We start from the raw sequence: 144,179 nt of genomic DNA, 5'->3' as shown, positions 1-144,179 counted from the left end.
AGCTAGCAGGCTTTTTAAGGTCTGTAATTTTTTTTTCCCTATTTTTAGTCACATCTCAATCTCCCCCATTTTAGAGGAAAACGAGGTATATCAAGGTAAGAATAAAGCAATTGGGAACCAACAGTGCTGGGTATACGTTTAAAGATCCTTGTTCCAAATAATTTAACAACTTCCTGGTTACAAAAATAAATTAGATTTGCAAAGTCTAATGGTGGGATTGCTCAGAGGATTAATAAGAAGCTAGAAGTTCTCCTATTGAGGAAATAGAATTAGCTTTTTATATTTCCTTTTATACTGCAGTTCTTATTTTTAACTTATATTGCGTAGTATAATGCATCATTTTTATTGTTTTAAATGTCCTCTTATTTGTATCATTTCTCAGTTTTCAAAGCATTTTCAGCCCCTTACTGCATTTTTATCTTTATGATAATTATGTGGGTTTGATTAGGCAGGTTTTTTAAAATTCAAATTTAAAAATAAAAAAATCAAGGACAACTTTAAAATATTTATGAATATAACTTCAATACTCTGATTTTATAAACCACATTCCAGAGCTTTTCTTTGGTGGACAAGTAGGAAATGAATTTGAAATGATATTAAACCCAAGAAAGATGCTTGAAGAAATGAAAACATTTAAAAAGTCACATCGTTATTACTTATGAAATAAATCTACTTTTAGTCTAATAGAATTCCTCTCTCAACAAATTCTTAGAATGTTTGAAAATATTAAATTATTATATTAAAATGTCATCTAGGGAATCCCGAGGAACTGCAGAGACCCCGGAATCCTACTTTACACTATATTTATTATCTCTATGAAGTTTGTAAGATGTGCACACAGAAAACAGAAATATATAGGGGGACAAAAGGTTCTACTTTATTAGAATTCTGGGAGGCTGGTCCAAAGTCTATGACCTGGGTTATAGTCCAACTGGGGTCTCCACTTCACTTACTGGGGCTTAACTTGAGCCTCATGATTTTACCATCTTCCAGTCAATATCACGGAGGGAGAGAAAATGGAACGGTGACAGAATAGGTACAGAGGAAACACAGAGACTGTGGCACAGGTACATATTTCCTCCTTTAGATGTAGAAAAGGAAGAAGCAGAATAAAAATAGAGGTTGACTACTTGCAGGTCCTCTACTTGACACTTATAAACTATAGACAAGAGAGAAGAGAGAGATTGCTGGCCTTCAGCATCAGGAAGGAAACCACAAGGGATCTCACTGCTCCCTTCTCATGGATGGCAGGGGAAGTCGAGTAACCCACACCAAGGGAGGAGATCTTTAGACCCTGCTCACTACTGAAGACTTGGCTCAATCAACATCCTGGAATCTGACCAATCTCTTTCTCCTTGGAGGGAGAAACAAGAAGGGGTGAGCTGAGCTCCCTCGCAGAGTTAGAGTCCTAGAGTTCTGATGAGGAGTGTTGGACAGAAAGAAATCAAGTTGCAGGGATTTTTTTCTTTCCTGTTTCATATGCTTGGCACCAAAAAGTCAGTTAATAATATCAGCAGTTCTATTCCAAACACAACCATATTGCAATCTCTGAAAACTAGTAACAGCTGGAAAGAAATATTTATTTGGCTGCCTCTCTGTTATGAAAGATCTTGTGGTATTTTGACATTGGGAAGCAATAATGATCTAGTTCTAAAATATATGTGGTAAAGCTTACTTTAGAACGCATGGTGAATTGAACATGAAAAGAAATGGCTCTCTTATTGTGAGTACAGAATTGCTGGCATCACAAAGAATGGAGAGGTCTCTATTCCATCTCCTTCTGTTAGAGAAAAGAGAGTTTAAGAAAACTAAAGCTGACACTTTTTTTTCTTAATTTTCCTTTAAATCCAAGACGACCACTTCTAATTGCATTTTGTTTCCTTTTGCTACAAAGGTAATATTCTTTTAATCTGATGTTTTTCACTTATAACTTCAAAACAAATAGTATTTTTCAACCCTGAGTTCAAAGATGTGAAATAGCAAGCATTTGATACAGGAAGTTTATTTTTCTTAAAAAAACTCAGAATGCATTTTTTTAGTGACTTTGGGCTTTAAGCTATAATTCACTGCTATTTTTATACTAAGTTGTGAGTATTAGATTATAATGGTCCTCTTCCCTGAAAATACACCAAGTTCTCACAAAGTTGTGCCTCTCACTTTATTTTGTTCCTCTTTTTTAGCATCCCACGTGAGGCCATATGGTACCCTGGGCAGGAACAGGAGCTTTCGTTTCACCAGGTCTAGAGTTGAATCAAGGTTACATACATTATTTTTGTGATTTCAGACACATAACTAACATGTCCAACACCTTTTTTCATTTGTATGACGAGATCGGGAATAAGCACGTGAGATATTATGAAGATCAAATAATTTTTAAAATATAAACTATAGAATGCTTGTTGCCTCCACAATTCCCATTTGCCTTGGTATATTTGGATTTCTTACTTGATTTCTTGCTCCTAGTTTTCCCAACCAGGGCCACTTAACAGTGGCATAGGGTTTCTTCCAGAACCAAGCGTGTTAGAGGGCCACTCTGTCATATTCATTAATTATTGTTACTTCTAGTTTTTCTACAATCAGGTGGACCAAGGGTCAGTGAACAATGTCCCATGAGCCTAATCTGGTCCACTGTTTGTTTTTGCACAACCTGCAAGCTAACAGTAGTTTTTACATTTCTAAATCGTTGATAGAAATAAAAATAATAGTTTGTGACACATGAAAAATACATGATATTCAAATTTGTGTTCATAAGAAAAGTTTTATTGGAACACAGTCATGCTCATTTATTTACATATTATCTACAAATGCTTCTGCACTGTAACTACAGAGTTCAGCAGCTGTGTCAGGGACCGTAAGGCAAGCAAATGCTAACATATTTACCATTTGGTCATATATAAAGAAAGTGTGCCAACTTCTGACACAGAAGAAGGAAGCACACTTATTAAATAGATAAACCCTACTGCTAGTTTGAGCTTTGCTACTTGATTGTCATGTGATCTTGTGAGTCACTTTTCTGAAACGATGCTCCTTATAGTAAGATTATAGCCTCCAAAGCATCTAGAGAAAAACAAATGGCATATTGTCTATGAAAGCTCTTTGTAAACTGTAAAAACAATCCAATTGTGATTTTCTTTTTTCTTTTGAGAAAGGGCCTTGATCTGTTGCCCAGGCTGGAGTGCAGTGAGGTGGTCATGGTTCAGTGCAACCTCCACCTCCTGGACTCAAGTGATCCTCCCACTTTAGCACCCTGAGTAGCTGGGACTACAGGTACACACCACTATGCCCAGCTAATTTTTGTATTTTTTTAATAGAGATAGGGTTTCGCCATGTTGCCCAAGCTTGTCTCGAACTCCTGGACTCAAGCAATCTGCTTGCCTTGGCCTCCCAAAGTGGTGAGATTAGAAGTGTGAGCCACTGCACCCAGCCTGATTGTGATTTTCAAACCTTGTTTTTATCTTTGAAATATTTTATTCATCTAAATCTTAAGTGAAACCTCCATATGTAGATCAGCTATAAATAGGACAGGTGGTTAAAATAGGAAGCTTAAATACTAAACACCCATCCACTTCAGCTGGGTCCTTTGCTGAACCCCTACAGCTTGAAGAAAATGAGTTTGAAACCACTAGGGGATAAGTAAAGCAAGGGCTCCTAACCTTTTCCATTATTAAAGTTTCTCTTCTCATCTAAAAATTACTCAGTTCAACCTATGTGTCCTGGAATTTACCATCTAGTGACTACAAAAGAGGACATAAAAAATGCCCAGATAATAGGATAATTTCTGGTTGTTGTCAAGGTGACCAACAAATATGGGTTTCTGGCTATTTCCTTGACATTCAACCTTGTGATAACACAGAAAATGACTATGAGGCCTATGGATTTGAGAAATGAGCATGAAATGATGGGGATATCCCAGGGAAGACAGAGCACAGATGGGTCCCGTGTCGACAGAGAGAGTACCATGGGGAGACATATTGGGATGATTCACATGGGGATAGACCCAGTTTCCATTCTAGATATGCTCCCTTTCTTCCTCAAGATTGCCTGTGGCTGAAAATGCGCCACACCAAGCAGGGCTGGTAAAGACGACAAGGAAATAGCAGGGATCCTAAGGCCTGAGTGGGTAAGGCGTGCCTAAGGTCATGTGCAGGTAAACCAGCTGGCCTTCTCTGCTCACTCCTCTGCACCTCATAAATCATCTTGAATGAAGAGTATGACCCTGCTCAAAAGTACAGGGTACAGCCCTGAGAGACACAGTTATCTGAGGAGAATGTAGTTAAAGGGAAGTTTTTGCTTTTCCCCCGTTCAAATTTTCACCAGAGGACTGTGAGTTTACAAGAGAAATATCATGAGATGTGAAGAGTACAACTTCAACAAAATAAAGACAACAGAGTAGAGGATTTAGAGCAAGTGGGCCAAAGGTAATGAACATGACAAAGCAGGTATTGAAAACATTTTCCAAATAATTTTTTAAAAAGTGTTTGTAACATGAAGCAGAGACAAGCAATTGTAAAGAACAATGGACACATTTGCTAGGATAAACACAAAAGTCTGCAAAGAACAAGTTATTGATCTGAAAGACCAGGCTAAGGATCTGTCCTGCAGAGCATGCGCCCCACCCCCAAAATAAAGAAATAGAGACAGAAAACATAATAATGTAGCTACTAAATACAAGTGTAGAAATAAAATGTCAACATCTTTAAAACAAATTCCAGAGGAGAGAGAGGAGAGAAACATTAAGCAGAGAATAAATAGTGGAGGAAATGTTGGGCTGAGAAGGTTTCTGTTTTAAAGGGCACACGGGATGACATAGGTTAACGAAAACATACCTTGCTATAAAAAAGGTGAAATTTTGGAAGGTCACAGAGAAAAATCCAAAAGCCTTAAAAGAGAAAAAGCATATCACACACAAAAGAAGGAGAAATAAATTGTTGTCAACAGCAACACTGTGTAAGTGTTTGGAGGCATGAAGCCAACAGAATAATGCCTTTACTATTTTTAAAGGGAATATAGAATATTATGTCTAGCTTCAAAGTAAGGACAAAATAAAAATATCCTTGATATAAGGCCACTGTTCCTCATTATGCCTCCTGTGATCATCTTGTGGGTTTGGTTTTAAGCCAACTCCTTTGTTATATGTTTTAAGAAACTTTATTTGGAATTAAAATCTAAAAAATGTGTCTTTTTGCCCTCCAGGTTAAATAATTGTTTTCCATGAATGCAGTGGATTTAGAAAGCTGTTCTTCTGCCTGAATAGCAGAAAAAAAGATACAAAAAATATGGAAAAATCAACCTGCAGTAGTATCTCAAAATTACCTGTCTATAAAAGTGCTATGATGAAGATATAAACAAAATACTCTAAGAACAAAAACAATAATGAAGAGGCATGGACTCCAGATTGGCCAGGTTTTAAGAAAGCTATAGCTTGTGTAAGGTAGTATCTTTTTGTTGTTGTTTTGAGGCAGGGTCTTGCTGTGTTGCCCAGGCTGGAGTGTGGTGGTGTGATCACGGCTCAGTGCAGCCTCAAACTCCCAGGCTCCAGTGATCTTTCCATCTCAGCCTCCATAGTTGCTGGGACTACAGGCACATACCACCATGCCTGGCTACTTTTTTTTTCTTCTATTTTTGTAGAGATGGGGTCACCCTATGTTGCCCAGGCTAGTCTCAAATTTCTGGCCTTAAGTGATGCACCGCCTCAGCTTCCTGAAGTGTTGAGATTACAGGTATGAGCCACCGTGCCTGCTCTAGGGTAGGTTTCTGATACACTTGTGACCCTTTCAGCAATACTGAGGGTCAGAAAGTGCAGTCTCTCACCTTCACACTCCATAGACATGTATTTCATTTGAAATGTTGAAATCTTCCTTGAGACAATAACATTTTCTGTATTGCTACTGGGACATGCATCAGAATTTGAGTAATGAAAAGAAATCCACCTTTTCCTTATGTTTTAATAGCATGCAAAACATTGAGCTTCTCCACACTTCTTCCTAATCAATGATGTCTTCAAAAGCAAAAGATCCTTTAGACATTGTGACATGAGGTCATTTTTAATTTTTATTGCAGAATGAATAAAAGAGCTGGGCTTTATTGCCAAGAGTGAGACTCAGTAATTTTTGCACTATCTTTCTGCTATATCTCTATGCAACAGTTCTACTCTGAAGAGTTAAATCCTTTATTGTTTCTACACTATATTTCCGAGGAGTACATTTCTATGTTCATTATAGTTGAACCATTATTATTTTATTTCTATGATCTATTTACATGTAATGCATTTTTGGGTTGGATGAAGTATACTCATTTATGTAATCTTTTTTGTTTTGGTTTTCAAACTGTTTTTCTAACTCACGAGAAGTGTAATAATTTCTACATTTATTTCTATCAGTAGATTCCTACAGCAATAATAATAAGGTGCATAGCTACCAATTACAAGCCATGTGTGCCAGCTGGGGCAATAAACAATGCGTATCCAGTTATATAATTTAATATTTACAAACAACCCTGTGACATAGCTCTGATTATCATCTCCATTTTACTTATGAGGAAACTGGGGCTCAGAGAAATGAATTCATTTATCCAAGCCTGATAGCCAGAAAATGTTTTCTACACCATTGTAGTGCCTAGCACAATGCCTCCGACAGAAAAAGTGGGTTTTGAAACTCATTTTTTTAAAGCAAGAATACTGCACGAAATCAAACATTGTCATTAATAGCATGACCACTTGGTTTTAACCTGGACTTCCTAAAGCCAAATTATCCTCTCTCCAATACCAGCTTTAATCTCAGATTCCATCTGGGTGGCCGCAAACCCTCTCCCCTGCAGAGGTTAAGTGGGTAACAGCAGAGAAACTAAACTGTAATGCCCCTTCCCACCCTCTTCCTAACTCTTCCTAAGAGAAGTGTCATCTTATGCTTTGGAATTTCTGTCCTTTCAGGTGGATTTCTTGGAAGATGTCAGAGGGTAGAACTGGCCATGCACTGCCCAATATGTTATTGAAGTTGACTCAGCTAACTTTCTTAGATCTCAGCACTGAAAACAAAGTTCTAGTCCTATCAGAATAATAATCACCACACAACACACCGATTGTCATCCTTAATGAGCTTTATGAATATTTTAAAAATTGAGTCCCAACCACCCCTCTGTAAGGCTGAAAAACATACACACGTCTCTGTGGTGAATGGGCTCCATGGGGTGGAATTTGAAAACAAATCCTTTCTCTCTCACTCTCTTCTCTTACTAAACAAATAGAAAAGGGAATTTCATTTCAAATAGAAGTGAAATGGATCCCAAGTGCTGACATTTCAGCTCCATTTCATTAATGCCGACCAAATCATCTTTTTCTTCCTTTTTTCATTTCAGCTAGAAGCCTTCACTGGTGGCTGTGTTTCAGAAGAGGTCTGTGGACTGAGCCCCATGTTTCTGGCTTCACAGTGGAGGCTGAAGTGCACTCATCACTATTGTTAATAACAAGAGCCTCCAAAATGTCAATATGTGAGCAGCAAAGTTGTAACACATTTAGCAAACTTGTAATGCAATGTAAAGTTTCCATTATACAAAATTTCAAACATACACAAAAGTGGACAGAACAGTATTGTGAACCCCCACATACTCCTCAGCCACCTTCAGCAGTGTTCAATGTTCATGGCCCATCTGGTTCACGTATACCTCCCACACCTGTGCATCCTTTTCAACCCTACACTGAGTTATTTTGAAGCACATGAAGATTGCCAGCAAAATTTAATCACCTCAAGAACTTATGTTTTCTTTGTGTTACAAATAATGCAATTATACTCTGATTTTTAATGTACAATAAATTATTGTTGACTGTAGTAAAAAAAAGAATATAGTGTACAGGTTCTCTAACATATTCAACTATTTAAATCATAATTAAAAGTTTTTAAGTTTTAAGTGAGTAAATTTTGGCTAAAGTTGATCTTATGCTGTAGTTGATCCATATTCTTATGATTTTTACAGAAGAGCAATAAGAAAAGTAGAAAAAAAGGAGAGAAAAGTAAAAGAAGACATTCCACTCCAGCCTTGAGTGCCCCAAGGCTGGTGGCCTGAACTTCCCTCCTATTGGGCGTTGCCTTGACTCTTCTAGGTTTTCAATTCCCCCACATTTTGCTGACTTTTGTCTCCTAAATATTAACTGAATCCATCTTTCTCTGTGAAAACCACCTGACTTTTAATTAGAGCTGCCGTCCTCTCTTGTCCTTAGGATTGGAAGTGTCTCCTAATTGGCGTTTCTGACCCGTCTTTTTTTTTTTTTTTTTTTTTTTTGAGACGGAATCTCGCTGTCGCCCAGGCTGGAGGGCAGTGGCGCCATCTCGGCTCACTGCAAGCTCCGCCTTCCGGGTTCACGCCATTCCCCTGCCTCAGCCTCCCGCGTAGCTGGGACTACAGGCACCCACCACCTCGCCCGGCTAATTTTTTTGTATTTTTTTAGTAGAGACGGGGTTTCACCGTGTTAGCCAGGATGGTCTCGATCTCCTGACCTCGTGATCCTCCCGCCTTGGCCTCCCAAAGTGCTGGGATTCTGACCCCAGTCTTACACCCCTCCTGCGTATGGTGCACATTCCTGACACAGTGATCTTTCACAGTCACTCTCTCACTAATAACTCTCCAATGGCTCCCAGTAATCTATGGGATAATGTAGAGGATGTGCATTCATATGTTGTAGCAGGTAAAGATACCTGAAAAAGTCTCGGCATTCATCCCATTCAAACATGGGGTCTATTTCTTCTCCCATCGAATCTAGGCTGGTATATGACTACTTTGGTAAACAGAGGGTGCTGGAAGTGATGTTTTCTCAATTGTGGGTCTCATTTTGAAAAGTCTGTTAGCTTCAGCCTTGTTCTCTTGGAGCCAGGAACATATAAAATATCCAAATGCCCTACTGAAGAGATTACCTGGGGAAGTCCTGAGATTGCATCAAGAAAGAGAAGGGCCCAGCTGAACCCAGTCTTCCAGCCACCCTGCCCCCCCAGGGTGCCAGGTGTGAGTGAGGCTGTCCTGCACCCTGCAGACTGCTCAGTCACCACCTGGATACCATTGAGGAATGCCAGTCAGCATCACTTGAAGCAATCAGGTTAACAGGAAGGGGGAAGGTAGGGTGGAGAGGCGGGCGATAGTCCTACAGAGAGAGGTATCCAGTGCTATTGGAGCGCAAAGCAGCAGTGTTGTGTATGTGTGGGGGTGGCAGGAAGGGGCAGTTGTTTCAAGGGAAGCTCTCCATAGGCAATAGAAATGTATAAGCCGGCACCTAAAATATTAATAGTCCTCGGGCATGTTTTGCCAACCTGCTTTGTTGGGAGGCCCCTGTGCAAGGCCCTGTGTAATTAAGGTCTGAGAGCTAGAATCTCTTTTAATATTCTAGGGCCTTCTTTTAATATTGCTTTTGGTGTTATGTCTGGGTTCCCACTGGAGCAAATCTTACCCAGGGATTAGGAAGAACGCTCCCCAATTTGATACATCCATCAGTTCCAATCATGCTACATGTCACTTAGATTCCTGGCTTCAGTTCCAAATAGACTCTGCGGAGAAGCAGGACTTCCTGGTCTTTTGCAAATTTAGGTGCCCTTTAAATTCTCCAATGAGTGCCTACTGAGTACACATCAGAAACCCAACCCTCAGTTAGACATAGATGAACAGAAAGATTTATAAAATACATGACTTTCATATTCTGAGTACTTGCAGGAAAATACTGCAGTGGAAAAGGCTCTGACCTTGAAATCAGAGAAAGTGGACTCAGATCCTGGTTCCGTCATCAACACCCAGGAAGGCAGTCTAATGGAAGGGGTATGGGGGAGGTAGGGTAGAGAACCTTATCTATATGACCACAGGGTTTGGGCTCAAAATCAGAGGCCATGAAGGCAAATGTGTTGTTTTGCCCTCTAGTGATTTTTGGGGAAAAAAAGTGCAAACATTTAAACATCCAAAGATCTCACATAAAAGTAAAGATTAATTTGTTCTCTTGAAAAAAATCAGTGTGTATAGCAATGTAAGACCCAAGCTTTCATACTATATATATCTAATGTATCAGTCTGACCCCTGTTGGCATTTGATCCAGTTGTCTCTTGCTGCATGATAACTACCCCTAACATTAGTGCCTCAGTACAACAACCATCTTATTTTATATCATGATTTCATGAATAAAAATTTGAGGCAGGGCTCAGCTGGGCAAATCTTATGCTGCACATGGTATTGGCTGGTATGGTATGGAAGGCAGAACAGCGGTCACTTTCCAACTGGGTTTCCTGCCTCTCTTCTCAGCTTTTTGTATGCAAGTCCATCTACGCTTCCTTCACAGAGTGATTGTTCTCACTGCTTTGATCATGTCATATCATGATCATACCAGGTCACTAATTACCATTCACGACTCTCTGCTGCCCACCAAATTCAATCCAACTCCTTATGATAGCATCAAAGTAGTTGAACATGTGCTCTCATACTGTGTGTGGACACCTCTGACTCCCGGAAAAATGATTTGCTCACAGGGTACTGAATTCACCTTCGACCTTTTCTATATACTTTTGCTTACACAATTCCGGTCTCCTGGAACATTCCACACCCATCTATATCCCCATGCAATTCCATCTTCCCTTCAGCAGTCGTTTCAAGTTTCCCTTCAGCTCCTCCACATGGAAACATACATGATTGCCATTACCTCTTTTTCAGTAAAGGAGGACTTGAGACCACTCATGGCTTGCCAGTTAGTAGCACACTGATTGAACAGGCCAATTAACATCTTTGCCAGTTAGTAGCACACGGATTGAACAGACCAATTAACATCTTTGGGCCTCACTTTCCTCATTTCTAATCTGGACTGATATTGAATGTTGGGATTTTCAGTTCCCCAATCAACATAATACCCATTTTTTTTTTTTTTTTGAGGCGGAGTCTCGCTCTGTCACCCAGGCTGGAGCGCAGTGGCGCAATCTTGATTCACTGCAAGTTCCACCTCCCGATACCCAATGTCTTTACCATGACCCACAGACCCCAATGACATAGTCCTTGTCTATAATTTCTGTATCATCCTCTTAACTCTTTTGTGGTGCGCAAATCCCCAAGATTCCTCACCGCCTGGTATGCTTAATCTCTCAAAACCTCAATGTTCCCCTTTCAATAGGTGGAACAGGGATGTAGAAAAAATGATTTTATATCAAGACTGTGGAGTCAGACAGATTGAGTTTGTATCCTGAATATGTGATATTAGCAATTTGTTCAACCCTTATGTGCCTCAGTTTTCTCATCTGTAAAATAGAGATAATAATTATAACATTTTCCACATGGGTTTCCTGTAAGAAATAAATTAGCTACTATATGTAAAATGGGAAAAGTGTCTAGCATACAGTGTTACATGGTTTATTTTAGCCTAGATAAGACTAGAATGATTATATAATTATACTCATCAATATATTAATATGTTGAAAAATTTGAGAATTTAGCTGAGATACAAATACACACATTTTTGTAATTTCTTTGACATTATTACTATATGAACATGATGAAATTTCACTTTAAAAAGTTAAACTTGGCAATTTAATGACATTTTGTCCTGGTTAATAAACCTTTCCATTCTGTGGACACTGATTGAGTTTGTGATTAATTATGGCCATCTTCCCCATGACTGTCATGGTGGTGGATTTATTTCAAAATTAATTAAAAGGTTTCCTATATGTGATTATATTTAATCCTATTAACAACCCCATCAGGTAATCTGAGTAGGACCTGGATCACTATGTCCCTACAGATTAGAAAATAGTTTGTGTGATTTGCTTGACGCTACAAACAAGAGTTGACTTGGAGCTAGAAAAAAAGCAAAAACAATGAAAAATAGAAACAAAACTCAGAATCATTATCTTGCTCTCTTATACCATGTTAGAAATATATTATTTTGCTATAAAGCAAAGTTGCCAGACGACAAATTCCAAATGTGAGCAGTAGGGCTTATTGACTGTCATCTTTAATATTTCTTAAATACCCATAACAATTTTGAGCTATATATGGAAAACCAAACCCTTTCTGTAACTTCCATATGCTATGCCTTGAGTTTTGCCCTTACAGGTCGATTTCTCTCTGAGATAAGATTATAGCATATACCTTTCCTCAAACAGATCCTTTGGAAATCTTTCTAGGTACTGAGTTGAATTATTCAAGCTGTTAAATTATTCAACTTTTGCTTGAGTTATTCAAGCTCTTATTCAGGCTGATGATCTTGGCATCATTACATCTAAGGCATGGGAGTAGGTAGGACCCCCCACTAACATTCTGGGACTCCATTCCTGGGCATGAGGATTGAGTAGACATGGCTATGTAACTTGCTTTGGCCAATGAGATGTTAGTGACAGTGATATGTACCATTTCTTGGAAAGAAGCCTTAAGATCCAAAGGGTATTTCTCACATCTCCTCATCTCTACTGTGGAGATTGTCAAAGCTCATCTTGATATGTCTTCTCCACAGGCGACAAGAATGTGTAGAGCCTCCCAGCCAATCTGCTTTGCAAGAGTAGCATCAACAATCAATAGACGTTGGTTGGTCTTAATGCAGAAATTTCCAGGCTGTTATCATAGTACAATTTAACTCATTTTGATTCACACAGAAATTGACATCTAAAAGTGAGGGTGTTGCCATTATAAAATATTAAAAATAACAGTGTTACTGGTTTATAATCTGGCTGGTGGGCAGTGAGGAAGCTATTATTAAAGGCTGGAAAACGGAGATCTATTTTATGCAGTTGCAACTGTTTGACAAATATTTACCCTGTGAGAACTTGGGATGCAGATTACACAACTAATGCACTTGTAATTCTGAAGGAAGTGGTCAAAAAACAGAATGTTATTATCTTCTTGGGACATCATAGAGAATGGAAATGAATGGAGGTGACTTGGGGCAAGCTTTTCCACTTCCCCCCCTAAATTACTGTCAAAGGCAAAAGACTTCAGAAGAGGTCTTTTCTTGAGGAGAGGTGACCTATTACATATTTACAAATCAATAGTGAGATGGGCATGACCCAAGTGAGCAAAAACAGATGTGTGTATTTCACAAGCCTTCAGCAAGTATGTATTGATTACCATCATTTCTCCTGGTTTGGGAAATATAAAGATGAAGACAGAGCCTGCTGCTCTCTGGGACTTCATGTTTCCAGGAGAGAAAGACGGGGATGTTCTCACCTTGACATTGGACCTGACTTGTCATTAGGGCTTCACTGCTCACCAGCTGTGTGACTTTGACCAAATTCCTTTACCTCTCTAAGCTCAGTTTCCTCTACCGTAAAATGGAAATAGTATTGACCATAGATTGATGCGAGAATTAAGAGACATTCAATGGTTGCTATTACTATTATCATTCTATTTAAATTATGATCTAAAGAATAAGTGTTGTAACGAAGGAGCAACCACACATACTGAGTGACCAGAGTAAGTGCTTTCCATTTGCTGTAGGGTCCAGGTAAGGCTGCCCTGAGGGACATTTGTCCCAAGGGGCATTTGTCCTGAGGTTACCAGATAGACAAGCAGGGAAAGGACATTTTAAGTAGAAGGTAAAGCATGTTCTAAAAGATGGTGCTCTGGAGCAGCATAGCTTATTCTTGGGTTTAGGAGAAATTTTCTTGACTGGCAAAGGGTGTCAATTGCCTGGGTAGCAGCTGAGGTGGGAGAGCAAAGAAGGGACTCCAGGAGACCCCACCTCCGATTTTAGAAAGCATTTTTTCCTTTTATCTTCAATGGATGCTTCTTAGGGTAAGCCAAGAGAAAAAAAATGCATATACAATTAAATTTCTTTTCCATCACTGTGGTTTTCTATTAAATTCAGATCTCTTTTTTTCCTACCCAAATTCATGCTTTTTTGCACAGGAAGAAGCAAACTCTGTGACTTTGGATGACAGCAGGTTCTCTGTACTAAGTGGGAAGATCTTTTCAAATGAAATTCTAAGGAAAACCCTGCACCCTGTGCTTAGAGGGCCTCAATATTCCACTCCTTATCTCACCCATGAAAAATGCTTCCAATTATCTGCCTGCCTCTATTATTTGAAATACTTCTATATCAACCATTCAACTCAGATAATTGAGCTAAACCTTTAAAATGGGTTTTTAATGGGGGAGACAGGCGGTGGGGAATAAGTTGATCTAAGTAAAGTTTCTCACAATCAAAGGCAGACTAATTAAAACTTGACAGCTATGTGAATTTGTACATTTTAAAAACTCAGCTCTCTAGAGATAAAACACAACAGGGAGGCATATTAGCCAAGTGTCTATATTCTTTCCCTAAGGCACTGGAACACAGTGTTCTAAAAAGATGTGTAGTTTTAAAAATTTTTTTGTTGGTTTTAAAGCTGTAAAACTTTTTTTTCAAATGAAAACATTGAGACAACACCAATATATTGAAAGGATAAATTAAGAGCTGCTCTGGGGTAATGGGGCAGAGTCATGACCCTTGAAATTTCCCTGAATCCATCCCAGTGTCACAAGGCTTCCAAGCCAAGTTCCAAGACTTTGGAGTTCACAGGGATGGCAAGGTGATCACCAGGCCAGGAGTCCTTCCTCTGATTTGCTGTATAATTTTAGGCAAAGAATGTGAGGCTGCGTTTCATTATCTGCTAACTGAAGGGTGCTTCACTGAATGATCTTGGAACTTCTTCATTGCTGCACCACCCTATGAATTCAAATAGATTCTTTAATGCAAATAGGGCTTGTGCTTAGAGTTAATATTAACAGCTGCTTTTCAAGGTCCCACATCCTAAGCTTTATTTAAGTAATCCTGAATTCTTATTGCAGACTGATTTTTAGATTCTGTTTCTATTTTATAGATAAGGAATACGAGACTCGGGGATGCTCAGACACTTGCACAGCTTGTAAGTGAAGAAGCAATGATTGAAATCCACTTGTCTTGGTTTCCAAAGCCAATACTCTTTCCATTTTGCCAGCCTGTCTCTGGATGGGTAATGGTAAAATTGTCTGTGTGGTTGGGTTTTAGGACTTTCATTGTATATGTATGAATAATTGGTGCTTATAATGGTAGTAGATATATATATATACATATGATATATATATATAACTCCAGTTATATCAACCAAAAATAAACCCAAATTCATGGGGTAAAATATTTTTCTTTTGATTTAGCCAAGAGAATAACTAGGAATTTATGTGATGTAGTGACTGACACAGAGGAGGTACCCAAAATAATTTGTTAGATTACATATTTTAGGTCCTAAGAAACTGAACTAAGACAAGTGGGGAAGAGTTGATTCAGAATAATTTTAAAAATATCCTTCTAAAAAGATTGTCTGGAGGCTCAATGGACTGTTTTGGGAGATGCATCATTTCTCATGCCTGGAGGGCTGTAAGCAGAGATGACCTGTCTTCTTGGCAGGATTATTGTTGAGAAAACTCAAACACAGAATGGAGCATCACAGAACTGGAAAAGGAAGCCTTTGAGATCCTGACAATGGGAGATTCTTGGAGTATAGCTTCATCGGATCCTGAATTCCAGGATTGCTTCTTATAGTAAGAGGTGGTGGCTGAGCCCCCCTCCCTGAAACAGTTGAATATGAGAGAAGCCAATGTAAGTGAGAGAAGAAATAATCTCTCCAGTCTCCGTAATGTAAATGTAAATTGAGTAGATGAGGCACCAGGATGATGAAAGAGTTTTTTTCCCAGTGATCTCTGACTCTATCACTCTGTGTATATCCTTGCTAGCTCTCATCACAAGCATGATCATTTATTTATTTTACATGTACACTTGTTCATTTTTTGACTTCTCCACCATGTCGATCAGTTGGCACAGGGGCTGTCTCCATCTGGCTTACCATTATACCACTGGGGCTAACAGAAGGACTGATGAATAGTAAGTATTTAATAAACACTTCCTTAAGTGAATGGAGGACATAAACCTAGGCAAAAAACTGAGCAGGTGTGACAGTAGTGCTCAAAGAATTGAATGGTGCTGAATTTCCACAGCTGAGGCCATTGCTCTGCTGCTGTCAGCACCAGCCTGCTTTATCAGTCAGTCCCCCTGAAAGTGTCTGCAGGCCAATCCCTATTTGCCCATTCCTCAAAGTACCAGAAACCTGTTTTGTTGAGTTGGAAGTCACTCTTCCCCACTCATAGGTGGGCTGGGGGTCCATCTCTTTTTCTTACATTATGTGGTCCCGTGGTTCTACCAGGTGCTCCTGTATAAACTCCATACTGCACACTTCGGTCCTTCATGCTCCCATGTACTGCTCTGCCTGCCTAACCGAATCTTTTCAGGATCCTGGATCCCACATAAGTTCACTATGAGACTGATCCCAGATCCTAAATTTTGGATTGTGGTAGTCTTTGAAAGTAGGACCTCTGTCAAATTTATTTCAGTTTTCTTGTTCCTAGCATAATGTATAGCTAGGGACATTTACTTGTAGAGAAAAAATGTAGAAAGAAAAGAAGGGAAGAAGGAAGAAAGAGAGGAAGGGAGTAAGGGAGGAAAGGAAGGGTAGAAGGAAGGAAGGGTAGAAGGAGGGAGGAAGAAAGGAAAAGGAGGAAGGAAGGGTGGAAGGAAGGGAGAGAGGGAGGGAGAGAGGAAGAAAGGAAGGAAGGAAGGAAGGAAAGGACGGAGGGAGGGATGGAGGAAAATGGCAAGAGACAATAGGAAGGAGAGGAGGGAGAAAAGTGACAGAGGAAGATAAAGGAGAAAGAAAGAAAGAAGACAAGAAGAAAAAAAGGAGGGGTGAGGCAGGCTCTTCTCTCAACCTAATATTTACTTGTCTCATTTCCAGAATCTGGCCTTAGTTTGTTCTCTCCAAATTGCTAAACTGCAAGAAGGGATGTCCTCCCATCCCACTGTGGTCTGCCAGAGTTTGAACACCAGGTCCTTTTCTGACTAACGGACATCATCTCCATCCTAGCCTCTGTGTCCTTCCTGTCCTGATGATGTCCTCTGAAAAGGCAGGGTGGGATAAAATCCCCGATCTGTCATTGGCTAGCTGTGTGTCCTTGAGCAAGAAACTCCAACTCACTCAGCTTTGGTTTCTGCATTTGTAAATTGGGGGTTAAAATTTGCCTCCAGAGGGCCATTGAGAAGAAAAAATGAAATAACACTTGCACCGTGCTCATTGTGTGGTAAGTACTCAAATTCTCAGTTGTTTCCCTTCCCCTTAAGTTACCCTTTTACTTATCCTTAAAGCAAATCAACATTGAGACATGTTTACTTTGGGAGGAGGGCAAGGAAGCATATAGAATGGTGGGGAGAGGCAGGGAGCAGGTCCATTAATGGATGCAGCTGTCAGTGGCAAAGCCATTCTTTGCTTGGAGTGGAGTCTTCTGCTAGTTTCCCTTGCTGAGCAAAGATTTGAGTCCCAGATGCCATTTGATTTGCATGCTTGGGGAAATAATAAAATAACCCTATTATGAAGTGAAATGGCCTGTGATCTTGAGGAGCTTGGGATTGCTGCAGGGAAAGCTACTGTCCAATGCAGCAAATGACCCCTTGCAAAGAAGAAAAGGCAGGAATTTCTAAGAAAGAGCACATGTGAAGTTGCTAGGGCAAGGTATCCTGCGATGTGTTAGCAGGGACAAGACATAAAGCAAAACTTGTTTTGTGATCATCTGAACAAAGAGTAAAGGTGGCACAGTCTCCCCAAGCTCAGTAAGTTTTGAGAAAAAGTCATCTTAGATAAATTGCATTCTTGTAGCAGACTCTTACGGAAGACTTTTGGAGAAATGGATTATTTCTGATTTTGTCCCTTGCCACTGCCATTTGGTTTAATTTTGTTTGAATGAAAATTGAGAGCTACTGTTTTCCTAGAGAATATCTCCCCCATGGAGAGAGGTGGGAAGGAGACTCGGCCCGAGGGAGACACTTGATGTGCTTACATCCTTGGTGTCAGTTCTTCCTGGAGCCCAACTGCATCCCTGTCATTCCTTATAATTCAAAAAAACAGCTCTTTCCTCTGGGAGCTGGCCTGGCCCACACAGCTAGACCTTGGTTCACTCCTGTTGGACATAAAACAATTTCACAGAATAGCAACCTCAGACAAAGCCATGCCATGACCATGATGGATCAAGATGAAAACAAGACAGCTCCATCAGGAGCATAAACTTTGCCCAGACCACAAAATAACAAATGTTCCCCAATCCTGGCTGATATGAGTGACTGTACTGTTTTATCAGTTATGGTTTAGCCTTTCTCTAGTCTCCATCCTTGCAGATGAGATTTACTAAAATACTCAATCACAGAATTGCCCTGGCCACCTGACAGCATTCAATCCAGGGTACACCTTCGCTTCTTTAAAATTTCATAAAATCACCCAACCAAAGCCCAAACTCTATTCTTTCTACCACCCGCTTACTGAGATGCCCTACAGTTTCCCAAGGTACTCATCCTCCCTTGACCCAACTTATTTAACTACAGGTATGTTCCTGGTAGTCTTTGGCTGGAGGGCAACTGGCCTACTGGTCAATCCAATCCCTGCTCTCTTAGTAAGACCCTTGTATTCATCTGAATAATTTTCCTGTTCCCCTAAGCTAGTTCAAGTTGGGTTTCTGGCACTTGCCACCAAAAGTGTCTTGACAATGTGATTCAGTAAAATCTCAGTGTGTAAACCACATAGCATTTGGTTCTTCTCTGAATTAATCAAACAATTTTGCCTCTCTATACCTTTGCGTATTGAAATTTCATTTATTCCATAGATTGAGTTTCCACTATGCACCAGGCACCGTCCTAGCTGCTGAAGGCACAACAGTGAATAAAACACATAGGCACCCTGACCTTATAGATACTACATTTTAACATCGTGTGGTTGGCTCTGCCTGTCGTAGGATTCCTCACCTTGCTGAAGTGCTTCTCATTCTTCAGTGCACCAACTAAGTGTCACCAGATATAGGAAACCTTGTAAGACCATCAGCACAACTTGTTTTGTGTTTATGAACAATGTGGTAAAAAGTCTATGGTATAAGGCTAAGAAAAAAAGTCAGGAAAAATATGTATGTATGCAGCAGTGAATTCCTGCTGCTGCTTCAAGTCCCTGCTCTGTTGGAGTTTGTGCTCCCATAGGGGGAACTAGATAATAAATATAGATGAGCTATCTCAGGCTATGCAGGAAAATGTTGTCCACCAGGGCATGGAGATAGCCAGTGGCAGGGATATTATTTCAAGCAGGGTGATGGGGAGTGAGGAGGTTGCCCTGCTTAGGGGGTGGCTGAGAAGCAACAGTGAGTGGGGCACTACTTGGGGAGAGATTTCTCAGGCAGAATGCATAGCAAGTCTGAAGGCCCTGAGATAGCAGTAAGCTTTGCTGCTTGAGAAACAGCAAGGAGGCCAGGGTGGTTGCAAAGGAGGTGGTGAGGGGCCAAGTGGTGGGAAACAAGGCCAGAGAAGTCATGGAGAGGCAGTTCATACAGGGCCTTAAAATCCATGGTTAGGACTTTCAGTCCCATTACTAATGGGACTGGAAACTCTTCAGAAAGCAGAAAAGGGCATGCTGTGACTTCATGGTTTCAAATCGTCTCTTGGATGTGTGGACAGTAAATAGTGGTGGAGTTAAGGGGTTTAAGAATGAAAGCAAGGAAATCAATTAAGTGGGTTTAGAAGCTGTCTAGGGGAATGATTTTGGCTTCAATTAAAGTGTTACTAGCCTACAAAGTGACAAGAAGTGGTAGGAACTGGCTATCATTTGAAGGTGGAGTTAATAAAATTTGCTGCTAGATTATATGTGGGGTGAGAGAAAAGGAAAAGGGTTGAGTTTGGCTCAGAGAATTTTATATATGAAACTGGAAAAGTGGAATTGCAATTTACTGGAAGAGATGAGAAGGGAAGGATATTTCGTGGGGTAGGGGAGCGGGCGATTTAAGAAACAAGAGTTAGTTTGTGTCTGAGATACCTATTACACATCCAAGTGTGAAATCAGACCACTTTGTAGATTCTTTAAAAACGTAAGTTTCCTACAACTTAAAACTTTTTCTCCGATACAGACACTTTTTTCCATATTTTCTCTCTACAGAAACCCTACTAATTCTTCAAAGAATAGTTTAAAGCCTTCCTTGCCTACAGCTACCATTTATTTAATATTTACTCTCTACCAGAAACTGGGGCAGCGAGGTCCATACAGTAGTTCTGCTCCAAGAAGTCATTCAGGGACTCAGTTTCCTTCTATGGCGAGGCTCTCTGGACCCTGAGGCTGTAAATCATTCTGCTGAATTCCCTACATCTGCCTGCCAGGATGGGATGAGAGAATGGGAGAGATGGGAAGAACTGTGAGAGAGGTGGACATGGCTGTCACTTTGACTCTATATAGAACATAGACATATGTTCCTAGCTAATGAAAAGTGAGCCTGGGAAATTATTTAGGTTACATCAGCTACATCCCCCACATTATGAAAAGATACTGTATTTTGTTGAGTAGTCTGGTGGGATCTCTCAAGATTGAGCCAGAAGCATTTTAGAGCCCTTTGTTAATAAGGGTTGGATGTGATGCTGTGGCTGGTGGTCCCAGTGGTCCCAGCAGATGGTGGCTTTGGACTCTCTAGCTCTAACCGACCATATGACCAGTTCACAGTACCTTGGCACCCTTTCCTGCCCTTCCCCTTGCATGTACATATCTGTGTTATGCAAAAAGGAAGAAAGCAAAGTCCCAAAGAGAGGAACAAAGTCCATTTGGGAGCCCTCATTAAGTGATGCCCAATAAATACATCACACTCCAATTGGGCCTTTTGGATTTACAAGATTTAATTCTTCGGCCTCTCTGGAATCCCTTGTGGGTAATTGCAGTTGACAGGTTTACGCCTCATGACAGGTATTTTGTCACTCAGCTCCAGCCCCTGCAAATGGCTTTATAGTTCGTCACGCCTAAACCTCTTTAAGCGGTGGCAACTGATGTCAGATAACATCCCTTGGTGTGATTCAAGGCTGAATCTTACTCTGGCATGAAATAAATGGAATCTTTACTATGGAAGGAAATGGTAAACTGAAAGGAGGAGGACATTTCTGCAGGCAGATGAATGGAGGCTGGCAGAGATGAGTCCACATGGCACCTGACACATCTGCGTGCTACCGGAGCAGGGCAGGCCACGAGGTGTCATGGACATTGCCTGTAGCTGCCATGAGACAGGCCTGGGTTCCAATGCAGCCACCTTGGTTAGCTGTTCAGAGAATGTGTGCTGGCTCCTACGTTGTCTCTAGTGCTGAGCTGAGAAGCTGGGGTACTTTGGGGAGGTCTGGGGACAGTCTTGCAACTTCCCAGAGCCCCGTTGCTGTCTTCTATAAAACAAGAATAATGCATGCCTCACAGGGTTCTTGGGAGGATGTAATGATAGAAATCATTTACTCAAATATTTTTTGAGCAGCAGCTGTAGACCACTCACTCTTCTAGGAACTTAGATAGCATCCTAATTAAACTGTCCCTGCTCTTGTCAGCTTAGTTGCTAGGGAAGGGGTAAGTACTAATAGCTGACTATTAAGAAAATGCACAAAATGTCAGCTGAGTGTAAGTGTTATAGAGAAAAATAAGGCGAGGTGAGGAGGAGAGACAGGGTTCTGCTGTTTGTTAGCCAGGGACCAGCCTGTGCTCATCCAGGGCACCCACATCCCTTCCTGTGCTCTCCATGGGCTCCTAGGGGCCTCTCTCTGGTCCCTGCATGTGGCCCCTAGGTCTCAGAGCCAGCAATAGTGCAGCGAATTTTTTTCATGATTCAAATCTCTGAGCTCTCCTTCTGCCACATCTATCCTGTCTCAAGTCAGAGAAAGTTCTCTGGGGATTCAATTGGGTCCACCTGGGTAATCCAGGCTCATCTACTTATTTTAAGGTCTGTAACCTGCATTACATCTATGGAGCCCCTTTTACCATGTACATATTCACAGGTTCTAGGGGTTAGGGTATTAATGTCATTACGGGGAGCCATTATTCCATCTACTACAGCTGAAGAGGCAAACATCAAGAATGACTCCAAGGCAATTTGACAGCATCTGAAGATGCCTGGCATTGAACCCAGAACCTTCTTATCAGACAGCAGTTTTTCCCTAGGACACCTACAAAATGATGCTCAGCTCCCCCAGTACAGCCTTTCCAATCTGTCCGCTCTCCCTTTCTATAGCCTCAGCTCCTGACGATTTCTTGTTGTCATTCCTCTGCCCCAGCAAAGATGTCCAGTTGCTACTTTTGACCACTCTGCCGACAAATCATATCTCTCTGTCCCTCACACTTTACACTGTTCATACATAAAAAACTGTACTGAGCACTAACCATGTGCCAAGCACTGCTCCAGGTTCTGGGGACACCATAGTGAGCAAATCAAACAGTGCCTCTCAGTCACAGAGCTTACCTTGTTAATGCCCATCTCCACCTGGGGAACTCCTACTCCACTGCCAGATTCCAGTCCAAATGCTCCCTCCTGTATGGAGTCTTGTCCAACCTTCCTCACAAAAAAATGGCAATATCCCTCTGTGTAAGTAACTCAGAAAGAGTTCTCTCTGGAACCCTTAAAAAAGAAGAGCATCACCAGGAGACAGTACCCTGCCGGTGTAAGCACTGGCTACTAAGAGATGCCACGATGTTCTGTTCTACCATGAATGCCTGTCACCCCCAGGACTCCGGAAGTCAAATGATCATGCTCATTCCCATATTCTAGATGCTAACTGGTCTCATCTCTTATGCCAAAGCAGAAGGCCTATTTCAAGTGTCCATGAAAGGACACTTCACTTCTATCCCTTAATTCTATGCCCTATTGAGTGATATTCAGTTAACCTACCCAGTTTATATACCCCCCCCCCCACAGGTCCACATGACCTCCACACCCCAAGGAGACCATCATTCTCTTCCACTCTCTCCCAGGACTGTCCTTCCTCCACCTTACTGGACTGCAGGCCACACTGACTACTCTCTGCTCAGTTAGCAGGACTCAAGCCTCTACAGGGCTGCACCCTCACTCACTCTTCCCTAGCCTGAACCGCCCTCCCATGCACGTGAAAACTGATGAAATGAGGGAAAATCTGAAGGGCATGGTCCCACTCAGGTGAAAGTCTTTTCCCCTAATCCCCCTCATCTTCTTTTTATAAAGGACATTTTCTTTTGATGGGCAAGACCTCTGATGAGAATGAATATTGAAGGTTTTGTTTGAGCTACGTTTAGAACATTTATTTCAGAATTATAATGTTTCAGGTTTGTGACAAATGCAAAAAAAAAAAAAAAAAAAAAAAGATGGGAGGTAGGAATGTTCAGGGTGACACCAGGCACAAGGACATGGTCCAGCCCCGAGATTGAGACAATACTATTGCCACAACACATCCCCTCAAATCTGCATGACTCCTAACTTATGCCAAGTGAGTGAGACAGACAACCAGACTAGACCTGTTCCAATCTGCCTCCCAACCTGGGGTGAATCATGTCATTTTTCATGCCATTTTTGACCCAGCCCCTGTGTACCTCTCAATCTAACGGAAATGATGGTTTTATAAAGATTGTCCTGTGGTTGTCAGGAATATGGCAGTCTGAAGATAATTTTAGGAAAAAAAAAACAATTTTAAACCTTCCCGGGTATCCTATGGCTTTTGTATCCTATTGGCTTTACTGAAGAGAAATCTCAGTCTGAGGCAGCTGCTTTTGGAAAACTTGATTGTGTTCACAGCTCCTCCCCCAGGAAAGGAAGTTTCTGCCCGAAAGCTGAATTTTATTTGCTACACTAGAAGCACAGCCTGCTTACAATTTTTAAAATTGAAGTTTGCCTTCTAAAAAAAGTCTGGAACTCCATTCTTTCATTCTCTTTATACATAGATATATATGTACACCTATACACATTTTTATACATATTAGGATACATGTATGATATATATGTAGTATACATATGTGTACTATACATATATATCCATAATATGCACATTATGGCATATGGGTTATATATGGGCTTTAAAAATCATGCCATGTAATCCTTAGTCCTATAGCATCACCCATGGTCTCTTGTGAATTATGAAATTTTATTTTCTTTGGTCCTTCAGTCCAAAGTTTCTATCTCAATCTTTGCTCTGTCTTTGCACTCCTGCATGACCTTGGGAGAGCTCCTTAGGATCCCTAAGTCCTTGTTTTCTCTTAGGCAATTTTAACCATAAAGATGCATAACTAATATATGCATGGGATTTACAAGTCTTCAAATGCTTTCACATGCTGTATCTCTTTTGCTATACAGAACAACCAGTAAATGTGGGAAACTCTGCCGTATTTACTTTAAAGATGAGGTAACTGAGGCTCAGACAGTTTAAGTTACCTGCTGCATCCCCCAGCTGGATGCTGGAGCCTGGACAGCTCAGGCTTTCCAACTCCCATCGTTTTTTGTGTATCTTGCTGGTATCCAGGGGCTAGTGAGTGGGCTTGGAGGGAGAAAGGCAGAAGGGAAATTCATATGGCAACAGGCCCAATTATTATAATAGTCTTTTTTTTTTTAACATGGTTCATGGAGAATGGAACCTTATTTTATTGGCTGAATGTATACACTCCCATTTGTTTTTCATTACATCACTCTCTGATAGGCATTAGGAGTCCTATTTAGAGAGATTCAGCAAGGTAGTTGGGAACTCCTGTGCCTAAAGTTGCACAGCTAGTAGTGACATAGAGCCTGATGTCAAGCCCAGGCTCCTTCAACTATTCCAAGCTGCCCTTTAAAGACAGAGCCACATAAGGAGAAATACTGCTAACAGCTGTGCTATGATGTCTGTTTACAGCTGAGGGAATTTGACCATCAGCAATGCGAAGTTCTGTTTTGTGAGTCAGCAGCCAAATAGCTCTGCCTTCAGAAGTTGAGTCAAGACCATCTTATTCCCAGTTTCTTACTTTAATCACCAGCAATGCTGCCCACTACCAATTTCTGAAAAACTTCCAACCTTATTACCTTCTCTTAGAGAGCTTTCTGCTGAAATCTCTTGAGGCAAATTTATCCGTTTTTTTTTTTACCCCTTCTGCTTTTTTGTGATTAGGGTCTTTCTATCACTTGGCTGCTATTAAGTTTCTATTACTCTGTAGCACACATCACACAGAAGCAAGGGCCCCTTCATTTAGACAGATTGCTGCAGCTTTTGTAACCCAAAATACACATTTTAAATACAGCTGGCTCTGCAGATCCTAAGCCAGCATTGGGTTTAGCCCTAGAATTGTCTTGCAAACCTTTATTCTACCTTAGCTAGTGATGTAGAACTAGAATTAAGTAATCATGCTGATAGATCAGTGTAGAACAATATATCTACAATAGCTTCAATAAGCTGCTCAGAGCGAAACATTTGGAAGGAATTGTTCTTTTGTGTGCCAAGAAAGAACTTACTTAAAGGGAATTATGAGCAACAAGGTCTCAGCCAATATGAAAGTTAAAGTATTTACACTTCTACATAACTGCTAGTTGACAACTTTGAGACATGTATTACAGGCATTTATTAGCTACTCAGCCACCTTAGACATTCACATAGTATATTGCATCGAAGTAAAAAAGACGAACTCACCCTACAAAACACGTGAGCTTATTTGTTTTGTTCTTTTTTTTTCCCTTCTCTCATGCAAGTGGGGATAGAGATGAAGGATTCATTAAATTCCTATTATGTGATGGGTATTTTACACATAAAATCTTATTTTTCCCAGCATGGTGCTGATTATCATTTTCATTTAGCATGTGAAAAAACGGAGGCTTAGCTAGGTGAAAGGACTTGGTGATAACAACAATGCTGGGATTCAAACCCAGGCCTCTGATAAAATATATTTTACGTTATACCTCATTGACACATGGGAGTTCTCAACCTGGAAAGGCCATTCTTGTGAGTGCTGAAGACGTGTTTTACTTCTTCGATGTCACAGAACTATTCACCCTAGTGCCCAGAGTCACAGACCTGATTCATGCAACCCAGTATGCAGTGAATGATGATGCCAAGATCCAAAGGTAGAGAAAATAGTCATTGGCCTGTGTGATTTCTTTCTCCAAATGCTAAAGATGGCTGTTTGATGCTGCTTCCCAATTCGTTGTGGTTATTCTCTCTGCTCTACATTATAATTTCACTTTGCAAATAATTTCACTTTTTCTAGGGTTTATGGTTAAATCTTATATGGTTCAACTTTATGCAACTACATCATATTTAATAGACACATTACTAAAACAAGAGTCAATATTTTTAGGGCTACTTCTGCCACTTACTAATGAAGTGATGTGGCATATTACTTCACCTGCCTGAGACTCAATTCCCTCAGTTACAAAATTCAAATAAATAAAAACTGTCTGAGTTATCTCTCAAGATTTTTATCAAATATTGCCTGAGAGCAAAGGTCGCATGGGTGCATGGTAAACACTAACTGTTAGCACAAACATCACAGACACCCATTAGTCCTGAAACTACCATGTTCAAAATTCGTGATTATCTTCTTTTGCCAATCTATAAAATCTGATTGGTGGAGCATGCTTTTCTCTATACTTACACCTGTTATAATTGTATAGATTTCAACTACCTTATCACAACTTGACATTCTTGCTTCCACTTTATTTTTCTTGTTTCCTTATTTGCTCTATTTTATTTTTTTCTCTCTCTATCTCTCCCTTATGGTGTAAAGAGGGAGGTGAGAGAATGGGAATGTATTCAATGTGATTATAATAAAATAAGAAACTTGACAAGTGTTGCAGGAGGGGTACAAACAAAAAGAAAGGGAACTCTAAGGAGGCAATAATTATATCTAGTTCTGTTGGAGGTGGAATAGAACATTCCAACAAAGAAAGGACAAGAAAAAACCTCAAAAGGAGATGATATTCTACCTATTTAATAAAAATAGAAACATATTGCTAGGCACAAAATTGGGCTGGGGAAATAGTTTTCAAGGTAGATGAAACGACATGATCAAAGACTCACATCTACAAAGCGTGAGTCCCAGAGAAAGTTTAACACACAGTTTCTACCCCACTTTCCTACCTTCTTGGGTAGTGAGATGAACTCAGACCTTCCTCAAGCATTCTCCATTTCCAGCTCCGTCCACCCTATGCACATTGCCCAAAACCAAACAACTTCCGTCAGGAAAAATGATCCGATTAATATATTTGGATATGGTTCTAAGCTTTGGAGATGTTACACATGAGCCACCCTCAGCCACCTTCATGAACTTTTGTAATTAACGTAGATTCAGCTGGAGGAAGGGCCAGCAGCCACCGCATGCCAACAGAGGGACCCAGCAGGACGTGATAAGGCCCCTGAGCATGGACTTCAGAGAATAACCATGGCTTCCACTTTACTTCAACCTCCTAAGTCTTGCACAAAATGTTTCTTGAGGGCAACGTTAGCCATGCAGGGAAGGGGATTCTAGAAGATACCATTCCAGTTGAGTGCAGCTGACAGAGCAGAAAGGCACCACAGTAAATGAGAGCTTAGGTCTCAAAAGTAGTGAGGACAGGAAAGAGGTTCTGGATCCAACCCACATGAGACTTAGAACCTAGACCTTTGCATAAAGCTCTGAACCCTCTGTAGAGTGGCTTATAGGGCCAATTTCAGAGTATTCTCAAGTGAGTCTATTGGTCACTTGCTTTCATTTGTACATATATTTTAAAAAGTGAACTATGATGTTAGCTGCCTGCCTCATTTTAAGACTGCCTTTACATCTTTTTCACAAAGATTAAGCTAATTGGGGTAATATCAGTGATGTCATAGTGGGGAAATTATATTGATTCACTTTATCACCATGGTAGGTAGGTAAGATCAACCTTATATGATAGACGTAGTTTGTAGATTATGCAAAAATATACAGTGTAAAATATACATTCTAAGAACATTTGTTTTACATCAAATATAGCCTAGTGCCAGTCTCAAGGTTGCGATTTAAGAGTTCTTGTAACTGCAGTATTTTTGTAGACTTCCTTTCAATATAATGAGAGGCCTTCGCCTATTTTAGCAAGTCATTTAGAAAGGAACTCAGCCCTGTGATGAACAAGATCCAGAATAAATACAGATTTGACTTAATTTTTATGCTGACAGGTATGCCGATATTTACTCATATTTCCCTTTTTATCTAGAAGGTATATTGGTTAGCTCACAGTTAATCATCTCAAAGTATCTGAATCAACAGACTCTCGATTTTTAAAAGTTCTTTATTAACTGTTAAATGGGTTTCATTTAGATTCTGATTCAACTATATTTTCTAGCCAAGGATGAAATAAGAAATAATGTTTATAATTAAAAGTTTCCATAGAACATAATTTAAAAAACCCAGAAGAGAGAGAGAATTTCTGCCTGGGGTATGGGGAAGGAAAATTAGAGCCTTTCCTGAGAATAGAAAACCCAGTGTTGGGCTTCATGTGGACCTGGGGCTTGATTTAACACTACCTGTGTGGGGTGAGAAATCCCACTCAAAGAAAGTAGCATAAAAGTCAGTCTCAGGCTGAAGATAACCACTGGAGCTCAGACATCTTGAGGGAAATAGAGTTGTCCCTTGGTATTCATGTGGAATTGGTTCTAGGACTTCCCATCTGAGGATGCTCAAGTCCCTGATATAAAAAGCTGCAGTGTTTGCATATAACCTACACACATCTTCCCATGTAATCATGTCTATATTATTAATAATACCTATATGATATAACTTCTTTGTATTGAGTATGAAATAATGACAAGGAATAAAAGTCTGTGTGTGTTTAATAAGACAAAACTTGTTTTTGAATATTTTTATCTGAGGTTGGTTGAATCCATGAATATGGAACCCACCAATTTTGAGGGCCAAGTGTACTCAAAACACACAACAGGAAGGATTTTCAGGGGAAAATTTTTAAAAAGCTTTATATAATAAAGTGTTTTTATAAAAAAGTAAACAAATAATAACAACAAAATGAAAAATATTCACTTGTGGAACAGTGCAGACAAAACAAAACTGATTAGACTACCTAGAGAATGAGATAAAAGACAGTCTGAAAATGAATACAAACTGTGTATATGTAATATAATTAAAGACATAAAAATTAAAAAATGGAACAGAAAATCCAGAAACACTATTCATAAAGAACTGCCAAATTTGAAAAAGAATATATTCAATGTTCTACAATAAAAATATTTCTATTGAGAAAGAAGCTCACAGGGAATGGGTAGATTAAACATCAAATTAGTTATACCTGAAGGAAGAACTAGTGAACTGGAAGCTCAATCCTGGGGTAATTACCAAGCCTGTAGCACATAGTTACAAGACAGGAAATTTGAAAGAGAGATTAGAAGACACAGATAGTAGTAGATAAAATGATCCAACTTATCTCTAGAAGTTCCAGGAGGAAATGATGGAGAAAATAGAGAGAAAGACATATTCAAAGGGGAAATGTTTGAGCATTTTATGGAATGCGTGGAAAAATATGGATCCTCAGATTCAAGAACAATGATAAATACAGGGTCAAAATAGAAAAATGAATTAACTCCTAGACACATCATGTTGGAACAGAAGACCAAAGGGAAGGGGAGGAGGACTTTTAAAACAACCATAGAGAAGACAGAGGTTTACTGCAAAGAGGCATCAATTCCACTGATGCAATTTCAGTGATTCCTCAAGAAAAACAACTACAGCTAGCTATGATGTAATCACATCTTCAATGTGTCAGAGGAGCATGTCAACCTAGAATTTTATACTGAGCTAAATTATCACTCAAGAATAGATGAAATAGGCATTTCTACAACTTCTCTCCCCAAAAGAAAGAAAATTCCAAGAGGATTGCCACTCACTTATCTCAGTGAAGGATACACCAAAGCCTGGAACATAGCTGCCCCATCCCACATGAGGAAAGTAGGGGCCCTGCCAAGGCTGACTGCACGGGTGATTGATATGGGGGCCCAAAATGTAGACATATAGAAGAAACGTCAGACCATGAGCCCCTGGATAGCTAGTTCACTTTCCTATTAGAAACTGAACTCTGAAAGAAGCAAGGACAAGCAAAGAAATTGATCAACATGTGAGAAAACCTGAATAAGAATTGATCAAATAAAACAACCTTTGCCATAATGATAATGACTAATTTTAGAGTTTACATACAATGGGAAATTAAAATGTTAAATAGCATCCTTAGTAAAGCAGGAGAGGTATAATTGGAATTAAAGAGTTTTAAGATCCATGCACAATTCAAGAGGAGAAGGGTAGGGATATTAATTAAATTTAGATTTTGTTAACTAATATGTGCTTATAAAAGTTTAAGGTCATACACTAAAAAAATATAATTAAACTGTCTATAGATTATAGGAAACTTCTTAATGGTGAAAGGCAGGAAATAAGATTAAAAATAGACTCTCAGAGTCATTTATAGGTTATTTATTTATAGGGAGCCACACCTTCAGTGTCTTCGCTGGCCCCATGCCCAGCGCATATCCACAGCATGGATGATCTCTAAGATGAAAACTGTGAACTTTATTGCAAGACATCAACCAATGCCAGAATCAATTAAGATTTTGAGAACTCTTAGAGGGAGAGAAACACAGACCAGAAGAAAACGGCCAAAACGTAAAAAGGAATGAGGCTATTTTCACTGCTCTGCTTCCCCCAGCATAGAAAAGGGCCAGAGAGCTGCCGCATCCCACACGTGGAAAGAGTCGGCCCTGCCAAGGCTGACTGCACTGGTGATTGACACGGGGGCTCAAAATGTATGCATATGGAAGAAACAACAGATGAGCCCCTGTAGAGCTAGTTTATCTGGAGTATTTTCAGGAGGTCAGCCCTTATGTGAGGCAGTATCCACTGAAATGAGTGAGAGTAAGAACCCAGATGTCCAGAAATGCAAAGGGTCCAACTTAGAAAAAACGGGGTGCTTCTGAATGGACATCCTTTCATACCTCTTCCACGCCCCTCTTTCCATATCTCATCAGTGAGTGTCAGAGAGGTTATTAATTTTCCGAAGTCACACAGCATCTAGGTGGCCAATGTGGAACTTAAACTCAGGTCATTTACATTCCAAACTCTTGCCCTTTCTTCTAGACTACACCATATTTCTAAATTTCCTAAACATTTTTTTACTTCTCTGCATTCTTTTCTCTTTGGTCTGTTTTTAGAGAGCAACCACACACACAAATACATGAATGCACATATACACATTTAAATCTGCACATTTACAAGCTCAGGTCCACTCAGCTAGCATAGTCCTGCTCATCTACAAAGAGAGTTTCTGTTTTGCCGGTCTGAACATTTTTACCTTAACATTCTGCTCCTGCAGCAGAGACATGGTGCTTAGAATTAGCAAGATAACCAGAAATAAATCTGGCTCTTATCCAGCATGTCTTCTCTTTGAAACCAGATGAAAGGGGACCAGGAGGCAACCTAGGGGCTGGCACTTCATCCATAGCTCTGTGGGGGTTTTAAGCACGGTTTCTCAGCACAGAAAAGCCCCAATTAAGGAGAGAGAAGGAGGAGGTTTTGAAGTCTGGTCTATTGTAGGTGATCCACTTAAGGGGAACAAAAGGATAAATCGTAAAAAAGTAGCATCAATGCTGAAGGAACATTAGATGTCAGTGTGAAACAGGGTCTCAGAGCACAGGCTTTGGGGTCAGAGGAGCCTGGATTTGGATTATAGACTGGTCTACCACCGGCCATGTGAGTTTGGGTAGGGGACTTATGCTTTCAACTTCATGTCTCAGTAAACAGCCTCTGCTTGTTCGCCTCTTTGGACGTGAGCTCACTATCTCATAGAGCCTCCTTTAAGTACATTATCTCATTTATTCTTCCCAGTAACCTAATGACATAGGTCTGTTAGAAAGTTCTTGTTCATCCTACACTAACTTTCTTCCTTGTGGTTAAGAACATGTAACCTAGAGTCATTCAACCTGGGCTTAAGCTCTAGTTGCATCGCTTACTTACTACATGTCTTACCTTGGACAATTCATCCTTCTGGTTCTCAGCATCCTCGTCTGTATAAGGGAGAGAGACTGCGGACCCTGACAGGGTTGTAGAGATTATAGGAAGTTCTACGTGCAAAGTGCTTGGCGTGCTGCTTTGTGGCAACTGCTCAATATTTGCTAGCTGGTACCTCTCACCAGGACCATTTTCCCAGTCTGTGGGTTCTGGCCTTGTTTTTTCTAGACTGTTCACCACACTATTGTCACTGTCATCTTTCTAGTATATTATGAATATCACCTCTCTGGCTAACTTTTAAAACTGAGCTCCTCAGTAAAATCTGGACTGTACGAAACCTGGCATTTGAGGCTCTTCGTGGCCTACCTCCGACATCCTCCTCTCTTCTTTACACTAGAAGACTCTGTTTCATGAACACACACACCTTTTGGGGTGTTCATGCCTGCTGCCTTGAAAGTTCTCTCCTCCTTTTCTGGCTGACAATCCACCACTCCTTTTTAAGGCCACGTCAAAAGTGAACCTCTGAGAAATCTCTTCCCTGCCCCATCAGGCACTGATCTGGATTCCAAGAGCACTTTGTCCATTTCTCCAACACAATGCCTGCTATATATTGAATTTTTCTGTTCCCTCGCTGGACTGTGGGGGAGGAATGAAACCCTATTCACACAAAGGGACTGGAATATAGCAGGTGCTCAGGTCTGAATAATTTCTTCCCCTTCAAATCACACAGCCTTTGTGCCAATGATAGTTTCTAGCTCCAATAATTCAACTGCTGCTAATTGCATTTAACATTTTTTTTCTGCAGGAATTTGGGCAGTGTACCCATGAGCCTCTCATTATCTCTTGCACTCTTGATGCTAACAGAACATGCTGAAGAACCTATCCTGGCTTCCACACTCACCCTTCAAAAGGCTTTTCTGAAAGTTTTACCTTAGACTCTAACTCCAACAGAGACACTATATTAGAAGTCTGGAGTTGAGGGAATTGGGGAGTCTCTGAACTATATACCAGTAGTTCCTAAGGTTGCAGATTCAGAATCGGCATTGGGGTTGCTTCACCATGCATAATTAGATGCTGGGGTATTGATTTTAATTAAATTACCTCAAGTCAAGCCAGTTGATAAATTATAATGTTCTGTTATTAATTCTCACTGAAAATTGTCCAGAGTCAGCACATCTTGGTGCTAAGGTCCCCGTGGAAGATGAGCACGGTCCCTGCATCAGCAGTAACTGGGAATAAAGTGGTTCTCAACCACAGCAGAAGCCTCCCCGCTCCCAGGTGTGGGAGAGGGAGCTGAAGACGGGAGGTGCAATTGGAGAAGCACCCGTGATTTTCCTCTATGTACATTCACCTATCATCAGCCAAGGAGAAAGAGTGCTGCAAGTAGAGTTGGAAAAGTGTTTGTTTTAGCAATGTTCAAGGTTTATATAACTGATTTCCAAAGGCATTGTATATCTATTATCCCACTTAAGGCCCTTCAAAACCATCAGTGGGCAGGTTTATTTGTATCAATTTTTAAATCAGAAAACTCGGAGCTCAGTGACTTGCCCCTGACTCATAAAGGCTTTAACTTGTGCTAACTCATACAAGTAAATTTCTAAACCAACTTTAATAGCAATAAGAAACTGTAATCATATGTTTTAATTTATTTGTTTACTTGTTTAATGTCTTTCATCCCCATTAAAAAATAAGGGCCTCATCAGCCTGTAAAGGAAAACAAAAACAACAACAACAAAACCACGCTCACTGGTTTAAAAAGAAAAAAGGACCTAAAGGTCAGGTGTGGCTCATCCTATTCACCACCGTATCCCCCAAATCTGGACTGAGTTGGCATATAAAATCTTCATCAATGTTCATAACACAATGTTTGATTCAATCATAATAAATGAGTGTATGAAACCTAAGAAATATACTACCCCAAAAAACAGAAACAAAAGCTTTGGCGAAATCACATTGCAGACAACAAAGCTGAGTGGGAGCAGAGGATTTTATTGCTCCCTTCTTGTGCCCATCCTCAGTAACTTAGCCCCTTCTACAGATAAGTGATAGCCAGAAAGAAGTCAGTGCTGGCCTTTGGCACAAGAACTGAAAATATAAGTAAAAGTAAGATGAAACAGACATGTATCCTAAGAATTAATTGTCCAAAGAAATTCTGGAAGGGGTTTGTACAACTACTTCATTATAAACTCAAAGTAGCTTTAGATAAAAGGGTTTCTGCAAAAAAGGTCAGAAAGACATGCAAAATTAGGAGGCTAATATAAGGCAAACAAATAAGGTTAAATTCAAGTAAGTTAGCTACAAGACTGAGGGAAAAGGTATAAAATAGATTAAATTATAGAAATGATTAAAGCCACTTTAGAAGCAACTAAAAATACATGCGAATGAAAACAGTTGGGCATGTGTTGTCCTGTCTTAAAGAGAGTAGTGGTAAAAATTATTATAGGGAAGCTAATGAGTAGCTAAGGGAGGCAAACAAGTCACATTCTAAACTCAGTTTAGTGCTTCATCAGGGGATAATAGAATAGGAAAAGTCCAAGAATGTATTCGAAGATCCAATAGAAGGAAACTTCTGAAAGATTAGGAAAACCTTTCAAGATGGGTTCATGTATTTCAGGAATATGAAGCACCACAAGTGAGTAGAGCAATAAGGTTCCAAGAGAAATTTTTACCCAAGCATTTTATACCGAGTTGTTTCTCCAGCATAGAGGCTGGAGATGAACATCCTCCAGTATACAGTACTCATTAACACTTCTTAAAAGAATTTCTGAGTAACAAAATTCAACTGACCAAGATGTCCTTCAAAACAATATGCTAAGGATTGGAGAAAACAAGAAATAAAGGTTGGAGAGAAGAGAAGTAGGAGAAAACACAAGTATGTAGATTTCGTTCTATTTTTCCACTGCTTTTAAAAGTAATCAGCATTTATCATTTTTACTTAAAAAAGTAAAGTCTTTATTTTATAGTAATAAAATTTATCCCCATCTTGAACAATTCCAACAAGTCCCTGTTGAGGCATGCTAGGACCTTGTTAAGAGGCTGGTAGGAAAAAGACAAAGCTAAATCACTAAATCATATATTTCTTTCATTAAGCACAGGTTTCTTGTAGACTATATGCTTGGCTCTGCCCAGTAGGGCATGACACTGGCCTGAGGGTGCTGAAAGTACTGTTCTTGCAGGCCGAGCACGAATACACTCAATTCTCAGTATCTTGCTTTCAGGTAGGATGGTATGATCACAGGAGGGCCCTGCTGAGACACAGGATTCAAGGAACAAGGGTTACCCCTGGGGAAAAGGCTAAGTGCTAAGGCTCTAAGACTGAAAGATAAAATATGAGGTTGAAAGGAAAAAAATTAAGCAAAATTGAAGGTTAGCCTGAGCATGCAGAAGTGGTTTAGGATGAAGGCAGCAACTTGGTGTGCTAACAGTTTCTTAGTTCTTTTGAGGCTATTGCAATTCTGGCATTCAGACCTCATCCTTAAGTGAGTTGAATCTACTCTTGCCCTGAGTCAGATTGAGGCTGTAGGTTATGCCCACCTGTAACTAAGGTAATGATTGGCTGAATAAGGTAGCACTGAATGTACAGGTGGTCCAAATTCATTGAGTTGATGGAAGGTGATATGGTTAAGCTTTGGGTCCCCACCTGAATCGCATCTTTAATTGCAATCTTCAGGTGTTTAAGGAGAGACCTGGTGGGAAGTGATTGGATTATGGGGGTGGTTTTCCCCATGCTGTTCTTGTGATAGTGAGTGAATTCTCATAAGATCTGGTGGATTTTCGGGCGCTGACACGGGCTCTCTCTCACCTGTTGCCATGGAAGACATGCTGCTTTCCCTTTCACTTCGACTGTAAGTTTCCTGAGGCCTCCCCCGCCATATGGAACTGTGAGTCAATTAAACCTCTTTTCTTTATAAATTACCCAGTGTTGGGAAGTTCTTTATAGTAGTGAGAAAACAGACTAATACAGAGGGCAGATTGTGATTGAAGAAAGCTATAAGTCTGTGTGTTATAGGTCACTAGCCCAGATGTGATAAACCTCTGCCTCATATTAGGTAAAATCAGAGTAGACAATAACAGAATTTTAATAACCTAATCATTAACTAACTTATTTCACTCCTTCCTAGGGATGAACTATTGGAGAGGAGTTTTTCCATAAGCATTCAATAAACACTGCTTGTTTAACTGTATATTTTATTTTTCTTCATTCTCTTCTCCAGAATTCTCTCTTCCCTGCCCCAGCTTACACTCTTTTAGTCTTTTCAATGATACTTTGGGAACATCTCTTGCATTATGCCTTTCTCTCTATTCCATCATAACCACCCTAACTCAAGCCATCTTCATCTCTCACCTTTAGTACTGTAAAACCTCCATGAAGCAGAGACAGTTCTTGTTCAACAGCATCCATGTGCTCCTCTATTCTCGTTAGCTTCCCTTGCATTTGGGTTGGCTTCGTGCCTAGTTCTGGGCAATGAAGAAAGGAATGTGTGTTACTTCCAGGTATATATGGTTTAGTGAATGATTTGCTAGGTAGTTTTCCTAAGTGGTTACCCTCTGACCAGTGCTGAGTTCCACTTGCATTTCACCCATGTCAACAGTCTTTTTGCCATTTTAGTGTGTCTATGCCATGGAAACACATTGTGGTCTCAGTTTTTATTTCCCTGATGATGAATAATGTTGAACACTTTACACTGTGCTTAAGGGTCATTGGTAGATCATCTTTCACAAGTGTCTCTTCAAGTCTCTTGCCCATTTGTTTTTAAATTGAGTTGTCTTCCACTTTATTATTAAGTTGTAAGATTCCTTTGTATATTCTGGATAAAAATATTTTGCAGACGTGTATGCTGCAAATATTTTCTCTCATTCCATGGCTTCTCTATTTTCTGAACAAGGTCTTTTGGTAAGCAACTTTTTTGAAAGTTTCATAAAGTTCAGTTTATCAATGTTGAGTGTTTTCCCCTACCTCTTGAAACCTATTAGCCTACTCCAATGTTATAAAATTTTTATCTTAGGTTTTCTCTATAAAACTTATAGTTTTAGTGTCTATGTTTAGATTTATGACTCATTTTAATTTAGTTTTGCATATAGTATAAGAGTTGAGATTCATTTTTTGCCCCTTATTGAAAAGTCTTTTCTTTCTCCCATTGAATTGCTTTGGAGCCCTGTTGAAAATTATTTGCTTGTATAGATGTGGATTTATTTCTGGACTCTCTTCCAATTCCATTGATGTTTTTGTCTATTCTTTCAACAATACCACATGCTATCAACTATAGTCTCAGACCAAGTCCATTTTTCTGTCCTTATTATAATTTCTAAGGCCTCCTGTAAGTAGAATGTTAAGTATAAATGGTGAGAGCAGACGTCCTTGCATTGTTGCTGATCTTAGAGGAAAAATGTTGATATTTCATAATTAAGCATGAAACAAGCTATAGGGAATTCTCAGATGTCCTTATAAGATTAAGAAAACTTGGTTTTATTATTAGTTTTTGGATAGTTTACAACATGAGGGAGTTATATGATATTTTCTGCACTTACTAAAGTGATCATACAATTTCCCCTTTATTGTAATCATTTTGTGAACTATATAGATTAGTTTTCATAGGTTATACCATCTTTGCACTCCTGTAATAATCCCTACTTAGGATATATTATTCTTTTTTATAAGCTAAATCTGGTTAGCTAATATTCTGTTCAGAAATTTTGTGCCAATGTTCTTGAGAGATATTAGTCTGTAGTTTTAAATATCTTGTTCTAGTTTTAGTAACAGGATTTTGCTGGTGTTATACTTGAAATGGACAGATGAACGAGTTAAGATAAGCTTAGTATTCCTTTTTTTTTTCAATGTTTTATAGAATTAACAAGTGCTATAGATCTTGTGTGTTCTTTGGGGCAATATTTTTAATTAAAAATTAAATTTCTTTAAAAGATATAGGTTTATTCATTTCTATTTTTTGTATTTGGTAAGTTATAGTTTTTCTTAGTAATTTTTTATGTGAGATATCAAACTTATTGGCATAAAGTTGTTGATATTTTCTCATTACCCTTTTAATGTCTGTAGAATTTATAGTAATGTCACCTTTGTTATTTCTAATAATGATAGTTTGTGTTCTCTCCTTTGTTATTCTTTCCAGTGATTTTGCAATGTTATTAGTCTTTTTCAATAACAAATTTTTACTCTGATTTCTCTGTTGCTTATCCATTTTCTGTTTTGATTTCATGTCTTATCTTTATTTAGATTACTTCCTTTAATTTGTTATTTTTCTAACTTTTTAAAGTGGATTTGAATTCTAACTCTGACAATGCTATAGGTAGGACTTAGGCAAGTTACTAACTCCGCCACAATTTCTTTTGCTAAAATGAGGAAAATGCTGTTAAATGGTTTCTGTGAGAGACAAATAACAGTACATGAAGAGTATTTTTACCCAACTCTGTTATATGGTAAGTACTTAATAAGTGCTAACAGTTATTAACCACTTAATAACAGCAATAATATGCATTTATTGACTGCTTTAACGATAGGCTCACAATAATCTCATGAAATAGGTACTATCATTTTCACCATTTTGCATATGAGAGAACAGCAACTTAGCAAGAATCCATGTTCAAAGAAACAGAGCAAATAAATGGCAGAACTAGCACTAAAATCTAGGTTATTCTAGCTCCAAAGTTTGTGTTCTTAATCACCATGTATATTGACCTTTAAAAAAATAAATAGCTGCCACTTATTGGGTATGTATCGTATGCCAGCCCCTGTGCTGAATATTTCACATCCATTATTTCAGTTCTTCTCTATGCATTGATGTGACTTTGATAGTATTGCCCCTGATTTATAGATGAGGACAATGAAACGCAGAGAGGTTAACTAACTCATCAGATGTCTTATGGCAGGAAGTGGAACAGTAGACATTCCAACAACTCGTGTTATTTAACATGATCTTTTTATGCTCTTAGCTGGAAAACTAGACTATCTCTTTAGCTCTTTCTCCACTTATTTTTATTGTCCAAGTGATAACTCAAGGATAGGCTACTATTTACCATGAACAGTTACCACACCTATGGTCTAGATGTTCAGCCAATTTTGACACGGCCTCTTTCCTCAGTTGTATAAAACAAATATAGGACAGATCATAAGTTCTCCAATATGTGACTTGTCTTCCCGTTTTTCAAATATGTGCTTAACACCAATCTCATAAACTGGTGTAGCATTTTCTATGTTCCATTTATCTGAGATAACTGTCATGTCTGAGCTATTACACTGTTATAAGTTAAAGAAATATATGTAAGTTGTGTTTTACAATAAAATGACATGGCAAATGACCTGATAATGTCCTCTTTATAAAATTATGGAACTTCAAGTATGATGTTTATGTACATTTCTAGAAGTCACACTCCAGATCATTTTAGATCTAGATCATGTTATACAAACCTATATCTCTATGCTACTCTCCCTCCATTTCTCACCCATGATTTAAATTTTACATCTCTGGTAGCTGTGATTCTGGAATCCATCTTGCAATTACTAAAGTATTATAATTGCCCACTCAGAGAGATGGTTCATTGGTTTGTTTGGTTGGTGGTTGTTAGTTTTTGTGGGGAGGTATATAGGGACAGAGTTGGAGAGACTGCAACTCTCATTTGTTATTAAATGAAAGAAACCCTACTATACTTTGCATATAGGTTATCATTGAGTTCTAACAAGAGCCTTATAAGGTAGCTATTTTCTGTATCTGGTAAATAAGGAAATTCATGCATAGAGAAGTTAAGTGAGTTTCTCAAGCCCATAGAGTTGTCAAGTAGCACACAGGGGATTGGAGTCTGAATCTGTAAAACTGCAAAGCCTGTGTTCTTCTTTTATCACATATTCTGTAAATGAAAACTCCTCAGATATTCCTCTGTTCTATGAAGGGCACACATTATTCTTTTCTAGCCCTTTCTAGATTTAAGGCAATAATTTCATATTTCTCTGTACTACAGTGTGTTACCCCAGAGAGCAACAGAATCTTCATTTGGGGTTTTGTAGTGCAGGGTCTTGTAAGGCTTCTCTACTCCATGAAGCCCACATAGATCCAAGTGCCTTTTAACTTACCCCTTCATTGTCCCTGGCATGTGACATTCAAGTTTGTATCCGATTTCCAGACAGCGGGATAGAGAAAGAAACAAATAACAATGGCACATGCAAGTTTATGGTTTTGTGATTCTACCAGGGTCTGGTAATAAGTTCAGACATTTTTATCAACAAGAGAATTGTTGGTTGCCTAAAGGGCTTGGCTTTTTACAAAAGTCTAGGCACATACTATTAATTATCCTATTGTAGTTTGCAATAGACGTCATATATTTATTAAGCTGTCACTGACACTTTGAGCACCATTGGATCTGGTGGATCAAAAGGCAGCTGCTTGAACTGCAGAGTATCCCAGCTGGAGAGTCTTCATGACAGGCCCACCATAAACCTGACAGCCTTATAGTTACTTAGTAAATAGGTCAGATCATCATTAGCATGATTATTTTTAAGGGGTGTATTTCCCTCTAGCGTTTATGTCTTACTTTACAATATATTTAGGGCATTTTCTACTTTGTTATTTTTTAATTAACAAAAATTGTATACATTTATGGCATACAATATAATGTTTTGATAAGTGTATACATTGTGTAATGACTAAATCAAGCTCGTTAACATATCCATTACCTTAAAAACATTTTTTGTGGTGAGAACACTTAGTCTACTCTCTTCACAGTTTTCAAGTATATGTTACATTATTATTATTAACCATAGTCCCTGTATTGTATAATATACTTATCCTGAACCTTTTTCTCTTGTCGATCTGAAATATTGTATTCTTGGACTAACATCTTCCCAGTCTTCCCCTCCACCCCTAGCCCAGCCTCTGGTAACCACCATTCAACTTGCTTATATGAGTTTGACACTTATAATCTATAAACAAGCAAGATCATGCAGGTTTTCTCTTTCAGAGGCACTTTCTATTTTCTGATCACCAGATCCTATCAGCAAGAAACCAAATGTGTATTTGGACCAGTAAGATGTTCTGTGGCATATTAAAATGATCAAAATTCTGTGGACTGAGTTTTGAAGAGCACATAAGAGTTATCATGGCCTGGGATAGTTTCAGGAGAGGTATACTGATGTTTATGCTACATGAAAGCAGCCTGCTTCTCGTCTTCATTATGATAGGGCAGATGTCAACAAACTTTTTCTAAAAAGAGCTAGATACTAAATAGTTTAGGCTTTGTGAGCCACAATCTTTCTTGCAGCTATTCAACTCCGTCACTGTGGCATGAAAGTAGCCATAGGCAATATGTTAGGGAATGGGCATGGTTGTGTCCCAATAAAACTTTATTTATAAAAACTGAGGATCAGATTTTACCCATGGGTATTGCTTGTGGATCCCTGGGATAGAAGTAAACATTTTTTTTTGAGTAATTCCATACTACGTTCCAAAGCTGTGTTTATTTGATCCAGTAAAATGACTACAGCTGGAATAGCTATAGCAATTTTGGAGTCAACTCTGTTTTGTTTGCAATAATCCATTGGCTGTGTCTGAAACCCATCCAACTTCTATAAGAATCAGACAGGCAAGTTAAATGGAGATGTGATAAGACTCACCTCCACCCTGCTTTTTTCAAATTTTTGATAGCAACACAAAATTCTGTGATTTCCCTTGATACGGTTTGGTTCTGTGTCCTCACCCAAATCTCATGTAGAATTTTAATCCACATGTGTCAGGGGAGGGACCTGTTGGGAGATGACTGGATCATTGGGGGTGGATTTCCCTCAGCTGTTCTCGGGATAGTGAGTTCTCACTAGATCTGATGATTTCATCCTTGCTGTCTCTCCCCGGCTGCCATGTAAGACATGCCTTGCTTCCCCCTGTCCTTTCTCCATGATTTTAAGTTTCCTGAGGCCTCCCCAGCTATGTGGAACTGTGAGTCAATTAAATCTCTTTTCTTTGTAACGTACCCAGTCTCAGGTAGTTCTTTATAGTAGTGTGAAAATGAACTAGTATATCATACATCCCTGTAAGATTTTAGCATTGCTTTTGCTTCTATCATGTTACTCCTTCCATCCATAATAACCTTCACTCTATTAGTGAGGAAGTCAGCATAGGGAGTTTAAATGGCATGTGTTTTTGCAAATTGAAGGGTATGCTATCTTTAGAGATCCTGTAACATGGCCCCCTTGAAATTGTCAAATGGATTTCTATGACATACAGCTCCAATTCCATAGTAGGGCAGCAAAGACTTCCACAAGGTGAGCCCACAAGTTTACCTCCTCCTAGCCTCATGTATTCCCCTTACCCCATCACATCAGAGTCAACAGTCAGACTGGGCTTCTTATAATTCCCCAAGTTCACCAGGGTGTGTTTGTTTCTTCCTTGTTTGTGAAGGTCTTTTTCTCTTACCTGCTTGGTGAACAGTTCCTAGATTGTGCTAACTCTTCCTTGAAGACCTCCTTCACTTAACCTGCTAGTCTACCAGCCATAACCATGATTTTATGTGAGTCTTTGTAGATTCAGTTTTCATAGAAGTCTATTGGACTTATTCATTTGTATACATATATTTTTTGAACACATAGAGGTGTTTTATTTGTACATATGTTTAATACGTATGTTTAATGTTTGAATCCCAGGAAGCTAGTATAACGCCTGTCAATAGTATGTGATGCTGGTGGTGGTGGTGGCTGTGTTATTCAGCACTTAACATGTGCTAGAGACTCTTTATAAGCATTTTACATATGTTAATAGATTATGTCAGCTGAAAGAATAAGCACACCCTCATCTCCATGTAACATAAAATAGTCACCCTAGCCCTTCTCTTCTCTTTGGGGGAATTCACATAATTTCTTAATTTTTCATTTATTCTACCTGCCAATCTAAGGCAAATACAATGGCCTTTCCCTCCTTGGGGGGTGGGTTCTTGAGATCAGATGAACTCTTTACCAAGAAAACACTCAAAGTGGAGTGTCTCAGAAGTCAACACATACATAGAGAACAGCATTTATTAGCTACTTTGTCTCTTCTGGGCACAGAACTGACTCTAGCCAGACACCTGTCTGTGGTGCCCTTTCCAGCTGCCACTTTGTATGTTAATTGAACACCTTTAACATTTATTATCAAATCTGCTGGTTTAAATTTCTCAGATGAAGGGTAGAAGGCTGTCTTCACTCAGGGGACCCATCTTCTGTCATTTTATGAAAATGAAACTTGGAGTTCGTTTACTGCTGATCTGTGAAATCCCAAATGGGGAAATGTAATTGTAGAGAGGAAGGCTAAGGCTGAGTCAAATATGTCCCACAAAATTGGTTACCCTGGATGCCTGCATTTGGATTCTTCTCTGCTCACAGTAACACGATTAGATCATGGCATCTTTTTGCTTCATGTACTTTATATCATCCTAAAAAGTATATATGACAAATAGATTATAAGCATGTAGGACATCTTATCAGAAGTGTTTAAGTCAACGTCAATTATTTAAAGCAGAAGTGGTAAGCAAAAGCCAAAATATACATCAAAAAACGCTTGCACTACATTCACATTTTTTTGGATAAATGCATTTTCCAGGCTTCATTTAGATCTTATGTATTCTTGCTTCAAGATAGTAATAACATGTTCAGAATTGATTAAAGCAGATAGACTTTGAGAAGTAACTGATAGCTGATATAATATTTAAGAAGATAGGCTATAGAAGAAAGTCAGAAAACTCACAATAATCAGTTTAGGAAAAAGGCACATTCAGTTTAGGAAAAAATAACTGCATTCATCCACATAAACTGTTTATAATACTACTTTTATATTTTCATTTGCATTAAATTCTGAACACACTACTATAGTTTGGCATTGAAAGTGGCATCACAATAAGTACCTTGCACCATAATGTGGAGAACAACACATGTTCCATAACCATATAGAAGAAGAAAGCAAAATGACAGTTGTTGATGGGTATGCTGTTTCTTGCTATTTATTTATGTTATCTCTGTATTTAGGTAATCATGCAATTAGGTTAAAGTCTGGTCACCTGTTGAGAGCCTCCTCAAGTAGGATAAGGTTTGTTTCTCATCACCTATTTTCTTTTAAAAAATTAAAAATAGACACCTAGTCATTATAATTGTGGTTATTTTGGAATGATATGTTGGTGGGCAGGAGAGGGCTGGCCAACTTTTTATCTGAACCAAAAGGAGGGAACTATTATACTGACTAATTTAGGAGAATTTACTTAATGCCAGAAATTTTGATAATTACCTTACATTGCATTTTTTTCTTATTTTTTTCTCTCTCAAATTGTAGATTGCATATTCTATAATATATCAATTTTTCAGTGAAGGAAACAACAATGGTATTTCAACTTGTGACTCTATGCTGCTTCTAACACAGTCTACCTTATATAAAAGTGTGTTCAAAAGTGTTATTGGACCAGAAAGAGGAAGTGATTAATTCTTCCAGGGTTACTTGGGAAGACTACATAAATTAAATGACACTTGGTCTGTGGCTTCAGAAATTATGTTTAATTGTTATCATCTCACTTATTCTTGTCAAACCTAGGATATGATGGACTTGAAACTTCATCTGCATTTCATGTGTTATGTGTATAATATTGGACTCAAGTACCATTGAAAAGAGATAATTCTTTCTTCAATAAATGTGAAAATAAGACTTCTTATCAGCTCGATGTTAATGAGATGCAAATTCATGCCAAGAGAAGTCTGAAATGTCTTTTTTTAAAATTAGGTCTCTCAGCTAGCTCTTGCTTCTTTTCTTACTGTTATTGCATTACACAACAAAAATTCTGAAATAGATATAAAAGTCTTTCTATAGTGTTATACTTCTAATGCACAGTTCCCAACACCCCTTGTCACTGTCTTGAAAAATCTGGTGAAAAGGATGCTATTTTGTTACATCTTTTAAACACCTAATCTGGTTTAGTTTATCTCTGAATCTGTGTATCATCTCTCCTATTTGAAATCTTCTCTCTATTTATAACTATTTAAAGAAGTTTAGCATTTAAAAAGAGAATAAACAGGGACATAGACGTGATGGGCTTCATGTTGATGACTCTTAGGGGAAGCTCCTGTTGGTATTATAGTCTCCCTTTTGAAGTAAATCTCTGGGCAGCATGTAGTGATGAGGCATGTGTTGTTGAGCCAGAGAGTCATCCCTGGACTCTCCTTAAAGTCCAGGGTGCTGTTGCAATGAGAGAGAAGCCATGTAATCACAAGTACCTGATCGTAGGTTATAGAGGCCCAGATTCAACTGGCCTACCTGGGAAAAAGGGCAGTAGCCTGACAACAGGCACCAAGCACTTCTCTTGCTCCTTCTTATCTTCATTCTTCTTTGCATGTCGCATTGAGTTTCTTTAACTTTAGACCCACTTTTTGTCCATGATGGGGGACCTGGCCAATGACAGCATATACCCTTGTAGGGAAAGACACTTCTTTCCCTGGTGCAGGTTAGAAAATTATCCCAGAGAAGTCCCTCGATTGACCTGAGTTTGGTTATGTGCACATTGTAGGGGCAAAAGGAATTCTAACTTTGCTTTCTGAAGGCTTTCATCTTTACATCTGCTAAAATAAAATAGCAACAGACAGATTAACAGGAGAAAAACATTCAAATTTATTAATGTGAAAGCCCATGGGAGTCATACCCAGCATGAATTTCAAAGGAGGAGGCCAGATGCTTAAAGCTTAAATACCTCTTCATAGGGGAGAGAAAAGTGGGAAGTGTAAGCACTTTTAGAGAAAGAGTAAATAATATTTAGGGGAGATGAATGAGCCTCAAGAACAGGCAATAACCTGGGACAAATTTCCTCTGGACTCTGGGGGAGGTGGCAAGAAGTTATGGGAAGGTGAGGGGCAGAACTGCATGGCCAACAAAGGTTTTCTTATGCAGATAAAGTCTTTCAGATAGCCACCCTCAGAAGAATAGATGAAAAGTCTGTTAAAGGGAGTGTGGCATGACCTTTAGTTTCTTCTTCAGTGATTAATCTTTCCTAGTTAATGAGATTTCAGACAGGAGATTGAAGGCAATTATGTTTCTTTTGGAAGTACTTCTGAGTCAGATAAAGGAACTCAGAGAGAGCCCCTCCCCACACTTGGGGACAGAAACAAGGAAAGGTCAGAAAGATTTTGATTTTGAGGCAGCTTCTAAGGCCTTCCAATTTCCTTTAATTCAAAATTCAAAGTGCTCAGCATGCCAAAGCACCATTTGGGATATTATTTTCTGAGCCCAACAACGTCCTTGGATAAACAAGAAGGCAGCATTCTCTGGTTAGTTCAGTGTCCACCCTTTGACCAATTGCTGTAGCAAGGAGATAAGATCATGTGCAAAGGTTGCGAGTTCTCTTTTGAATCCTATATCCAGCAAATATAGAGGTAGGTCTTCTCTTAAAAAAAAAAAAAGGGTGAATGCAGTATAACCATGGGAATATTCTATTGATCGATTATTGTCTATTATGTCCAAGATACATCTTCTAATTCTTAGCCTGACATCCCTAGGATATAGCACCTATTTTCCTTTAGGACCTTGTCTCCTAATATTTTTTTTTTCACGTATCTTAAACCTCCTGCTTGAAGGCCTTTCTCCTATAGATCCATCCACTTGGAATGCCCTTCATTTCCATTCAGTTGCTTAAACATCCAGCCATACTGATTACACATTTATTATTTATATTAATCACCATGTGATGAGATAGGTACTGCTACAGGAGCAACAATTAGCAACAATAAGATACTGTCTATATTTTAAAAGATTTACAACTGGGGGGTAAGACACACATATTACCAAGCAATGTGAAAATGTACAGATATAGGGCTGTACACAGTGGCTTATGCTTGTAATCCCAGTGCTTTGGGAGTCTAAGGCAGGAGAATTTCTGAGGTCAGGAGCTTGAGACCATCATGGGCAACATAGCGAGACTCTATCTTTACAAAAATAAAAATAAAAGATGAGCCAGTTATGATGGCATGTGCCTATGGTCCCAGCTACTCAGGCTGCTAAGACAGGAAGATTTCTTGAGCTTAGGAGTTCAAGGCAACAGTGAGCCATGATCATGCCACTGCACTCCAGCCAGGGCAAAAGAGTAAGATGTTGTCCCTAAAAAAAAAAAAAAAAATTTATATATTTTATATATATATATATATATATAAATATTTAAATAATATTTAAATAATACAAATAGAAAATACATAGATTATGCCTGTTGTAGAAGCATAATAGAGGTAAGTGACCAAGCCTTGGAGCTACCAGGGAAGGATTTCTGGAGAGGATGATACCTCTTAAAGTTAAATGCTGGAGAAACAAAAGAAATGAGGATCCAATGAAAGTAGCAGTGTAGATACAAGTCAGAAGTTGAAAATCTATAGTCATCAGAGGGAGAGGCTAAATCCTACACATCAGTCAAGACATAAGATACATGTGGTCCCCTTCAGTAGTATTTCCCTGTCCTAGAGAGTTAAAAAATAATTTCTTAATCTCTTATGACACTTTCTCTACACTTTTTAAAAGCCCTTGTTACTTTTTTATGTGTGTTTAATTGCTTGTATGTGCTCTTCCTTCTCACTAAAATGTGAGCTTTTTAAAGAAAGGTATTGCATCATTTTAAGCATCAACCAGAAGAATGTCTCTCTCTCTCTCTCACACACACACACACACACACACACACATATATACACACACGCAGTAGACGTTAATAAACGTAGCTCATTGAACCTACGCAAAAAATTAGAAATGTACCCATTTCTAATGCACAGGTTCCCCTGGATTTAACATAGAAATTGCCAAGGGATTCTTGTAGGACACAATGCATATAAAGTGGTTTCCACTGAAAGGTATATTGATCTTATAAGGAAATGTCAATGCATTTGGGGAGGGGGTGGCAGATATATTTTGGTCTATGCTGTAGGTCATTGTAATAGGAAGAATGGAGAAAGAATTTCACAGGGAAAGAATCTCCAGCTGCCTATAACTTTGGCTCAGCAAATGACACCCCACAGCTATTTACTACAATATTTATTGCTCTGTCATTAGCTTATAAATAACATCAGCCTAAAGTCCTAGAGGCGATGCCATGCAACAGCAACCACGATAGGATTGTGCAGAAAGGCAAAGAAGCTCACATTGATGTCTGAGGAGGAGGCGCTAAAAGTAAACTCTAGCAATTACCAAGAATCATAACTTTCCCCATAAAAACAGTCTCAGCAAAGCCTAAATGGTGCTTAAAATAGCACTTCTCACTAAAACTCTCTCATAAAAGCACAGAACCCAATTGAGGTAGCTATATCTGTCATAGGCCTTCAGGCAAATAAACCTCAAATTGATGAGTGTGATGTCAAATGGACTTCCTTTGAGCTTTCATATTCATGTTGAAATTCTGATTCCAGGCACCAAATGAGAGCTGAGAGCCAACTGGCTTATGAGTTGTGTTTTTCTAAGAGATAGCTGGGGGTTGTAAAGGAACTGGGTGGGTGGTGGTGGGTCAGAACATAAACCTAATCTTGGTCTCCTGTAATATCATTTATAAACCCTGAATGCCTTATTATGGCCTCTTGGAATTGTAAGCTAAATTTACATTTTCCCAAATCATTTTTGCTTCTCTATTTTATCATTAGAAAAATAATTTTCTAGAATGAGCTGAAGTCATGATTCTAGTCAACCTCCAACCTCTCCGATCACTCACTCTCTTCCAAGCCTCTTAGGTTTCTTTTTCTTGTCCACTCTTTGAAAATCAGAGATCCTCATGCCATTCATAAGTGGAGCTGTATCTCTTTCATCTTTGATTCTCCAGGGCCTAGTACAGGTTCTTCCCAGAGAAGAAGTCAGAAAATATGGAATTAATATGAACAGATGGATGAAGGATGCACTTCTTGGTGCGTGGTGTGCAAGGCATGAGTTGCTGCCGACACAGGGGGTTTGGTCTGGCCTTCCAGGTAGTAGGCTCTAGACACAAGTCGATCATTGCCTCTCTGGCACTTCCAAGCTGAATGACGGATGAAGAACTATTTAACCTCTCTGCATCTTGGTTTCTTCATTATCAATACAGGGATTGTAATATACTTTTTTAAGGTTTGCTGTGAGAATTAAGAAGCAAGAGAGGGCCTGTACAGTGCTAGTCATTGTGCCTGGTATCCAGGAAGCACACAACAAATGATTGCTTCCACAGGTAGTTACTTAACTCATGTTTAAGTGGGTCCATTAAAGAATCCTGAAGTGATGTGAATCTTCTCTAGCAATTACCCAGAAAGAGTATGGGTGGAGATAACCCATACTGTTGGGTTGTGGATCAGCACTGCCATCACAGCTGGGTCCCCATGAGCTTCAGGAAGGGAGGAGGCAGTGATCCAAGCCAGCACACACACAGAGAAGGCAGCACTCTACAGGTTTTCCCACTGGGAAGAATTAACACAACCAGGTACCAGCAGAGAGTGGCAGTGGACGTCTGGTCAGGGGTGGGTGGAATCATCTCCTAGTCATCAAATTCCTTAAATTCTTTCTCCCTAAGACACAGGATCCCTTCTCTCCAAACTTTCTGTCCTCATTGCTCTGCCACTACTCTGAGTTCAGCCACTCTTCCTTTTCTTCACCTACAGTGAAGTACTGAGTTGTCTCTCTTATCAACTCTTCTTATCCTCCCATGTAGCCTGCCTTCCTTTTCTGAGTTGAAACCATCCACTCAAGATGCTCTGTTCCCATGCAAAGGTGCCCATAGCACCACACATCCTCCTCCTTCCCTTTCCATTTGTCCCCTTCCACCTGCCTGCATGGAGGAAGCACATGGTACAATTCAATACAAATGGCCTGCATTCCCCTCCTTGTTTGCCCATTCACTCATTGGGAAAGATTTACAACCTTAATTGCATCCAATTTTTCTCATTTGTAAAATGGGATGATAATAATACCAGAATCATAGCATAGTGAGGATTACATGTATTAACACAAGCAAAGCATTGAGACTGGTCCCTACACCTAGGTAGTGCTCAAGAAAGGTTAGTTGTGGGCCGGGTGCGGTGGCTCATGCCGATAATCCCAGCACTTTGGGAGGCTGAGGCAAGTGGATCACCTCAGGCCAGGAGTTTCAGACCAGCCCAAGCAACACGGCAAAATCCTGTCTCTATAAAAAATATATATAAAAATTAACCAGGTGTAATGGTGCGTGCATGTAGTCCCAGTTAACTCAGGATGCTGAAGTGGGAGGATTGCTTGAGCCTAGGAGGTCAAGGCTCAGTGAGCTGAGATCACACTACTGCATTCCAATCTGGGTGAGAAAGTGAGCCCCTTACCTGTCTCTTAAAAAAAAAAAGTTATAAATGAAACAAAGCTCAACATTGAAAAATATGTGAAAAGTAGGATCAGAGGATTAAGGGCTATGGCCACCATCTTTACCAACTGACCCCAGTTTTGCTGTATCCTAGACCTGTTCTTGATTTCCTGTCTTCTGGATGAAAGGCTTTTTCAGTGAGATCTCAGACTGTAGTTCTGAAATTGTTCACCCCCGTTCACTTGCTCCCAGGAAGAACTTCCATCCTCCCACATCTGCCTACCCTGTGGTGCTGCTGCCGAAGCCAACTCAAACCTTTGAATCCCCTAAGGGCTTCAGGGCTTTGAGATTCTCCATCAGTGTTCCTGCAAGGGACACTCACATTCCCAGAAGAACAACTTATCCTCCACAGTTGCATCCTTGGAGTTGCTCTGATAGTTTTTCTTCTGTCAGTCTAATAGCTACAGTGATTATGTCTTTTGCGATAGCTTTATCTGAGGCATCTGACCCATTGCCATTTATAAATATTTCCAATGTGATGTCTTTGATAATGTCTATGGCCAGCCATTGCCACTGTGCTATATGATGACTCTGTCAGCAGGTGGGGGAGACTTGCGTACTCATTTGCAGAGTGGGAATTAGAACAAAGATATTTGGCCCTTGACCCAGCCTTGCTAGATTTTAGTGAAATGGAATGAAATATTTGAAAACTCATTCCTGAGGAAGCAGAGATGGAGAAGGACAAGGTTCACTTGAACCTTTACAAGAAGAGCTCAAATTTTCTGACCACATAATCCTCTAGCCTTAACCCTACCTCTGTGAAATGCTTTTTTGTTTTTTTTTAAACTATGGGTACAAGAAAGATAAATGAAAAAGCAAAAAGGAACAGTGTAAGCCAGAGTGAAATTTGGAAAAGGTCTGTTATTTTACAGTACACACGGAGCAAAACTGTCAGCTTGTAACATAGAAGCAAAGTAAAAATGGCATTGGGCATGAGCCATCTGGCTGGTCCTGTATTCTCTTCTCATGGGCCCCATGGGATTTGATAGTAAAGGGCATCTGTGTTCTCCCAAGAAGGAGAGCCCAGCCAGAAATACGGTGCCTGACACAGATGAACATTTCTATAAGCATTCTTATTAATAATTTGAAAGCCTTTTCGTATGCTTTTCTAATAAACTGCACTAGATAAGATCTTGTGCTGGAAGTCCCTTTGAGACAATGACTGGATCTGAGCTGTGGACACTGTCTGTGCCCTGCCTTCACCACTTCCATGTTCTCTGGCCCGACTTCCAGTTGGCAGCACCCATATCTCCTTGCCTGAGGAATTTCCTTAGCTACCAGGGCCTGCTTTGCTTCCTGTCCAGTAGGACAGAAATGCCAGGGAATTCACAACTCTTTCAGGGAATTGCTGTATGATACTCACACTTCTGTGCTATTTGGGTGGGATAGTCCTGTGGTTTTTTTCACCCAATATTCCCTTTCATCAATTCCTTCCCTCTCTGTCTCGTTTGTCACTTCTCCATCAGTGGTTTCTGACGTCACCTCCAAGATAATCTACTTACCCTTGAATCCTGGTCTCAGTGTCTTCTTTTGGAGGACTCTGAACTAAGGCAGGAGGACACACAATCCTCATGACAATTGATGGCAGGAGTGGGATTTGGTTGAAACAATGTTTTCTTTGGAAAGCAAGGTGTATTCATCCATTTTCACGTTGCTGATAAAGACATACCCAAGACTGGGAAATTTACAAAAGAAAGAGGTTTAATGAACTTACAGTTCCACATGGCTGTGGAGGCCTCACAATCATGGCAGAAGGCAAGGAGGAGCAAGTCACGTCTTACATGGATGGTAGCAGGCAAGAGAGAGAGCTTGTGCAGTGAACCTCCCATTTTTTTAAAACCGTGGGAAAAGACCCACCCCCATAATTCAGTTACCTCCCACTGGGTTCCTCCCATGACATGTGGGAATTGTGGGAGTTACAATTCAAGATGAGATTTGGGTGGAGACAAAGCCAAACCATATCATTCCACCCATGGCCCCTCCAAATCTCATGTCCTCACATATCAAAACCAATTATGCTTTCCCAACAGTCCCTCAAAGTCTTAACTCATTTCAGGATTAACTCAAAAGTCCACAGTCCAAAGTCTCATCTGAGACAAGGCAAGTCCCTTCTGCCTATGAGCCTGTAAAATCAAAAGCAAGTTAGTTACTTCCTAGATACAGCGGGGATAAATACAGCCATTCCAAATGGGAGAAATTGGCTGAAACGAAGGGGCTACAGGCCTCATGCAAGTCTGAAATCCAATGGGGCAGTCAAATCTTAAAGCCCCAAAATGATTTCCTTTGACCCTAGATCTCACATCCAGATCACATTTATGCAAGAGGTAGGTTCCCATGGTCTTAGGTAACTTAGCCCCTGTGGCTTTGCAGGGTATAGTCTCCCTCTTGGGTGCTTTCATGGGCTGGCATTGAGCGTCTGTGGCTTTTCCAGGTGCACGATTTGCAAGCTGTAGGTGGATCTACCATTCTGGGGTCTGGAGGATGGTGGCCCTCTTCTCACAGCTCCACTAGGCAGTGCCCCAGGAAAGGACTCTGTGTGGGGGCTCTGACCACACATTTCCCTTCTGCATTGTCTCAGCAGAGGTTCTCCATGAGAGCCCTGCCCCTGCAGCAGACTTCTGCCTGGACATCAGGCATTTCTATACACCCTCTGAAATCTAGGCAGAGGATCCCAAACCTCAATTTTTGACTTCTGTGCACCTGCAGGCTCCACACTGCATGGAAGCTGCCAAGGCTTGGGGCTTGTACCTTCCAAAGTCAGTGCGTGAGCAGTACTTTGGCCCGTTTTAGTCACGGCTGGAGTGGCTGGGACATGGGGCACCAAGTCCCTAGGCCGCACACAGCACAGGGACCCTGGGCCCAGCCCACAAAACCATTTTTTCCTCTAGGCCTCTGGGCCTGTGATGGGAAGGGCTGCTGTGAAGACCTCTCACATCCCTGGAGACATTATCCCCATCGTCTTGGGAATTAACATTTGGCTCCTCATTACTTATGCAAATTTCTGCAGCTAGCTTGAATTTCTCCTCAGAAAATGGGATTTTCTTCTCTATGGCATTGTCAGTCTGCAAATTTTCTGAACTTTTATGCTCTGCTTCCTTATAAAACTGAATGCTTTTAACAGCACCCAAGTCACATCTTGAATGCTTTGCTGCTTAGAAATTTCTTCCACGAGATACCCTAAATCATCTCTCTCAAGTTCAAAGTTCCACAAATCTCTAGGGCAGGGACAAAATGCCACCAGTCTCTGCTAAAATGTAACAAGAGTCAGCTTTGCTCCAGTTCCCAACAAGCTCCTCATCTCCATCTGAAGCCACCTCAGGCCAGATTTCACTGTACATATTATTATCAGCATTTTGGTCAAAGCCATTCAACAAGTCTCTAGACAGTTCCAAACTTTCCCACTTTTTCCTGTCTCCTTCTGAGCCCTCTAAACTGTTCCAACCTCTTCCTGTTACTCAGTTCCAAAGTTGCTTCCACATTTTTGGGTATCTTTTCGTCAGTGCCCCATTCTACTGGTACCAATTTACTGCATTAGTCCATTTTTATGCTGCTGTTAAAGACATACCCAAGACTTGGCAATTTACAAAAGAAAGAGGTTTAATGAACTTACAGTTCCACATGGCTGGGGAGGCCTCACAATCATGGCAGAAGGCAAGGAGGAGCAAGTCACATCTTACATGAATAGCAGCAGGAAAAAAAAAAAAAAAAACAGGGAAAGTCCTGTTTTTTAAAACCATCAGATCTTGTGAGACTTATTCCCTATCATGAGAACAGCGTGGGAAAGACCTGCCCCCATAATTCAATTACGTCTCACTGGGTTCCCTGATGACATGTGGGAGTTGTGGGGGTTACAATTCAATATGAGATTTGTGTGGGGACACAGCGAAACAATATCACAAGGCAAGATTAAAAACAGAGTAATCCCAAAAACTTGGATGAGAAATGGACAACCAGTGGTTGATGACAGTGGTCATTTGCAGAATCACTACAAAAAAGTCAATGCTAGTGACAATAGCATTGTCCCGAGTCCCAAGCTGGATGGGGATGGAGTACCTGAAGGTATCTCTCTGGATATAATTAATTATATAATAATTATATATATTTTATGTATATATAGTATGTATGTACACACACACACACACACACACACGCAGAGAACAATTAAACAAAAGGTGCCATGAAATTGTCCATATGATGTAAAAACAAAGAAATTTACCAAGCAATTCTAACCATGAGATGTGACTACAAGGGAATATATGGATATTCTATTCCTTTGGAGTCTGCTTCTGTTAGTTTAGACAACGAAACAGCAAGTTTTCATATATTAGTTTCCTTTTTCTGCTGTAGCAAATTACCACCCATTTATTGACTTTAAACTGTAGAATAAATGTGTACTGTTTCAAGATCTGATGTCAGAAATCAGATTCATGGATCTAGGGTCAGATTGTCAAGATGGCTGATTCTTCCTGGAGGCCCTGAGGGGAGGATCTGTTTCTTTGCCTTTCTGTGCTTCTAGTGGATGCCTGTGTTCCTCGGCTTGTGGCTCCTTCCTCCATTTCTAAGTGTATCTCTCCAATCTCTGTGTCCATTGTTATGTCTCCTCCTCCTCTGACTGACTCCTCCTTCCTCCCTCTTTTAAGGACCCTTGTAAGGTCTTGGGCTCACCTGGCTAATCCAGGATAATCTGCCCTCCTCAAGATCCTTAATTTAATCCCATCTTCAAAGTACATTTTACCATATAACATAAAATTTATGAGTTCCAGAGATTAGGATATGGATATCTTTTCAGGGGGAAGGGGACATTATTCAGCCACAGTAAGTCAGGGTCCTATCATGCTGGGTTACCTAGACATAGGAGTTTGTTTTGCAAATTATGATAGAAATATAGCCATTTAAATAGAATTCAGACAGTTTAGGGATAGACATTTGAGGATAGAGACTACAAATTGAAATGATACTCTAGGGCCTTCTTGATAATGTGATGGTCAATAGAATGTTGATGAATAGAGCACTCACCCATGTAGGAAAAAATGACAGTCCTTCTACAACCACTGTTAAGGGCTTCCATGAAAAGCCATTCAGCATCAGCAGCAGGGAGTGGGAAGTGCTGGAGAATGAGAAGGCATTTTTATTTCAGAATGGATACATGGGGCTGTGAACTTAGGGAATGTCCTCAGAGAGATCTTTAAGCCTAAATGGAGAAAGACACTACTCAGGATGCATCATTATTAAAACAATTGGCTAGAGGTAACTGAATGCAAAATCAGCTGCAAAGTAGTCAAACATCTTGTGGCATGCTATTAATTGGAAAGGAAAACTTAGTACTGAGGGACCCTGGAGTTATATAAGATACAGATTTCTTTTCCTTAAAACAAAAGAAATGCACGTTTTCAGCTAAAGTAACCTTGTTTTATAGTGTTCAGAGAGAACAAAGGCTTATTTGCACATTTTGGATCTTATGCAAATAGTTAGAAAAGAGGATAAATGCAGAAAACAAAGAGAGGTTTGGATATTTTTAATTTTTAAAAAATGTGTAAGAAAGTTGTAATTTCTTCCTTAAATTGTTAGAACTCACCAGTAAAGCTAGCTGGGTGCTGTGGTTTGGATATGCTTTGTTTGTGTCCACTAAACTTAAATTTTATCCTCAGTGTATGTAGGGGTGTTTAGAAGTGGGGCCAAATGGGAGGTGTCTGGGTCATGAGAGTGGATCCCTCATAAATGGCTTGGTGGGATCCTTGGGGTAGTGAATTATTGCTCTCCCAAGACTGAATTAGTCCTCTGGGAATAGATGAGTTCCCAAGACAGCAGGTTATTATACAGCAAGTTTCTTCCACTTGTTTGACCCTCCTCACACGTGTCTGATTTACCTTTGACCTTCTTTGCCATGTTATAATGCAGGACAAAAGCCCTGGCCGGAAGCCAAGTACATGCCTTTGAATTTCCCAGTCTGCAGAATCGTGAGTAAATAAGCCTCTTTTCTTAAAAAAGTATACTGTTTCGTGTATTCTGTTATAGGACTACAGGACTAAGACACTGGGCTCGTAATTTTCTTGGTGGGAAAGTATTCAATTGCAAATTTGTTCTCTTTACTAGATAAAAGGTTATCAGGATTTCATTTATTTTCTTTAGAATCTTTATTTTTATTGCATTTAAAAAATATTGAATAATGGCAAATAATTTACATTTAGTAAAATTCACTTTTATAGTGTATAGTTCTTCAAGTTTTGGCAAACATATACAGACATGTAACCAACACCACAGTTGAGATATTGAACAGTTCCATTACCCCCTAAACTGCCCTGTACCACTGACTAGTCACCCCTTGCCAACCCTTAACTCCTGGCTACTACGGATCCAGTCACCAGTCCTGTAATCTTGCCTTCTCCAAAAGTCATGTAAATGGAATTATATGCAGTATGTAGTCTTTTGAATCTTGCTTCTGTCACTTAACATAAAGCATTTGAGATGCATCCATGTTGTTGCATGTATTGCTTTTTTTTTTCTTTTATTGCTTGGCATTATTCCATTGTATGGATATAATACACTTTGTTTACCTATTCTTCAGTTGAGAGACATTTGGTTTGTCTCCAGTTCGAGGCAATCATGCATTCTATTACTATGAAGTTTTATGTGCATGTTTTGTGAGAATGTTTTTATTTCACTTGGGTAAAAATCTAGGACTGAGATTGCTGAGTCGCCTATGTTTCTCTATATAAGAAACTACCAGATAGTTTACCAGTGGCTGTGCCATTTTGCATTCCTACCAGTAGTTTATGAGAATTCCAGTATCTCCATATCCTCAGCAGCACTTGACATTACCTGCTTTTGTATACTTTAGGCATTTTAATAGGTACATCTTGTTGTGATTTTAATTTGCATTTCCATAATGCAAATTATGCTGAATATCTTTTTGTGTTCTTATTTGCATCTGTATATTTCCTTTGGCAAAGTTTGTGTTCAAACTGTTTTAACTATTTTTAATCCTATCTTTTCTTGAATCTTGAGAAGTCTTTATGTGTTTTGGACATAAGTCCTTTATCATAAATATAATGTATAAATATTTTCTCCCTATCTGTGGGTTATCTTTTTATTTTCTTAAATGTCTTTCAAAAAATAGATGTTCCACACTTTAATGAAACCAAATTTTACTGATTTCATTGTTTCTGTTGTTGTTATTAATGGACCATGTTATTTGTGTTATGTCTAAGGAGTCTTTGTGTAATCTAATGTCACACAGGTTTTTTCTTAGGTTTTCTTCCAGGATTTTTTATTGTTTTAGGTTTTACAATTAAGTTTATTATAATTTGGAGTTATTTTTTTTAGAGGTTGCAAGGTATAGATTATGATTCATTATTTTTCATATAGATATCCAATTATTCCAACACTACTTGTTGAAAAGGCTATTTTATTAAATTGCTTTTACATCTTTATTGAAAATCAGTTGACTGTATACTTGTTTCTATATTTTATATTTCAATTTTTTATTTATATGTCTATCCTTTCTCCAATACTACACTGTCTTGATTACCGCAGATTCATAGTAAATCTGAAAAACATTTAAGCTGAGTTCTTTAATATTATTTTATGTCAAAATTGTTTTGGCTAGTCTTTTTTTTTTTTTTTTTGAGACAGAGTATCACTCTGTCACCCAAGCTGGAGTGCAGCGGCACAACCTAGGCTCACTGCAACCTCTGCCTCCTCGGTTCAAGCGATTCACCTGCCTCAGTCTCCCAACTAGTTGAGATTACAGGTGCCCACCACTATGCCCGGCTAATTTTTATATTTTTGGTAGAGACGGGGTTTTGCCATGTTGGCCAGGCTGCTCTTGAATTCCTGACCTCAGGTGATCCGCCCGTCTCGGCCTCCCAAAGTGCTGGGATTACAGGCATGAGCCAACACACTCGGCCTGTTTTGGCTACTCTATTTTCTTTTCTTTCCGTATATACTTTAGAACTGTAACCGGGGACCTCAATTTTAAAAACATATTTTCATCTCCCACTTTCTTTTTCTTACTTCCCTCTTCTCTAACCCATTATTCCTTCCTTCTCTAGACACTCCCCTGAATAATTAGATAAACACATGCTTATCTAATTATGTTTTTGCTTAAGAAGTTCCAGAGGCTAATCTTGAAACAAACCAGGCACAGAGCCCTTACAGAATCTTCCCACTTAGGAAGAGTCATGAACAATTAATCTACCACCATTGGGCTGAAGTCAACATAACGTTAATTAGACCTCTGTATGAATAATTATGCAAAATAGCTATTAAAACAGACACACAGGCCCTGTACCCTGCACCATTCCCACATGCCTCCCATACCAAGTTTCCCTTTTAAAAACTCTATGGTAAATTAAAAAATTTAAGATGGTATTTTAGAAAATTAGTTCACCATCTTCTTGGTTTGCTGGATCTCCACTTAAACCTGCTTTTCCTTCCATCAAACTTTCTCTCAGGTCTGGCTTTCAAGCAATGAGCAACAAAAGCTGGGTTTGTTACAGAACCAGCTTGTTGATTTCTACCAAAAATTAACATTGAGCATGTCAATTAAAGAGAATTGACATCTTAACAAAATCAGTTGTTCTAATTCCTGAACGTACTATATCTCCCCATTAATTCAGGTCTTCTTTGACTTTTTCTTAACCATGATTTTGTAGTTTTCAGCATGCAGATCTTGTGGTATTTTCAAATAACTGTATGTAAGTGTTTAATGTATTTTGGTTCTATTGTAAATGACATGGCTTTATTTCAATTTCCAGTTGCTTGATTCCTGGGATACAAAAATTTACTGTATATTGATCTGGCATTTTGCAACCTTGCCAAACACATTTATTAGTTTTGGGGGGTTATTTTTCAGATTCTTTGAGATTTTCTCTATGGGCAATCATGTTATGTATGAGAAGAGACAGTTTTTTCTTTCTAATCTCTAGACCCCATTTTTCCCTTTTTCTTTTCTGCTTCATTGTACTGGCTATAACCTCTAAAATAATTTTGAATAAGAGTCATGAATTACCTTGTTTGTAGGTTAGAGGGATTCAGTCTTTTGTCTTTAAGTATGATGTTGATTCTAGTTTTTTTGCTATATCTTTATTAAGAAAGCTTATTTGTACTTTTACTTTGAGAGATTTTTTTAAAAATCAAGAATGATGATTTCTTTTCCAAATAATTCTTTTTGAATCGATTGCACTTTTTTCTTTTTTTTTTTTTTTTTTTTTCTTTTATTTATTTTTATTATTATTATTATTATTATACTTTAAGTTTTAGGGTACATGTGCACAATGTGCAGGTTAGTTACATATGTGTACATGTGCCATGCTGGTGTGCTGCACCCATTAACTCATCATTTAGCATTAGGTATATCTCCTAATGCTATCCCTCCCCCCTTCCCCCACCCCACAACAGTCCCCAGAGTGTGATGTTCCCCTTCCTGTGTCCATGTGTTCTCATTTCACAAATCCTTTCACAATGTGCAGAAGCCATCTACAACATGCATGGACTTTCTGACTTGTCCTAAACATCCCTCTTTTTATTTTATTTTATTTTTTTTTATTTTATTTTTTATTTATTTTTTATTTTATTTTATTTTTTTTATTTTTTTAATTTTTTTTTATTTTTTTTCTTTTTTCTTTTATTATTATTATTATTATTATACTTTAGGTTTTATGGTACATGTGCGCAATGTGCAGGTAAGTTACATATGTATACATGTGCCATGCTGGTGCGCTGTACCCACCAACTCGTCATCTAGCATTAGGTATATCTCCCAATGCTATCCCTCCCCCCTCCCCCCACCCCACAACAGTCCCCAGAGTGTGATGTTCCCCTTCCTGTGTCCATGTGTTCTCATTGTTCAATTCCCACCTATGAGTGAGAATATGCGGTGTTTGGTTTTTTGTTCTTGCGATAGTTTACTGAAAATGATGATTTCCAATTTCATCCATGTCCCTACAAAGGACGTGAACTCATCATTTTTTATGGCTGCATAGTATTCCATGGTGTATATGTGCCACATTTTCTTAATCCAGTCTATCATTGTTGGACATTTGGGTTGGTTCCAAGTCTTTGCTATTGTGAATAATGCCGCAATAAACATACGTGTGCATGTGTCTTTATAGCAGCATGATTTATAGTCCTTTGGATATATACCCAGTAATGGGATGGCTGGGTCGAATGGAATTTCTAGTTCTAGATCCCTGAGGAATCGCCACACTGACTTCCACAAGGGTTGAACTAGTTTACAGTCCCACCAACAGTGTAAAAGTGTTCCTATTTCTCCACATCCTCTCCAGCACCTGTTGTTTCCTGACTTTTTAATGACTGCCATTCTAACTGGTGTGAGATGGTATCTCATTGTGGTTTTGATTTGCATTTCTCTGATGGCCAGTGATGGTGAGCATTTTTTCATGTGTTTTTTGGCTGCATAAATGTCTTCTTTTGAGAAGTGTCTGTTCATGTCCTTCGCTCACTTTTTGATGGGGTTGTTTGTTTTTTTCTTGTAAATTTGTTGGAGTTCATTGTAGATTCTGGATATTAGCCCTTTGTCAGATGAGTAGGTTGCGAAAATTTTCTCCCATTTTGTAGGTTGCCTGTTCACTCTGATGGTAGTTTCTTTTGCTGTGCAGAAGCTCTTGAGTTTAATTAGATCCCATTTGTCAATTTTGGCTTTTGTTGCCATTGCTTTTGGTGTTTTAGACATGAAGTCCTTGCCCATGCCTATGTCCTGAATGGTAATGCCTAGGTTTTCTTCTAGGGTTTTTATGGTTTTAGGTCTAACATTTAAGTCTTTAATCCATCTTGAATTGATTTTTGTATAAGGTGTAAGGAAGGGATCCAGTTTCAGCTTTCTACATATGGCTAGCCAGTTTTCCCAGCACCATTTATTAAATAGGGAATCCTTTCCCCATTTCTTGTTTTTGTCAGGTTTGTCAAAGATCAGATACTTGTAGATATGTGGCATTATTTCTGACGGCTCTGTTCTGTTCCATTGATCTATATCTCTGTTTTGGTACCAGTACCATGCTGTTTTGGTTACTGTAGCCCTGTTTGCAGATGACATGATAGTATATCTAGAAAACCCCATTGTCTCAGCCCAAAATCTCCTTAAGCTGATAAGCAACTTCAGCAAAGTCTCAGGATACAAAATCAATGTGCAAAAATCACAAGCATTCTTATACATCAATAACAGACAAACAGAGAGCCAAATCATGAGTGAACTCCCATTCACAATTGCTTCAAAGAGAATAAAATACCTAGGAATCCAACTTACAAGGGATGTGAAAGACCTCTTCAAGGAGAACTACAAACCACTGCTCAAGGAAATAAAAGAGGATACAAACAAATGGAAGAACATTCCATGCTCATGGGTAGGAAGAATCAATATCATGAAAATGGCCATCCTTCCCAAGGTAATTTACAGATTCAATGCCATCCCCATCAAGCTACCAATGACTTTCTTCACAGAATTGGAAAAAACTACTTTAAAGTTCATATGGAACCAAAAAAGAGCCCGCATTGCCAAGTCAATCCTAAGCCAAAAGAACAAAGCTGGAGGCATCACGCTACCTGATTGCACTTTTTTCTTATTTAGTCTGTTGATAAGATGAGTTTTATTAATTGATTTCTTAGATGTTGAACTAGTCTTCTATTTTCAGGATAAACCCTACTTGTTCATAATACATTATTTTATATATTGTGGACATCAATTTCTTAGGTTATTTTTGAGTGTTTTATTGATGTTTATAAGAAGTCATGAGGTTATGACCTGCAGTTTTCAAATTTTTATATCTTTTGGTCATTTTTTTTTAATTTTTGTCTTCAAGAAATTCATTTTGACCAAGTTGTTATATTTATTGTTGTATTTATAATATTTTCTTCCTACAATCTTAATGTCCTGGGAGCTAAGGTAATATCCCCTCTTTCATTATTGATATTGGTCATATGTGTCATCTCAATTTTTTTAATCAGTTTTGTTAGAAGCTTATCGAATTTATTAATCTGTCCAAAGAACTAACTTTTGATTTCATTGGTTTTCTCTGTTTGCCAATGATTTATTTCATTGACTCACTTTTATATATTTTATTTTTCCTTATTTCTACTTCTATTTAATTTGATCTTCTTTTTCTAGATTTTTCTGCTGGAAACTGGTCAGCAATGCAAATTTATTTGGTTAGCTACTAGCACAGCAGTGATATGTAATGTGTAATTAGCACTTTAAACTGTAGAACCAACTCTACAGATCTGGCAGGATTTTACCCTGAGCTGGCTGCTGGTCAGCTGGCAGCTGCTGGATGTGACTAGAGGATGTGACAAAGAAAATAATGAAAAAAATCACCAGGGATTTAGAAAACCTCATATGCAGCTCTAAGTAATTGCACCTTCGCTAAAGGCTATTGATAGATTTGAGTTGTAGAAACATTGTTCCTTTTTCAATGAGGAGAATAGCATAAAATGGGCCTGAGTAGAGATCCAGCTCCCAGGCAGATCCTACAATGACATAGAAATGTGATAACACAACTCTTTTCTAAAGTAGAGATGGAGGAGATGGAGAGAAAATACAGACTAAGAAGACTGGAGAGGTCGATTTGGTGATATGGATGGTAGTGAATGAAAGAGAGGAAAGATCACACTGTGATGGCTGGCTCAGCCAGTGGTCAGAAAATAAACTTGATTGAGAATATAGGAAGTGCCACATATAATGAAAAAATATGAATATATACAGAGAAAGAGAGCATGAGTTGGGTTTTCTAAATCTTTTTTATTGTATATATTTAAGGTATACAACTTTATGTTTTGATATACATATAATTCAGAAGTGATTACTATAATCAAGTAAATTAACACATTCATCATCTCATACAGTTACTTTTTTGTGGTAAGAGTACCAAAAATCTATCTTAGCACATTTTCAGTATGTAATACATTATTAACTATAGTCCTCATGCTTTAATTTGATCTCTAAACTTACTTATCCTGTGTAACTGCAACTTTTTATTCTTTAACAGATATTTCCCCATTTGTTCCCAACCCCCACACCCTGGTAACCACCTCTCTACTCTGTTTCTATGTATTCATTTCTTTTCTAGATTCTACATATAAATACCATCACGCAGTATTTTTCTATCTGAAATTGGCTTATTTCATTTAGCATGATATTCTTTAGGTTGATCCTTGATGCACATGGCAAGATCTCCATTTTTAAGGCTGAATAATATTCCAGTTGTTCAATTCCATTAAGCATCTGTTTGATCACTGAGCCCCTCCATCAGTCCCTTCTTCCCCGACCCTGCCTTGGGAACTGCTCACTCTCTCTGGGTTATGCCACAGTCTGCAGATAGCCCACACTCTTTGCAGATCAATCTGTTCATTCTGTCCCCAGTTGACTGAGTAATTCTTGGGTGTTGACAGATCTACCAACATCTTTCAGAAAGACCCATTATTTGGAAAAAGACAAGAATGGAAGGACTGTTACCTAGAGCATTATCCCTCCCTAAAGGAAACTGCAAATCTTATTTCTTGTCACTCCAAGCTGTGAGGGCAGTATCACGTCACAGCCTGTCCATTTAGGTGACTTGCTGGGTCCCAGCTAAGTCTTGGCAAAGATTGTCAGCCCCAGCAGAGGCTGTGGGATAGATTAACCCTCACCACTATGTTCTCAAAAGGGTGGTCTATGCTGAAAGTTTCCTCTGCCCTACTGAGAAACAGATGCCAGAGGAGGGAGAAAAAGGCTTTGTCTCTCTCTCCTTTTTTAAAAATATAAAAATATTATCACTTATCTTTAAATGAAGCAGAGAAAGGACCCGACATATTTGCCTTAAATCACCTCCCCTGCAATGTGATAATCCAGGTTTCTAGAACAACCACAGGATTAAAGCAATAAAATGCAAAATCTCCAGCTCTAATTAGCAGAAGGCACAATAAAAAGCTGGATTTTGTGGTCATGGTTAAAGCTACAGATTTAATCAGAATCTCCACATGTGGAGTTGAATCTCTAACAAATTACTTCCCACACTTTAAAATTCCAAACTCACAAGATTTTTTTTTTTTTTTTTTACTCAAAAAAGAAAGCTCACAACGAAACTGTAAACATCACATTTCTTGTCTCTTTCTTGCCAGAAAATTTAAAGCTTGATTCATTAATCAACCATGCCACACATGGCAACTGGCTCTGGAGGCAGCCTCCTTCTCCCCTCTCCTTTGTGGAATTTGCTTTGCTCTGTCATTCCTTGGTTAGGTGTTTCTGGCCTCTACATATTCTCTCTTCATGTCTCCCTGACTCTTCTCTGCTCCCTCACAATCTGTCACATGGAGTCACTTACGTTTCCTTCCTGAAGGAATAGCAGGCACCTAGGTCCCAACCAGGATGCCAAGTAACAGTCTCACTCTGGATGGGTGCTGGAGTTGATGGTACCATTTAAGTTAGGCATCCTGAGATACTCACTGAGCTGTAGCATGGCATGACCCTCACCCACTAGTACCACAATCCAAATCGTTTTCTTCTTGAGCCTTGTAATTAATGGAGAAACATTCATATCCCTTGCTGGACCAAAAGCCCACATGGCTTACTTACTTCTGCATCCATAATGCTATTAGATAAATGCTTATTGAATGAACTGTGCATGGTTTCCTTTGGATTAGAAGACACCTCCCTATTTCTCCTTTTTCTTCTTCCAACAAAACTGTAATTGTGTATGTGCGGGGGGAGTGAGGGGGAAGGGTGAAGGGGGGTGGTGGTTAGAATCACAAACCCAAATCCTAATGCCATTCTAGAAATAGGATGCCCAATCAATGTTTGCCATTGATGGTTTGAACCATCTTTTCCTGAACGTGTGAATTTATCGGCATTATACTTAATACTTCATTTATCCATAATTTATCCATTCTTTAAAAAATGGGTTATTAAGTCTTACTATGTATCAATCTCTGTACTAGATTGGAAATATAAGTGATGAGCCAAACAGAGGAAGCCCTTGCTCTCATGGGGCTTACATGTGATGGGGACAGCAGAGGCAGTAGACTGTCAAATGACTATGTAATATACATATATTAATACAATGTATAATATCCAATAGAGTGATGGGATACAGTTGTGAGCAAAACAGACATGGTCATTCCAGTGGCCAACAAGACAAAAGAAGTCAACAGGTAAAAACCTAAAACAATCGGAAGTTGTACTTAGTGCTGAGAAGAAGCAGGGGATGAGTTAGAATAGAAAGTACTGTGTCTGGGGCATTTTGCCCCGACTCCTAAATTCAGGCTCCCTTTGTGACACCTCACTCCTTCTTCCCCTGCATAGCACCTTCTTTCTAAATGAATTGAGCAATTCAAATCAATGATGGGCATCAGGGAACTCTGGCCATCTTCTTGGGACTCCCCAGGAAGACAACATATTCAAGGCTTCTCCAGAGGTCCTGGAGCTCAGAACACCCATGCCTTTAACCAGGTGGGCATGTAGGTGGCATCGTTCATTAGTGACTACACTTGGTAAATTGTCCAGCTCCAGCCTCCCTGCTTTCAATGCTGCCTCTGTTCTCTGTCAGCAGAGGTGATGGGAGCTGCTGAAAATTCATCAAGTTATTATGCCATTTGCCTAACATGACATTTACGATTGACAATTTATACCTGTCACAACCCAGAGAAGATATGGCAAGTCCCTAAGGCAAGGCAGCAGAGTGGCCGCCTCTTCACTGCAAGCCTGCCCGCAGGATGGAAGGGCAGCAGGAAGGCTGGGACAGTTGGGGTCTCAGCATTAATTGTGGTCTCCGGCCTCCCACCACAAAAGGAAAAAACTAATACAGCTTCAGTTTAAGGCTTTGTGAGAGCGTTCCACAAAATGTGATCCACCAAATCATTTTTTTAGTGGATGTGAATAATAGTGTCTTTGGGAAGAGGGTTCTGTGGTAAAATAAAGGACAACATTTCTGGGTTAAACACAGATTAACTGGGATTATTTGGCATTATTTATACAAGACTGTGTGTAAGCATTTTTCAAACATATTAAATACTCCATTTAGCCTCTTTTGGAGAACACTTTTTTGTTTGTTTTTACTGATTTTTTTTTTCCTTTCTTTCTTTTTTTTTTTTTTTTTTTTTTTTTTTTTGAGATGGAGTCTCACTCTGTCACCCAGGCTGGAGCGCAGTGGTCGATCTCTGCTCACTGCAACCTCTGCCTCCCAGGTTCCAGTGATTCTCGTGCCTCAGCCTCCCGAGTAACTGGGATTACAGGTGTGCGCCACCATGCCCAGCTAATTTTTGTATTTTTAATAGAGACAGGATTTTGCCATGTTGGCCAGGCTGGTCCCAAACTCCTTACCTCAAGTGATCTGCCCTCCTTGGCCTCCCAAAGTGCTGGTATTACAGACATGAGCCTCATGCCTGGCCTGCTGATTTGTTTCTGTCACATATTCTTTGGTCTGCAAAACAGTCTATGGCTTAGTTATATTTATAAGTCCCATTCTGCAAATGAGAGAAACTGAGATTTAGGAAAATAAATCTTTATGAGTCTTTTCCAGGAGTTTTCCAGGGGCTCATGGTTCGCAGGAGGCAGCACCTGGATCCTAGTGCGGTTTTTCTGCCTGGGGATGGGTGCTGGATTTGCTCTAAGGCCCTTCCTACTCTTGCCGTCTTCACACTGGATTCATCAGCACTCAGCTCTTAGAGGGGCTGATGAGTTTTAAATGTAAAGGTAGAATCGAACACAGAGCTCTGCATAAATGCTAATTACAACTTTGGGAAAGTTCATTAGGCCTAACATCCTCATATGAAAATTCAAATCTTTGGCCTACTTGATTTTTTCCTAGTTTCCTTCAGCAAAATAGCTCTCTGATTTGGGTAAAAAGAGAGCTAGACTAGGGTCAGGAAACCAGAGCTAAGGCGGAAACTGTGGGATTTCGGGCACATTGTGTTCCTTCTCTGAGTTTCAGATCTGGCTTTTAAAAATCTTTTCATTATTATTCTTTTTTTGAAGGGTGGATAATACTGTTTCCTCTGTCTCTCTCACAGAGCCTTTTGGAAATTGAATGTGATGATAAACATGTAAATCATTGCATGAGAACACACTCAATCATCTGTTATTATTCTCTTCATTAGGACATGACACCAGTGACTTATGGGTCATTTATGTCTGTGCCCTCTATTCAAAGAAAGGGACGCACCAATAGCAGGGAGAGACACGGTGGTGAATAGGACATGTATGAAGTCAGTCTTTCATGAAGATGAAGAAGGGTCTTTGGGGCAGACCCCTGGCTGCCTGGCTGGCTAAGTTAACTTCTCAGACAGAGCTCCCCTCCAGGCCTGAGAACAAGCAGCACATTATGACAGAAATAAGAATCATTTCCTTCCAAGGAAGTATTGTCCTATTAAAGCCAAAAGGACAGGAAGCTGAGAAAAGTACAGAGGACAAGTAAAAATTGGACAGAGTTTAGAAGAGTTTATTAGGTACTTTTTAAAACAGAAGTAGGTATTTTTAGGTAGGTATTTTTTAAAACAGAAGTAGGACATGAGTTGTAAAAGAAAAAAAGCATCATCTAAATTTACACAAACAGTATGATCATACTATTTTTATTAAAAAGTCAACACATAGACTGACTGAGGATTTATCTATTCCAAACACATTTCACATATTATCTTACGTATTCTTCAAAACAATCCAGCTGAGTAAATTTTTGTATTCTATTTTACAGATAATAAAACTAACAATTTGGAGAATTTTTTGTTGTGGTGACCACTGTGTCTTTAATGTTTCACTTTATACACAGGTATTTTATTTTATTTTATTTTATTTTTGAAATTGACTAATAAATATGTGTCATGATTATTTCAGCTTACTATAAGGTTCAAATTGAACAAATCATGGGGAATACAATTTTCCTTCTTGTTGTTCCCTGTCACTGACTTTCTTCCACAACAACTTTATGAATGTACCTCTTCCCTTTACCTTTTTCTACATTTCCTTTCAACCTTTGCGGTTTTGGGGACTGAACTGTTTAATCGATTCACCTGGACACATGGTCACATTTCTACATTCTGTGACTTATAAGTTGCTGAAGCCATTTCTAGAGGAATCTTACAAAGTGTTTGCAGAGCCTGTTTCTACAAAAGGACTCAGTGAAGGGGAAAATTAGAGGGGATTTCATCTTATCCCAGTGTCTATCCTGCATCCTAACATGGAGTTTTGCTGGGAAGGGCCTCTGCATGCCTTTGTAAAGTCCCAGATTTTCCAATGGCTTAGCTCAGAGAATATGCACCCTGTGAACCTTGGTCCCCCCCAACACCCCCACCACGCTTCTCCCCTTCTCCAGATACTGTAGGCCATTCTCACCGGAATCTCTGGCTGCAGGTTAGGGTAAATCAATCAGTGTAACTTGAAAACTAAAAATTGATAGTCATATTTTTAAAATTAGGTGATAAACACTGTTCTTAGTATTTTACACCTATTAGTAAATTTACATTTTTAATGATGCTAAGAGGTAGATACTATTACCTCCATTATACAAATGAGAAAACTTAGTACAGAGAATTTAATTAACTCACCTAAGGCAACACAGCAAGAAGGAAGGGGACTTTTATATACATTCAAGTGTATTTAATTAGAGTCCTATATATACAGTTTATTAACCAATACAGCAATGAGAGGAAATTACTTGGGAAGGAAGAAGCAACCATTTCAAGCCCCATTCCCTCAATAACTAAATATCAAAGCCAGGTTTGATGAGCCTGAGTGACAGCAACGCATCCTATGTACTAGATGCCTATGTACTATCAGTGAGAACTTTAATGCAAAAACATTAATGATACTAACATCTTCACAATTTTAATCATTCAATTATAGTTATTGCTTTCTAAATTTATTGTACTGAGATAAAAAAAAATGGTCTGCATGCTACTGATTATTTGGCCTATTCAATAGTGGGCCAATAGGCATTTTTTGTGCCAAGTGTGCTGGTGAAGAATGTATGTTCTCTGCTTGGTCTAAGGCTCTATCTATGTCCTATAAAATGCATCTGTTCTGTCTTACATCAAGTGAACAATCCTTGCTTAAGATTTGATGTCCTCTTGAACAAGGCATCCATGTCTTTCATCAGTTTGGGAAATCCACAGTCATTTGAGGACTGTCTCTCAAATCTCTCCTACCCTGCCCTTTCTGGGACTCCTGCTGGATGTAAATTAGATTGCTCATTTTATTTATTTATTTATTTATTTATTTATTTATTTATTTATTTAATGTGAATTGACACTCTTATAGGCAGCATATACCTGGGTCTTTTTTTTCTTCTTTTATTTTAGGTTCTGGGGATACATGTGCAGGTTTCTTACATGAGTAAATTGTGTGCTGCTGAGGCTTGGTATATGAATGATCTCGTCACCCAGATAATGAGCATAGTACTGGATAGGTAACCTTCCAAAGCACACCTCCTCCACCTTCCCCTCAAGCAGTCCCCAGTGTCTGTTTTTCCCATCTTTGTGTCCATGTGTATTCAAAGTTTGGCTCCCATATATAAGTGAGAACATGCAGTATTTGGTTTTCTGTTCTGCATTAGTTCACTTAGGATAATGGCCTCCAGTTGCATCCATGTTGCTGTAAAAGACATTTTCTTTATCCAGCATTGATGGACATCTTTTTTGATTCTGATATATTTGCTATTGTAAATAGTGCTGCAGTGAACATACAACTACATGTGTCTTTTTTGGTAGAACAATTTATTTTCCTTTGGATATATTTCCAGTAGTGGGATTGCTGGGTCAAATGAGAGTTCTAACTTTTTAAAGAAATCTTTACACTGCTTTCCACAGTGGCTAAACTAGTTTACATTCCCACCAGCGGTGTATAAGTGTTTTCTTTTCTCCACAATCTTGCCAGCACCTGTTTTTGTTTGTTTGTTCATTTGTTTGTTTTTGTTTTTGTTTTCTTTTTTTTTTGATTTTTTAAAATAATGGATTGCTCATTTTCATCTCCATTTTCCCCATGTTAATTTTCTGTGTTGCATTCTGGGTAACTGTATGCAGTTCTACCGTTCAGTTTCCCAATTATTTCTCCTTTTGTATACATTTGGGCTGTCTAGTTTTTCCATTGTGACTTTAATTGCAGTAACTACATTTTTCACTTCTGGGAGTTCTATTTGGTTCTTTTACAAAAATATCTGGCCTTTCATGATAAGCTCTTGATTGTTTCTCACTTTTTAGTGTCATTCATACTTTAAAATTTTAAAAATATATTTATTTTTAAATCTCTAATGGTGTTATTATCCTATGGTCTAAGGAGTTTAAATATCTTGTTGGTTTGCTTTGTATTTCTGCTACTGTCACTGTCAATGGCTTATATTTTTGTTTGTGCTTTAATTTTTAATTTTGAGCTCATTCACTCTGATTCCACCTTTGTGAATCCTGAATAAAGTGGATTGAGAGTGTTCCCTGCCAGAGAAGATTTGAGGGCATGTTTATCCTGTGCCTCTAGGGTATTACAAGTCTGGAACTGTGTGTTAATATTTAAGCTCTACGAATCCTGGACTTTGCAGTCACTTAAACTTGAGCCCCATTGTGGCAGAACTGTGCTGCTTTTCAGATGCTCTGTAGGTCTTTGTTGAATATAATAGCTGAAAAAAATGAATGAGACAATTATATTTTTTCATGCTTTCTTTGAATGAAAATCACCAAAATTAAGAAAGATATTTTTTAAACAAGAAAAACTAAATGTGATTCATTTAGTTTTGTGACTAAATGTGGACTTTTGCAGAAGGCACGCCTGTACAGACTTTTAAAGTGGTGCAGTTTTATAGTTACTAAATCAGTATTGACTAAATCAGAATTTATATATTCCTCTGATTAATTATAAAACACTGGGAGCTAAGTGGGAGTTCCAAGGTCATGCAGGCCACCCCTCTCACTGCACAGGCAACGAAGGGTCATGCTGCTTCTCTGAGGCCAAGTGTTTGCCAGTTATTCCCAGGAAATTATTTGAATTGTTCACATTGTACATCAAATTGGAAAGAGCAAAACGTGAACAGGAGATAAAGCTTAAAGCTCAAATTCACCTTACCCAGTGAGACTTTGTATCTCAGATCATCAATTAAAACCATCCTGACAACACATTTTTGCTGTGTTTTCTCCCACCAGGCCTCACTGTGGATGGCCTCTTGCCTACCAAACCGTAGGGATATTTCCAAAGCCGCACATAATGTGATTGAAGAGCCTGCCAGCCTCAGGCTTAAGGATTTCAAAGGATTCAGCCCTAATTTACCACAGAAGCAGGGCATTTCAATGACTTTAGAGATTTTATTTGATCTTTCTAATATTTGCTGATTCCGGCAGTGCAGACCATTTTTATTAGTCTTGTCTCATCTTGGGAGCACAAAAACCAATGCCAGGGCACAAGTGACTTTTCTTTTTACCAATCTATTATCCAAGAGCACTTAGCATCAGGTAAGCCTCAGAAGGATTGGTTAATTGGACAGTGTGGAAGTTTGCTAATGAGTATATCTCTCATCTGATTCTTTCTGGCTTTTACCTGCTCCTGATTCTTTGTTTGAAAATCTCATTTCCCTAAACAAGACACCCTGTGAGGTGAGGTGGTTCAGCCATGGTGAAACATTAGCCTCTTCTTGGTGTCCATCTGGCTTTTCCTAGCTGGAGTGATTGTTTCTATGATTGTGTCTGGAATGAGCTCCCATCCAGTCTTCAAAGAGTAGCTGATAAGAGAAGGAGCCACCATCCTGAGGCCTCATGAGTTTAAAAAAGATGCCCATCCGGGGGTCCAGGCATGAGGAAGCCAGATGAGGGATACACAGGGTCCCTTTAGTAAACTTCAGAGAGGATGGGCAAATGAATGCTACTGATCATGGCACCAAAGCCATTGCAGCCCCTAATGCTCCTAGCCTCAAGCCTCTTCTCCCAAGCATTGATATTGCATAAAATCTGATCAATTGCCCCCTTTGTTCTCCTGCTAGTTTTGTGGCTTGGAAGAGATAACTTGACTTTTCCAAACTTTAATTTCTTCACCTGGAAAATGAGGCATCTTAAACCTGATCTCAAAGATAAACTCAAATACTGAAGCTCTGACTCAGGTTTCATCATTTCTTAGGTGGGGAGATCAAGGCCCTGAGAACGAAAATATCTTGCCCAAATTGACATGGTCAGTAAGTGGCATTACTCAGGCCAGGGTCTAGGGCCCTTCACAGACTCAGACCCCCAGGTGCAGCCCCCTCCCACCACAGCCCACTCCCCTGCAGGCACAGAAGGATTCTTTCATTCTGCAGTGAAGGGAGGGGTTTGGAGGCTGCGGGCCTGTCAGGGACCCTAGTTTTCATATTCACACATTTGTCTTTCTCTTTCACAGTTTACATTTGTTAAATTGTTTATAAAGTGTTCAGGCTTTGGACAAGTGCCTTGTCTCCTGAAAGAAAGCAGAACTAGATTATTCATCCTTTCATAATTAAAGAGTGTCAGCATCATGGACTGGTCTTCACACACTGATTCTCCTGGTCAGCCCCATCTGGGGCTCCAGTGATGTTGCTGTGGACCCCAGAGATGGGGCAGCCCCTGCTTCCCTTCCCTTCCTGGATCATCAGATGCCCTATCTCAAAACTATATTCGTCCCTATAGAATTGGCATCTATATAGTAATTCCTCTCTGTGTTGGAATTAAGAGCTGACAGCATTAAAATATGCTGGCCATTCAATATAAAACATACAGGATGTCTAATGCATCAGGAAAGAAAATCACTGGTCTATAAAGCCTGAGTCCCGGGCCATATATTGTTAATTAGCCAGCTGTGTGCAAATTATTTCATATATTGGACGTTACACATAACATCTGCAAAATTAAGGATTTGAGAAGGTCAGTCTTAAAGGTTATTTCTTGGTGTAAAACAAGGTGCATTAACCTTGGCACTATTGATAGTTCTTTGGCTGAATAATTCTGTTGTGGGAGCTGTTCTATGCAGCTGTATCCCCAGCCTATGCCCACTTAATGCCTGTGGCACCCCCCACCAGTTGTGACAACCTGAAATGTCTCCAGACATTGCCAAATGACCCCTGGGGAGCCAAATCTCCCTACTGCAAATCTCTGATCCGAAGTAATGCAGAATTAGAATCTAGACATTTTCCCTGGTACACCATTACTTTGAGATATAAATTAAAAGAAAAACAGTCCTTGAAATTCTCTTTCACTAATTTTGCCAGATTTTTATGTGGCGGGCTAGAAGCATTTTCAAAAGTTTATTGCCTGGGATGTGGAAGTTATTAAGTCATTATCTACTTTAGCTAATGTATGGATTAATTTTATATTAATTAGTTCAAAATCATATTGTTAGAGATTAAAGGGGCAGAACATAGATACATTTAGAAACTGCAAAACTAAGAAATACTTTTTCCTCATAAGCTTCTTCACTCCTTGGTGCTTTCCCATCTGGGGCTGTTGCTCATAGCCTCTGGATTGTCACCTCTCTAATGCCATGCCAAAATGTCACTCACTCTTGAAGATGCATCTTACATCCCACTCGTTCCATGAAGCCTCTAGCAATTCCTGTTCATAGAAATAATTTGGTTTACTTCTCTACTCACTGGGAAATGTGTTCATGTTTCCCTTGCAGTCAGCCTTGTATGGTCCCATCCAAGGGCCAGGCTGTTGCAGGCCAATGACCCCGTCCATTGCTGCATCCCTTTGTAACCCAGAGGAAGCGCAATGGCCCTGCCTCTTCTTCTGTGGACATGCCCCAGGCCAGGACCTTATTTCCTGTTCCCCAGATTATGGCATTACCTTTCCGGTTAATTTCCTCCTCTCCATTGCGTGCCCTGGGCTTTGCTGGCCAGGTCCTAGCTATCCCTCCCCATTTGTCTCACCAACCTGGACTCCAACATTTGTAGACACAGCTTACCTTTCTTGGACAGCTCTTCTTACCTTGCCTGTTGAGAAAACATATTGTTCTTCATAATCCAGCCAAATGTCACCTCCTCTGTGAAGCCTTCCTGAGTCATTCCACTTTCCCAAACACAGAGAAATGTATTCCTTCCCTTCCCCATGTCACCCACAGGATCTCTGTCAAAATGCTCACCCTGTGTCCTCCTGCCAGTGGGTCTCTCTTTCAGTATGAACGCTGGCTCTCCTCCCACCCCTCATTCAGTGAACACTCCAGCAAACTCCAATTCTCAGCTCCAGATGTACTCCTCAGAGAATCCCGTCCTGGCACACGTGCTCCCCCAGTGGACAGTAAATTTCCTCAATTGCACACTGTATGAATTTTATTTAGTAACTATTTTTCTCCAATAGACTTTAGCCTTTATGATAGCAGGGACATGTTTTTATCATTATAGCATTTTTTACAGTAATTTATTGACGCAGATTAGAAGCTCAACAAATAGTATTGAATGAACACATCCACTGAGATGATCTGTCGCCTCTCTTCCTGTTGGACTGTGAGTTTTGTGGGGTGGGAACTGTGCTCACTCATCTTGTGACTTCAGCATCTGGAACAGTACTGGGAAATTAGTAACTGTTTATTAATTCATCAATATCATTTTTGTTGTTACTGGCATTTACTAAATGCTTAATGTGTACTAGGTAATGTACTAAGCACTTTACAGAAATTATTTTGTCTAACTCTCAACCACCTTTATGAGGCATGTATTATACCCACTTTAGAGATGAAGCAACTGAGAGTTAGAGGATTCAAATAACATGCCCTGTTCACACCCCAAAGCTTCTGCTCTTAACTACTGTTTCATGAAGTCTCTCAGATTAATGCTACAAATAAAGGAAATGGCCCAGAACTCTCTGATACAGGTGATTGAAACCAGGGGTTCATTAGGTAAAGGAAAAATAGAACATACGGAGTATTTCTTTAAATTACATATATAGCTTGAGAATTTTACTTTAAATTACATAAATATAAATGTAATCATATATGTATTTATGAACTCTGAGGTAGACCAAGGGTGCTTCTTTGAGAATGGTTTATTTTCAAGAGTTCTGCCGTATCTGGTGTAAACTACAACCGTAAAATGTCTCTACCCTTTCCACATTTTTCTTTCTTTAGAATGGAGAGAGTTTAAGACATTTGACCGGCTGGGCACAGTGGCTCACGCCTGTAATCCCAGCACTTTGGGAGGCTGAGGCGGGCACATCATTTGAGGTCAGGAGTTCAAAACCAGCCTGGCCAATGTGGTGAAACCCCATCTCTACTAAAAATACAAAAACTAGCTGGGCATGGTGGTGGGCGCCTGTAATCCCAGCTACTCAGGAAGGTGAGGCAGGAGAGTTTCTTGAGCCTAGGAGGCGAGGTTGCAGTGAGCAGAGATGACACCATTGCACTCCAGCCTGGGCGACACAGCGAGACTCTCAGAAAAAAAAAAAAAAAAAAAAAAAAAAAAAAAGACATTTGACTTGCATTCTCAATGCAGATGTCTTCTAGATTTTTATGACCTTGCCTCCAGCTTTTTTTTTTTTTCCAGGTATAAGGTCCACACATAATTGTCCAGCCATTTTTAAGGCAATCTATCTTTTTTTTCCAAAGTCTTTGAAAGGTGCAAAGTTTTTTATCGTAGTTTTCATAGGAACAATATTATCTCTTTCTTCCCTAATATATCTTTGGCTTATGAAACAGTTTTCAGTGAACTACAGGGACTCTTAGCATGAGGCAGACCTGCGGAGAGCTGTAAAGCATCCCACTGGCTGAGGCGAGCTCACCCACTGACAGTTTTATCCTAGAATGTTTTACAGGGCCATTGGGGATTATTGGTTAATCACGGAAGTCAGCTAAATAGAGTAAGTTTAGAAGAGCTTTTATTGTAAATGTTTTCAATATTCAATTAAACAGAATTGAGGGGTGTAACTGTTCCAGGTACTCAACAATAACTGAACATCTCAAAGATGCTGTAAGGAAGACGGCTGAGCAGAAAATAAAATAGAAAAGTGATATAATGTGACTCCTTCCCATGCCCTCTGGTTCTTGGGCTCCTAATTGTTCTGTGGAGATTTATGACACTACTGATTCTTCTCCAAGCAGGATGTCTCCTTCCTCTCATCCTGCAGGGCCTAATGAAGATCTATGCACCTGCATATGGCCAGTCAGCAGTTTTCAATGATGGCAAAAAGGAGAGATTCAGTCAGCATGCTCCACTAGGATTTTACTTTGTATTGATACAGATTGTCTTTGGCTAAGTGTGATCCTTTGCACTTCAATACAGGGGGCAATAAAGACAGAATAGGATATCATCCTTGCCACTCTGAACCTCTGGATCAATATTAGCCAAAGGTAGCACTGATGTGGAGGAAACTGAGGCATAAAATAAACCATAGGGGTGGGGAAAGGGGATTACTGCCTTTGTTGCCTAAAAGGCCAGACCCCTTCAGCTGAGAATTCTTTGAGGTGACAATGAGACCCCCTGGAGCTCTATCCCAAGTGACAGATTTGGAGCCACTAGGACCTGGCCCCACAGTGGTGTAGAACTGGCTGGACATGCCTTCCCAACACATTCTGGAACAATTTCACTTGAGGGAACTTGTGGGGTTTTAAAAGCCTGGGTAGCAAATCCCATCCAGACAGTCACACAGCAAGAGGAAGAGGAGGAGCAGGGTGCGGTGGCACCTGTAATCCCAGCACTTTATGCCTGTAATCCCAGCTCTTTGGGAGGCCAAGGCAGGCGGATCACCTGAGGTCAGGAGTTCGAGACCAGCCTGGCCAACATGGTGAAACCCCGTCTCTACTAAAAGTGCAAAAATTAGCCCGGCATGGTGGAGAGTGCCTGTAATCCCAGCTACTCAGGAGGGGGAGGCAGAAGAATAGCTTGAACCCAGGAGGTGGAAATCGCAGTGAGCCGAGATCATGCCACTGCACTCCAGCCTTGGCGATGAGAGCGAGACTCCATCTCAAAAAAAAAAAAAAGGAAGAGGAGGATGGCAGAGGAGGTAGAGAAGGAGGATTATATACCCAAGGACCCCTGTGATCAGCTTTGAAAGGAAAATTGTGATCCCCAAATGGGTGGAGTCAGGTAAAGATAATACCACTTTTCACTAGTATCAGGGTTTCACATTTGCAACTCAAATAGGCACCCTGTGAAACAGGGTTGGCATCAGTATGAAAAACATACCAGACACTGTGTGGGGTGATTATCCAGCATAACAATTATCCACTTTCTCTCAAATTGCTTCCCGCCTGTAAGAGTGGGTGCCTGGGCCCCTGGAGGCTATCATCTTTAACTATTGGTGGTTAGACCAGGCATGGACTTCTGACCCAGGTGCAGTAACCCACTTCCTGTCTTGGCGATTCTGAATTAGGTTTGCAAGTAAGTGTGAAATGGTCTTCTGCACAGAGGAGATGGCACCATGGGAGGTGTGGAGTGGCAGCTGTTGCCCCTTTACAAGCCCGGAAGGGTGGAGAAAACCAGTCCACAGAAGCTGTGAGGAAATGGTGAGAGGTGGAAGGAGACTTCACTCTAGGCTCTTGATACATTTTCAGTTTTAAATTTTCAGAAACTTCCTGAAACCAAGTCTCATTCTCAATCTTGATTTGAAAGACAACATTGCATTTTTTTATATAAAAGTTTTCTTTTTGCTTAAGCTAGAATAATTCACCTTATGTCTTAATTTACAATTAGAGTATTAACAAAAATAAGTAACATAATTTTAAGAATTCTATATTCTGAATATTTACAATGTGTGAGATAATTGCTCTAAGTGGACTACTATGGACTGAGTTGTCTCCCCCTCTCCACATTCATACGTTGAAACCCTAATGTCCAAGGTAACTGTATTTGGAGATATGGCTTTTAGGAGGTAATTAAGGTTAAATGAGTTCATAAGGGTAGGTTCCTAATCTAATAAGATTGATGGCTTCATAAGAAGAGGAAAGCTCAGTGTGGTGGTTCACACCTTTAATCCCAGCACTTTAGGAGACTGAGACAGGAGGATCACTTGAGCCCAGGAGTTTGAGACCAGTCTGGGCAACATAGTGAGACCCCATTTCTACCAAAAAAAAAAAAAAACCACTAAAAAATTAGCCAGGTGTCATGGCACACAACTGTAGTCTCAGCTACTCAGGAGGCTGAGGTAGGAGAATTGCTTGATCCTGGGAGGTTGAGGCTGCCATGAGCCATGATCATGCCCGCTGCACTCCAGCCTGGGTGACAGTATCCTATCTCTTAAAAATTAAATTAAATTAGAAAAAGAGGAAGAGAGAGATATACTATGTACACATAGAGGAAAGACCATGTAAGGACATAGGGAGAAGATGGACATCTGTAGGCCAGGAAGGGAACCCTCATCAGAAACCAAAGCGGCATGGCTTTGATCTTGGACTTTGCAGCCTCCAGAACTGTTGAAAAAATTTCTGTTGTTTAAGCCACCTAGACTGTAGTGTTTTGTGACGGCAGCCTGAGCTGACTAATAGGTAAGCCTATGGACAAGGCATTATCTAATTTAACCCCCACCACAACCTGTTGAAACTAGTGTCATCATGCCTCCTAGATGGGAGATGGAGGCTCAGCGTGGTTAACTAACTTGTTCAAGCTCCTCCTGCAGGTTTTTCTACTCAAAGCCTAGATGCACTAATACTGCTGCATTTCTGGGGAATTGGATCCTCAAACAGCTAGCTCTAAACTCAGGCTGCTCATTAAAAATAACACTAACCATAGAGAGAGCAGGAGAGACAAACCCCAGTGGAGAAATGCAGGCTCTACCTTGCGCTTCACAATTGACAACCCTGGGTGAACGGGACACGTGGTTACCATTTTTGACCAGGAAACCTGCTTCCAGCATCTTGTCCCCTAGTCTAAAAGAAGCGTCCACAGGTGCAGTGCATGAGCATACTCTGCAAGCCCAAAGCTGTGAGCGCGAGGCAGTTGGCCAGAATGCGGGCTGTAGGGAAAGAAGCCTGCAGTAGATTCAGCTTCAGGGTTTGCATCTATGCCTCAGGCTAAACATTTACATGGGCCCAGTATTTCCCAGGAGCAGTGGGAGGCAGATTGGCTTACAGGCAGAGGATGACAGCCTCATAGATGGGCTCAAAATGTCAGCTTAGGACATGCACCAACTTAAGCTAGAACAGTCCTGCTGCTTTTCCTCAAATATTTTTAAAACTAAAGACAAATGTTTTGTACGTAATTGTAGATTCACATGCAAAGAGATTCCTATGTACCCTTTACCCCCTTGTCCTTAATGATAACATCTTGCAAAACTGTAACGTAATATCACAACTAGAATATTGATATTGATACAGACCACTGATCTTATTATTTCCTCAGCTTTTACTTTTACTTGTATATGTGTATTTAGTGCTGTGTAATTTTATTTTATTTTTTTTTGAGACAGGGTCTTGCTCTGTCTCTCAGTCTGGAGTGTAGTGGGGCAATCATGGCTCACTGCAGCCTCAACTTCCTTAGTTCAAGTGATATTCCTGCTTCAGCCTCCTAAGTAGCTGGAATCACAGTTGCATGCCACCATGCCCGGCTAATTTTTTTTTAAGTTTTTTTTTTTTTTTTTTTTTTTTTTTTTTTTGTAGAGATGGGATCTCACCATGTTGCCCAGGCTGGTCTCGAACTTCCGGGCTTAAGCAATCCTCCCACCTTAGCTTCCCAAAGTGCTGGGATTACAGGCATGAGCCACCGCACCCAGCCAGTTCTAAGTAACATTTTATCACCAGTGTAAGGTCGTGTGTCCACCACCACATAATCATACAGTATGGAACATTTTACTCGCTGTAATTCTCAGAACATTCAAGATTGCTATGTGTATCAATAGTTCATTCCTTTGAACTGCTGAGTGCTATTACATGGTATGAGTAAATCAGAGTTTGTTCAACCCTTCCCTCATAGAAGGGCATCTGAGTTATTTCCAGTTTTGGGTTTCTGTGAATAAATTGATAAAACAATAGGGATTTTTTTTTTTAGTCAGCACAAGTCTTCATTTCTCCAGGATAAATATATTCAGGAACGCAGTTGCTGGGTTGTAGGTAAGCCTATGTATAGTTTTTAAAGAAGCTGCCAAACTGTTTTTTTATAGGATTTTTTTTATAGTGGCTCTACTATTTAACATTCCTACAGCAAAGTTTCAGTGCCTTAGTTGCTCCACATTTGATGTTATCACTATTATTTTAATTCAGCCATTCTGCTAGTTTCATGAGCTTGCCATCGCTATACCTCTTCTGTGACGTGTCTGTTCATATCATTTGCCCATTTTCTAATTAAATTAATTTTTCTAATTAAATTTCTAATTTTTTACTGTTGAATTGTAAGAGTTCTTTATATATCCTATATTCTAGTTATTTGTTGGATAAATGGTTTACAAATTTGCAAATATTTTCTCCCAGTCTGTAGCTTGCCTTTTCATTCTCTTAAGAGTTCTTTTACAGACCAAAAGTATTTAATAATGATGATATTTGATTTGTCAGTAAGTACTTTTATGAATTGTGCTTTTGGTATCAAGTCTAAAAACTCGTTGCCAAATCATAGACACTGAAGATTTTCTTCTACAGTTCTTCAAAAGTTTTTTAGTTTTATGTTCAAGTTTAGTTTTCTTTTTGTGTGTGTGTGTGTGTGTGTGTGTGTGTGTGTGTGTTTAGATGGAATCTCATTCTGTTTCCCAAGGTGGAGTGTAGTGGCATGATCTCAGCTCACTGCAACCTCCATCTCCTGGGTTTAAGGAACTCTCCTACCTCAGCCTCGCAAGTATCTGGGACTATAGGTGCATACCATCATGCCCAGCTAATTATTTTGTATTTTTAGTAGAGATGGGGTTGCACTATGTTGGCCAGGCTGGTCTTGAACTCCTGACCTTAAGCAACTTGCCCGCCTCAGCCTCCCATAGTGCTTGGATTACAGGTGTAAGCCACTGTGCCCGACCCTACATTTAAGTTTATAATCTGAGGAATTTTAGAGAGTGAACTACATCCAACCAAACCATAGAATCTAACAAAAAGAGAAATGTAAACTTCTAGCTTTGTATTCACTCATTCATGTCTATAGCATAAGTCTACTCTCACCAGGGTTACTTATGGTTCATTTGGCAGAGAACACAGTAGCTCTCTCTGTTATGTGAACCCCCCAAAGAATTATAGCAAACCCCATCTATGAGCACCTATGGCTATGTCAGATATGTCATTTCTGAGCCTCAGTTTCCTGTCTCCACCTATAGTATCTCTACTTCTATAAGAGACAATAAGTAGATGATTCCAATAAAGTCAATGGGAATGTTTGTAATTATTGTCTAAATGAGGCAAAGATGTGGAGAGAGCAATGCTGAGCATACCATGGAAATGAGCTTAATGAACAATACTGGAAAGAATCATATCCAATCTCCTGGTCTTATTCCCAGCACTTAGTATAATGGCTGATGGGTGCCTGCCTTCCAACAGAGATGGCTTCTCCACACCAATCCAAAGTTGACTAAATTTAGAAAAGGGAGGATATTGACATCTTGAAAGGAAACAGAGGCCCAGGAAAGAATGACCAATCAAAAGACACATAACTGAAAGCTCTTCAGACACACTTAGCTGTGCTATTTCTGCTAAGCACAGCACACCATTATGGGCAAAGCATACCAGCCCATAATGATAGGAACTATGCCTTTCTCATTAAGAGATGTATGTCAAGGACCTATCCTTATATTCAACACATAATCAATAATTAATAAATACAGATTAAGTAAAGGAATGGACTGACTCTCAGTTATTTTTGAAGATTTATTTCAGGTTTTGTCTCCTCCAGAAACTCTTCTGCAGATCTCAGAAATACCTTCTTTCTCACAAAGCTTACTTTGTATGACTTGTGTTTATGTGCATTCCTCCTCTACCAGACAATGACCTCTTTGAGGGAAAGAAATGTCTCATTTATGATTGTAGCCATAGCATTTAGCACATTTCCTGTCACATAAGAGCTGACCAATAAATACAAGAAAAGGAGAACTAGATTGTCTATCTCTTCATTAGACATGCTGCTCCCTCTGGAACCATCAGGATCTTTTGTATGTCTATAATTTTATTTCCTGGGCAAGAAAGGACACAGGCACTTCATGGCATACATAAGCACTTGAGTGACAGAAGGCTGCTTCTGCCTTCTAGGGACAATCTGATTCATCTAATCAGTGCATGGGTCTCTACAATGTTCTTGATCACTTTCAGATAATGATGGAAAGGAAGAAAGAAAAAAGTGAGATTTAAAAAGTGTTGCATATTCCTTAGAGCTGTTAGCAGATGAAACAGGCAGAGGTGATAGGTATCAGTCACCTGTCTTCTCCTCCTGTTTTATAGACCATACAGACTTTATAGACTTCAAAAATAGAGAAAAAGAGAAGAAAACTGAGCCCAATAGGTATTACTACTTATTTATTATTTTAATATCCAAAGTTCACGACTCCTTTTTAAGCTGCATGGAGAACGGAACATAGGCTGGTTCTCAAATGAGGGTAAACAAAACTGAAGCTAATCACCCCTGGAAAAGGCTGATGTGCCCTTTATTCCTAGAGGCAGACAAAGAAATAAGAAAAATTGGTAACATATCATTGGCTAGGACCACCAGAGGGAGGCCCCAAGTGGTCAGTTTACTGTGAGGAGCCTGGAAGTATAAGCGAAGCCCCAATATCTGCCTAAGGGCAGAGCGAGAGACCAAGAAAACAAGTGAGGCTTTGGGGATTGGAACTGAGGCCTCTTGAACAAGGCCACAACCCTCTAAGACCTTCCAGAGAAAAATATTCTGCTTGCCAGCAAAGAGAAAAATGAGAAAGATCATTTATTTGTGGGAGTGGAGAAAGGCTCCTAAAGGCCTGATTCACTTGTGTTTTGAATTTAGATTGATCCTATCCTCACCCTACTTTTAGAGTCTGGAGGAGAGAAGCTGAGAAATTCAGTAAAGTCATCTGGGGTTGATAATACCTTTGGGTTCGTGGCAGAGACAAATGTCAACCCCTGTGGAGGTCCATGTTTGCAGTCCAGACCACTGAGGATTCTTGGTGACAAAGGATCTCAGAAGCTGAGCTCACAATCCCAAACTGCAAAACAGGAAGATATCCATCACCACGACTAAGTCAGGAGCAATAACAGAGCTACACTCCCTAGAACTACAGATTTGTCATTGTTATATATGTAATATAAATTATTTTATTTTTGAGACAAGGTCTTGCTCTGTGGCCCAAGCTGGAGTGCAGTGGCACAATCACAGCTCACTGCAGCCTTGATCTCCCAGGCTGAAGTGATCCTCCCACCTCAGCCTCTTGAGTAGGTGGGACTACAGGTACACACCACCATACCCGGCTAAGTTTTTAATTTTTTATTTAGTTGTAGAAACAGGGTCTTGCTATTTTCTCCAAGCTGCTCTCAAACTCCTGACCTCAAGTGATCCTTCCACCTCACCCTCCCAAAGTGCTAGAATTACAGGTGTGCCCAGCCCGTAATATAAATTGTGTGTTTAAAATGTTGAAGAATGTAAAAAATGAGAACCATGAGAAAGGAATAAGATACTACCAATAGCATTTCAGGCATGTTTTAAGAGAACACATGGAACCTCTAGAAAACAAAATATGATCACTGAAATTCAAAAGTATTTGAGGCAATGTAAAGGACAGTAAATAAGACAGCTTGAGGAATCAGTGCAAGGATTTCACAGGAAAACATTACCAAGAGTTCAGAACAGAAAGAAGAGATATAAAGTAGGAAGAAGTAGAAGAAAAGGATAGAATGGAAAAGTTTAGCCTAATTTGTTTCAGAAAAAATGGGGTACTAGAGGACATAGGGGGAAATATTTTTCAAAAGGAATTCATGATAAAATTCAGAAATCACCAGATTTAGGTAGCCAGCTTGACGGAAAAGAAACCCAAACTTAGATGCTTTGTAGTTAAACTGTTGTACTTCAAAAATAAAGATAAAAGTCTTAAAGGCAACCTGAGAGAAATGTCAAATTATTTAAAAGGATGGCAGTTCAACTCAGTTTTCTCTGTGGAAGTCGGGAGACAGAAAAAATTTCTTCAGAGTGCTGAAGGTGAAATAGCTACTACTGTAACACTTCGTACCCAGCAATATTATATTTCAGAGTGAAGGTGAAATGAAAATATTTTGCATGAACAAAACCATAGAGAGGTTATCACCAACAAACTCTCACTGAAAGAACTGTGGAAGTTTCCACAACTGAAGAAGAAAACTGGCCTCGTGGAGAAGGCCTGTGAAGTCACAGTAAATGGTGATGAGGGGAACCATAAGTATGTGAGAAAATCTATGTCAACATGGGTTCTACAAAACAGCACTAATAGTAATTAATATTGGCTTGAAGAAAGCAAGGTGAAATGAAAATACCCTACCAAAATTTAAAAAATATGTATGAAGGGATGAACTGACTTTTGTATTGTAGGATAGGTTTGTAAAGATAAGATTGTGTATATTTTATTCACTCACTAGGTAAAAAAAGTTTAATGACTAAAAAAAGACAAATATAGTATATACATTTTAGAGTAGTAGAATAAAAAGTAATAATAAAATGTTATTTTAATAAAAAAGCAAGAAACGGGGAAAATCAGAAAACGTAGAAATTAAAACAAAGTAGTATAAAGAAATCTAAATACTTATATACATGTGTTAGTCATACATATATATAATTACAGTTAATATAAAATTTACAACTCAAATATGTCAGTAAGCAAAAAAAAAAAAAAATTATTTACTCATTTATTCCTTCAACAAACTTTTTTTTGAGGACCTACTATGTGATTGGCCTACTCCAATAATGGGCACAACTTCCCAGTTGTTAAATATTTCCAGATAGGATAGACAAGCTAATCTAACAATACATTATTTAACAGAAACTGATCTAAAAGATGCTGACACATCTTTAGATCAAGGAAGTCAAAAGGAAAGAGGTAAACAAAAGCTATAAAGGGCAAACGAGACAATGTAAGGCTATTGTTGCTACAGAGGTATCTGACAAATAGACTTCAAACGAAGTATTACTTATAAAGAAATATCCTTTTACAGCAATAAAAGGTTCAACTTAGGCAATTATAACAATTTTAAACTTGTATAAACTTGATAATATAATCTGAAAATATATAAAACAAAATCGATAGTTACAAAAATACATGTATAAGTCCTGATTAATAGTGAGATATTTTAATATCACTTTCTTAATAAATAATTTAATGAGAAAAAAGGTGAGACTATAGAAAATTTTATTAAACAGTACAATTTATAAAATGACTAACATACAAAAATATCTTGCATCCAAAAATTAGAGAATACACATTATCTTCAGTATACCAGGAATATTTATGAATATTCATGGTATATTAGACTATAAAGAAAATACCCCCCAATTTAAAAACTCTTTAGCAAGCACATCATTTTAAGTATTTCAATGTAATTAAGCCATACATAAAAATAATTGTACATTTAAACATTTAATATAATTTCTAAAGATCTAATGGGTGAAAAATAAGAAAACACTCAAGACCAAAAGATTACTCAAATATTGCACAAAATCGATATGACTATAAAATTGTACTCAGAGGAAAATTCCTTTATTCAATATTTTAATAACTTTTTATGATGATCCATACTTTTTTCAGCCTGTAGTTAAGATACATTTGTGAGCAAAACAGACCAAACTTCTGCCCTCATGAAATTTACATATTAGTGGGTGGAGATGGATGATTATCTTAGAACAATATTCATCATGAATATTTTTTCAGGTCATTAACTATAGACTTAATGTTTCATTTTCAAAAGCCTGCATACTATTACTTAGTATGTATATGTAAAACATTGTTTGAGTTGTCTAAAATATTTGCTGTCACTCTCTAATAGGTCCATATCCACAGGGCCCCTCTGGGAGGCCTTTCCTTTGAAAGGAGATGACTTCACCCCCTATTGACATCAGATATTTCCATAAGACTTATTTTTGCTGATGGAATGGGAGTGGAAGTTATGTAGGCAATGTCCAAGCAGAATCCTCAAGAGCCACCCCATGGTTCTATGCTTGCTGTTTGATTTTGGCTATATCCTGGCATGTCACGGATGGAAGGTGATCCTTCAGCCTGGATCCTGGAATGAAAAGGGTGTGAAAGGAGCTGCATTCTGCTCATATGAATGGGAATGGGAGCAACATCTCTGTTGATTTAAACTACTAGAATTGCTGTGATAATTTATTTTGCAGCATAACCTACTGAAAGTTGATTGATACATGATGTAGAAAATATGTTCTGCTGTTTCACTATGGCAAATGTTTAGATTATATCCTTTTTCTCCACTTCAAAATATTTTTATAACCATTCTTAAAGATGGTGATTTTGGGGAGCTGCTTTTAGAAAGATTCTTCCTGTAGTTTCAGACATGTTGAGAGGGAGAAGGACTCTAAGGTTAGTTGACAGTTTCAGCTCTGCCAGTTCGTTACTGTGTGGTGTTATTGAAGATTCTTGGCACACACACAAAGATACTTGGCTTCTCTGGCCACTCAGTTTCCCCACTTGCAAAATTGAAATGGGAATAGTAATAAGATAATAATAATAATAACAATGCTTCTATCACAAAGAGACTGTGTGGGTTAAATGAGAGACTATGCCATTAAAGTAATTTGAAAACAGTAAATATGTCAGTGATTGTAGCGTCTTTTCTGAGTTGCACTGCCTAACCTGAGCTTTGTAAATGATGGATGGAATGCCCATGTCTGCTACGTAAGCCTTCTTAGTAAATCAGGATGCTTATGACACTTAAGGGTCATTGCTCTATCAAGGCAAAGGGCTGGGTTTTCTGAGGAACTTATGAGAAGCTGGTTAATTCCTGTGAGTCATACTGCTAGTTCACACTAGGGGATTAGTGTCAACCCCTAATCCTAGTGATTAGGATAATATAGGGAAAGCATTTGGACTTGCTTCAGGGATGGGTAACAAGAGGAAGCTGGCTCAATAATTGATCAGTGCTTTTCATGAAGAATTTAGAAAAGCACAGCCATTGTTTAACTACACTTTCTTTTTTTTAATTATACTTTAAGTTTTAGGGTACATGTGCACAACGTGCAGGTTAGTTACATATATATACATGTGCCATGTTGGTGTGCTGCACCCAGTAACTCGTCATTTAACATTAAGTATATCTTCAAATGCTATCCCTTCCCCCTCCCCCCACCCCACAACAGGCCCCGGTGTGTGACGTTCCCCTTCCTGTGTCCATGTGTTCTCATTGTTCAATTCCCACCTATGAGTGAGAACATGCTGTGTTTGGTTTTTTGTCCTTGCGATAGTTTGCTGAGAATGATGGTTTCCAGCTTCTTCCATGTCCCTACAAAGGACAGGAACCCATCATTTTTTATGGCTGCATAGTATTCCATGGTGTGTATGTGCCACATTCTCTTAATCCAGTCTGTCATTGTTGGACATTTGAGTTGGTTCCAAGTCTTTGCTATTGTGAATAGTGCCGCAATAAACATCCGTGTGCATGTGTCTTTATAGCAGCATGATTTATAGTGCTTTGGGTATATACCCAGTAATGGGATGGCTGGGTCGAATGGAATTTCTAGTTCTAGATCCCTGAGGAATTGCCACTTTCTAATTAGAAACAATAAAGTACTCCAGACATAAAAAAGTATTAAGGAAAAAAAATCAACGAAAGATAAAAGGTTCTCCTTTTCACTAAATGTAAGTTATGTTATTGTCAAGTTTTTAAGGAAGCATTTTGTCTCTTATATAAGTGGATAAAATTAATTGGCATGATTGACATACGTTTTATCAGTTTTTAGGGGAAAGATGTGAAAGACCACATTACTACAAGCTTTTGCACATGCGTGTGTGTGTATAGGTGTGGGGCTGGGCGGGGGGCAACATCAATGTATAGAACATCTAATGATTTCTGCTATTTTTTCAGTCTCTCATTCTGTATTCCAAAAAAAGGGTAGCAATTCTCTTGGAGTGCATTCAGCTAATGCCTTATAAACATGAGTTCTACATCAACAACAACAAAAAATTCTATCCCTTCGTTTGATACATCTGTAAGGTTACTATAGTTTACAACAATCTATTATATATTTCAAAATTGCTAGAAGAGAATAGTTTGCTTTTAGCATAAAGAAAAGACATATTTAAGATGAAGGATATCACATTTACACTGATTTGATCTTTACAAATTCTATGAATGCATTAAATTACCACATCTATCCTGAAAATAGGTACATCTTGGTATGTCTCAATAAAAATAAAATACATCAAAAAACAAAAAAGTTGTTTATCTCTCGCTCTCTCTCACTCTGTGTGTGTGTGTGTGTGTGTGTGTGTGAGATGGTTCATGCCACTGTGGCAAATTTTTTTTCATATCACTTTGCTTTCCTTGAAAAATTATTGAAGAAAATTTAGTTTTTTTTCTAGTTTGTCTCAGAAATAATGGCAGATTCACACCAGACTTTCTAAATCCCCATCGTACTGTTTATTGATGGAAGGCAGAAAATTGATGGTCAGAGGAAAGAGATCTCAGAAGAGTAGTGAGGAACGTATTTTTTATCTTATCCAGATAAATGTGCAAAACTTCTTATGTTTGCAGAGAAAGCAGAGGCTCACCATTGAAATGAACCACTTGCGTATGTAAGCCTTTGTCGGGGGGGTCTTGCTGACGCATGGTATGGAGGATGAGCAGTGTGATGGCCCAAAGTGAACTGTCAGATTATGCCTTTAGCATCTGCCCCCTGTCCTGCTGACCAGTTGAGAAGTGGTCTTCGTGCAAGAGGAGAGAGGCTTTATTTAATAAATGTCTCTTTACTCTCTACTTTTCTGTCAAAGAGAATTAGTCCCTTTGCCCCAAGTCAGCATATACTTTCATGCCCTCTTATCTTGGCCAACGCAGATATCTCTGACTGGTTTCTACCCACTGACTCAAAATGCATGCCCTCATTCTCTCTTTAAATTGTTCTCCATCTCTTGAGAGCATATTCATCCCTTGAGGCCCCATCCAATGCTGTCATGTCAGCGAATCTTTCTCCTAGTTTAACATGAGACAAAGCAGTGCTCCACAAATTCTGTTGATTATACACCTCATCTATCAAAAAACTTCGAGAAAGTCTCCCAGGAGATGCATATTTGTATACTTCAAATCATGTACAACAATTATTTATGGATTAAAAAATATTAAATTGCTAATGCTCAACCTTTTGGCCTATGAAAATGGCCATTTCATATGGTTCAACCTAATATGCTATAATGGTGTCCAGAAATACTAGTGAAAAGGGATGATATAAAAATTAAATAGATGATGTATTTAAAATTATGTCATTTCACTTTATTTTGCCCAGCACAGAGAACCTTTTTCTTCACTGAAGCATGTTATTAATAATGTTCTGCATACTTAGATGTTAAATGTCTTTCTAATTATAATGGCTTTATACTCTCGTTAGCTAATATCTCAAGCCTCACTATACACTCGAAGCAAGATTTATCTTTAAGAACAGTGGCTCTTAAAATCATATTTCAAGTAACTGTGCTATTTCTCATCAGTCCCTTTTGGCACTGTTATTACTGTGTTCAAGCTGTGGGATTTTTTGCAGGATTTTTTTAGACCATTTATCCATATTGTGGTAAAATAAATAAAATTACAGGTAATCCATTCATCCTTTTTATTAAGGGCACATAAAGTGCAATACATTGGAATAATGGGTAAGCAAATAAGTAAATGCAATTTTTAAGTTCTCTGCATTAAAAAACTGTTACCTGTCTCTACAACATATGTTACCATTTGACATACAAACCAAGTCAAGACCTCAAAGTCAATCTGCATATTAAATATGTAGAATTTAATTGACTATTCATTTTCATGCTAAAATAAAGAGAAAAATATTTCTGCCATTTGTATTTTAAAAATGTTAATATATATTTTGTTTAACCTCAAATGGCCAAAATAGTATTTTTAAGCTTTTTATTGAAGTCTAAAATTGATGAATAAAAATTGTGTACATTGAAGTTGTACACCATATTGTTTTAATGTATGTATACATTGTGAAATAATCACCACAACCAAGCTAATTGGAATATCCATCACTTCACATAGTTATCCTCTGTGTGTGTGGTGAGAATACTTGAGATTTACTCTTCTAGTAAATTTCAAGTGTATACACAAGACGTTGTTAACTATAGTCACCTATGCTATACATTAGGTCTCCAAAATGTATACATATTATAATTGCAAGTTTGTGCCCTTTGGCCAACCTCTCCCCATGTACCCCAGCCTCCGATCCACAGCCACCATTCTACCCTCTGCGTCTATAATTTCAACTTTTATAAATTCTACATACAAGTGAGATAATAGAGCATTTGTCTTTCTGCATCTGGCTTCTTTCACTTAGCATAGTGCCCTCTAGGTTCGTCTGTGTTCAAAGTTGTCACAATTGGCAAGGTCTCCTAATTTTTTAAAAACCGAATAATATTCTATTGCATATGTGCATGTGAGTATGTGTGCATGTTTGTGTGTATATATATATGTGTGTGTATATATTATATATATATACACACACACACATCACATTTTTGTTAACCATTGTTTTATCAGTAGATATTTATGTTATTTCCATATATTGGCTATTGTGAATAATGCTGCAATAATATGGAAATGCAGAAATCTCTTCCACATACTGATTCAATTCCTTATAGACATGTATCCTGAAATGGGATTACTAGATCATCTGGTAGTTCTATTTTTAACTGTTTGAGGAACTTCCATACTGTTTTTCCACAAATGGCTGTACCAATTTATATTCCTACCAACAATGTATAAGGGTACTCTTTTTTCCACATTCTTGCCAACACTTGCTATCTTTTTATTTTTTGACACAGTCACCCTAACGGGTATGAGGTGATAGCTCATTGTGGTTTTGATTTACATCTCCCTAATGATTAATTATATTGGCCATTTTTAACAATATATTGAATACCTGATGGCCATTTGTATGTTTCTTTAAAGAAATGTCAAGTCATTTGCCCATTTTCAGATCATGTGGTCTACTGATATTGAGTTTTGTGAATTTCTTACATGTTTTTTATATTAACCCCTTATTAGAGATACAATTTGCAAATATTTTCTCCCATTCGATGGGTTGCCTTTTCATTTTGTTCATCGTTTTCACTGTTGTGCAGAAACATTTTTAGTTCGAGGTCATCCCACTTATTTATTTTTGCTTTTGTTGCCTGTGTTTTGATGTTATATCCAAAAAATCATTGTCAAGACAAATGTTAAAGAGATTTTCCCCTAGGTTTCCTTTAGGCATTTTACAGTCTTAAGTCTTATATTTAAGCCTTTCATCCCTTTTAAATTGATTATTGTGAATGGAGTAAAACAAGGATACAATTCTTTTTTTTTTTTTTTTTGCATGTGGATATCCCATTTCTTTAACATAATTTATTGAAATAACTATCCTCATCCCATTGTGTACTCTTGGTGCCCTTGTCAAAGATTAGTGGTCATATATGCATAGATTTATTTCTGAGCTTTCTATCCTATTTCTTTGGTCTATGTGTCTGTCTTTATGCCAACACCATACTGTTTTGCTTAACATAGCTTTGTAATACAATTTGAAATCAGGGAGTATGATGCCTCTAGCTTTGTTCTTTTTTCTCACAACAACTTTACCTATTCCAGGGTTTTTTGTTTTCCATATTAATCTTAGAGTTGTTTTTTCTTTTTCTGTAAGAAGAAATGCCATTGGAATTTTAAAAAGCATTGCACTGAAGCTGTAGACCACTTTGGGTAGTATAAACATTTTGACAATTTTAATTTTTTCCAATCATGAACATGGAATGTATTTTCATTTATTTGTATCATCTTAAATTTGTTCAATCAATGTTTTATAGTTTTAAGTACACAGATCTTTTACCATCTTGGCTAAATTTGTTCCTAAATACTTTTTTTGTTTTACTGTAAATTGGATTGTTTTCCTAACTTCTTTTTCAGACAGTTTGTTGTTAATGTATAGAAACACTACTGATTTTCGTATGTTGATTTTGTATCCTGAAACATTACTGAATTTGTTTATTTTGTTACGATATTTCATGGAGTCTTCAGGGTTTTCTCTATATAAGATAATGTCATCTGCGAACAGAGACAATTTAACTTTTTTCTTTCAGATTTCGATGCTTTTTGTTTCTTCTTTTTGTCTAATTGCTCTAGCTAGGACCTCCAGTACTATTTGAATAGAAGTGGTGAGAATGGGCATCCTTATCTAATTCCTAATCTTAGAGAAAAAATTTTCATCTTTTCACCAGTAAGATGTGTCAAATGTCGATGTGTCAAATATGGCCTTTATTTGGGTGAGATACATTTCTTCTATACTTGCTATGTTGAGAGTTTTAGTCATAAGAGAAAGTTGAGGTTTGTCAAATGGCTTTTCTTCATCTATTGATATAATCATGACTTCATTCTGTTCATGTGATGTATCACATTTATTTATTTGTATATGTTAAACCATCCTTACATCTATGTGATAAACTCCACTTTTTATGATTCTTTTAATGTGCTGCTGAATTCAGTTTGCTAGTATTTAATGTAGTATTTTTTGCATCTACATTCATCAAGGAAATTGATCTCTAATTTTCTTGTCTCATAGTATTCTTCTCTGGTTTTGGCATCAGGGTAATGCTGATCTCATAAGTTTGGAATGTTCTCTCCTCTTACATCTTTGGGAAGAGCTTGAGGAGGATTTGTATGGATTCTTCTTTAAGTGTTTGGTAGAATTCACTAGTTACATCATCAAGTCCTGAACTTTGCTTTAATGGAACATTCTTATTTAATTACTGATTCAATCTCCTTAGCCATTATTAGTTTGTTCAGATTTTTTATTTCTTCATGATTCAATCTTGGTAGGTTGTATGTGTCTTGGAAGTTATCAATTTTTTCTACGTTAGCCAATTTGCTGGCATATAATTGTTAATAGTAATCTCTTGGGATTCTTTGTTTTTTGTTTTTTGTTTTGAGATGGAGTCTTGTTCTCGCCCAGGCTGGAGTGCATTGGTGCTATCTTGGCTCACTGCAAGCTCCGCCTCCTGGGTTCATGCCATTCTCCTGCCCCAGCCTCCCAAGTAGCTGGGACTACAGGCGCCCACCACCACACTCAGCTAATTTTTTGTATTTTAGTAGAGACGGGGTTTCACCATGTTAGCCAGGTGGTCTCGATCGCCTGACCTCGTGATCCGCCCACCTCGGCCTCCCAAAGTGCTGGGATTGGGATTCTTTGTATTTTTATGGTGTCAGTTGTAATGTCTCTTCTTTCATTTCATATTTTATTTAATTTTCTTTACTCTTTTTTTATTAGTCTAGCTGTAGATTTGTCAATTTTGTTTATCTTTTCAAAAATCCCACAGTTTTGTTATTTTTCCATAGTTTTTATAGTATATGTTTCCTTTATTTCTTCTTTAATCTTTGTTATTTCTCTCCTACTACTAACTCTGGGCTTGGTTTGTTCTTTTTATTCTCGTTACTTGTGGTGTAACATTAGGTTGTTTATTCAAGATCTTTCTTCTTTAATGTAGGCATTTATCACTATAAAATTCTTTCTTAGAACTGCTTTCGCTACTTCTGTAAGTTTTGATACATTGTTTTTTCCATTATCATTTGTATTCAATTTCTTCTTTGACTCATTGATGTTTTAGGAGCATGTTGTTTAATTTTCTTGTACTTGTAAAATTTCCAGTTTTCTTCCTGTTGTTGATACAATTGTGGTTGGATAAAATAGTTGATACCATTTTAATCTTCTGACATTTGTTAAGACTTGTTTTGTGGCCTGATATATGATCTCTCCTAGAAAATGTTCTGTGTGTGCTTGAGAAGAATGTGTTTTCTACTGCTGTTGGATAGAACATTATGTATATATATTTTAGGTGCATTTGGGCTAAAGTGTATTTCAATGTTTTCTTATTGATTTTCTGTCTGGATGACCTATTTATTGTTGAAAGTAGGGTATTCAGGTTCTCTACTATTATTGTGTTGCCACCTATTTCTCTCTTCAGACCTATTAATATTTGCTTTATATATTTAGGTGCTCCAATATTAGGTGCATATGTTTTTATAATTATTATATCCTCTTGATGAATAGACCTTTGTATCATTATGTAAATCTGTTTTTACAGTTTTTGACTTAAAGTATATTTTGTAATAGTATAGATAATCAGCTCTCTCTTGGTTTCCATTTGCATGGAGTATATTTTTATATCTTTTCACTATCAGTCTATGAGTGCTCTTTTAGCTGAAGTGAGTATCTCATAGGCAGCATATACTTGGGTCCTATATTTTTTATTTTTTAAATTTTAAATTTTATTTTTTATTTGTATTCATCCACACTCTATGTCTTCTGTTTAGAGATTTTAATCTATTTACATTCAAAGTAAATAATAGGTAAGGTATACTTCAAGGTATACTATATTATTAAAAGGTAAGGATTTACTGTTGCCATTTTGTTAATTATTTTCTGGCTGTTTTGTAGAGCCTTTGTCCTTTTGTTCCTTTCTTCTTATCTTCTTATGTGATTTGATGATTTTATGTAGCAATATAATTTGATTTCTTTCTTTTCTTCTCCTACGTAGCTACTATAGATTTTTGCTTTGTGGTTACAGGCTTACATAAAACATAACAGTCTATTTTAAGCTAGTAACAACTTTAATCGCATGTAAAACCTCTACACTTTTAATTTCCCTTTCCATATACAATGTAAAATGATGTCAGTTGTGACATCAAAATCACAATTTACATCTTTTTACATTGTATATTCTTTAACAAATTATTGTAGTTACACTTATTTTTAATAGTTTTATCTTTTAACTTTTATACCACAGATACAAGTGATTTACACACCATTATGATATTATTCTGAATTTGATCTGAATTTGGCTATATACTTATTTTCTTAAAGCCCTTGGAATGTATCGCACACTCCACTATGACAACTACTAATTTAATAGAAGTTATAAGATTTATAGTCAGAAAGATCTGAGTTTGATATCACCAGTTTGATAATTTGATGGGCTTTGATTTTCTGGGTTTCAATTTCCTCCTCAGCAAACTAGAGAGACTATATGGTCAGTAGAGATACTATGTGAACAGTAGAACCTTTCTGGGCATCTGTTCAATTCACAGCCTCTAATACAACTGTGTTCCCTGCCCTCCAAAGAGGGAGAATTATTTGTGCTTCATGAGCTTTTCTCCCTGGCCAGAACTTGGTAAATAGGGATGATCCCTGGCCCATGCTGGGCTAACTAGATTCTCTTTCCTTGGAATTTAGCACTGGGACATTGCATTGAGAAACCATGTAGTTGGGTGTGGTGCCTAACTGAGACTTGAGTCTGTTTTGTGTCTGAGCTAAGAGGTCATTTACCTGCCTTGTGTGCAGAGAAATAGAAAAACAGTTTTGCAGAGTGCAATCCATGAAGCAGACACCCAGAGCATGGCAGGGGCAAGAGTTACAGTTGAATGAGCTCTCTAAGCCAACTTGAAGGACAGTTCTGTGGCTCTATTACCTAAACACTTGCCTGCTTAGCTTTTCAAGGGAAAATGGTAATTTCTCTAAAGAGACTTACTAGACAACTGTCAGAAATGAAAAACTGAAAAGGTTTCATGGAAAGAGGCAGAAAGAACAAAATGATATTTTGGGTCTGTCCAAATTCTCATCACAAGGTACTTTCTCTGCAAGACTGTAATTACAGCAGGGTTTACCCTGAGATGCAGGGAGTCATTTAAAAAGCAATTATTGCCAGCAGCCCCTTGTTCTCTGGCTGAGAGTTGAATGGGAAATTTAATAATATTATGAGAATTTTCCGCTACCAAACTAATTCTAAGAAATGATATAAATTGAATGTGTGTTTATTTTTTTTAAGACAAGCTTATCTTAATTGAGCTTTTCATAATTGTGTTCCACTGGTTACATATGAAATGGAAAGAGAGGGGTGGTGTAGGGAAGTGAGCACTTGAGTTTCTAAATTATTTCTTTCTCTGTGCTTCATTTCAGGCCTTTTCTTGCATCATTCAAGGTACATTGTAGCACTCAGGACTGGGCATTGCACAGAGTGGTTGCATAAGCTTGATTACTGATTAGTACCAAGACAGTTTAGAATAATGACCAGAGAGCATTGTGGGAATAAATGTTCCTGGCTCTGACTACTGATAATGCATGGGAATCTCTCATCCTATTAGTAACGTCTGAGTACATGGCTGAGAGTATCAATGAGAACACCATTTATTGATCATGAACTGTGCACAATAGTAATATTGAGAGTATTGCTTATATTACTCAGTTAACCCTAACAACATTCCTCGTATCCTGCTAATCTTAAAGGTAAAGAAAATTAGGCTAGGGGATAGTTAAGCTGTTCAAAGCCACACAATTAGTAGATGATAATGGGTGTCCAGCCTGGGCCTTGCCTGCTATGAAGCCAGGATCTCAGCTACTCTGCATTGCTGCCTTTTAGCTATATAGTATTTATTGAATGAACATTTATAATACCTGTGATAAAAGGAAAACTTCAGCCGAATTAAATTTAAAGGAGTTTAATTGAGCAATGGATGATTCACGAATTGGGCAGCTCCCCAGAGTCACAGCCTATTCACAGAGACTCCAACACAGCAACACAGTGGTAGAAGATTTATAGACAAAAGAATGGCCAAGCACAGTGGCTCATGCCTGTAATCCCAGCATTTTGGGAGGCCGAGGTGTGTGGATCACCTGAGGTCAGGAGTTTGAGACCACCCTGACCAACATGGTGAAACCCCGTCTCTACTAAAAATACAAAATTAACCGAATGTGGTGGTGCATGCCTGTAATCCCAGCTACTTGAGAGGCCAAGGCAGAAGAATCGGTTGAACCTGGGAGGCAGAGTTTGCAGTGAGCTGAGACTGTGCCATTGCACTCCAGCCTGGGCTACAAGAGCGAAACTCTGTCTCAAAAAAAAAAAAAAAAAAAAAAAAAAAAGATAAAGGAAATGAGGTACATAAATTGGAAGTGAGGTACAGAACAGCTGGATTGGTTACAGCTCAGCTTTTGCCTTATTTGAACAGTCAGAACACTCAGCAGTGTATGAATGATTGAAGTATGGCCTCTCAGCTATTGTTACAGGTGCATACTCCTAAATTAGGTTTTTGATCTTGTCTACCTATTAAGCTAGGTTGCAGATTGTCCGCAAGAATTCAAATATAGAAGTATGGAGTGCTTCTCAGGCCATATTTAGTTCACTTTAATACCTGATTGGGTCATACTGTTTGTGAGGACAATAAATGTTTAAATTGGAAGGCTGTTAATAATGATTTATATAAATTCTGCCTTTTATAGTGATTCCTTCTTAATTAACAGTATTGAATGACTTACCAATTTGGGTTAAATTTGTATAATTGTTAAAGAAATTCAGTTACATTATATGAATGTTCAATGACTCCATGAAAAAGATAACAGTACCTTCAGGACATCTTCATATAGAGGTGAAAGAGACCCATTTTTAACCAGCTTAATGACAAAGGGAATTAACTGGAAAGATACTAGTTTGGTTTATATAATTGTATTGGGAGCCACAAGAACCAATAAAGTTCTGAGGACATCAGAGACCAAAACTGAGAACTCTATGTTGGGCTCACCTTGTCTCTTCTCCCTTGATTTTGTCTTCCTCAAACAGATACACTGGCCACCGAATGGTTTAAGGATTTATCTTTGAAGCTCCAAGACTCTTGAGAACAGAGGAGACCATCCCTCAATGGTTGTAGCAGAAAAGTTCCAAATATAGATACAGACTGACCCTGAAACGTCCTCAGGAGACAGAATAATTTTAGAGACCTAAATGTGGATTTGCCCATATTGGTGGTAGCCAAAGGATATTACTTCCAATTACCAGAAGAAAGGAGTCTTGCGTACTGTTTACAATCAAGTCTTTAATTTTCTAGAATACTTACAAAATCTTTTTAGCATATAAAAATTGAAAAAAATACTCCTTCCTGATATAACAGCTACCCATTGTAATTACTGTTTCTAAAATTATGTCCAGATGTTATTTCTTTCTCAAATCCAGGGTTTTTAAATGCTACACCTTCCTCTCTCTGAGATCTAGTTGGGGCATAAAAAGATTCTGTATACTTTCAGCTAATGATAAATATCACTATCTGTTTTCTCTAATAAGCATTCCTGAGGTAAAATATTAATCAACATAATTGTCTCATGGAAAAAGGGAGGAAGAGGAAGTAATATTCAGTGGCCACTGGCCAGCTATACAATATTCCAATGGATAGGGATAGAAATGTACATCCATTCATTGTCTTGCTTGTTAATAATAGACTGAGTTCCTTTTTCAACTGATATGATTGCCACAGAATCTACCTACTGGGTGAATTCACTTACCTGGCATCATCCTGGGCCATTCATAAAAGGTGTTGTACAGTGGGAAGAAATCCCATTCTATGGTTGAATCTTTGCTGAATATGCTTGAATGAGCCTGAGGACTGTCTTAGGGAATGTGCCATCCAAACCTCTTTTTTTGATACTTGGTGTTTATCTAGCCTTAAGTATTCTTTAAAATACTAGTCTGGAAGTCTGATGCAAGAACATATGTCTGGTCATTATCTTTGAATAAGTACCGTACCCCTTTGATTGCTTATCAATAGGCCTGACATTCTGACCATCAGATTAATGGCTTCTGCCTGGACTCCTACCTCAGAGTGAAGTGAAAGAAAGGATAGGATGATAAGGTAAAGCTAATTCCCTTTCCTACCCACCACTGCATCCAAGTTTCTTAGGCCATAGGGAATGATTACCTTGGGTAGGCAGGGAAGAATCTAATCTTCTTCCACTTTTCTCACTGCCCTGTTTTTGCTTATACTAACTTTATGATGGGGTAACACACTTAGGTTTCCAATTCTATAGAGGACTTTCCTGCCTTAACCTTTCCAGTTTAGCATTGCTGAGGCTGTGTAGAAAGAATTTTTTATGTAGAGGTGCATACAGATTTCTTTGTGATTCCAGGTAAATCAATTTGTCTTTTTGTTGTAGAAATTTACTGAACAATGCAGAACACAGCCTACAGTCCAATATCATCACGTTTTTCTGCTAAGTCACTGATATTCTGGTTTTGTTGGGCACATGGTTGAAGTTTCAAGATACGACAAGAAACCTGTAACCCAATGCTGTTCTACTTTGCAACAAAATATTTCCTAGCTGAGGATGACCGGGGGAGTGGAGAGTGATTAATGAAGATTCCCCTATCTCATCTTGACAAAACCCAGTTCCACATTTCAGTTTTCAAAATTGTTGTCCCCACTTCTGGTATCGATTCCAATTACTAGTCAGCGTTCTTTGAGTTTGGAGTGTCAAAATCTCAACCTGATCTAACTTAAGCAAACAAACAAATAAACAAAAACTCTCTTACATTATACATATTAACTAGAGAAATCCAGGTATATCTGAGACAGGAATAAATCACTTGATGTTGCTAGGTATCTTTCTGTCTGCTTCTCGTCACCACTTTTCTCTCAAAATCATCTTTATTCTCATGTGTTTATCCATGTGACAGTAAATGTGCTATCATGTTGAGTCACATTCTTATAATTTACTACATGCAAGAGTTAAAAAAAACTCTTTGTTCTTAGTTCCAGCAGAAAATGCTTAGAGAGGGCTTCCAGTTTTTATGGTTTGGGTTATGTGGACATTCCTAAATTACCTGTGTTACCAAGGGATGCTTTACTGTGATGGGCCAGGTCTCAGTCACAGACTCATTCTTGCAATCAGAGTGGTGAGGTCTGTAAACAGAATATGTAGAAGAAGAGCATTAGGCAAATCAAGATAATAGTTGAAATAATTATGATGCACTGTGCTGCTATGATGCAATCATGTAGGTGCTGCCTTAGGAGCACAAAGAAGAGAGCAGGGAAAAACTTAGTCTCTTGCTTCTTATCTAGACCAGAAACGCTTGAGGTCAGAGACTGGGTCACATTTGCCTTTGTGTTCACATAACTTATCACAGAGAGTACCTTATCGTAGATATTTTAAAAATTAATACATGTGAAGAGAAGCTGGCAGGAAGGAAGCAAGGAATGAGAGTCCACTCTGGAAACTGTTTAGATTTCCCCTAGGAAACCTTATCCTGGCACAGGGGATAAATGGATGGACTCAAATTATTGGTCAGTAGAATCTGCAGTGGGATAAGGAAAAGGAAGCAAACCATCCATTTCAAATCATAGAGTTTTAATAATTTCCCTTAATGCCAGATATGCTCACAACTGCTTTTCAGCTCCCAGTGAGACTATGGCATGTTATACATAAAATCCTCTCTGAAATCTTCTCATAGTGCACTTGTGGTTTGACAAGCACTAAGCTTATCTTTTTCATGGTTGCTGCTTGTGTCAAAGCAATTTAAAAATTGAAGAGCAATTTGGCAGCTTGTTTATTCCTCCAGTGAGTGGCTCTACCCCATTATTTACAATTTCTCCAAATTTGAAGACACGCTGCTTGGATAGATGTTGGAACAGGTAAACTTGTGACCATGGTAGAGATTAAGCAGAATTACTGCAGACATTTGTGAAATAAGCCAGGAATTATTTATAAACAGGTCATTAATTAGTAAGTATAAAAATGAGACTACCATTTTTGTCATGGAAGAAATTAACTAATCTTTCTTCTAATGGATAACAACTAAAGAGTGATGGAGGGAAGTAGCTTGCCTTATACATGCATAGCCACATTTATTCCTTTATTCAAATCCATTCAATGATACTTCCAACATATATGATTCTTTTTTCCAACGAGAATAAATGTAACCTCTTTTATAACGGGGAACATGGGCTTCCATCAGTGTACCATTGATATATGTAAGTTATCAAGAGAAAAGAGATAAAAATCAAAATGATTTTTAAATAAAGGTGAAGAGTTAGTAGACAAATGAATTTAACATAAAATATGGTGCTATAAATACAGAGAAGAATAAAACTAATTTCCCGCTCTCAAGAATTTGTTCTAGAGAGAGTGAGTAAACAGCTGTCCACAGTTCAGTGGGCTGGGGAATGAGGGTTTTGTTTGGAAGTGTACAGGGTGCTGTGGTTGCACAGAGAAGCAAACCTTTGCATCTGCATGGGGGATTGGTGAAGGAATTTCTCATAAAGGAAATGACATTTGAGGGATTTCAAAGCAATACCTTTCACATAGTAAACATTTAATAAATATTTGTTGACTAAATAAGCAAGCATTGAAAGATGAATATAAGCATGTCAGAAACAGAAATGGAGAAATAAATAGCAATTTAGATGTAGGGGAATGGAATGTGCAAAGACTTAGAGGCATAAAACACCTGGCCTGATGGGAAAAGAGTGACCCTAAAAGTTCCCACCCAGAGGCAGCAGTGAGCTTCCCACTGCCAAATCTAAAGGGAATGTTTCTGTGCCCTTCCTGGGCCTTCAGAGACTGTCGACCACCCCTCTACCACCAAACTTTTACTTCCACTGGCTTCTAACATTGCATGTTCTCTGCACTTCACTCTTACTGTCTTGGTAACTGTGACTTCTCCAAGAGATTCCCATTCTCTCTTCTTCCTGTAACTATTAGTATTCCTTAGTTCTTTGTTTTCCTGACACACATTCCGTGGATAATTTCAGCCAATTCTTTGGCTTTAAGCATCATCTCAATACAGATAAATCTGAGATGTATGTTTCTAAATCAGAGCCCTTTTCCAATTGTTAGACATTTAAATCCATCTACCTATTAATAATTTACTTACTTATTGTTAAAAAATTTAAATGATGTTGACCGCTTACTTCATGACAGATATTGGGGAGGCATTGATAACAGTTCATAGTGATAATTGACTCCAAAGAAGTACATAAGATTGCTCAGTAAGAGCATGTGGGGAGAGAGAAGAGTAGGAAAAAGAACAGAAGAGAGAGGAGAGGAGAGGACTTACAGCAAAAACCAGAGACGTGATCAAAACAGCCAGATGATAAGCTGCAGGCAATTAAGTCTCAGGGCAATCAGAGATAGAAAGAAAACATGAAAGTGTGGTTTATACAACCAAAACAGAAGTGGTATTTCAATAATTAGGGAGATTGAGAATACATACTTTCATTTGTGAAATGAGGGAACACACCAGGTTGTGTTCAGTTGAGAAAAGAGTGGAAGTTAGGTGAAGCCCAAAAACCTAGCTTGCACTTAAAGAAGGTTGATGAATGGGGGAGTGAGCTACAGCGATACATGGAAGGACAAGGGCATGGTTGTCCTCTGACACCCAGACACATCGTGGCTGCCCATGTGGACTTGCGTTTCTCCCTTCCCTCTTCCCAGAGAATCGCCTGCTAACATCAGAACTCTGAGAGGTATCCTGGGTTTCCCACTCTCCCTTGAATCCAAGCAGTCACCAGGGGAACCCCATAGGGAGACAGCATTACATAATGAAGGCTGAGGCAGAGGAAAAAGATTTTTACTAGGGTTCAAGTCCTGGCCATGCCACTCACCAACTCTGCAGCCTTGGGCAACTGCTTGACCCTGTCTGAGTCTCAGTCTCTCTTCATCTGAAACCAAAGAGAAAGATATCTATTTTGAAGTTCAGGGGTAATTATTACTGCTAAATGGTAGGCAGTAAGCCAAGTGATAGGCGGTTAATTGGATGTTATTATTACTTTTGTTTCCACGTCTTTATTTCTTCCAGCGCCACTGCTACTACTGATTTTGGACTCATCTTAGGTTCAGAAAGGTCAAGTGATACAGAGAACTTTACACTGCCAGTGGAGAGCAGGCCAAAGACCAGAAGGTTGCTCTGTCAACTCGAGATGTAGTTGAGTACCATTTTTCCCCAGTGCAAGTGGTGGCCTGTAGTAGGGTCAGGAGGATGACACCACATCAGAACATCCTGGCTGCTCTGGGGAATGGGACACCCCACCTCCATGGACAAGGGCAGGACTCACTGCTTTCCATCTTGCTTCTGGGCTCTCACTAAGATATAGTGCTTGAAATTCATAGCATGTAGGATATTAGCTGTCTTATTTGGAGCTTCAGGAGTTTCACATTTTCCATATAGCGTCTAATCCATTATTAAAGCAAACAAGTGTATTGACCATTCTGCATGCACTTTCTCAAGTGGCAGTTGAATCTTGGTTATCTATTTCCTTCACCATTGCTAATGCAGCCACATGGACCCTGGAAGAAATCGAATCTTTTTTTTTTGTAAAAGCCTTATTTGCTCACTTGCTCCTGCCCTCCACCACCTCCCCCAAAGGTCAGATGCTCCAGTGCTCAGCAGTAGCTCTGAGAAGGGAAGGTGGTGGTAGCTCATCCTCATCTGAAACTCATCTTCATCTGTTCCAGGGTCTTCTTCAGCCATTACATTGTCCTTATCATGACCAATGCATGGGAGGGTATTTTTGATGGCTTTTTGTAAAGACAAAGCAAAGCAAAGTGACAATGCACTTAATAATGTTGTCTCACTTGAAGTAACTCAGTGAACTATGCTGAGATGGCTTTTGAGCTTGAACCTGAATCTTCATTGCTGGAGAGAAAAAAAAAAAAAAAACTTAAGAGAATGGTGGGCTCCAGGACTCAGGAGGTGTGCTGAGATGTAGCACTGAGCTAGAGTAATGTCTAAAAATAACTGGATTTTTTCCTTGTCCTTCTCCCTGTATCCCCTCTGTTTCTCCTTCCATCTCCCCTTCTTTTCCTCTTCCTTTCCTTCTGTTTTGCCTCCCTGTGACATCATCATCACCATCACTGTCACCATCATCATCATCTTCTTCTTCATCATGATCTTTATCATCAGAAAAAGCATACACTGGGCATCTGCTCTAATAATATATTCATTATGTGTCTCTCTCTACTAATTTTGTAAGTTCCTTGAGGACAGAGGGCAAAACTGCCTCATCATCTGCGTATTCCTTGCACACATGACAGAAACTGAATGAATATGTTAAGTAAATTAACAAATGGACTTTTGAAAGTCAGCAAGATTAAAACAATTAGGATAACTGAATTAATCTTTGTAAGTTGATCTTTGTGTTGGGGCCTGATTATATCCCCATGGAGAAGCAGCCTCTGTTTAGGGCAAAGCAGATAGACATTAGAGTGAGAATGCTATTCCCTCAAATCTAGCTTTTCCTCCTCTGCTGTTCTGACTTGGGATAAATTGTCTTCCTCTCTTTTAAAATATGGCACTGATGAGATGATTGCATAAAGTAATCAGTTTCTGGCATGTAGTGGTTTTCGCATCCAAGCAATTTCTTTTTGCAGGGCATAATGATAAGTTTCATTTGACAGTTATGCCTTTCATTTTTTCTGCAGGTGCCACCAGAAACTTCAGGTTTGAAACTCACGTTTCATTGGCCTGTCTTTATTGCTACTCCATTACTTGCCAGTGTGCACTTTCATCTCATTTTAATAGACGTATTATAGCTATAGTGTTTATTATAAGCAGCTTCACATGGCTTTTAAGAGTGGGCATTGGAGGAAATAATGTGTGTGAATATAAGTGCTCATGATTGTTAGTGAAATCTCCATTATTAATCCCCATTTTAATGTGAGTATTATGTAATCTGAGCAAAGCCAGAATGCCACCATCATTTCATCATTTTAGTGAAGGGAAGAGTTAGCTGTGAATAGGAGTGAAATGGTTGTGGTGATTTCCTCCTTGCTATCAGCTGATAGGCAGCAGGTTTGACAAAGCCCACAGCATGCACTGGGAAACATGACTCTAGCCCTTTGCAGTAAGTCTCGGATGGCAAGACTACATCTTTAGCCAAGTTGGACATTGGTTGGATTCTCCCCTATGGTTTTTCCAGTTCTGATTTCTTCTAGCGGCTGTTTACCATGCCAATTCTAGCTCAGCTTGGCTTTTTGTGTCTTCGGTTCTGACACATAGCAGTGGACTTTGGTGTGGCCCCTGAACTTTGGTTTGACTTCCAATATTAGAATTAATAGTTGGCCTCTGGTGTGGACCCTGAAATGCAATATGATTTCATTGCAAAAGTTAATAAATAGTAACCACCAATCTGTGCAGCCGAGGCAGGAGCAAGGAATAGGCAGATGGAACAAAGAAATTATCTGGCATGACTCAGTCACATAACCCCCAAATGTCCCAGGTGCCAGCAGTCATAGCAGCAAGAGCACAATAGATCACAGATGCTACTAGCCATAAAAACCGAGGAACCCTGGAAACTTGATGGTGAAACTAGAGGATTGGAAAGTCTGTGATTGAGCTAGACAAAGGCAGTTTCAGGTCAACCCAGGTCATAGGTTGAAAAACAAAAATTGCCATCAGCTACAGAGAAATGAGTTCAGAGACTGAGCCCCATGGGCCCTTTGTTAACCACTGCAGGCGGGCCTTGGCTGATGAGCACCCCCTTCTTTGGCCAGTCTTTAAGGGATAACACTCTTCTGTTGCTGCCTGGGAGGCAAGATGTATGATTTCTGTGTCAAGCTATAAAATAAAAACCTCTGGACTTATTTTGGTAGGTAAGCCTGCAATCATAAAGACTGCCTTCTTTGTTTCTGTTAGTAACACTTTTACTTAAAAGCATATATTTGTGGCCGGGCATGGTGGCTCACGCCTGTAATCCCAGCACTTTGGGAGGCCAAGGTGGGCGGATCATGAGGTCAGGAGATCGAGACCATCCTGGTTAACACGGTGAAACCCCATCTCTACTAAAAATACAACAAATTAGCCAGGCGTGGTGGTGGGCACCTGTAGTCCCAGCTACTCGGGAGGCTGAGGCAGAAGAATGGCGTGAACCCGGGAGGCAGAGTTTGCAGTGAGCCGAGATTGCGCCACTGCACTCCAGCCTGGGTGACACAACAAGACTCTGTCTCAAAAAAAAAAAAAAAAAAAAAAGCATATATTTGTGTGCAAGGAATCCAAGTTGGTAGCATTTCATGTCACTTTTTTGACTAGTGCAGACTACACATCACATCATTATACATACAAGAATAACACCAAAATCTCCCTTTGTTCAATGTGTCTCCTCTCTTTCTTTCTCTCTCTCTCTCTCCGTGCCCTTACATATCAACATAATGAAAGGACTTATTCAGTAATATTTCTTTTTTTTTATTATACTTTAAGTTTTAGGGTACACGTGCACAACATGCAGGTTTGTTACATATGTATACATGTGCCATGTTGGTGTGCTGCACCCATTAACTCATCATGTAGCATTAGGTATATCTCCTAATGCTATCCCTCCCCTCTCCCCCCACCCCACAACAGTCCCCAGAGTGTGATGTTCCCCTTCCTGTCTGTGTCCATGTGTTCTCATTGTTCAATTCCCACCTATGAGTGAGAACATGCGGTGTTTGGTTTTTTGTCCTTGCGATAGTTTGCTGAGAATGATGGTTTCCAGCTTCATCCATGTCCCTACAAAGGACATTAACTCATCATTTTTTATGGTTGCGTGGTATTCCATGGTGTATACGTGCCACATTTTCTTAATCCAGTCTATGGTTGTTGGACATTTGGGTTGGTTCCAAGTCTTTGCTATTGTGAATAGTGCCGCGATAAATGTATGTGTGCATCTGTCTTTATAGCAGCATGATTTATAATCCTTTGGGTATATACCCAGTAATGGGATGGCTGGGTCAAATGGTATTTCTAGTTCTAGATCCCTGAGGAATCTCCACACTGACTTCCACAATGGTTGAACTAGTTTACAGTCCCACCAACAGTGTAAAAGTGTTCCTATTTCTCCACATCCTCTCCAGCACCTATTGTTTCCTGACTTTTTAATGATCACCATTCTAACTGTTGTGAGATGATATCTCACTGTGGTTTTGATTTGCATTTCTCTGATGGCAAGTGATGATGAGCATTTTTTCATGTGTTTCTTGGCTGCATAAATGTCCTCTTTTGAGAAGTGTCTGTTCATATCCTTTGCCCACTTTTTGATGGGGTTGTTTGTTTTTTTCTTGTAAATTTGTTTGAGTTCCTTGTAGATTCTGGATATTAGCCCTTTGTCAGATAAGTAGGTTGCAAAAATTTTCTGCCATTCTGTAGATTGCCTGTTCACTCTGATGGTGATTTCTTTAGAGCCCTCAGAAATAATGCCGCATATCTACAACTATCTGATCTTTGACAAACCTGACAAAAAGAAGAAATAGGGAAAGATTCCCTATTTAATAAATGGTGCTGGGAAAACTGGCTAGCCATATGTAGAAAGCTGAAACTGGATCCCTTCCTTACACCTTATACAAAAATTAATTCAAGACGGATTAAAGACTTACATGTTAGACCTAAAACCATAAAAACCCTAGAAGAAAACCTAGGCAATACCATTCAGTAATCATATTTCTAATACTGTAAAATATTTAATTTTTGTTTCCTTAAATATTGTCATAATATGACATTGTTTCTCTTTAAGGTGGGGATTCCACTGTCTTATGATACTGCACCATTTTAGGTAAGAGTTATCTTTTGTTTCAATGAGTCCACATGAGATGAGAAACAAGCAAGGGATTAGGCTGCCCTGCAGCCTCTAGGAAGTCATTGGGTCCATCCATGGTGGTAACTTGGAACCAAATCCAGACACTGAATGAACTTGTGTCAGGTATCCTTGACCATTGACTCCACCTCTATGACCTCCAGTTTTCACACTGAACAAGCAGAGATCATATTGTCTTCTTAGCAGGTTTAAAGAGGATTGAATGAGATGATATTTATAGAATGCGTAGTGTAATGCTTGGTTCACTGGATATAAAAGATAATTATTATTTTTAGATTATTGAGATTACTTATGTGTTTGGATAACAGTGACACATTATACGTGCTGGAGGGTAGCATGCTAAACAAATGCACTACAGTACAAGATAAAGACTAGAATGAGCTGGATTTTTTAAATTGGTTTCCTTTTATTTGTAATATGAGTAGTTTCTATCTTCTGATTTTTCTCTCTCCCTCCCACTTATGTTAGATAAAATGATGCTTAATCTCGTGATGATGCAAAAGATTGGTTCCCTATCCAGGCCAACATGAAGAGAAGACAGCCTGTTTTATGCCAGGCTCATACTAGTCACTTTCACTCATCACACGCTTTCCATCTGTCTTAGTGCATTCAGGCTGCTACAATAAAACAATTGAGTGGCTTATAAACAACAGAAATTTCTTTCTCATAGTTCTGGAGGCTGGAGGTCCAACAGATGTATCTGATGAGGGCTGCTTCCTGGATCATAGATGGTGCCTTTTCACAGTGTCCTCACATGGTGGAAGGAGCAAGACAGCTTTCTGGGGCTTCATTTATAAGGCCACTAACTCCATTAGTGAGGGCTCCACCATCATGACCTAGTCACCTTCCAAAGTCCTCATCTTCTTCACCTTGAGGATTAGGATTCCACTTATATATTTGGTGTCACAGGAGACAAATATCTAGACCACAGCATTATCATATTATCTATAACACTATATTATATTTGTTCTGTTATGTGTCTGATGTTCCCTCAGTGTACTTTGAATCTCTCAAGATATGGATCTTTTTCCATTACTTTCTGCATTTCCTGCACCTATACCTACATTTATTCAGGCCAATGATTGAACAAAAATTCAGCATTCAGCTGAAATTTACCTATAGTTTTTGTTTGTTTATTGTTTTTTGTTTTTGTTTTTGTTTTCCAGTGGGCAGCATCTATTATGATTGGGCAATACCATATCTTACTAGTTGTTAAATAGTGTAAATACTGATACTGGTTAGGGGTTGAATGGATATACTTTATCCTGACAGTACTCATGAAGTTAATATTATTCAATGTGCATATAAGAGGAAACTGATGCTCAGACAGGATTTATGCAACTTTCACATTCTTTCAGAGTGTGGAAGGGGGCCAGAATTTGAAATGTGTTTTGTCTAGTCCAAAGCCCAAATGCTCTCTCTATTTTTTGTTGCCAGCTATGAATCTTTAATTTTTTAAACAATCTGGTATTGAATACTTAGGATATTTTATAATTCAAGTCTTAGTTTAAAACTTGACATCATATAGGCAAGAAAAGCCAGATGGATCTGTGCATAGAGTTAATATCTTACAACCCACCAGTCAGGCAAGAGCAAAACATTCAAGGTGATTTCAGGCAAAATGTATCCTGATCTACTAAGTGTATATACAAATAGAAAATCAAACTCAATAATCTAAACAAAGTCAACCCTCACCTCCTTTGAAAATCCTGCGCTTAAATATTTGCATGTATACACAATGAAAAACACAAGCTTGATGAATATTTTATATAGTTTGTTCTAGATTGAATGTTTGCATCACCCCAAAATGCATAGGTTGAAGCTCTAACCCCTAGGGTGGCTGTATTTGGAGACTGGCCTTCTAAAGAAGTACTTACAGGCTGGGCAATGTGGCAAAACCTCATCTCTACCAAAAATACAAAAAATTAGCCAGGTGTGATGGCATGCACCTGTAGTCCCAGCTACTTGGGAGGCTGAGGTGGAAGGATTGCTTGAGCCCAGGAGGTGGATGTTGCAGCAAGCCAAGATTCCGCCATTTCCCTCAGCCTGAGTGACAGTGTGAGACGTCATCTCAAAAAAAAAAAAGTAATTAACATGAAATAAGGTCATAAGGGTGGGGCCCTGATTCAGTAGGATTAGCGTCCTTATTAGAAGAGACACCAGAGAGCTCTGTGCCAAGGAAAAGCCATGTGAGAGCATAGCAAGGAGGCAACAGTCTGATAGCTCAGAAAAGTCCTCACCAGAAACTGAAACAACTTTGCTGGCACCTTGATCTTGGACTTGCAACCATCACAAGTGTGAGAAAATAGAGTTCTGTTATTGAAGCTACCCAGTCTATAGTACTTTGTTACAGCAGCCAGAGCTGACTAACACACATTCAAAACAGCTTCCAAGGGAAGCGTGGTTGAGTTGACCAAATCAACCTTAGTTAACATAGACACTGCCTAAGAATGGGTGGTTATCAGATTACATATGCTCATGCCTTAAAATAAATATTGCCAATCAGCACATATTAACGGGACTCAACTTTGTCCAGTCAGTCCTGTAAGAAGAGAGTATAAAAATGTTTTTGTGACTATGTCAGCCTTAATTGAAATTTTCAATATGTTTATGAGCAAATAAATTCTCTTTAGTTCTCATCTTCTTTGTAAAAATCACAGGAGTGGATAAGAAGGCCTCCAAGGTTTTCTTCATGTATGGGACATTTTGGGGTACTTGTTCTACCCCATTTTATAAGGAATTGATATACTCAATACTAACTGTTGAAAAGTGTAAAGCAATTTGAATTTCCACCTACCTTCAATAAAGGCAGAAGGTCTGGGGATGGCATTCAGCATCCATACTTTTTATAGTTCCCCCCGGTTATTATAATGTGCTGTCAAGGTTCTCAACAGCAACAAAAACTCTCTGCCTCCTAAGAATACTATGTTCTTTCCACTAGTAGGCCTTGTTGTGTGCTCCCTCTCTGCTTGCAATAGAGAATTATTTTTCATCCTCCAAATTTCTTTTTTGACACCTTTACCACATATTTTAGGCAGAATTTGATTTCTCTTCCCTGATCTAAAGAACCAATTCATAGTTGAGAAACAGCACTAGCCTTACAGAGGTTAGAGAACATATTGCATCCCTCTTCCATGCTCGGCCCCAGCATAGAACTCTACACACTTCAAGTGTAGCAAATAAATAGTGTATTTGACTGTAGATAAATTAGTTCAGCTCTCAGAATCTGTTGATTCATCTATAAAGAACTCTTGCAATTCTGACATCACCTAGAAGTTCAACATAAATAAATCTTTGTGTCTGAACATAAAAGCACATGATACAAAAACTCCAAGCGCACTTTTAGAGAATCGTTCAATCAAAAAGCTGTTAAAATGCACACACTTTACAACAGAAGAAATTCAAATCTGCCTCGGTTCTGACAGAAAGAGGATGCTGAGGGACACCTCCATTTAAGTGGTGGCTGTCAGACAAGGCCAGGAGAGCTGTGAACAGCATGAGCTGTCTACACCCTGACTGCTGGGTGAGAAGTCCACAGGGAAAGAGCTTTGGCTAGAGTTGGGTTGTCTTCATATTATCTTGCCTCATGTCTGGCTCAGTTGCAGTAAAGAACACATACTGTCTATAATTATTTAACTACCCTTTTCTGTTCTTAACCACAAACTAAAAGTCAAGTCATTTATGATACAAATATAGTTAATGCGACAAGCAGGAAAGTAGGAACTCTACAAAGCCATTCATATTTACCGTAATGAATTCTGCTGATTAAAAAGCCCAAACAGACTCATTAGTGTATTCTTTATTGTGTCTGCATTTTGAATTAATGTTAGACTTTCTCCTTTGCTTTCTGGTGATCAAGAAAATCTAGGAGATGTATCTGTGATGATACTGAGGAGGATTTTCTCAACCATAAAATGTCAGGGCTGAAAGGAATTGGAGTAAGTATGTGGTACACACCTTTACTTCACAGATAGGTGACTTGGAGCTTTGAGAGAGAAAACAGTTATTCAAGGTTTTAACCAAAGATTCCTTGACCAGTGCTCTTCTGAGTACAATAGGATCTATGGAAATTTCTCTTCCATCCTAAGAGGGTCTCTGTCTCGCAACTGTCCCTGAAACTCTTAGAGAAAGAGCAGTCAGCTCTCCGTTCCTGGTTTAAGTTCATGATTCTTACATGCTGTCTTCTCTAACCACATCCTCTAAACACAGTTTTAGGCAAACCAGAAAAGTTGCTCACCATAGGAGAAATGGATAATTGGTGAAGAGTATCACTGCCTGCTACATCCACCATGCAAGATACTTAAGCTTTCAGAGCCTCAGTAACTTTGTGCAAAAAATGAGAATAATACTGGCCTCAAAAGCTGTTTGTGATGTGTGAATGATGTCAGGTTGTGTTATCTAACTAAGATTAATGAGGAGAGGGGATTGATTTATTCTGAAGAATTGGCTCACAGGATTGTGGAAGCTGGCAAGTCCAAAATTTGCAGAAGAGGCTGAGAGCCTAGAAATTCTGACAAGAGTTGATATTTTTGATGTTGCAGCCTTGAGTTTCAAGGCAATCTGGAGACAGAATTTCTTCCTCATGGAGGAACCTCAGTCTTTTCTCACAAGGCCTTCTACTGATTGGGTGAGGCCCACCCACATTATTAAAGCAGGGAGTTAATCCACTTTATTCATGTACTGATTTAAATGTTAATTACATCTAAAAATAACTTAGAAGCAGCATCTAGTCTAGTGTTTAACCAAACAACTGGACACAAGATCCTAGCCAAGCTGACACACATGATTAACTATGACGCATATTCTTAGCATAGTATGAGCTTCTAGTAAGTGTCAAGTAAATGTTAGAACTTTTTCTTGACTTTCTTTTCAAAGCATTTATTAGTTTCTTTTATCATAGGAGATGCTAATTTTAAAAATTCAAAACTATCAAACAAAAATTGTATGATATTTCACAATACAAAAATTCTTCTGGGTCATTATGGTTATTTGATAGGCCATTTTCTTAAACACAACTAACTGTATGATTGAGAGGTATGTTTAACAAACATTGATTAAATATTCATTACATGCTTAGAGCTCTTCAGGGTACTAAGGCTATAAATAAGAAGGCAGGGTTCAGTGTCATCAGATATCCCCAAATCCAGTAAAGGACTGGAAGCATATTTATCATTAATTGGGGTGAATCTTGTAATAGCATACGTACAAGGCAACACACAAATACTGTGGAGGGAGAAACTGACTATGCCAGGAGGCTCAGAAATAGTTCCAAGGACATGTGACTTTTATGCTGGCAGGCAATGCTTTAAAAGCAGACTAAGTATAGCACATTGCACTGCACAAAGCAGGAAGATCTGAAAGAACATTCATAGTATAGTCAAGTGATGGCAAGACACTCACAGGGCCTTCAGAGCAGAGTGAACAGAATGTTATCTTTCAAAATCACACTGGACCTTCTCATCCATCTCTCTAGGAGTCTGCTGGGCTTGCCTCTTTGTGCTGAAATTGAGCATCGTAGCAGGGCCTGAAGTTGCTTCACAAATGGGGTCCTTTGAATGTTCGCATAATTATCTCTGGGCCTTTCTGCACACAATATGCCTGCCCAGGACTGCATACTAATGATTCTTCCTATAGTGCTTTCAGCTCATCCCTGTTTCTCATCAGACAAAACCCACATATACTTCAATGCTCAGATTGTGTGAAATCTTCCTTCAACCCTTTTCTATCTTCTCAACAAACTTAATTATTTTCTCCTCTGATCTACCATATGACTCCAGACATATTTCTATTGCAGCATATAATACTCTATAATGTAAGTTTTTTTTTGAGACAGAGTCTTTTCTGTCACTCAGCCTAGAGTACAGTGACATGATCACAGCTAACTGCAGCCTCAACCTCCCAGGCTCAATCTATCCTCCTACGTCAGCCTCCTGAGTAGATGGGACTGCAGGCATATCCTACCACACCCAGCTAATTTTTTTTCTTAATTTTTATTTTCGTGGAGACAGGGTCTTGCCATGATTCCCAGGCTTATCTCGAACTCTTAGGCTCAAGTGATCCTCCCATCTTGGCCTCCCAAAGTGCTAGGACTAAAGGCATGAGCCACCACGCCTAGCCCTGTAATGTAATTGTTTATGTATGTCTATTTCTTGCCCCCATAGGATTAGAGTTCCTTCAGGGAGGTAGTTGTTTTACACACTGTTGCATAGTGGGATCAAGCTCTGTGGCCAGCACAAACTGGAAGCTCAGTATATGCTTATGGAATTAATAAAATTTAAATAAAAACCAGGTGCTAAACACATAGTTATTGTTGAGTAGAAGCAAATGCATTGCAAGTTAAATTAAATATCTGTGACTATTTTAGAATTAGTATTTTTTAATGATGTCAATGTCATAACTGGTAAGGATGCTGAAAAAGACAAATGTGTTGAAATATTTTTCTGTGGGTTTGAAACAAATTGCCTGTCTTCTATTATGCAAATCCAGAATGTTGAGTCACAAACAATGGATCATTGCCCCTCAGATTAATGAAAAGAACAATGAAAATAAACCTCAGCTCTGGTTTAAAAGCACTTGAAAAGTGATGCCTCAAACAAATACAACTATACCATAAACTGAGAAGGACCAAGAAAAGTATTCTTTTTAAAATTTCCCTTTATTTCTGGAGCAAAATTTATTTCTTGTAAAAAATAGTTATTCTTCAATCATTGTACATACTAGTAGAACCATTCTACATACTGGTCATTCAATCATTCTACATACTAGTCCCAGAGAGATCTTTCCAGAAGACAATCAGATCATATCATTTCCTTGCTCAAAAGCATTCAGGGGTTCCTCATTACCAATTGATTGAAATTGAAACCATCTGGCTCTAACCCACTGCCTGATGTCAATAATGTAAAAAATATTTACATTATTTATTACATAAATATAAATATATAATTATGATTTAAAATAGTAGTATAAATTATTTCCCTTTATTTCTTGAGTAGATTTGCTATAGAATTGCCATTTTATTACTCTATTTTTGCCTTATCTTTTCCCCAAAAAAGTGGCTTTTGGTTTATTGAGTTTTTTATCCTTTTGTTTTTTCTAACATGAATTTTTACTCATATCTTTATTATTTTTTGACTCTATATTCTTTAGGTTTTGTCTTTTTTTCCTAGCATTTGTAATTTTTTTTACTGAACTATATAATTTATCCAGAAAAGTGCATAATTTATAAGTGTAGTTTTGATGCACTTTTAAAAAACGAAGACATGCATATAACCACAACACAGATTGGGAAATAGAATGATACCATCACTTGCTCCAGAAATCCTGCTTGCACCTCTTCTTAATCCTTCTTTTGCCTCCTTTATAAAGGTAACCACCACTCTGACTTCTAGCAATACCAGTTAGATTTGTCTATTTTTGCAAGATATTTTGATGGAATCGTAGAATACTTACTGTCTTGTATTTGGCTTTTAAAATTCAGTATTATATTGAGATTTAAACCCATGTTGTTGGATATATATATATATATATATATATATATATATAGTTTATTTATTTTCATTGATATATATCTTTTGATGAATAATATATTGTAACTTCTTTTTCTATTCTATTTTTAATGGAAATTTCCATTTCTCATTATAAATCAAATGTTGTTATAAATATTCCTGCACTTAACTTTTTGTTGCTTATTGGTATGAATTTCTGTTGGATATGTATCTAGAAGTAGAAACGTTGGGTCATAATTAAGGTCTATATAGATACTGCTAAGCAGTTTTCCAGAATGAAATGAAGGTTACGATTGTTTCACATATTCAATAATCCTTGTTTTGGTTCGACTTTTTTAAAATGTTGCCCATTCCTGTGGTGGGTAGTGATATTTTATTTCGTTTGAATTTGCATGCCTCTGATGGATCCTTTATTGAGCACCTTTTTAATCTTTATTGCCTTTTCTTTCTTGAAGTACCTTCAAATTTTTAAATCAACTTTCCTATTGGATTGTTTGTATTTTACTTATCAATTCATAGGCCCTATCTATATATTCTGGATTACATTTTTGTCAAATATATGTCTTATAAATATCTTGTCTCTCCCAATGGCTTTCCTTTTTGTTCTCTTAACAACGTTTATTGATGTGAACCAATGTTCTTAATTTTAATGAAATCTAAATTTTTAGTCTTCTCTTACAAAACTAATAACTTTTTATATCCTATTTATGAACTCCTTCAGACAAGCAGAAGACCCTCAGCCATAACCACTACTAAGGTCCCTTACTCTGCTGCCTCCAAATTGGAGAGGAAACATAAACCCTGAGATCACACCAAAACTGTGGTGGGCAGTCTGGGGGTGCCAATTTGTAATCTATAGCCACAACTTAAGTGGAAAAGGAACCCTCACTTTCAGAGCATTGAGAGGAAACATGGCTGCAACAAGGAGGAAATAAAAAGGGAGACACACAACTGAACAAGAGCCTACCAACTGACCACTATGCCTGAGTGCCACCTACTGGATCACACCACAAAGCTTCAACACAAAAAATATTTTGCTAACATACCTCTCTGTAAAACCAAATACAAGAAGTCAGCTACAAATAAAGACCCTGCACAAACACACCAAAAGCAATTGCAACAAAAGTAAAGATTGACAAATGGGATCTAATTAAACTTAATAGCTTCTACAAAGGAAAACTATCAACAGAATGAACAGACAACCTACAGAATGAGAGAAAATATTTGCAAACTATGCATCAGACAAAGGTCTAATAGCCAGCATCTAAAAGGAACTTAAACAAATTTACAATTAAAAAAAAAACTCCATTAAGAAGTGGGCAAAGGACATGAACAGACACTTCTCAAAAGAAAACATACATGCAACCAACAAGCATATGAAAGAAGCTCAATATCGTTATTAGAGAAATGCAAATCAAAACCACAATGAGATACCATCTCACACCACTCAGAATAGCTACTATTAAAAAGTCAAAAATAACAGATGCTGGGAAGATTGTGGAGGAAAGGAAATGCTTATACACTATTGGTGGGAGTGTAAATTAGTTCAACCATTGTGTAAAGCAGTGTGGTGATTCCTCAAAGAGCTAAAAGCAGAACTATCATTCAACCCACCAATCCCATTACTTGATATACACCCAAAGGAATATAAATCATTCTACCACAAAGACACATGTACCCATATGTTAATTGCAGCACTATTCACAATAGCAAAGACGTGGAATCTGCCTAAATGCCCATCACTGACAGATTGGATAAAGAAAATGCGGTACATATACACCGTGGAATATTATGAAGCCATAAAAAAAAACAGTGAAAGGAATTAGCTCATGTAGTTTTAAAAGCTGAGGAGTCCCAAGATCTGCAGTTTGCAAGCTGGAGACCCAGGAGAGCCAAAAGTATAGTTCCAGTCTGAGGGCTGGAAGACACAGGAAGAGCTGATGTTTCAGTTCTAGTCTGAAGATGGGAAAATAACTTACATCTCAATTCATGACAATAAAGCAGGAGGATTCCCTGTTACGCTTGGGAGGGTCAGCCTCTTTATTCTCTTGAGGCTGTCAACTGATTGGATGAGGCCTACCCACATTACAGAAGGCAATCAGCTATATTCAGTCTAGCAATTCAAATGCTGACCTCATCCAAAACATCCCCTTACAGATGTAGCCAGAAAACTGTTTGACCAAGTATCTGGGCACCCTATGGCCCAGTCTAGTTGACAGATAAAATTAACCATCACAGTTGTGCATCTAATAACAGAGTTTCAAACTTTATAAAGCAAAATACAATAAAATTAAGTAAAAATATATATACATATATTCATAATTATAATTGAGGTTTTATTACCCTCTTATCAGTATTTGGTACAATAAATAGAAAACTTCGGTATAACCATCCAGTGAATTTTTTACTTTTGATAATGTACTTTTCAGTTCTAGATCTTCCATTTGGTTCTTTTCCATAGTTTTCATTTCTCTGCTGAGATCCCCCATCTATTTGCTCATATGTCCATCATTTTCTTGAACATAATTTCAATAAAGTTCTTGTCTACTCATTCCGTCATCTGAATCACCTCTGTGACTGTTTCTATTGACAAATTTATGTCTTGATATAGGTCACATTTTCCTTCTTCTTCGCATTTCTAATGTGTATTTTTTATTGTGTGCTGGACCTCTTGAACATATGATCCAGATGTATAACTCATTTGGATTATGTTCCAACAATGGCATTTTTTAAGAAGAATCATAAAGTTTCAGATATTTGCTCAAACTCTCATAACAAAGATGCCTCACAGACCAACTTCACACCTAGATCTTTTTATGTTTTCACGAAAGTAATGGCCCTTAAGGATATCATTGTAGTGGCTAGTCTGTTAACATATGCCCTATGTTGTTATTGGAAGAATAAATACTGATAACATATATGTTCCCAAATGGTTGTAATAATTAAGTGACTTTCTTCCTAAATATCTCTTCCAGTAGATCCTCTAGACAAAGAGAGAAAGATCATAAAAGACTAAGAAATCGGGAAAGATGTTAGCATGGGAAAGTTTTTTCCAAAGAGAGCAGAAAAAAAGGCCAATCTGAAGAGACCTAGTTCTTCAGGAACTTGAATTCCTGCCTTGTATCTCTACTGACACCTAGAATAAAACCTCAGGCACTTAACTCTCTTTGTTTTGCACCCCAATTCCCTTTGTTGTAAAAATTTGGAATAATAATACTGACCTCATAGGATTATTTTAAGGATGAAATAAGATGAATTGCCTCATAATTTGGGATTCATGGTAAATACTTGATAAATATTTGTTGAATTCTAATATAAGACTGTTACTAAGGTTATTGAAAAGAAAGCACTCAGGCTTTGAGTTTAAATAACAGGGATTCTCTGATAGCTTGTGATCTGGTACATTTTTGCATCTTACTTTTCTCATTTATAAAATAGGGATAACACTCACCATCACATGGGGAAATAGGACAGATTAACTGAAATGATAATGTAAAATGACCAGCCCAGTGCCTGCTATAAAACCTCCATGTAATTAATATGAAAATTTTTTGCTTAACATTATTTTTATGTGCTCTTATACGGATGCATTCTGTTCTCATTTTCTGAAGGTTTAGGGCAAAAAACACACTGTTTCATTTAATTCATCCTTCCCTACCCCCTACATTCCTTACTACTATTCCCTCCCTCCCAGCGATTTTCCTTTCTCTATTTTCTTTCTGCTTTAAGCTCAAGTGGATTAACTACTTCTGAGCATTAGAGACTGAGTTGAATCCTCCCAAAGAAATCTCATCACAGATGGTTGGGAGCCACGCTGATTAGAATGCTAACTGTTCCAGCACCAGGACACGTTTAGAGGTGAGAAAGATAAAAATATTTCTTTCTTAAGCTGAGGATTTCCCAGAAGGTAATAGAAAAAGAGTCTAAATCAAGGTTAAAAAATGAATACATTATCTGTTTGATGTTTACCCATTGGCAGGTCTTATAAGTTAAGAAGAAAGTAATATCTTTGAGAAGGTTCACGTTTAAAATCAGTTATGAACAAAATCTGATGGCGTTGAGTGTTTGCATTAGATAAGCTCCCCAAAGTCTAATTCTCAAAGTCAAAGATTTTATATTTCCATTAGTTTTTTTTTTCCCCACTATTCTACCAATGGGATAAAAATTGTGCTGGACTAAGGTTCTGAACAGCTGCTTATTAACTTTGCAATCTTGGGCAATTCACACAAACTTTGTGGACATCCTCCTCTTACAAACCAAGGATATAAACCAAAAGAGTTAATACCACTTACGAGCACCTCTTCTCTTCTATTCCAACTGTTCCTTTCCCATTTCAGCTCCTCAATAGTGCTTCTCCAGGCCATTTCAATAACCATTTTGCCTCTAGCATTGCCCCTCTGGACAATCTTCCACATGGTTTCTGTAATTATTTTTTGTAAAATGAAAATGCAATACTTCTAAAGAATCCCCAATCTTTGACTATGGCAGAGATCTTCTTAAACTGCCCACCCTTCTGCCAAACCCAACCGTTATTAATAGGATCATATGGTATTTAAAAATAAAATGTTTGTATTAGTTGACATGTTAGATATAGTTGAGTGCTTATGAAATACCCATGTGTGTCGTGATACTTCCTAGTCTCCTTTAAAGTTAGATTGAGGGCAAGTAACTCATTCCAGCCAGTAGGTGCCTGTCAATACTGTTAAGAGGCAATGCACTTCTCCACCTTTTTTTCAATAACCTTGAAGACCTTGGGTTCCTGCTGACATAGGTACCACATGGAAGAGAGCTGTTCTACCCATTTGGGCTTTGTGTGAGTGAAAAATAAATCCTTTTTATGTTACACCATTGAGCATTGGTTTTTGGTTTGGTTTGGTTTTTTTTGTTTGTTTGTTTGTTTGTTTTGTTAACACAGCATAGCGTAACCTAACTAATAAAATTGCCAACATTTTATAATTAAGAAGTTTTATGTAAAAATCTTGATTCCTAGCTTTATTTTCAAAACTAGAAAATCTCTGATCCTGGGTTTGAACATGTGGATGGCAACAATCTGCTGCACCAGCTGCACCTTCTGCCCAGCTCAAGCATGTGCTCTTTCATTTACTGTCATCTTTCCCCCTCCTCTTTTCTTATTTTTGAGAATCTGACTGACTAAGCTGTGTATTTGAGTTTGTGATCCTTGGTCTGCAGAAGACAATTCAGACCTCCTAATGTGGTAAATAAGCCCTTCCTTATTTGAGCTGATTTGTCCCTGCAGTCTTATAATTTAACACCAAATGCACAAGCAAAATTGCACAATCTGCATTTGCTAGAAGATTTCACTGCATTCCATGCCTCTGTTATTTTAGGTATTTCAGCATCTGCCTCTAGTACCCTTGCTGAATCATTTGATGGACTCTTCTTCAGTTTTCGATATCCATCTTCTGTTTTACTTTTTTGGGAATTCTTTCCAATGTCCTTCTTGCACTTCTCCCAACCAGAAAGTCTCTTCCGTTCTAACACCTAATGCTTTGTTCTTTCATTCATCTTCTAATTCCCAACCCAAGGGCAGTGCTGGGTACAGAATAGAAACACAGTTCATGCTAATGGGGCAACTGCTGAATTTTAGGATTTCCTTTTCAGATTTCAAAGCAATGCCTGCACATGGTAATGGTTCAAACAGTACAGAAAAGCTCTCGGTGGAAGTGAATACTTCCCTCTCCTCACTCTTAATGCCGCTGCTCACAAACAGCCTTTTTCCCACTTTATTTCTGCCTTTATTTATTCTATTGTTGGCCTCCATGACTCTATATACCACACTTGAAACTGCATTTTTTGATTTATTGTTTTTCTCCCTTCTCACTCCATCCTCTTCCCAGCATTTGATAGTACTATTGTTATGCTTTAAGTTTTGTCGGTTCTCTTTGTAACTATAATAATAAGCTTAAACTCTTTTTCTACTGTTTGATAGTGTCTATTAAATTTAACTTCTCTTTCCTCCATTTCCCCTCCCCTCTGCCTCCAGAGCTTCATTCTGTAGGCAACACTTTACACTGTCAAGAATGTTGAAATTTATATTATAGTCTTTACCCTAATCATCTGCGATTTATTTATTCATTCAAATTCAATTCCTTTGTTCTCACTTCAAAACAAGATGCTCCTTCCCCAAACACTCTTATCTCTGTCTCTCCAACCCCATGTTGCCCCTCCTTCTCAGCCAATCTATGTCTGGCCTGTCCTTCCAAACCAAAGAAAAACCCTCCTCTGCTGGGAAGGCTTCCAGCCAAATCATTTTCTCCCTCCTTTCAAGTCTCTCTTCTCTGCTGTTTGCTAAATCATCATGAAAGCAGGGCAGCTGAGAGCTGAATCAGGGACTGTCCCAGACACTATGTGTGTAGCAAGAAATATAGTCTTGTAAGCTAAGTAAATCAAGAGTCAATATTTTTCTTTGTAGACACAGATTAGACTTAATAGGTTGAATTAGTAAATTCAGAAAGAGACCTGTCTTCTAGCCAAGTCTATCATTTTTATAATAATGTGATGTTTTTAAAGCATGATTCTATAGTCTTTGCAATTCAGAGCTGCTGGGAAGTAGCCACTGTGAGGGAGGAATGGGTAAACAGAAGGACCCTGATTCTGCACTGGAAGGTTGGAGTCTTGGGTTTCTAATCCAGAACTACCAACTGTTGTCTGGACCACCTCAAGCTAATGGGCTTAGTCTTTCTCTCTCTGGACTTCTACAATAATTTAAGTTTGGGTGAAATCATTTCCTAAATCACTTCCTGTCCTAACAGACAATGATATCATTCCCCTGGTAAAGATGCTCCTTTCTCATTTCTGCTGTCAGAATCACCTGTGCTATCTATAGATGGAGAGACTCTTTGGTGGTTTTCTTAATGAGCATATGTTGTTTGACCTACCTCACATTTATTCTCTCTCCTTTTAGTAATCTAACTCTGATTTTCCATGGAAACATACTCCAACTGTCTGCACATGTGACACTGGTGAGGCTAATCACAACTTCCAGCTCTGGGCTGAGCGTGGGACTCAGCTCAGCTAACTGGTGTGTTCCAACCCCCTGGCCACAAGATTCAATTCAACATAGGCAAGGACCAATCATAATGACTCACACCATTTCTCAGGTGCTTTTGGGCAAAGGCCTCTTGGAATGGAACCAATACTGAGACTACAGAGCTGAGAGATGGATTATAAACCATGTCCTCGTGTTATCTGTCTTAATTTGCATTCTCTTGAAAGCAGAGCCTGAGATAAGAACTTGGTTATAGGTAGTTTATTTGAGAGGTGTTCCAGAAAGAAGGAGTAAGGAAGCAGGGAGAGTAAGAAAGAGAAAAAAGGGAAAGCCAGTGTAAGTGTGTGTTGTCATGTTTTAGCAAAATAATCAAAAGGACACATTTTTATACCCCATCCCTAGACTTATTCAGTGAAGTAGTGGGGGCTGGAACATTGATCCGTGGATCCCACCTTGGACTGGTTGTAATTTTCCACACTTCTGAGCTTCCTTACTTTCAGTCTAAGAAGGCTCGCGCAACATCACAAAACGCACTGGGTCAGAGAGCGAGTAGAATCATGATACACAATTGATGTGTGATATTGTCAGTGTGCCATGAGGCTGAGTTCCCCTATATAGTTGAGAGCAATAGAGAACACACATTCTCTGCAGGCATGCTCCTTCACAAGAGGTGAGCATGAGGCCAGCCTAAATGTGCCTGACTTTCCCTTTCAATCATGTCAAATCACACTTTGTCCCTGGGGGGAACTGGGTATCGAGATGGAGAAAAAAACAAGCATTTTTCTAATAGGTTTCCCTCCATGTGGAAGAATCATCAGGAGTGGAGGAACAACACCAACAACACCCCTAATGCCCATGAAAACACGCATGCAAAGCTCTTAGCTCACCAGTGAGGGATCGATGCATGGGCAATGTTATAAGTCTGTGGAGTCCATTCATGAAATTAAATCAAAGATATGCTTACATAGCAACTTGGACCCTGTACATTTCTCTATCCTTGAAATCATTTGTTTGTATGTCTCCCTCTCACACTAGAATGCATACCTCTTGAGGATAGCAACTGCGCCTTCGATATCTTTATCACATAGTAACTAGCACTGTCTTGTCAAGAGTATATTCTCAAAAAATATTTGGACTATTTTGGATGAATATAAACCACAGGGCTACAATTCTGTGAAGAACTGAGCAAAGAAAGAATTGGTCTCTATCATGAAAGAGTTGAGACTCTGATGCAAGAGATGGATTTGTGTGACAGTCAAGTCAAGGGATCATGGGGAAAAGAGAAATAATTTTGACTGGAGTTGGTGGTGTCAGAGAAAGTATGAAAGTAGGACTGAAGGCAGAGGTATAGAGGTGAACATTCTGGGCAGTGATAGCAACTTTATTAAACCCAGGAAGACAAAACCTTACCAGGCTTCCTCAAAAAAACACATAAAAAGTGTGGGATGACTTGTATGTAGGGTTTAGGTGGAGGCAAGAGGAAGGTGATATGCTTTAGTGGTTAGGAACACAGGCTTTGGAGTCAGACAGCCCTTGTTCTAAACTTCAGCTGTACAAGTCTCTAGGTGACTTTGGGAAAATTACTTGACCTGCCTTAATCTAAGCTTCCTTTTCTATAAAGTGTCAATGTCAATAGTATCTACCTCACAGAGAATTGTACAGAGTAATTGAGATATTGCATAGAAAAAGTTTAATATGAGCTGGGTGTGATGGCTCATGCCTGTAATCCCAGCACTTTGGGAGGCTGAGGCAGAGGATTACTTGATGCCAGGAGTTCGAAGCCAACCTGAGAAAAATGGTAAGATCTCATCTCCACACACACACAAAAAGAAAATAAAAAATTTGCCCAGACATGGTGGTGCACACCTAGTAGTCCTAGCTACTTGGGAGGCTGAGGCAGGAGGACCACTTGAGCTTGGGAAGTTGAGGCTGCAGTAAGCTATTATCACACCACTGCACTCCAGCCTGGGCAACAGAGCTAGACCTTGTCTCAAACAAAACAAAACAAAACGTACAAACAAACAAACAAAAATCTGTGGCCAGGCATGGTGGCTCACGCCTGTATTCCCAGCACTTTGAGAGGCCAAGATGGGTGGATCGCCTGATCTCAGAAGTTTGAAACCAGCCTCAGCAACATAGCAAAACCCTGTCTCTACCAAAAAATTAGCTGGATATGGTGGCCCATGCCTGTGTTCCCAGCTACTCAGGAGGCTGAGGTGGGAGGATTGCTTGAGTGGGAGGCAGAGATTGCAGTGAGCCAAGATCACACCACTGCATTCCAACCTGGGTGACAGAATAAGATTCTGTCTCAAAAAAGAAAAAAGTAGCATAATACATAATGCCTTGCTACTATGAAATCATATAGGCACAACATAAACTGTTAAAATTAGCAGAAAATAGTGATGAAAAAGGCATCATGTCAAGTTTTGAAGGAGTCAAATGTCCAGTTGTATAGTATGAACTCTATCCTATGAGAAAACATGAAAGTGTTCTAAGAAGCGACCTAATGTGAGCTGTATTAGAAAGTCATATTTGCTGAATGTACAAAAAAGGATTGGGGTGGGGAGGTGTAGAAAGTTCAGAGATACGAAAACCAGTAAGGCAGAAATTTATAGTTCATGTGAGAGGCACTGAATGTTTTAACTGAGGTTGTAACATGGGCAGGAAGAGGCTCAAGGTGTTGAGGAGGTAAAATAATGTGGTTCTCATTAGATTTTATTCTCAAGAAATGGGATTAAGAGTAATTGATGTCATGGTCCACACCAAGCATGATACATCTATCCTCTTCGCTGGTTTGGGAATGGACCTTTGAGCCAGTGATATATCAGGCAATGTCTATGGAGGGGGTCCTCACTCCTAAGACAGACAATTCTGCTGATGGAAGCTCTCGATGTTATCTTATAGACAATGATGCCTGGAGTTGCTATGGCCAGTTTGTGGTCACTGTGGCAGTGAAGCTCACATAGGGAGGGCAGAGCTGGAGAAGCCAGGAAAATTGGGGTAAAGTGGTACTGAAATCCAATGCTTGGTGCCTGCTATCTGCTAAACTAATTGCTATGTTCTTTCTGTTTGAGCTTCTTGATGTTGGGGTTTTACATTGCTCCATAGACAAAGTCATCTTGACTAGACTACATATTGAATGGATTATGATCATGAGGGAAGAAGATAAATCAAAGGCAACCGTGAGGTTTTAAGCTTTGTGACTAGATGGATGGTGAAGCTGTTCATTGAGATAAAGAATACTGGAGAAGTGCAGATGCAGAGAACGGACTCTACATTTAGTGTTTAATACATCAGATTTGAGATACCAGCCTGATCCTCATTTAGAAAAATCCAAAAAACAATTTGACAGTAGATGTGGACCTCTGATTTGGATATAGATTAGAGTATCACATACACAGAAGTGAGTATGGTGAGTGAGGCAACCCATGGATAGAAAGCAGGGTGAGTACACAAAGCCATAAATAAACAGAGATGTTTTAGAAGCTCTTTGGAGTTGTTAAAGGCAAGATAATGTGCTTAGAGGAAAAGCAGTCTGAATAAGATGTGCATGATGATAGGCTCTAAAAAAATGAGGTCTCCCACTTAAAATTGCTGCAAAGAGAATAAAAACCTAGGAATACAACTTGCAAGGGACATGAAGGACCTCTTCAAGGACAGCTACAAACCACTGTTCAAGGAAATAAGAGAGGACACAAACAAATGAAAAAAACTTCCATCCTCATGGATAGGAAGAATCAATATCATGAAAAATGGACATATTGCCCAAAGTAATGTATGGATTCAATGCTATTCCCAACAAGCTACCATTGATTTTCTTCACAGAATTAGAAAAAAAACTACTTTAAATTTCGTATGGAACCAAAAAACAGCCCATATAACCAAGACAATCCTAAGCAAAAAGAACAAAGCTGGAGGCATCATGCTACCTGACTTCAAACTATACTGCAAGGTTACAGTAACCAAAACAGCATGGTACTGGTACCAAAACAGATATATATACCAACGGAACAGAACAGAGGCCTCACAAATAACACCACACATCGACAGCCATCTGATCTTTGACAAACCTGACAAAAACAAGCAATGGGGAAAGGATTACCTATTTAATAAATGGTGCTGGGAAAACTGGTTAGCCATAGGTAGAAAACAGAAACTGGACCCTTTCCTTACATCTTATACAAAAATTAACTCAAGGTGGATTAAAGACTGAAATGTAAAACTCAAAACCATAAAAACCCTAGAAGAAAACATAGGCAATACCATTCAGGACATAGGCATGGGCAAAGACTTCATGACTAAAACACCAAAAGTAATTGTGACAAAAACCAAAATTGACAAATATGATCTAATTAAACTAAAGAGTTTCTGCACAGCAAAAGAAAATATCATCAGAGTGAACTAGACAACCTACAGAATGGGAGAAAATTTTTGCAATCTACCCATCTGACAAGATCTAATATCCAGATTCTACAAGGAACTGAAACAAATTTACAAGAAAAGTACAACCCCATCGAAAAGTGGGCAAAGGATATGAACAGACACTTCTGAAAAGAAGACATTTATGTGTCCAAAAAACATATGAAAACAAGCTCATTATCACTGATCATTAGAGAAATGCAAATCAAAACCATAATGAGATACTATCTCATGCCAGTTAGAATAGCGATTATTAAAAAGTCAGGAAACCATAGATGCTGGCAAGGCTGTAGAGAAATAGGAACACTTTTACACTGTTGATGGGAGTGTAAATTATTTCAACTATTGTGGAAAACAGTGTGGCCATTCCTCAAGGATCTAGAATCAGAAATACCATTTGATGCAGAAATCCCATTGCTGGTTATACCCTCAAAGGAATATAAACCATTCTCCTATAAAGACACATGCGCACGTATGTTTATTGGAGCACTATTTGAAATAGCAAAGACTTGGAACCAACCCAAATGCCCACCAATTATAGGCTGAATAAAGAAAATGTGACACATATACACCATGTAATACTATGGAGCCATATAAAACAATGAGTTCATGTTCTTTACAGGGACATGGATGAAGCTGGAAGCCATCATTCTCAACAAACTAACACAGGAACAGAAAACCAAACACCACATGTTCTCACTGCTAACTGGGAGTTGAACAATGAGAACACATGGACACAGGGAAGGGAACATCACACACCAGGGCCTGTCAGGGAGTTGGCCGGGAGAGGAGGGAGAGCATTAGGACAAATACCTAAAGAATGTGGGGCTTAAAACCTAGATGGCAGGTTGATAGGTGAGCAAACCATCATGGCACATGTATACCTATGTAACAAACCTGTTGTTCCGTGCATGTATCCCGGAACTTAAAGTAAAATTAAACACAAAAATGAAGTCAAACTCATACCTCATTCCTTGAAGGTTTCATGTTAATGAACCACACATCAAGGTGGCCCCCAAAATAGAGAGAAAACCAAGCAGCTAATGACATCCACAATTTTTAGCAAATGATGGGATTATGTGCTCTGTAATTTGGTCTTGACAAGGGCATAATAGGGCAAAAGGATGCAAAGAGAGAGAACAGGTGTGTATGGAGGGCTTTTTCTGCCCCACATGTAGCACACAGCATGAGCCATTTTATCTTGATTCCACATTATGAGATGTAGGTACTGTTATCACACCGATTTTACAGGGGAGGTAAAGGAGACTCAGGAATTTAGACAACTACCCACAATTAGATGGTAGCAAACCCTGGTCTGCCTGACTCTAAAATCTTTGTTATCTCCTCTATAATATGTAGTCTTTGGTAAGTGTATAACATAATTTCTTGTAGAATAATCATCTGTTTAGATGTTTTATCTTACTTGCATGCTGCTGGTGGCAGATTCCATGACTCATTTTCTAACTGTGGGTTTTGCAAGCAATCTAGCATAGTGCAGTATGAGTAAAATCTACTTAATAATTGCCTATGTGAAAAACAACTTCATGAAATAAATATTGGCTAGATTATAGATTGATCCTTGTATCTTGACTGGTTATGGTATCTTGGATTATTGTCAAACAGGTATTCAGTCCTCTCAACGATTTCCTGTGGGCAGAGTATATTTCCCATTCATGAATGTGGGGTTAGCCGTATGACTTGTTTTGATAATGGAATGTTAATACACATGAAACAGGCAAAGCCTTGAGATCCCCTTGTGTGATTGAATTCTGCCTCTTGTACTTCTGTTATTACCATGAGAAGAATCTTCCCCAGGTGACTTGCTTGCTATGTCCAATGAGTTCTTCCTGCTTGCTGCACAGACAAAATTAATTCACTGAAACTGTGACATTGCAGTAGAGAAAGAATTTAATTGATATGAGCCTGGCCCACATGGGAGAACTGGAGTTATCATTCAAATCAATCTCCCCAAGGCTCAGAGGCTATGGCTTCTATGGACAATTAGATGGGCAGTGGGCTAGGGAATGGGTGCTGCTAATTGGTTGCGAATGAAATCATAGGGGTATGGAAAACAGTCCTCAGGTGCTAAGTCTGCCTCTAGGTGGGGCCACAGGTTCAGTTGAGTTATGAATCATGAGTCCCAGTGGAGTCAGTCTTAAATATATTTCAAAAGACCAATCTTAGTTTCTATAATAAGGATGTTGTCTATGGGAGCAATTGGAGAAGTCACAAATCTTTTGACCTCTGGCCACATGACTCCTAAGCAGTAAGGGATTATAGAAACTATGCCTATCTCGTAGCATAGTCCGTGCTTCTCCCATAATCCTATTTCTTATGGTTTTTATTAGGCTCACAAAGGTAGTTTTCATCCCTGAGCAAAAAGAAGGTTAGTTTTAGGGAGAGACTATTATCATCTTTGTTTTAAGTTAAACTATAAACTAAATTCTTCCCAAAGTTAGCTTAGCCTACACCCAGGAATGACAAAGGACAGCTAAGAGATCGGAAGGAAGTTGGCGTCAACTATGTCAGATTGCTCTTACTGTCATAATTCTGCAAAGGTGGTTTTATGCTGGCCCCAGATGAATGAGAGATACGTAGAGCAGGGCTGTTCCAACTGACCCATGATATGAAGCAAAGACATCACAACCACCTGCAGAGATTTGAGTGAGAGAATGAAAGTTGCCTCCCGTTTCATGCCACTGGGCTCTGGAGTGGTTTGTTACATTGCAATAGCTGACTGATGTGATTATTCTCAGTATAAACTATATTTACTGATGATTCTGATTTATTCATTTATTCAACTAATATTTATTTTGTAATTACTGGACTGGGCTCAGGAATAAACTTCTCAACATAGTAGTCACAACCCTCTTGTCATGGTGTTCCCACCCTAGTGGGGAAAAGAAGATGTTTGAATAAAGTATGAAAACAACGTATTTGTTAGTGATAGGGGGAGGTCATAGACTATGAAAAGCATGGTAAAGGCATCATCCCATTGTAGCTTTTATAGTCAAGGGAAGAAGTAAATTAGTGTTATCTGAAGTAGAAATGATGCTAGAAGTCAGGAAAAGAAGGCATTTTGAAAGGAAAGAGAGATAGAGGAAGAAAGGAAGTCACAGGCAGAAAAAAAGAAAACATATGCAACGTCCCAGAGAAAAGAGAAAACAGACTATTAGGGGATGGGAAGACTATTCAATAAAATGAAAGCAAAATGAGTAGTGGGAAAGGATAAGGTTGGAGAGATGACTGAGCCCAGATCATGTAAGCACTTGAAATATTTTATTAAACTTTAAAAATCCAAGTATTTCCCCTTCTAAAATTATAAAAAATGTAGTCTATTCAAATAACACATTTTGCAAATTTTAGGGAAAAATTTTAAAAGTTTTAAAGATCCCTTCCAAAGTCAACACACCCACTCTAATGATGAGGTCCTAACACATTCCTAATTAACCAGGAGCTCGTTTTATTTTCCCAATCACCACACTCAGAAGGCTATGTGGAAAAGTCAACATGAGGGTGTGAACATGTGCTTTCCTCAGCTCTTTATTGCTTGCTTTAGACGTTGCCATGGGTAACCAAAGTGTCTTCAAGAAATTAACAGTTTGTGCTTACAGAAGGCGGGCAATAGACAGAGAAGGAAAATCTTCTTTCACAACCCCCAATTTTCCCAGGAACCCTCCTCTTGGAGTCTTCTAAGACACCAGTGGTCTCATTAGCTTCTCCAAATGGAGACTATAAACTACACAAGGGTAGGGAAGGTGTCCCTTTTGCTCATTCATAAACTCTCATTCAATGATGTTGACATTAATGATGACAATAATTATCTAGACCATATTATCTTTTATTTTTCTTTCAAAAGCAAATGAGAGGATAGACATGAACAGAAAATAAGCTTGCATCCCCAGGGTATAGCACAATTCCTGGCACATAGCAGGAACTCCATGCATATTTGTTGAATATGTGAATTAATGAGTGAACAAATAAATGAATGAGTTGCTAATATAAATCACAATTAGCTGATCCGTGTCTGCTTCCTCTACTACTAGATTGTAGTTTCCATAATGACAAGGAGCAGGTCTCATGCTTCTATGTGCCTTCAGTACCTATCACGGTGCCTCACAGGTAACAGACATCTTACCTTACAGGTAAGCAGATACTACGGTGTATTAGCCCATTTTCACACTGCTATAAAGATACTACCCAAAACTGTGTAATTTATGAAGGAAAGAGGTTTAATTGACTCACTGTTCTGTGTAACTGGGGAGGCCTCGGGGAACTTACAATCATGGCAGAAGGGGAAGCAGTCACCTTCTTCACAACACATCAGGAGAGAGAAGGGTAAAGCGAAGTGGGGAAGAGCCCTGTTTTATTTTCATCAGGAGAGAGAAGGGTAAAGCAAAATGGGGAGAGCCCCAGATCTCGTGAGAAGTCACCCACTATCACGAGAACAACATAGGAGAAACCCCCACCATGATCCAATCACCTCCTTCCCTTGACACGTGGGGATTACAGGTCCCTCTCTGCACACGTGGGGATTACAGGTCCCTCTCTGCACACATGGGGATTAAAATTGGAGATGAGATTTGGGTGGGGACACAGAGCCAAACCATATCATATGGTCTTATTGAATGAATGATTGAATGAAAGAATGAATTTGTGACATATTGCAAGGATAGCAATTGCTAACCAGAAATAGGTTGGAGTCCAGAGTTAAGTGTCAACACAGAAACAGATTAAAGAAAGTGGATTGAACAGTTTGAAAGACACGGACAAACACAAAATAACAGAAGAAGAGGGGGGAAAATTAAGTAACCAAAAAGAGATTAGGGTGGAGCAGCATGTCTTAGCTCACTCTGCACTCTCTGCCTGGGATGTTTTCAGCTCCCAAACCCCCTCAGTCCTTGTCTGCCTTCTCCATCTAGTTGCTTCTTCCTCAGTTATTAAGATTCAGCCTAGATATATTGCTATGATATTTTAATTCCCTGTAAGGATGAAGATGACAATGTTGACAATAAGGATGCTAATAATTAATTATACAGACCAAATTATCTTTTATTTTTCTTTTAAAGGCAAATAAGGACATGGTAGACATGAGCAGAAAATAAGCATTTCCCATTTGATTTCTTCAATATTGTCAAGCCAAGCCATATGTTTTTCAGGGGAAGTAGATCCGGTCCAGTGCCTTGACATTTCTCTGTGGTTTTGTAGAACTGTTGGGTTCCTTTAAGTAGTTGACTCCTTAGGAGTTTAGGGATTTCTGACCCTCCTCGAGGGCAGACTCCACCCATTCTCCAGACTGTCATTCCAAAACCTCTTTCAGGGTACACAGCTGGGTTGCGCAACATTTCAGAAGAAATCCCCACCAATGTGCCCGGGAAAATCCCAGCCAGAGTAAGGGGCCCACTGTTTACAATCTAACTCCAGACCACTGTGTGTCCTGGTGGGGGTGCTCCTAGCTGAGTTTCAAGCATGATGCTTGATTTCAAGCTAGTAACAAGACGGTGAGGAAAGAAAGGTTCTTGGTGCAGAGAGGTCTCATGGCAGCTGGTCTGTGAATGTCTTTCAGGTGCTTTGTGGGCTTTCTTTCAGAATATGAAGGTTGCTGATGAGGGAATGTCTCTGATTTTATTTATACTGTGAACTATGTGTTTACTTGTCCTTTTTAATTCAAATGATAGACATTGCCTCACCCATGTACAACACCACCCATCTTCCATTTATTCTGGAAACACTCAACTGGGGAGTGCAGACTCATTCTGGGCATCTCCAATCCTGATGAGGTGTTCTGTAAATCTCCCAAATTGGAGATCCAAATTTCCTGAGACAGCAGCTGATGGGGAGAAAACATCACCTATCTTTCCTTTCTTCCACCCCAAATATTTATCAAGGCATAATTCTGGGCATAGAACTATGCCTGATGTGAGGTTTGCAAGAACAAGAGAGGATGAACAATTTTTTTTTTTTTTTTTTTTTGAGACAGAGTGGCGCTCTGTCACCAGGCTGGAGTGCAATGGCACAATCTTGGCTTGCTGCAACCTCCACCTCCTGGGTTCAAGTGATTCTCCTGCCTCAGCCTTCCAAGTAGCTAGGACTACAGGTGCGCACCACCATGCCTAGCTAATTTTTGTATTTTTAGTAGAGATGGGGTTTCACCATGTTGGCTAGGGTGGTCTCCATCTCCTGACCTCATGATCCACCCACTTTGGCCTCTCAAAGTGCTAAGATTACAGGTGTGAGTCACCACACCCAGCCAGGATGAACAATTTTTATGGAACATCTGCAAAGAGACAGCCATGCTCCTCAGCCCACTCATGTGAATTCGTTTTTAACCAACAAAACACTGTAAGATACATGTTATTATTCTGGTTTGTTCTACCCAAGAGAAAATAGCCGTGTAGGAATATTAACTTGTCCACATTCATACATCCATAAGCAGCTAAGCAGTCAAGAGAGGAATCTCTTGACCTGGGTCTAGCATCTGCTTCCCACACTACCCCCATCCCTAGAGCTGGCTCCTAGGATCCCACCTCTCATAAGGTCAGTTAGAGGGGTCCATTCTTCTCCTCCTGGAGATGTAGTCCCAGCTCCAACAATGTCCAGATCTAGTGTCTGCAGTCTCCTACCTTTCTCTTGGGGCCTTTCTTCTGCTGCCTCCTGTTCCTCTTCCACTCCTGTTTACTGTCTTCCAGAACTTTTTTTGAGCACTCGTTCACTGAGCATCACTGACTCCTTGGTGTCATTAGGTCATAATGTTCCCTCGGTTAACAGGTCTCAGTTCCCCACTAAGTGCCACTTGTAGTAAGGAAGTCTGTTCATTGAAATGAGTATTTAAAGTACCATCTAGTAGGGGAAGAGGACATTTTAAAGAGATTGTATGGGGTTTATAATAATGTTCCCACCAAGTTATCAGAAATCACACTGTAGACTCAGTCATCCACCCTACTTATATAACTGATGAGTTGAGTCAAAATGAATATCCTAAAAACTAAGAGGAGAAAATTGTCCTAATTAACAGCTCCCAGAGGCATGGAGAAGGCACAGTTGTGGATTATGGCGGGAAGGGGAAGAGGAGGAGTCTGACAATGTTAGGGAGCTAAAAACAGTCCAGTGTGTGGAGCTCAGTCCTAGAAGTCTACAGCCCAAACAGTAAATACATGAGCTTAAAATGCAGGGGTTTGTGTACAACTATGCTCTTAGCAGCATTATTCAGTCACCAAAAGGTAGAAGCAACCCAAGTGTCCATTGATGGAATGAATGGAGAAAGAAAATATGGTGTATATGCACAATGGGGTATTACTCAGCCTTAAAAAGAAAGGAAATTCTGGCACACGCTATGACATGGATGAACCACAAGGACATTATGCTAAGTGAAATAAGCCGGACATAAAAGGAGAAATGACCTATGGCCCCACTTATATATGAGGTACCTAGAGTAGTCAAAATCATAGAAACAAAAAGTAGAAGAGTGGCTGCCAGGGGCTGGAGGAAAGGGAAAGGGGAAGTTGTTTAACGGACATGGAATTTCAGTGTTGCAAGAGGAAAACATTCTAGAGATTGGTTGCACAATAATGTAAATGTGCTTAATGCTACTGACCTGGGCACTTAAAAATAAGATGGTAAATTTTATGTTTTTATGTTGTATGTATTTTTCCACAATTAAAAAAAAATACAAGTTTTATCCAGATGGGTTTCTACAAACCCTAAGGATATAATTTGTGAACTGGGGTAGCAACTCTAGCTTTAGGTCCAGACAATAAGTGGGTTGATGAGATAGAGGGAGAGAGAGGGCAGAGAGCAGAGAACTTTAGGTAGTGGGGAGGTGGAAGGGAAGGTTCCAGACCCAGAGGTTGAGATGGAGTCTGCCCTCTGAATAGCCAGGGAAGAGCATTTCAAGGAAGACAGTGCAGTGAGTACAGTCTCTTCCACACAGGGGAAAAGCTCCAATCTTAGAACAAAGGTGAGTTCCCAGCACATGAGCTTGCTAAAGGGAGAATGGGCAGAAGTGAAAGAGGAGGTAATAGACAATTGCCTATTTCAAAGCTTCCAATGCAGTGGGAAGCAGCTGAAATTTTGTGCTAAAAGTAATTGAGCATGATTTTCAATAGTAGAGCATTAACTGAGTATTAATGTTAGGATATAGCATAGAATAGCAATATTTCCGAGGACCTGAGCCAGCAAGACTGCACTGGTAATGATGAGATAAAACTCTGTCGGTCAGACTTCTTCATGGGGAAGGAGTCAGGCTGAGTGAGGTCAGATCTGACTCTAGAATGCCCATAACCCCGTAAGCTTCCAGGGAGCCTTCCCATCCCCTCCAGAGCACAAAGCCTATGATCAGAGACTCCCTGAGTTCAAATACTGACTCCTCCCCTTAGCAACTGTGTGACCTTGAGCAAGTTACTTAATCTCTCTATGCCTGGTTTTCCTCATCTGCAAAATGAATGTGCTAATAACAGGGTATCACATTGCTGATATGAGGATTTTGTGAATTATAAGTTATCCTATATGCTCATAATCATGCCTGGCACCTAGTGAGAGGTATTTGAGTGATAGCTGTCAGGATTACTGTGGTTACATTGGATTCTCAGCGCCCCTGGATGGGGCCAACACACAGCAGGAACTTTGCTTTCAGTTTAGAGATGAGGAGACATGATCTCACGTTGATGAATAAAAAAATACATGTGCTTAGCTCTAAGGCACCCCGTGAAGCAGCTACACAGAGATGGTGTTTGAATGAGCTTAATGATGGTACAGTGTAGGGAAAAGAGACTGCTCCAGGTGACCAGTGTGCAGAGGAGGGACTTTGGTTTAGCAGTGGAATCTTCCTGTTTCTCCATTTGCATCAGTTCTTCCACAAACTTGGGGCCTGAAGGTCCACCTGGGTTGCGTCGCATTACCTCTCTAAGCTTGAGCACAGAGGGGAGGCCCTCTAGCTGCTCTTCTGGAGCCCGGATGGCCTGTGCAGGATTGGGAGTCATCTAGCTGGCCTTCCCTAAGCCTCAGCTTCCACATCTGTAAAGCAGGGTCATATCACCCATCTTGCAGGATAGCTACAAGGAAGGATTAAATAGCATGAGGCACCATCCAGTGTCTAGTGTATGATACGTGGTCAATGTGTGTCTTGCCTTTCCTTTCTAGAGCTCATGCCAATGTTTCACATAAGAAAATGACCTCAGCAGAGTCACAGTATCTCCATTGTATTAGTCTGTTTTCACACTGCTATGAAGATACTACTTCAGATGGGTTATTTATGAAGGAAAGAGGTTTAATTGACTCACAATTTTGCATGGCTGGAGAGGCCTCAGGAATCTTACAATCATGGTGGAAGGCTAAGGGAAAGCAAGGTATATCCTATATGGTGGCAGGAGAGACAGATGGCATAGGAGACACTCAGATCTTGTGAGAACGCCCTCATTATCACCAGAACAGCATGGGGAAAACCACCCCCATGATCCCCATGATCACCTCCCACCAACTCTCTCCCTTGACACATGGGGATTAGAGTAGGAGATGAGATTTGGGTGGGGACACAGAGCCAAACCATATCACCTATTAACTCTGATGCAGCTTACTCCAGAATCACTGGAAAGATTCATTCTTTCAAAAAACATTGATTGATCATTTACTTTGCAAGTCCTTGCAGCATCCTTACCATACAAATGATGTTATCATCTCCATTTTATAGATGAGAAAAAAACTCAGGCAGAGGAAACTTTCCCAAAATTGGAGTGTTGAATATGCCTGACTCCCCAAAATTAGCTTTAGATGACCACCCATAAGCTTTTATGTATTGCTACACAGGGCTACCTGTAACTTTTGTAATTTCCCCATCAGTGTCTTGCCTTTTCTGGAAGTTGGCTTCTCTCCTGGATTCCATCTGTTGTTAAGGTATGACATTTAATGACTCATGGAAAAACAAGGACAAGGTAGAGGAAAAACATATGACTTATGGGAAGCCTCCTCACTCAAATCCAACACCCATCCCTGAATAGAAGGATGGGTAAGGTTTCTAGTTTTAGGAAACAGAAATACTGCACACCCAGTTAATTGTATCTGTCAACCCTAAGGGTTGGAGGCATCTCTTGTGTCGGGCAGGGGATAGATTCAGAGGGGAAAGAGAAGAGAAGAGTCTCCTTCAATCTCAAGGACAGTTATTTGAACTGTCAATCCTCTTTTCTCCCTCCTGAGTAGCTGGGAATACAGGTGCACCTGTCACTCAGTTATTTGAACCTGGTCCAGGACAGCAATACCAGGAGAGAAATGGTGTACTTCTATTTCCGAGTAGCTGGAAATACAGGTGCACCACCAAGGCTAGATAATTTTTATTTTTTTTGTAGAGATGGTGTCTCACGTTGTTGCCTAGGTTGGTCCAAAACTCCTGACATGAAGCAATTATCCCACCTTGGCCTCCCAAAGCACTGGGATTACAGGCGTGAGCCACCATATGGCCCTACACTCATTGAATCCTCAGAACGACCCTATGAACTAAGTACTGATTTTTTGACTATGTTACAAATGGGGATATTGAAGTTAAAGTAGTTAAATAATTTGCCTAAGATTGCACAGCCATTAAGTAAAAGAGCTGGGATCTGAACTGAGGCATTCTGGGGCCAGAGTCCATATTCTTAACCATTTTATTATACTGTCTCTTGTAATAGTGAGTACTCACATATTGATTGAATAAGTTTATGAATAAACAGGTCATTCTAAATTGAGTTAAAAGATAAAGGGAGAGCCAAAAAAAGTAAGCAAAAAAAGATAAACATGCACATATTTATAGAAGTCCAGGCACAATTCTCCTGGTAAAGAAGGTGCTGCCTTGTCTCTCATATTTTTTCTCACTCTCCATGCTTGCTCTTATCTCTGCTTTTTTTTGTTATTATACTTTAAATTTTAGGGTACATGTGGCACAATGTGCAGGTTAGTTACATATGTATACATGTGCCATGCTGGTGTGCTGCATCCATTAACTCATCATTTAGCATTAGGTATATCTCCTAATGCTATCCCTCCCCCCTCCCCCCACGCCACAACAGTCCCCAGAGTGTGATGTTCCCCTTCCTGTGTCCATGGGTTCTCATTGTTCAGTTCCCATCTATGAGTGAGAACATGCGGTGTTTGGTTTTTTGTCCTTGCGATAGTTTACTGAGAATGATGATTTCCAATTTCATCCGTGTCCCTACAAAGGACATGAACTCATCATTTTTTATGGCTGCATTGTATTCCATGGTGTATATATGCCACATTTTATTAATCCAGTCTATCATTGTTGGACATTTGGGTTGGTTCCCAGTCTTTGCTATTGTGAATAGTGCCACAATAAACATACGTGTGCATGTGTCTTTATAGCAGCATGATTTATAGTCCTTTAGGTATATACCCAGTAATGGGATGGCTGGGTCAAATGGTATTCTAGATCCCTGAGGAATTGCCACACTGTCTTCCACAATGGTTGAACTAGTTTACAGTCCCACCAACAGTGTAAAAGTGTTCCTATTTCTCCACATCCTCTCCAGCACCTGTTGTTTCCTGACTTTTTAATGATTGCCATTCTAACTGGTGTGAGATGGTATCTCACTGTGGTTTTGATTTGCGTTTCTCTGATGGCCAGTGATGATGAGCATTTTTTCATGTGTCTTTTGGCTGCATAAATGTCTTCTTTTGAGAAGTGTCTGTTCATATCCTTTGCCCACTTTTTGATGGGGTTGTTTGTTTTTTTCTTGTAAATTTATTGGAGTTCATTGTAGATTCTGGATATTAGCCCTTTGTCAGATGAGTATGTTGCAAAAATTTTCTCCCATTTTGTAGGTTGCCTGTTCACTCTGATGGTAGTTTCTTTTGCTGTGCAGAAGCTCTTTGTTTAATTGGATCCCATTTGTCAATTTTGGCTTTTGTTGCCATTGCTTTTGGTGTTTTAGACATGAAGTCATTGCCCATGCCTATATCCTGAATGGTAATGCCTAGGTTTTCTTTTAGGGTTTTTATGGTTTTAGGTCTAACATTTAAGTCTTTAATCCATCTTGAATTAATTTTTGTATAAGATGTAAGGAAGGGATCCAGTTTCAGCTTTCTACATATGGCTAGCCAGTTTTCCCAGCACCATTGATTAAATAGGGAATCCTTTCCCCATTGCTTGTTTTTCTCAGGTTTGTCAAAGATCAGATAGTTGTAGATATGCGGCGTTATTTCTGAGGGCTCTGTTCTGTTCCATTGACACGATTGTATATCTAGAAAACCCCATTGTCTCAGCCCAAAATCTCCTTAAGCTGATAAGCAACTTCAGCAAAGTCTCAGGATACAAAATCAATGTACAAAAATCACAAGCATTCTTATACACCAATAACAGACAAACAGAGAGCCAAATCATGAGTGAACTCCCATTCACAATTGCTTCAAAGAGAATACAATACTTAGGAATCCAACTTACAAGGGACGTGAAGGACCTCTTCAAGGAGAACTACAAACCACTGCTCAATGAAATAAAAGAAGATACAAACAAATGGAAGAACATTCCATGCTCATGGGTAGGAAGAATCAATATCGTGAAAATGGCCATACTGCCCAAGGTAATTTATAGATTCAATGCCATCCGCATCAAGCTACCAATGACTTTCTTCACAGAATTGGAAAAAACTACTTTAAAGTTCATATGGAACCAAAAAAGAGCCCGCATCATCAAGTCAATCCTAAGCCAAAAGAAGAAAGCTGGAGGCATCACTCTACCTGACTTCAAACTATACTACAAGGCTACAGTAACCAAAACAGCATGGTACTGGTACCAAAACAGAGATATCTCTGCTTTTAAGGGTGCTGCAAAAGGCTTCTGACATTTAAGCCCCCAGAGTAAAGCTATGCCTTCCCCGTGTTAAAATGGTAATTATGGTGGCTTTTTTACTGACTGTGTTTTAGACCCTGCACAGTCTGAGCCTCTGCTATATGAGCCTTTCAGATCACTGCCACCTGCCAGCATGTCCAGGACCCCGCTTTGGTTTCTCTGAGATTATGCCTGAGCAGTGGGAAAAAGGAAGGGTTGATTTCAACTCAAGATAGTTTGGATGGGGCTCAGTAAAGTCTCAGGGCAGCATGGTCTGGAGTCCCTCTTCCAAAAAATCTCTTTGCCCTCACAATAACCAGTGAGATTGGGGATGTCATTGTTGTCATTTTTAGGAGTAGGTAACAGGACTAAGAAAAGCTACATAGTTTTGTTAAGAACATGCAGCTTATATGGCTAAGACTTGAAGGCAAGTCCTCTGATACCAGGCCTAACACTTCATCTATTCACTCTGCTCCCTTGTCACAAGGCTGAATCACAGAGGCAAGGCTATGTTCACATAACACTTGAACCCACTGACTTCAAAAGTGAACACATCATGTAAGAACTGCCTGAGATTGGCAAATTCTGATTTCTAGTTTGCCATTCAATATTTGTTCATTCCATTATTGTATTTGCTGTTAGTCATAAATTAATCAAATTTAAGATATGTTATCTACAGTTAAAAATGACTTTCCTTTTCTCTTTCTCTTTTTGTACCAACAACATTCATATTTTATCCAAAGGAATGTAGTCAATCATGTCCAGAGGTGTTGACTCTAGAAGTCCTTATCTTATCAGAAAACAACAAACTTGATCACTGTTTGCACACAAACTTATCATGGCAACTAAATCTAAATAAAATTTAACTTCCTTGAGATTTTACCACGCACTGCCACTTTTGTGTTTAAAAATGATTTTCAGCTATTTCTGTCAATTAAAATAATGAATGTTTGGATTTTTCTAATTTTAAAAAATTCGAGTCACCATAGTAGGATGAAGAGGCCTCTTTTCTTATACGTTGGCATGTGGTGCTCTGCTGCAAAGATGACTATTATCTGAGTGGTAGGTTGCTGGTGAGAAGGGAAAAGTCCAGATTGGTAGACCTAGAGTTTAGTGCACTCGGCTAATTATGGGGTTGGTCAGGGAATGGTTGGTCCCAATAGCAGTGTCTTGGGGAAGCAGAAAAACTCTTCAGTGTAGGAAGTTGAATATAACAGATGTAGCCTAGCAACAGAAGATCCAGGGTAGTTGGGGACCCGTGCTGTAAGCAAGGCAGCATTATGACTCCCAATGGATAACCTATGTTTGTGTTGGATGTGCAGAGAGCAGGTGAACTAGTGGCAAGGAAACAGGGTGTCAAGTTGGAAATGAAGTCACAAAAGCCTAAGCAAATATTCACGTGGCTGGCCTCTGGTGCAGGGACACAACACAAGAGGCCTTGGGTCAAGTAAAAGCCAGCAGCCCTGGTCTAAGGGAAATTCTATAATTTTGATACCCATCTGCTGGTGGGGTGAGAATCTCTTGTACATACCTTGTTCAATATCAGCTCAAGGACCAGCTAAAGGAGTGTCTGCAGGGGAAGATATTGACTAACTATAGCTGGGTGAGAATGGAGAAGAAAGGAATTGAAAACATCTAAATCACTAAGAAGATCTGAGTTTCTCATTCATTTTAATGTGTTTTGCTTTTCTCAGTTCTGATAGCAGCTGTTTTATCAGCCTCATTGTACAAGTAATGGATCCAATGACCTCAGCCATGTTATTGACCAAGTTACTAGTCTACATATCTGCCCAGTTGAGAAATGAGGTCCACCGTGAAATTGTCTAATTTCTTGGTACTCATAGTGTGGTCCAGGGATCAGCCCCATTGGCATCACCTGGGAGCTTGTTAGAAGTGTGGAATCTCAGGCCCCACCCTTGATCTCCCAAACCAGATTCTGCATTTAACACTGACGCTGATGATTCCTGTGCATAACACAATGGGAGAATCTCTGATCTTCTTGGTTTTATGATTGGAGGGAACTATGTCCTTCATTCTGTCATTGTACTCTTCAGCATAGAGGGAAAGGTATGGGCAGGAAGATGGAATGTGTAATACAGCTATGTCATTTATTGGGCTTGGATCTTTGGGCAGTTAATCCCTGTATCAATCTTGATCTCTTTATCTGTAAGATGAACACAATAACATCTCCATCCTGTGGGTGTGAGGATTAGTAAAATGATATCATGTGTATAAAATGACTGCATATGGTGCTTGAGAAATGACAGATGCTCGGTGCACACGAGGATGGCAACACCGGTGATGCTAGTGCTAGCTATCGCCATTACCACCCACTGCAGCTTTCAGGCAGCTCTCCCTTTGTACATTCAGCTGCAAGGCTCGGTGCAAACTGAACAGCAAGTTCTTCCACAAGGAAGAAGGAGGAAGCTAAGACTGGCAGAGTTGGGTACAAAGAGCACAGGCTTCTGACCATTAGGAATCTCCATCTTCATGCCTTTTTCCTCTTACTGATGTAAACGAATAGCTTCATTTATGGTCTCAGCAGGTCCTAACCCCTGGTCCAATCAGATGCACTAGTGGGGGAGGGGGCTGTTCTTGAAAGGGTCTAGATGCCTTCAGCTTAGGATTTGCTCTCTCTTCAGGCCAATTTGCCTCACCATATTAAACTGCTAGACCTGAAGTTTTCAATCCTTAGTTGTCATCAGAATCAGCTGGAGACCTTCTGCAAAACAGAGATTCTTGGATCCTACCCCTGAGATTCAGATTCAGTAGGTCTGGAATGGGGGCCAAGAAGCAGCATACCCAAGCAGCTTCGTCTTAGCCTGCTGCTGCTGGCTCATGGGCCTCATTTCCAGCAGCACTCAGGGATTCTGATGAGGGTGGGCTGGGGAATTCTCCACAGCTGATATGGTTTGGCTCTGTGTCTCCACCCAAATCGCATCTCGAATTGTAATCCCCACAATTAATGTTGTGGGAGCGACCTGGTAGGAGGTGATTGGATCGTGGGGGCAGTTTCTCGCATGCTGTTCTCATAATCATGAGTGAGTTCTCATGAGAGCTGATGGTTTTAAACTGTGACACTTCCCCACTTGCTTGCTCACTTGCTCACTGTCTCCTGCCACTATGGGAAGACATCCCTTGCTTCCCCTTTGCCTTCTGCCATGATTGTAAGTTTCCTGAGGCCTCCCCAGCCATGTGGAACTGTAAAGTCAATTAAACCTCTTTTCTTTATATATTACCCAGTCTCAAGTCATTCTTTATAGCAATGTGAGAATGAACTAATACAGTGAGGCTGTGCACTAAACTAGTGCAGGTTATGGCTTACTTACTTTTTCTCCATACATGCTCCCAATGCCCCACAGCTAGCCCAGAGCCCAACACATACAGCTGTTCAGTAAGTATTTATTGAGTAGCAGAATTCCCACCAATCGCAACATTTCTGTTAGTCTTTATTATAGAACTGGAGTCTTACCATAACATCTTTTCCCAGAAGCTAGAACCTAGCCTCTGCCTGGTGTATGAGTTTCCTGTGGCTGCCATAACAAATTACTACAAACTGAGCTGCTTAAAATATCAGGAATTTATTATCTCACAATTTTGCAGATTAGAGGTTTGTAGTCAACGTGTCAACATGGCCGTGCTCCCTCCAAAAGATCTAGGGGAGAATACTTCCAGGCCTCCTTGCAGCTTCTGGTAGCTCCTGGAAACCCTTGATGTTCCTTGACATGTAGCCATCTCACTGCTATCTCTATCCCCATCTTCATGAGGTCTCCTCCCTGTGTGCTTGTATAAGGATGCTAGTCATTGGATTTAGGGCCCACCCTAATCCAGTATGGATTCATCTTAACTAATAACATCTGTACAGACCCTATTTCCAAATAAGTTCACATTCTGAGGTTTCAGGTGGCAGGAATTCGGGGTGGGAGGGTAATATTCACCCCATTACACCCAGTATGTGTACACCAGACCCATCTGATTTGATGTTCAGTTAAGGCAGGTAGGTCACTTCTGCATTCTCTTGGTCACGTCTCCCATCCTGAGTCTGAACAGCAGCTTCAAGCTTGATGCATTGTGGCTTTTGCTTTTGTTTTCACTATGCGCTGCTCTATTTGTTCTCATCTGACTCTGATGGGAGTCAGATGTTAAACTTTGAATTTCCCATACTTTCTCTTACTGGGACATCATCTTATAACCCTTCAAGAACCTCCACATCAACAGTAGTTCTCAAACTGAAACAACAAGGGTTGAAGAGTGGTATACAAACTTAAGGAAAAGAAGGCAAATCTTTCTGGATTGTATATTTTTTCTAGGAAAGCTTGATAGAAAACAAATTTAGATTAAAGAAACAGCTATTTTGAGGAAAAAAGGGCTCAGTGTACATTTTTTGTTTGTTTGTTTGTTTTTTAGATGGAGTCTTACTCTGTCACCCAGGCTGGAGTGCAATGACACAATCTTGGCTCACTGCAACCTCCACTTCCCGGGTTCAAGCAATTCTCCTGCATCAGCCTCCTGAGTAGCTGGGATTACAGGTGCGTGCCACCACGCACAGCTAATTTTTGTATTTTTAGTAGAGATGCGGTTTCACCATGTTGGTGAGGCTGATCTTGAACTCCTGACCTCGTGATCTGCCTGCCTTGGCCTCCCAAAGTGCTGGGATTATAGGCGTGAGCCACTGTGCCCTGCCCATTGATTTTTTTTAAGAATAAATATGACAGACTTCAAATCCATTTCAAGCTAGCATTGAGCTACTTGGGCTACTTCTTTCTGAGACTTCTCAAACATGACCATGTGCCTCTGCTTTGGAAATACTTTAGTGGGAGAGGAGAAGATTCCAGCTCCTTCATCTCTTGAGCAAGACTGTCTTCGATGTGGCTCTGCCTTCCTGCCTAGCCTCATATTCTCACTTTCCTACCCACTCTGTACCCGATGCTTCTGGGATACCAAGCGCCTTAAGAAATCCAATGTTGGCCAGGCACAGTGCCCATCCCAGCACTTTGGGAGG

Source organism: Pongo abelii, chromosome 7 (assembly GCF_028885655.2).
Source record: "Pongo abelii isolate AG06213 chromosome 7, NHGRI_mPonAbe1-v2.0_pri, whole genome shotgun sequence".
NCBI classification, from domain to species: domain Eukaryota; kingdom Metazoa; phylum Chordata; class Mammalia; order Primates; family Hominidae; genus Pongo; species Pongo abelii.
The sequence above is the reverse complement of the archived record's forward strand: the minus strand, read 5'-3'. Positions refer to the sequence as shown.